This window comes from Pithys albifrons, chromosome Z (assembly GCF_047495875.1).
Source record: "Pithys albifrons albifrons isolate INPA30051 chromosome Z, PitAlb_v1, whole genome shotgun sequence".
NCBI lineage: Eukaryota > Metazoa > Chordata > Aves > Passeriformes > Thamnophilidae > Pithys > Pithys albifrons.
This window is the reverse complement of record NC_092497.1, coordinates 74,626,210-74,748,105: the sequence shown is the minus strand read 5'-3', so window position 1 is coordinate 74,748,105 and position 121,896 is coordinate 74,626,210. Positions and strand designations below refer to the sequence as shown.

At 39.9% G+C, this 121,896-nt stretch overlaps 1 protein-coding gene across 2 annotated transcripts; it reads left to right on the top strand.

Annotated features, from left to right (window-relative positions):
* Positions 1 to 263: 263 nt before the first annotated feature.
* Positions 264 to 43,790, top strand: RASEF (RAS and EF-hand domain containing). 2 transcript variants are annotated; one of them, XM_071581203.1, is made up of 17 exons: positions 264 to 709; positions 17,101 to 17,247; positions 18,028 to 18,118; positions 20,796 to 20,891; positions 21,798 to 21,875; positions 22,380 to 22,495; positions 23,198 to 23,266; positions 24,104 to 24,188; positions 25,566 to 25,657; positions 28,375 to 28,609; positions 29,611 to 29,748; positions 29,842 to 29,989; positions 30,923 to 31,004; positions 32,324 to 32,438; positions 33,277 to 33,396; positions 34,411 to 34,487; positions 35,531 to 43,790. In XM_071581203.1, the coding sequence occupies exons 1-17, from the start codon at positions 345 to 347 to the stop codon at positions 35,637 to 35,639; spliced, it is 2,163 nt and encodes a 720-aa protein (XP_071437304.1). In that variant the 5' UTR covers positions 264 to 344; the 3' UTR covers positions 35,640 to 43,790. The 2 variants fall into 2 exon arrangements, with proteins under 2 accessions (XP_071437304.1, XP_071437303.1); XM_071581202.1 differs by having other exon boundaries at positions 29,821 to 29,989.
* The last annotated feature ends 78,106 nt before the right edge of the window (positions 43,791 to 121,896 follow it).

Here is a 121,896-nt window from a genome sequence, read left to right as displayed (position 1 = left end):
TTAGCAACAGGTTGCGCACCAGGGAGGAACACCCTGCTCTAGGACCTCCGTAGGAAGCGGGACCGGCACCTCCCGGCCGCCGTGTCGGGACCACCCTGGTCTGTCCGCGGGGCCGCACGCAGCCCGGCCAGGGTGCCGCGGACCGCCCCGGAGCTGCCACGCACCTGTGCCGGCCCAGAGCCGCCACCTGCGTCCCGCCTCCCGGCCGCGCCCGGCGCCGCGGGGCACCGGGGAGGAGCAGGACCCGTCCCGCCCCGCTGAACCTCAGGTCTGGCCGCAGCCGCCTGCTCCGACCTGTCCCGTCCCGGCCGCGGTCAGAGAATCCGCGCCTCCGGCGCAGGCCGATGGATCCCGAGGCGTCGGGGGACGAGCTGTCCCGCTTGCGATCCCTGTTCGCGGCGTGCGACGCCAGCGGGTCGGGCCGCATCGAGCGGGAGGACTTCGCGGCGCTCTGCGCCGACCTGCGGGTGCGGCCGGCCGAGGCTGAGGCCATCTTCCAGCGCCTCGACAGCGACCGCGATGGAGCCATCACCTTCCCGGAGTTCGCCCGTGGCTTCCGCGGCGCCACGCGGCGGCAGCCCGGCGGCGGCGAGCCGGGAGGCGAGGAGGGCGAGGGGGAGGAGGCGGCGGCGTGGGTCGCCGCAGGGCTAGACCAACCCTGGAAGGACTTCGAGGTGCGACTCGGGGACGAGGCGAGGTACATCCCCAGGTAAGGTCCGGGCCCGCCCGCTCCGTTCCACGCCCAAGCCCGACGGCGGGAGCAGGTCCGCGGGGCTGAGCCCGGCGCGGCATAGAGGCCCCACGGGGCAGGAACGGCCCTGCTGGCGGAGAGTGCCGCCGGTGCTGATGCAATCCCAGCTGGGGGATGGCCGTGCAGCCTGACCCCTGTTCCCCTGCGCCTGCAGGTGTATAGAGCCCTCCTCACATCTGCTTCCCGGCTTGGGTGGTTTCCAGCGCTGTTTTTCCAGTATGCATCCGCTCACTTGCTTGCTCTCCACTGCTCTGCCAGCGATCCACGTGGGAAACTCAGGCCTGTGGAACGTACGGGATGCAAAGTTCTGCCGCCTTTGCAGGACTTTCTCCCGCGCTATTCTCCGACTAACCCCAGGCACCTTTCTTCCATCCTTTTCAGCTTTTTCGCGTTAAAGGCGAAACATCTTTGCCTCGAGGTTAACGGTGTTGATAAGGCTCTTGGTCTGAGGAGATCACTGAAGTTCGTGAGAGCCTTTGCCCTCATTGTCAATGAAATGAAGACAACTGATGGTAGCTTGGTTTCAGATTAAACCCAGTTACCACGGGTCTGTCACTACCAGGTGGATTCCAATCTACAGAGGCACATTTTGGTGACTTGCAGTAATGTATCTGAAACTTGAGCTGCTCAAGATTAGTATGAAAACGTTGGCCATGAAAAGTACAGAGGGATTCTGCTTCACTTTAAAATTGTAATTTATGATGGAAGACAAGTAATCTTGAGTTTAAGGACTTGGCATCTATTCAAGAGAGAGTTAAAAAAACCATGTAAATGAATATATCTATATCTAGATATTGCTCCTTAAATTCTGACCTATCCTAATGGTTTGTTTCTAGCCACATTTAAAAATACATTTGGATTATGAGATGAATAGTTTCTTCAGAGGCATTTTGAGTTACAGAACCTGCTACTCATGTGCAGAACTGGAGTCAATTCTTCTTTTCTTTTTGGATAACACTAGTTTGTTTTATTGGACCAACCCATTTCAAACAGATCAGTAACTTCATACAGGTCTTTCTTAACTTGTTGATAATGCCCTCCTTGCTATACACTTGCTTTCTACAGAAAGAGAACAAAAACAAAAGACAGATTAAAAGTTGGCAGAAACAGTTAATAATTTAACCTAAACCCAGAAACTCAGTAGGAGGTGAAAAACAATCTGACTCATGAACAAGTAACTTGTGAAAGCATCTATTTCCTTTTGATAATAGCTTATATCAGTATCTTGGTTACTGTGCTTGTAGCATCAGTTTAGGAATAGTCTAGCTAGTTGTTTAAAAGGATGGTAGGAGGGAAAAGGAATAGCTTTCATTGGCTCCACTGTGCAGATACATCCTGTAGTTTTGCTACATTCATCATGACTTATTAAATGTAATTTATGTTATTATTCTTTTACAAGAAAACTGCAAACAACTAAATTTTGATAGTTAAATACTATCAAGTTGGCACTAATTTGATGTAAATGTTTCCTCTTTCTGTTTGGCTTTATAAATAACTTTGAACATCCTTCGTAGCTGGCTGTGTTAATTAGGTGTGTGCCAACATCAGCTGAAGAAAGTGTACTTCTTGTTTTCTTGTTATTTCTCTTTCTTGTCCTGAAGTGCAAAAAGCAACTCTGGGGTTTTTTTTTCCATTTGTAGCCCACATCTTTTTTGTTGACACATATGTGCTAGGTTTTTTTTTCATGTGAGTACCCCCACTAAAATTGTTAGGACCACTTATGTGAGGAATGAATATACTGAAATTGTTTGAAGAGTTTTAAGCAACAGATTATAACAAAATCATGTGAAGCGCAAGCTGGACTTCCAGAAATTTATTTATCTTTTTATTTAAATTACTTAATATATTTTAGGTGTTTGTCACATTTTTTAAGGAAAGGCAGTACTTTGCAAAGTAGACCTGGCTCAGAACACACCTGCATCTTCAATACTATGAGGCAGTTGGTGTCCATACTTTAGGTTTTATTGCTCTTTGTATGTTTGTTGTAACATTGGTGTTGAAAAATGTGAGAAAAGTAATTACAAAGAAAAAACTCCTCAAACCCAGATGAGTGCAGTTATCTGTACCCACATTTTTTTATCTCAATCATGTGTGGTTTTTATCTTGATCATTTTGGGGTTCAGTTCCTCAAAATGCTCTGCTTTCTGGCCCTAGACTAGCAAGCCATTGGCACATGTGCTCTGATGATCTTGGGAGTTGTATAGAGAGAAACAAGGTATTGTAGGTGGGAAACAGTAAGATAAAACCAGGGCTGAAGTAAGGAGAAAATCCCACAGTAAACATCTGTGGCACTCAACTTGATTGAACACCCATGGAAATCAAAGGGAAATTTTTCAGTGATATGCAAGGTTCTGTCTCTGTTTCAGGAGCTGGTTCAGCCTTAGTTTTTGTGACTGAACTTTCAAAAGCCATAAATATGTCTCTATAGTGAGGTGTGAAACTCAGTAACAGATTGGTATCCTTACCCAGTCTTCAGTGTAGTAGCAGACATTTGGTGTACCATTATTTACTGCCAGGTACTTACTGCCGTGTGCCAGGTACTAAAATAAGCATATATTACCATAAGTATATTTTGAATTGAATTACTTTTTCAAAAAGTAGTTTTATTATGGGATGGATCATACCGCTCTGCAGTTTGGTGTATCAGTTGCACAGTTCTCTTAGATTATGCTTTACAATGTTGTCTGTGCTGAAGCTGTGGTGGTTGTATTAGTTGCAGTTAAACAAGAAGAGTAATGTTGAAGAGTTCCTTTTCAGCCTTGTGCCTTCCTTCCCCATCTGAACAGATTGTTTGGACTAAATTCAGTTGGATTTTTTGGTAAGGTGTTTACTGTGAGTCAGACTATTGTTTGCCTTAGTCTTTACCTGTGCTTGGTGGGCTATTGTGCCACCAAGACAGAAAAAGTGGAAGGCCTTTCCAAACTGATGACCTAATGGGTTGGTTTTGTTTCCTCACTCCTTCCTGCCACCCCTCTCTCCTCCACCCTCCGCCCTTCTTAAAGATGCAGCTAACCTTCTCTACTGTTACATTTAATCTGGAGTAATGAGTAAATAAACATAAAAGAATGCAATGCCTTTGGCTTATGTGTATATGTAGTGAATTGGCATCTGGAGATCTGTTTTATTGAGAACTCAACCACAGTTCATTAGTTTATTCCTCTTAAGAAGTATTTGCCATGGTACAGGACTAGACAAAAAAAGTTAAGAAACTTACCTCTATGGTGCCCCAGGCAGAGAGTGCTCCAGTGCAGTGCCCATACTGAAGGGTTTAGCCCTTGACTGTTACTGGGTGTTGTAGTCTTTTTTGTGGCCAATCTCAGATCTGTTTGAATTTCAGCAGTAAAATTGAAAGTTTCCCTCCACATTCCTAGCAGGCATGTGCTCCTTTAAGCATGTGGGAAAGTCTCCTAGTGGCTATCCTTTTCCATTCTTCAGCTTGAGCAAAACATTATCCAACATCCACTAGCAGTTCAAGAGAAGACCTGTAACAATGAATGTTATGATGCTTATTTCTGTCTATAAATTACAAGCAAAAACCTTCCTGGAAAACAGATTTTTAAATTTTTATGTCAGAGACCTTCGATGAGAAAGAGCAAGGACTTGAGACAGTCAACAAAGCCATACGAAGCAATTTTTATGTGACATTTGACTAATTGGGTAATCTTATTGGAAAATGAACTAAATTAATTTGAGCGGGAGGATAAATCTGGAGCAGAAAGTTTTTATCCCTATTTTGGGTTAAATTCTTCTACCTCTTCGAGTCCTCATACTTCATTGTTTTACTTTTTAGTCTTGTGGTCTGTTTTATTTGTATGCCTTGTACTTTTGGCAAAGCTGACTGTTCGTCAGGCTCTGATTCAGTGCAGCCAGTCTGAGATTTTATGCATCGTACAAGTCCAACATCTCCTAATGTGATTATGATAACAGTGTGCCCCAAGTCGTGTCATTTGGAGCTGTATATAAAATGTGTATCTGGGGAACATGATAAAGTGAGAAAAGTATGCTGTTCTTAACTCGATCTGCTTAAACTTTGACGACAGGTGATACTCATGGGCTATACTACTGTACTATAGCAAAGAAGAGTAGGTGGGCTGCGTAAAAAAAACCATCCAAAATCTGTCATGCTCTTGCTGTCATGAGCCAGGATGGATTTTTGCCACAGTGAATATAGAACAAAGTCTTTACTCTTGTCAGTGATGCCGTGAGTGACCCCCTCAAAGCAGAACTCCGAGCCACGTTAGTGTAGGGTAAGATAAAAAGTAAAGGTCCTTTAATAACACAGGGCCTATGGCCCACAGGAATACAGGATGACATGCATGTGTCCCAGTTCTTGTTTCCATGGCTTTTATAATAAGATCCCTCCAATCATTGCTTTACACATTTGTCAGTCCACCCCTGGTCCAACCCCTGGTCCAACCCCTGGTCCAACCCCTGGTCCAACCCCTGGAATTTGGTCTGGGGTCGTCAAGACCCTCTGTCTTCATCAGCTCCTCTTCCTCGGGCACACAAAGGTCCCTTGGAGTTCATCCAGTTCTGACTTCTGGGTCACTCTGACCTGTGTTTATGTTTCATTCTGTAGGCCTTCTGATGTCCTTCAGCTCTACTTTGGAAAGGAGTCTAAACAAGATTAATTAACTAAAGGAATTTGAGCTCCCTGTTCTGGGACAGGGGTAGTGATAGAAAGGCATTAAACTTAAACTGTTAGAAATATTAACCCTCTAAAAATCTACAAATACAGCAGTCAGTTTTTGAAGGATTTTGGATATGTGACTAGGGTCACATGCAAGTTTTGATTTCAAATTTCAGCTAAGTTCATAAGCAAATTTAGCAATCCTTTTGGTGTTTTGGCTAAAGCCAAATGCAATTACAAATTTTGGTTTCTAACCTAATTCATGGTTAGTAGCAATGCAAACAATACATACAAAAAGTAATTTAAAAGAGTAATAGTCTCTGTTGCCCTTGTTCAAGGGGCAGAGGACTTCTGTCCTGGAGTAAGTCTAGGAAACCTGCTATGCAAAGAAAGAAATCTGTTTTGTTGGTTAGGATGACATCAAGTTGTTGATCTTCTAAGTGGTCCTGGGATGTGAATCACAGAGGTACAGTTCTGCCCTTTGACTATGGTGTAGTTAGTTGACAGTACTTGAGATGACCCTTCCTAGTCAACAAGCAGATGTCAGTGTCCCACCTTTCAACAGTTCTCAGTCTGGAACAGGAATGTCCAATTTCATGGGCTTCTGGAGTTTCTGCAAAGTAAAAGGAAATCTAGACCATTTAATAATTTTGCAAACCAAATTTTTCTTATGTGAATATGAGGAATCAATGAAACGGTTGTTTTTCTGCCTTAGCTATAGGCAAAGCTTAGATACATAATGTGTCTTACATCTCTCGTGTTGCTTAACAAATTTTGCCTCTTTGAGTTTTAGGAGTGTGCAATTTTGCAAATCCCAGGCAATTTTCAAAGGAATCTCGAATTTTAGAATTCTCGCATTTTGACAATACAAAAAGCAGATTCAGCTTTTATAACATGAAGGGGTTGACTGCTAGCCACAAATTCACAGACCTATCAGGAGCTTACTACAGGCAAGGTGTGTCTGGAGTTTCTGCAACACCAAATATCATCTTGGCACTAGTAATTGCTCCTCACAGAGTGCTTGCATCCTCTGAGTATATTTCAGGCTCCATTGAGGTCAGACCATCCTGCCACAGCCTGCCCTGACTACAGTCAGTCCCCTCCACCTTGCGGAGTAGCTGTACAGGAGCTCCTTGCCTTCGTGTATAAAAGCATTTTCACTGCTAAATTGTATATGTTAGCATGTTAAATAACAATGGCATCTTCACATATTGTGAGCCATAATGTGGATCTCTAAAAGATCATTTTGGTGAAAGAAATCCAAGAGACATAAGAACATAAAAAGTTCTCAGGACCTGACTGAAGTTCACTTAATTAGGCCAAAATAGGGTACAAACATCACTTAAATGTCTTTAACAAGCTATTCAGCTATGATGTTACCAGTTAGTTTCAAAGATGGCAGGCTTAGATGTAACTCAATGTTCATGAGTCCACTAAATCAGATTTTTTAATGCTTCAGCTGCAGTGTTGTAACTCAGTTACTTTTTTGTTTTGTAACACAGGACACACAGAACTTGTTTTGCTTTTCTTCTGGGAGGCTCAGTGCTTCACACACTGTAACAGACACTAGATGATAAGATGTTAGAGACAAGCTTACAATAAACAAATTTGAAGTTACAATCACACAACTTTTTGTAGAATTTTTAAACTAGATTTAGAGAAATTTTTTCATGCAGCAATTTAAAGAGAAGATATGGTCATTCTACCCAATGCTTGCACAACAATGTTTTCATCAACTTTACTCCCAGCTGCATTCTTGAGAGGCATGTCCTTCAGGTCTGGTGGTGACAGACTCCTTTGATTGTCTGCAAATAATCATATTCTAATAGCAGATGGTTAGTTCACATTAAAGGCAAAAATACATAGGTGGCAACTATTGATTGCTTTTTGCACCAGTATGACACTGGTCCTAGTTCTCAGCAGCCTCAGAGCTATGCTGAGACAGACATGCTACAAGCTCGAGTAGCTTAGGGCAAACTCAGAGCACAGAGACTAACACAAAAGGTTTTTGGTCTCGCTTTGCCAGTCTGTCTTGGTGTATCTTGGTGTAGAGGTCTTAAACTTAAGTTGGTGTTTTTACATTAATCTAAGTTGGAAGGAAGGGTGTCTGTTCAGGCAGCTTGTAACATAGTAACACTATCACCCTTTTTGCTCCCCCCTTTTGGTGGCAGGGGTAGAGGGAAAATGCTGGAAATGCTCTCGGGGGTAGAGGAACTCACCCCCCTTTTCCTGCAGTTAGAAATTTTGCACACTTGGACAAGGCAGTCGAGGTGATCAGGCTGCCTGCCTGCTTGCTGGGGAGTCCTGAATTCCAGGACAAGGTGTTTAAATTCTCTGATTGCTCGCCGAGGCAGGTAGGGATTGTTAGCGACAGGGATAGAAAGGAAAGGGCCGCCCACGGCTCCCCCAGCTGTAGGTCTGGGCAAGGTCTCAGCTGTAGGTGCTGATCCTGGGCCTATGCTGTCATCTGCTATTGGCTTCCCTGGCTCTCTTTGTCCGGGGCCACGCTGGCTCTTAAGGGGACGGGCCCGTCCCTGACCATGCTGGCCACAGTAGTTTTCGTTGCCATGGAAACCGTGGCGTCCAGAGCCATTGCCGGTGTTGCCCCCGGCTCTGGCCCTGCCGTGCAGTGCCGCCCACCCGGCTCTTTGCCGACTTCACTCGCTGCTCCAAGGGGAGCAACGCTGACAGGAGTTAGTTCTACGGTCCTAGGGGTGGAACTGCCCGGGATCGGGGGTCCTGGACAGTGTTCTAGTTCTTTTCTTCTCCAAAAGCTACTCATGCTTTGTTTACAAGGAGTTTCAATAGCAACATTCCCTGCTCCACTTCTTTTCTTTGCTTTCCCGGGAGGAGGCAAAGATGAAGATACCTTCCTCCCTCCGGGCCCACTTTGGCCCAGCTTTGCTCTTAACTCTGCATTATAAAGGTGACACAAAGCCTCCTCTCCAACTGCAGACAAAAGACAAACTAGCACTGATTTTTCTCTCTCCCCACCATGAACAAGGGAAGGGAAAGCAGGAAGGAGACCATGTCTCTCTGCTCCTGTGCTTTTTGCAGTCTTGGTGTCAGAAGCGGCTCTTGCCACCCTGCCTCTCTGCACAGCACACACTGGCTGCCGGGCAGGGGCAGAGCTGGCTACGCCACCTATCCCTGCCTTTGCACAGTCACAAACAGCAGCGGCGAGAAATGGGGGAAGGGACGGTGCTGTCTCTCCCTCCCCGCTTTTCCCCGCCATCTCTGCTAAAGCCCCCTTCGCCCTCCTTTCTGCCACCGCAGCTGCTGAAGGAGCAGCAAAGTCAGTGCCCGCTCTGCTCTCAGCAGCGGGAGAGCCCAGCACGGAGGAGCAGCCCACGGCCGAGCGAGACTGATCCTGCTCTTGCTGCAGTTGCCTCTCAGTTACAAGCACCTCTTTTCCACTGGTACCCTCAGGACTTTTTGCTGCTCTAGCTGCCCAAGGAAAAGCTGCGTTTGCTTGGACAGCAACCTCTGCCTGTTCATCTTTCGGCCCCGGAGATATATGTGCTGCCTCCCCCGTGCTTGCTCTGTCTGTGTGCCTGGCTACCCCGCTCTTGCAGCCACTCTCGCAGCTGCTGGCTCTGCCGATTTCCAAGGCCAACCCTGCTGTGCCTGGCCCCTTTCTGCTGGCTCCGCTCGCCACTCCAAGTGGAGCGATGCTGGCAGAAGTCAATTTCATGGCTCTGGTTGGAACCTGCTCCTGGCTGTCCTGGGACAGCCACTATGCCAAGCTCTGCTTCTCCAGGGGGTTCTGCTTGCACTGCATATGCGCTTGTCTCAGTGTCCCCGGGAGCAGCCTTAGTGCATCCCTGTATCCGCCGGGACAACCTCCTGGGGGGCTCTGGGGGTCCCGGCCCATTTTCCGAGTTTCCTCTTTCCCAGGAGCTGCTGGGCTTCTGGTTACTCACTTGTTTACAGGGGATCTCTATGGCAACTCTCCCTGCTCCCTCTCCAATAGGGGAACACAGAGAAAACACCTTCCTCTTTGCCTCCTCAGGAGGTGGCAAAGGTGCTTTCTTTCTCAAGGGAACAGTAACACTCTTTCTCCCTCCCTTTGGGGACACAGACCCTTCATGCTCTTTAAAAGAAGAATAAATTAGAAAGTTGAGATTATTCCTTTTGTTAATCTCCCAGGTTAGGACGAGCCTTGAATTCAAGCAGCTGTGCCACAGCCATGCTTGTCTTGGCTTCTCCCAGCCCAGCTCCCTGAGCCCAGGGACAGCCACTCCATCCCAGAAACTCAGCTTTGCCTTAGCCTTTCCACCAGGCTGGCCCCAGCTTATCTTTGCTTTTCTTTCTTCACTACAGAGGTGCTGATACAAAGCCTCTTTTTCAACAACAGACAAGATGCAAACCACTGCTTCATTAAAACACAGAACTGATTGCTCTCTCACACAGCTATGAACAGAGAAAGGGAAGGCAGGAAGGAGATTGTTCTTTACAATCCTGGTGTTATCCACTGCTTTGGTCTCCCTGTTCTTCTGTACTGGACAAGCTGGCTGCCCAGCAAGGACAGTGCCTGTTGCTCTTCCCTTGCTTGTTTCTGTCTTTGCATAGCTGGAAACGGTAGAGGTGGGGGGAAGGGGGAAATGAGCCTGCTGCTTCCCCCCCCCACACTGCTCCTTGCAGCATTCCTTCTGGCCCCCCCTTTCCAGGGCTGCCTTATCAGTGACTGTGCTTACCAGAGCAACCTTGGGAAACCACCGGTGCCTCCCTGCTCTGCATATTTGATCTCTTTCCACTGTTTCTCTTTTTGTAACACTTGCCTTCTCAAAGATGTTTCAGGGCTTGTTAGATGCTTCCATTTCTGCAAAACCAAAGCTGGAGGGGACTCCAGCAGAGTCTCCTCTTCCATGGATTGCATACAACCCATGCTGACAGGCAAGGGAAAAAACTTTTCAGCACCCAGATTTGAACTGTTGGCCTCAGGAATACCAAACAAGCTCACTGCTCCAAGTGCTATGTTACCACTTCAGGCTGAGACAGTGATGTAATCCCAGAGAGATACTCCTCCCTTTCCAGCTGCATTCAGCTAACATGAAACCCCTGAGCACTCTGCCTTGCCCTTCCTGAAGCAACAAGGGACCAAACTGTCCCTCACCCAGGCAAAACACCCTTTTGCCCACCAGGCTGAGAAACTGACTGGCCAGATCAGTTCTACCTCCCAGCCCAACGTATTCCCAGTTCCAGGGAAAAACCTCCCCTTAGTTTGCTAGCAAAAATATCCAAAGGAACTGCTCCTTTTATCTTACCCAGTTGTTAGAAGTTTCAAAGACCACTGAAGGAAACCTCCAAAACGTGCCGGCAGTAAAGAATTCCTGCAGGATGAAACTTCTTGCTCTGGAGTCCCTCGTGGTTCCAGGGTGCTGGATTCTTTGATTTCCACCTTTGGATGCCAAACTGATGCCGTGAGTGACCCCCCCCAAAGCAGAACTCCGAGCCACGTTAGTGTAGGGTAAGATAAAAAGTAAAGGTCCTTTAATAACACAGGGCCTACAGCCCACAGGAATACATGATGACATGCATGTGTCCCAGTTCTTGTTTCCATGTCTTTTATAATAAGATCCCTCCAATCATTGCTTTACACATTTGTCAGTCCACCCCTGGTCCAACCCCTGGAATTTGGTCTGGGGTCTTCAAGACCCTCTGTCTTCATCAGCTCCTCTTCCTCAGGCACACAAAGATCTCTTGGAGCTCATCCAATTCTGGCTTTTGGGTCACTCTGACCTATGTTTATGTTTCGTTCTGTAGGCCTTCTGATATCCTTCAGCTCTACTTTGGAAAGGAGTCTAAACAAGATTAATTAACTAAAGGAATTTGAGCTCCCTGTTCTGGGACAGGGGTAGTGATAGAAAGGCATTAAACTTAAACTGTTAGAAATATTAACCCTCTAAAAATCTACAACTCCTGTGTTCCTAAAATCTACAAAATGTGAAAATTAGAACAAAAACCTCTTCGTCATCATCAGCAATTTGTGTTTACTTCCAAGAGATGGTGATCCATGATATCAGAACTGGAGAGGTTTCCTTGGATGTCAAACTGTGTTCCCTGGAGAGGGAATAAAGGCAAATCCTGAGGAAAAATGTGAGGTCCTCCCATGTCACAGTACTGAAGAGGGGATCTCTGCTGTTAAGAATATTGTCTTGTCTTTTATTACATCTCTTGAGAGTGGCTTGTTGGATATGTTCCTCTAAAAATGTGATGGATGCTTTTCTGTGAGCCAGAAGACTTTCTGAGTTACCCGAAGTTTTACTACTCCTCTGGTTTTTGCTTCAATTAGAACAGCATCTGAGCTAGATAACTTGAACACTGTAGCATTCTTCGTCCTGGTATTTTAACATCATATGCCCATTTCCCATAAACATATTCTTTGAGGCATTCTCCTTTTCCACAGATTTCAACTTTTCCTGCCTGTCCCAGAGTCTTTTCCACTCCTGCTCCACTGGCTCTAAGTTACACCTCTGTCTTTAGAAGGGAACATCATTTATGCTCTGGAGACATTAAAAATCCATTCTCTGGGAATCAAAGAACTCTCTCGTCTGGGAGTTGCAGGTTTGTTCATCTTAATGCAGCCTGTTTCTGAAGGGGCAGATACAGGAAAGAGAAAGGCAGTATTTAAAAAACCCATAGCACTTCAAATTGACAAATACCTTTAATTTTATACTGTGTTAAAATTTTGTGTAATCTGTTTTTCCGCAAGGCAATCAATCTATATGATGTTAGGTACTCAGCTGTGACAAAATTAGGTCCTTTCCAATCTGTAACAGATTTGGTTGGTTTTTTTCTGGCTGTCGATATAGTGGCATATCCAATGTGTCTGCTTTTCAGAAAAAAGTACTTCTCTGTTTCTTGGTGGTACACATAGGTAATTGGTCTCTGGTGTAAGGACAATCATCAGGTGCATAATGCATGATCTGTCTTTTCCTCTGACTGCCAGCTCAGACATTCCTGGCTCAGGCCGCCTTATATTTCATCTCTTTTTGTCCATTCTACAACAGAGCTGCTACAAGTGATTAGAGAAATTTTACAAGCAGACCTACACTAGGAAGAGGTTGTTAGAATAGTGTTCTAAAACCAAATACCACCCTTAGGATCAGACTAAGGGGCCTGTGTAGCATGGCATATTCTCTTGATTACATAGGGAACACATGTAAGATACTGAGCAATTGTAGAGTTGTTATTTGTTGAAAAATTCCATCAGCTCCCTCTGAGCTGCATTCAGAGTGTGGATCTTTAGTCAAATGGTCACTGTATGATCAGCAAATGAAAAATAATTCTGTGAATTAATAAGGATTCATATAGCTACGTGGGTTAAATGAAATTATGACACCTAATATAATCTAAATATCTGATATCTCTAAGACCAGTGTTGTGGGGTATTTGGTGTGGATTTTTTTTTTTCCTTTTCTTCTGCTTCTCCTGTATTCTACCATGGTGCATTAAATCTATCATATTACAAATTGCTTTATAATGAGAACAGCCTTATTTTCTTTATGTAATTCTCTCAGGAACTCTCTGAAACCATGTAAATACAGTAACTTTGCTTAAGTTCACTAATGTGAAGTTGTGCAAATCTTCACTAATTACACTTACCAAGTACTAATTTTACAGATAGTTTACTTTATAAAACCTTTGAGATGAGGTAAGGTAAAGCCAGAGCAGTACCTGTCCGGAATACTATACTTTTGGGGCTACTAGTGTTTTGTGTTTGTAGTATGCAGAAGCAGCAGAAAGGCATGCACAGTCGGTAGTGTAACCATAGTGCCAAATGGCCAAAGTGACAGTCTTTCATGTTGTATATTAAAAAATGCTCTTCTGTACATTAGTATTTGTGAATGTCTATATTTTTATAAGCATGGAACTTAAAGGGGTGAAGCTAAATACCATGAAATCCTAAAATCACTTTTCAATGAAGTCAAGTTTTACGGGGCAAACCCAAGCATTTCACATTAATTTTGGTGAAACTGAAGTAAAAGCGTTGTAATTGCCTTTTTGTTCAGCGAAAGGACAGAGTAGTTAGAGTTCAAGCATGGTGAAATCCATTTGTAAAATCTTCTTTGGAAACTAATTTTGAAGAATTGAGGAATTTACAGGAAGAAATAGCAAGTATTTAAGGGGAACATATCTGCATCCTTCTGAAATCCTGCATATCTGTAATATATTATAATGGTGTTGCTGTTGCTAATGCATCACAGACATTTTTAGTGACTAAATCAATAACATCTTCCCAGTTCATGAAAATGTATTAATTCTTCCTGAAGTCATAAGTGATTAAGTACAACCCTATCAATTTTGTTGAATGATTTTGATTTCTCCCTTTTTTTCTGATGCAGTAATTGTATCTTACTTTTAAGACATCCTGTAACATTGTAATAGAAGCACTCATGTAAGTGTCACTGGGGGTTACAGTGACCAGTAGTGATCTATAAAGCCTTTCAGGCCCCATCCAGTTTAGCTTCTGAGTGCTATCTGTCACTGGGATAAAAAGAAATATGAAATATAAAAGTTTTTTGTTTTTGTTTTAAGTGGCAGAGAGAGAATAAAGTCTTACAGTAACTACTTTGTGTTTCTGACTACTTCATCTCAAAGCAGACTTAGATGTAAGGCAGAGGCTCAGCAGCTCAGACATACTGATTTCTGTAATCAGTTTGGATATGTGTATTTGTGTATGCTTTGAAAAGAATCACCAAATTGTTAGGATTGGAAGGACCCTCTGGAGATCCTCTCATCCAATGCCTTGCCAAGGCAAGTCACCTAGAGCAGGTTACAAGAGAACTTGTCTAGGTGGGTTTTGAATATCTCCAGAGAGGCTTCACAGACTCCCTGGGCAGCCTGTTTCAGTGCACTGCCACTCTCAATGCAAAGAAGTCCTTTGTCCTGGAGGTGAAACTTCTTGTGCTCTTGTTTATGGCCGTTACTCCTTGTCCTATCACTGGGCACCACAGAAAAGAGTCTGGCACCATCTTCTTGAAATCTGCCTTTGAGATATCTGTATGTATTGATGAGATCTCTCAGTCTTCTCCAGACTTAACAGGCCCAGTTTCTGCAGTGTGTCTTCATAAGAGAGATACTTATCTTTGTGACCTGCTGCTGGACACTCTGGTAACTCCTTGTCTTTCCTGCACTGAGTAGCCCAGAACTTGGCACAGTACTCTGGATGTGGCTTCACTAGGGCTGAGTGGAGGAAGAGGATCACTTCCCTTGATGGGCTGGCCACACTCTTCCTGATACACCCAGGATATGATTGACCCTCCTGGCTGCAAGGGCACACTTCTGGCTCATGGACAACTTGTCGTCCACCAAGGCTCCCAGATAATTTTGCTCAAATTGCTCTTCAGCAGGTCAGCCCCCAGCCTGTACTGGTACTTGGAGTTATTCATCCCCAGGTGCAGGACCCTACACTTCACCTTGTTGAACCTCACTAAGTTTCTCTCTGCCCAATTCTTCAGACTATCAAGGTCCCACCGAATGGCAGCACAGCCTTCGGGTTTATCAGCCACTCTCCCCAGATTCATATTGTCAGCAGACTTGCTCTGGATATATTCCATTCCTTCATCCATCCTGTTGATAAACAAGTTGAACAGGGCTGGAACCAGTACTGATCCCTGGGGAATACCACTGACTGCAGGCCTTCAACTGGATTCTATTCCTCTGATTGAAACGCTCTGAGCTCTGCCATTCAGACCCTTCTTGATCTACCTCACTGTCCATTTATCTAACCCATGTCCTGAGCTTACCTATGAGGCTATTATGGGAGACAGTGTCAAAAGCCTTTCTGAAGTCAAGGCAGACAACATCCCCTGCTCTCCCCATGTTGACTCGTCCTGCCATGCTGTTATAGAAGGTTATCAGATTGGTCAAGCAGGGTTTCCCCTTGGTTAATCCATGCTACCTACTGCTGCTGATTTTCTTTTCTTCAGCGTGATAACCTCCAGGATGATCTGTTCCATCACCTTTCCAGGAACTGAAGTGAGGCTGACTATCCATAGTTTCCTGGGTCCCCCCTTCTTGACCTTTTTGAAGATGGGAGTAATGTTGGCATTCCCCCAGTTACCAGACACCTCTCCTGTTCAACATGATTTTTCAAAGATGATGGAGGTTGGCTTAGCAACAACATTTTCCAGCTGCATCAGACTCAATGGGTGCATTCCACCAGGGTTCATGGATTTATGGGTGTAAAGTTTGTCTAACTGATCTCTAAACCAACCGTCTATGACCAAAGAGAAACCTTCCTTTCTCCAACCTTCTCTTACCTCCCAGGTCTGGGGTTCCCGAAGGCTGGGCTCAGCAGTAAGAGCTGAGGCAAAGAAGGCATTCAGTAATTTGCTTTCTCGGTGTCTTCCATTACTAGGACACCCATCTGATTCAGCCATGAGCCCACATTTTCCCTAGGTTTTCTTTTGCTGCTTATACACTTGTAGAAGCCCCTCTTGTTGTCCTTAATATTCCTTGCTGGACTTAATTCCTAATGTGCCTTGGCTTTCCTTGTTGCATTCCTTCATACTGTGATGGTGTTCAGAAGAAGCTGGAAGAGGGACTGGCTGTGACATTCTTGTAAAGATGCAGAAATACATTACAGTATTCCACTGCAAATGTATTCTACTCCTGGCACAAAAATTACAGTAAGCACAGACTAATTGTTTCTCTACTTCTGTCAATGTAAGGCATTGAACCTTCAATTCTGCTACTCCATTAATAACCTCTGTGGTAGGAGGCCTCTGGTATTCACAGTGTGCATGTGCTATTTTTGAACACAGAATGTGTAGTGCAGTGTGAGGTGCAGTATAGTTTTTTGGATGTAGCTTCATTTGATTTAAAGGCAGCAGCTGATTAATCCTGTATAAAATGGGGTGAGAAAGTTAGACTACGAGCACAACCCTAAAGTTTTGTGAAAAAAAGTTACGTAGGTCCTTAAAGATCCAATCCCATTTCAGTGATCTGTGGTTTGAAAGGAAGTCACAAAAACATTTGCTTGAGTAACAAATCTTTTATGTCAGGGTCAAGTAACAAGTAATTTTTCTACTATTGGTCTGCTTTCTAAGAAACATTACTAGTAAGCTTGCTGATGAAATTTAAAGGAAAAGAGAAAAATTTTGGAACACAAAGTTTTGGTTAATATATTTATTTTTAATTTCTAAACATCTTATATGCTGACTAAAATTTTTATATGTTTTAGATTGTGCTGAACTTAACTGCTTTGCAAGACTGACTGATAAACTGTCCATCTTGCTATGGCTAGTGCTATTTCTATTTTACATGCAACTCATTTTAAGGACTGTGTGTATGTTTACACTCTTTGAAGAGTTGACATTCTTCCACAGCTGTTTCTGGATATAAGCAGGGTCTGCTTCTGTCTAAAATTTGAAACTTCTGGAATAGTTTCTTGTGTATTTTGGTGAGTATTTTACAGCTCTGAAGGATAATTACTGAAATGCTAGGAATTTATGAAATGCCTCATGTATTAGCAACACTCCAACTACCAAAACAAATTTTTTCAATAGCTGTATGACAGAAGAGAAGCAGGAATGGTAAACATAATTTAGAAGAACTGAGACATGGTGTTCTGAATGTTCAAAGTCTGTCTTTATCTTGTTAAATTTTAAAACTAGGCAAAAAGTGGAATATTTTGTTTGTAGTAAATTTTTCAAACCTCTTACAGAACATTGTTTCAAGTAAGTGCATTAAAATGGTCTCTCTTTTTCAGACAAGAACAGGTTAGTGTTCTGTATCAGAACATTCACATAGCGGAACCAAGATTAATCCAGTCATATGAGCATGTCATTAAGAACTTCATCCGAGAGATAAAACTTCAAAGTACAGAGATGGAAACTTTGGCCATTGCAGTGAAAAGGTATAGTGAGTTGTGTTTCTAGTTCAATTCTGCAGTTTCTTTTTTTTCAATCATGATCAATTTGCTTAAATCACAAAGAGTTAATGCCAAAATAAGCCATGCAAGTATTTCCATAAACTGATTTCAAAGGTTAGTGCATAAGGATGTATAGCAGCAAGCAAATTATTCTGTGTTCATACTTTGGATTAAGCCTAGACCAAAGTTTTGCAGACTCCATGGTTACGCTAAATGTCTTAAAACATTTTGACTCCTCTTCCTTGTCTGAAACTTTGAGTTTTATGATATATATCCATTATATTTTCATTTTAGAAACCATATTTTTGCTTCTTGAGCTTCAGGGAGTGTATTTACCTGTTTTAACTGCTTGGCATTTACAGTCTCACATAATTACTTCCAAAACCAAACAGATCAGCTCGAGACAGAGTTCTTGTATGCATGGGTGGTGCAAGTTGCTGTAGTTACCCTTTTGAAGTCTCTTCATAGGATAACTAGAGGAGTGTTTTATCTTTGTAACTTAATTTTAAAAATTCCTATGTGATGTATTTCATGCTAATCATCAACTGTCAGCTACTATTTAAAATCCAATTTGCCTATACATTCAACATAATTTTGGGGATTTTGGTTCCCAGACACATCAGTTTCAAGGTCTGGGTAATGTTAAAGTGTTTCCATGTATGTCTATCTAACTTGTTTTGGTTGAGATAGGCAGATATGTTTCACATAGCATTTCTGTCAAATCAGAATGCAATTGCCAAGAGAATATTTTTTTTTAAATTTTAGAGCTCAGGACAAAGCAGCAGTTCAGCTCAGTGAACTAGAGGAAGAGATGGAACAACGAATACAGGCTGCAGAGCATAAAGTTAAAAAGGAAGTGAGTAATTTAAATTTACAGAATTTCATAATTACCAAACTCTCAGTGGTCTCAGCAGGATTGATGGCCAGGTGTGGTTTTGATCCTGATGGGCTGACTCAAAGCTGCTGAAGGCAGTGCCTGGATGAAAGGAAGCTATCCATGAGATCAAAAATGATTGCTCTTAATGTTTTCCCAAAGAGGAATGTCTGCTCAGATGTAATAAACCAAGAAAAAGAAGTCTTTCTCTTTTGTGAGAATGTGCTGGCCAGGAGGAGTTTCTTTCTGAGACCAGTATTGCAGATTGGATAAAATGAGCTTTCACCATAAAGGAGTGGAAACTAGTTCTAGTAAATGAATGCTTAGATCATTTGGTCCAAATTTGTATATCTGCCTGATGTGATGATCTTTCTTTCATTCTCATCCTGCAACTACATTATGGACTTAAAATATGACAACAGTGTATGAGGGCCTTCACCTCCCAAATGTGATGGGAAAATCTGTTTTGATGTGCTTGACTTTTAGCTGTTGTTTCAACCAGCTTGCCATCTTGGTGGAAAAGTACAAAAGTCTTCTTCTCCTTGCCCACTGATATATTTGAGTTAAATGTGACTGTGTAATTCAAAGCAGAAAAAACAGTTCTCTGCTTCATTTTGAACTGTTACTAAACTGTTATAAGATAAGCCTAACATCATAACATGCATAAGGATAACAGTTTGGAAAAGAGTTCTAATGTGGAAATAGGAAATTAAATAATTAAAACATATATTATGGGCATAGTTATTGCTCAGTGAGACACACAATGTAGTGAATGTCTGTATATATTTGCTATGGGTTCTTTTACCAGAACATTTGCAGAATCAGCAGCAAAAAAATACTTTCTTCCAACTTGCTGATATTAGGTAGTAATTGATCTGTGAAGGTAAAATGGTATTCTGATAGATTTGCTTCAAATAGTACTTTTTCTATACAAAAGAAAACCCTTCTACCAAACCATAAAAGTAAATTGTTTTCCCAGAAACAAAATATAATGGCATAAAAATGTTAAAGATATCACCCTCTGTAAAAACCCTGTGTTCTGATACATTTAACTAGTTGTAACACATCTCTCAGTAGAGATGAATGTTTATTTCCAGAGAGACTAAGCTGTTATGTTTAGAAAACAAATACATTTTCTCTGGAAAATGTCTGTTTCTCAAAAAATGATAAATTGCTGAAAAAATCCCTGAAGTCTCTTTCACTGCTGTAAAGAGATGACTGGGATGTGTGCATTTGCTCACTCTGAGAGCATCTGTAGTTATGTACTAGTATTATGCAAAAGTACGTCTTCCATGTATTACCCATATATAGTCTGTATCCTAATTCTAAAAGTCCTCGAATTGTCACGAGTTGCGTGGATTGCAGTTTCACTGCTCACAACTACCCATAGGTATGAAAGTTGAGCTGTGAACTTGTTTCTCACAGCGTGTTTTTCATTTTCACTCCTCAGTGTTCCCTTTAGCTCATAGCTCCACACACTCGACCTACTAAAACGCCCTGAGAGTAAATTTAAAGTTATTTGCTTTGTGGGACTGTACTCAGCATTAATCTAAACTCCTGTAATCAAGGCTATTGTTTGTCAGAATGATCTCACTCATGCCACCATGACAGCTGCCTCTGCATGAGCATATCCTGTATTTTGTTGCTTCAAGGGAAACAGTTTCCAAACAATACTTAGGTGTCCAATATAGTTACCAACTGTAGGGATATCCAGTTTAAATTGATTACTTTGATTATTGTTTTAATACACTGATTTCAGTATCACCTACAGGAAAGCACTGAATTCTGAGCAAAGTCCATGTCTGTCTTTTCCATGTGAAAACTCAGCCTGTCTCATTCACACCACTAATCACTGCTGCATTCTGATTTCTTGTGTTGTGAAACTCCACTGAAGTCCTTGGAAAGTGATTGGAGCGAGTTAAATACATACTAATCTGTAGCACACTACACATAGAATTCTTCTCTTAGAGGCTGATATAGCCTCTTTTCAAAATCTCTCTGTTTTGATTAAAATAAAACTTAGAATAGTGTTATTGGTTTGTTATTGAGACTGAGTACCATATGAAAGTAAAGATACTGTCATCTGCTTGAGTTTTACTGATATGGGCCTGTAACATTACAACATTGCAAGCAAAAAAATTTAGAAGAAAATCCGAAATAAAAAAACTAAGTGATGGTGGCATGGTAATGCTATTACTAGCACATTGTATGATGAACCATGGAAGACTAGTTTTGGAAAAAGATCATAATGGTCTGATTTGTGTGTGGGTGTGTATGTATACATCTGTATATGCAATACACAACTGCATGTACGTACAAATAAAATTTGATAACTTTTTCAGGCTGGGGTGTTTTTTTTTAAATTTTTTGTAAGACATTGAGAATGTTAAGTAAGGGAGACATGAATAACAAACATTAAATTGACCCATATCCGTGCTCTCACCTTACCATTTTATTTTTGTGAATGTTTTATTAGTGGACTGCAATTCCAGACTCAGAATCTGTGGATCCTAAGGAAGGGACATGTTGACATAATGGAAAGACAAAATTGCACATATTAATCTAAGGGAAAAGTAGGTGTTTTCCAAACTGACGAATGATTTTTTTAATAAACATTTGAAACCTGTCTCAATTTCTAATAAGATTGAAAATATTGCAGGAGAAGCGAAAAGCTGAAGAAGCACTAAATGAGCTGAAGCGCCAGTATGACACTGAAGTTGGGGATCTTCAGGTGACAATAAAAAAGCTTAAAAAGGTAAATGAAGTGTTTTAAAGGATTTTGACCTTATGAAATTCATGCCTCAGGATGGATAATTGTAATTGCAGGTTTGTAATTCAATGTGTATTAGTAAAGGGCAATTGCAGATAATATTTAGTAATTTGTTGGAATACTTAAGAAAGGGGTCAACTGTTATCCAGATTTTGTTGTTAAAAAATTTTCTAGGTCTATGAAGTTGTTAACATTGCAGTTATGTAGTCTTGTATTTGGTGCATTAGAAATAGTCCAACATATTGGTATTTCTAATTCATAGATTTAAATGAAATTGCCTACCCAAATATAGTAATTTACAGTATATAGTGCCTTTTAGAATCCAGCTCCAATCTGATCTTTTAATGTGATACTTAATAGGAAGGTAAACTGAAATCTGAGATAGAGATGTTGTTTTGGGATATGTTGCAATTTGAGTCTAATTTTGACATTAGTTATGCTGTAAGTTTTACTAGAATTATTGCAACCAATGTCGATATATTTGTGGTTCTTTATATTGAATTTCATTTGGAAGAGCTGGAAATTTCTCACAAAAAACATGAGAGGTTGTAGTACAATTACTACACAACTCAAGTTGTAATACTTTTTTATGATTTTCTTGTTGGTGTCCATGTCACTAGTTATATGCATACTTTACATTTAAAGAATTGTTGAGCAAAATACTCATTAAACATTTTTAAATTATTGATTTAAAAGTTTTTTTTGAAAGCTAGTGATTTTTTGAGTAATGCTGTCTAACAGTGCACATGGGAAAACTCTAAGTTCTAAACACTTTAGTAGTTGTAAACCTTTTTAGGGGTTAAGGGTTATTTAATGTGATTTCCATTAGTTTTCGTGTACTTTGAATCAGAACAATCAAATATATTAATTGTACATTTTTTTACCATGTAGCTGGAGGAACAATCCAAAAACGTAAATCCCAGGGAAGATGTAGTTGAACTGAAAAAAAGAATGCATGATATATTGCTGGTAAGAGATTATTATTATTAACATTTTTAATTTAGCCTTGGTTTTAGTCTCTGCAGTTCAGATATTTATGATGTGGGTTTTCTTTTTGTTTGTTCTGTGTTTCTGTTTTGTGGTTTGATTTTTTTTTTTTATACATGTAATACTGGTAAGCTACAAAATAAGGTTTACAATCATTGATAAGTGTATAAGGTTCTTTAAGCTGGAAAAGTACCTGCAAAAAGTACCATACGCATTCTATGTGGAACATTTAGAAATTGCTTCAGATGATATAGTCCCCGTTTTATGGAATTGAAATGAAAAATGAAAATCAAATGTTCTTGCATGTTAATTTACTGACTTCTCTGTTGATTTAGTGTTCTTTCATTTTCTTTCCCCTCTATGCTGAGATTTTAGTGGGTTTCATTTTTATTTATTTTTGATGGCTTTTATTCTACCATTCCAATGTATCAACATTTTATGGAAGTGACTATGACAGCTAACATGTAATATATTCCTTTTTCAAAGGAAAATCAGAAACTTAAGAAAGATCTTTTAGAGGCACAGACAAATATAGCTTTCCTACAGAGTGAATTTGACAGTTTGAAAAGCGAGTATGCGGATCAGTCTTTGAATACGGAGAGGTAAGTTACTTTTACATGATAATTTTCACCAGGAGTTAAAAATCTGTTCTCTGATGTAGTTATCATGTATGTAGCTGGTAACTGTTATTTTCTAAATTTGGCATAAAGGACAGGTACATGTTTGACAGCACACCATCAGTACTGTTCACTCTTCTTGTTTCTGTAGCAGCAAGTTCTAGATATGATGAAAACTCTCATTATCTTGCAAGAATGTCCATTCATTTTAGTGGGACTTTAGTTAGGAATGAAATAACACTGCAGCATCAGGCAATTTTTTTTCTCTGTGGTTTGCACTCAGATGAATATCTACATGAATATTAGGGAATATAGTTTTGGAAGCCTTCTACATCAATCTCAAGCATTTTTTCCTAAAGTGAATAAAAGCTGCTTCTAGTTACTCATTTAAAGGAGTGTAAATGACAATCTCATTGCACGATTATCTTCAGATAAATACTATTTCAGGGGGAAAGGAGGCAATCCATATGATTACTTGTTTTATTTTCCATTCACAGTCTTTATTGAGTTATAAGGGCAGAGATTAATAAAGTCAGTGAGTGATTTTACTTTGCATAAAACTGCTTTCAGCATGTTTCAGCATAAATGTAAACTCTGCCAAAAGCAGAATTATAAAAATAAAACCCCCAAACTTGTAAGGTATAAGTTCGTTCAAGTTTGGTGTTTGTTTTCTTATTTTTTTTCCAGAGACCTAGAAATTATCAGAGAGTATACTGAAGATAGAGATAATCTGGAAAGACAAATTGAAATGTTGCAGTAAGTTTTTAGTAATTCCGTTTTTTGTTATCAAATTTTGTCCCAACATATTTGGGGGCAAATGTTTTTGTATGCAAACAGGTGGTTTGAGATTTGGAAAAAAATACCAAGTGAAAATACTGAAATAGCCTCAATTTATCGTAGAAGGTGTTGTGCTCAACTGTCACAATCATTACAGTGATAGTAACTCAACTATGTTACTGAGCCACTAACTCTTCATTTTTATTTTTCTTAACCCCACTAAATTTCTTTATGATAAGCTGAATGAGATTCGAGTCTGTCCATGCTATCATAAAAATTATTGTCTGGCTCTTTTTATTGCCTTTGCTTCTTGTGTCTTATTGTGGTCTGGAAAGAACTAATTATACAAAAGGTGTATAAATCTTTGCTTTCAGAGAAGGTCACAATGAATAGATTTTTTATGTTGTTAGTTAATTTCTTTATCCTAAACAAACTCTTTCTTTCAAGCAGATGGATCATGTTTGTCCTTAGAATCACCTCAGCGATATTTAACGGGTAGTCACTCTGTACAGAAATGGCTGTACTTAGTGGGTTTTTTTCCTACAGTTTTTTTTCTACTCAGCTGACCAGAGACTATGCTGCAGGAGTGAAAATGGGTTTCCTAGGTTAGCACTGGAGGCTAAACTTCACAGTGGTTTTTTTACATATTTTTACATATTTGAGTATATGTCAACATGCTTCTGCTTTCATGTTAATCTTTAGTGTTTATCTAAAGAAAATAAGGTTTTTTAATAAATATCTTTTCATTTTTTCTTTAAGTGACATAGTTTTCATGTTTTCTTTACTCCTGCAAGTTAATCTGTGTTTCTTTATTAGATCAGCTAATAGAAAGCTACATGACAGCAATGATGGTTTAAGAAGTGCACTTGAAAACAGTTTCAGCAAGTATAACAGATCATTGGTATGTATTAATGATTTTGTTACATTGTACTAGAAGGTATAAGAATTAACACACAAAATTTAAATTGGCACTTCAGTCGGTAGTCAGAAAATTGACTTTTATTCAGTGGATTCAGTGTAGGAATATACTTGTGTAGTTGAATTTTTATTAGATTTTACTTTTGTGAAATAATGGAGTTTTGTTGTAGCACAATTACTTTCCGAGGTGCTTTGAAAAGTAGTAATAGTTTTAATATGTTGCATTCAAATGTGTTTCATGAGGTGAATAAATCAGCAGTTTCTCTTTCACTAAATGATATGTTAGTTTTATGTATATGGAAGTGCCCTACCACTGAAAATACATTTTTCAGAGAAGTGGCCCCTTCAGTAGCAAGGTCTTAACCTAACCTGAACTGTTGTCCAGGCAAATCATAGGGAAAATAAATAGCAGGGACTACTGATTATTAATAGAGACCTTAGTCAGACCCTTTTGTGCTATCACAACTGCAAGGGAGTCTGTTATTGCAGATGTACCCTGACATCCTCAAACAGACAAAGGAAAGATTGAAAATAACTGAAAACCTACTCTTCACTGCCATTTTGCAATCTTGTGAAACCTAATACTAAACTCTAAAACTCATGATTGGTCATCATGAGGAAAGCAACTAGCTTTTTTGGAAGGATGGGGCCTGACTAATGGATCTACAAGGCAATACTGGACAAGAAAGAGGAAAATGGGGGTCACTGCCTGTTTTCATTATTCCATACAAATGAACATAAGTGCTTTTTTGCTGATACAAATTAGAGATTCACTGCACATGGAACAAGAGACACCATTTTCTTCTGTCATGCCCTGAAACATAAGGGAAAGTATTACTGAAAAGACAGAGGAAACTGTTTCCAGTGAATAAACATGTAGAGGCATGGCAGAATACACAGAATACTCTGTCACATATTATCAGTTGATACCTTTCCTTTCCTTCACTATCTCTCTCTAGAACTTGGAGGTAGCTCTACTGAAACTAGCTCAGCCAGTGACATTTTCCTTTTCTTTTTAGCAGTCAGCATGCCTTGTTCTAAATATTACTTTTCAAAGTTTAGCATTTTGGAGTCTTCAGGTGTAGTTAATGCAATCATCTTCTTGAAATTTCCATTGGTTTTTGTGATTCAACGTGACTATTAAGTCAGTATTAAGGCAGTAGTAGAGACTAAATGCTGTATGTAACAGGCCTTTTGACCGTCAGCTCTACGTAAAGCATAGGGTTTAATGAAATGTAATTAGGTAAATATGTATTAAAATACAAGTTTATAATTTTGATGATGCGCATTTTTTTCACAACAAACCTAGATTCTTTCACTGTCTTCATCTAACTTTGCATTTGTTATGTATCTGTTGCAGCGGTTAGCAAACACTTCACCAGGAAGTACCATTTCTAGAAGCAGTCCTAAATTTAATTGTGGACATTCCTCTTTAAATCCACAGTATGACAGGTAAGCCAGGCTTCCTTTTGTGAAATTGAAAATTACTTGGGCATCACACTTGTCTTAGAAGAGCAAATTACTGTCAAGTAACAATGAGAATAATTCTGTCTGTTTTAGAAGGAATATGTGGTCATAGCATAAGATCCAAAGTATACTCAAATCACTAGGAATCTTTTCAATTACTTCAGAAATGTCAGGAAAGCTCTTTTTAGTGCAAACCACGAACTTAGGAAAAGTTCAGACAGCCTGCTGTTTGGTCTTGCACTTTTTTGATTCTAGTTTGATTCTCTATCTCCCCTTCTTGTCTCCAAGGAGCTTCCTAGGATCTCTGCTATGTAGCCTAGGAACAACCCCATTTTTCATTGTTTGTTCAGCTTGTGCACCTTGTTTTGCCTTGCAATAATTATTACAAATATGGGCCTGATTCTTCAAAAGAATAAACACCCTCATCTCACACTGACATGCCAGAGTAGTGAATGCACTTGGATATTAGTGGGGTAAAAGTCACAGAGAATAGTAAGATATCTAAATGCAAATTCCAAATGGTCAGAGTTATATATTTTTCTGCTTAGTGGATACAGGTCATTGTTCACAGCTTCCTCAGATCATTGCAGAGACACTGAAGACACTGGGCAATGGAGCTAAACCCCAGTGCTATCAATCATCCTATTCTTTCACACTTCTTTTTAAAACAACTAGATATGCCAGCAAAAATGTGTCCTTACTCAGCTGATAGATTGATTTGTCTTCATTTTCTTTCAGTGGTACTCCAAAACTTATAGAGAGCTCTGATAAAGTTCTTAGTAGTCTGTGTTTTACATTTTGTCAAAGAGGAGAATATCCTGGATAGAGATGCTGTTTCTGTGTCAAATGTGTTTGCTGGCTGCAAAGTTTTGCTTTTTATTAGCAGTTCCTTTTTTTTTTTTTTTTGCAGATAAACCCAATTTGTTTCTCTTTGGACCCGTTGCAAATTTTTAGAGGCATCCACTACTAAGTTGCATATTAGGTTCAGTAATTTTCTGAAGGAGTAATTAAAGCCTCTCTGGTGGCTTAGTGATATCCTTCTCTATGAATATTTATTAGTATCTCCCACATGGCACAATCCTTGCATTTCCACAAAAGCGAAAAATGCAACCTACTTTAGAAGAAAGTTTATGTGGTAGGAATAAAACTCTTAACAGGTTAGACTTGGTAATATTGAAAGACAGAGATATGAATGTCCCAAACCCTGTTTGTTTTCAGTACTTTGTCTCCTGGCATCAGGTCAGCATTAAGAGGTGTTGATTTGCATTCTAACTGTGTTTTAAGCAATCTGCACAGGTGTGTTTTTTCTTGTTTTTATCTGTAACACACATCTAACTTGCTTTAAGCACATAGGAAATTCCCAGCATTGAATTCATGGTTCAGTGAGGTTGAAAATTAGTTACTTAAGACCTTTATTTCAGGGAATGTCTGACAAGCTTAACTTTGTTATAGCATGCACTCTCCTGTATTTCAGTGATTTGGTATGGCCATGAATATACCTAGGCTGATAGGTACATAGATCCAAAGAGCATGTATGCTGTGATAGTCCACAGCAAAGATCATGTTCACTCATGTGATTAATCATTGGCCTGAAAGGATGTAATTTAGAGGGTTCTGAATATTATTGCTTGGGATAATGTTGCCCCTGTCACCACCATTTGGTCTTTTGCAGGTATTCAACTCAGTAGCAACTTCATAATTTGATATTCTCCCCAGTGTATTCTGGTGTGGTGTGCCATCATGCTGGGAGCTCCCAGCCCCTCCGGGAGCAAACTCCTTTGCAAGGATTGATGCCGACCTTGTCTGTTTTAGCAGTTCAATGCATCACATCCATTCCCATCCATTCCTAATACTGCAAAACCAGTTTCTCTCCTCTCTGCTGTAACTTTGAGATCTTCCTAACCTCACTGTAGTTTGTGCCTGTCCCTGTTTTGCTGCAGAAGCACTATAATTGTTGTAGCCATCAGAAACATTTTTGTAAGATTGATTATTTTAAGATTCACTCTATTAATCTTTATTTTCTGTACTTTTATTTACATAAATGAAATTTTTTTATTTAATAAAAGTAAATCCATTCTAGTATTTTTATATATTACAGCATCCAGGATGGGGAAAAAATACAGGCTTTTGAAATAAGGCTGAGGGAAAAGAAAGGGTATGTGTGTAAAATCCTGGGTTTTATCTAGCCTTCCAAACTGTAAGAAAATGTGTTTCAATGACTTCTTCTACCATTAGTGATCTCCTGAACTTGGTTACTCCCTTTTCTGTATTTATGGCTGTTCCCTATTGGCATGTGGGCCTCTGTGAGCTAACATGTTCATTTAAATGAGATACAGTATGTCAGGGTCATTTTATGTCTTCATATAGGCCAGAATTAGCTGAACCATTGTTTATAATTTTCTGTGTGTGATGTCTTCATAGTATGGAAATTTTCTGAATGCTTTTTAAACAGTTTTTTTAAATTAATAAGTAGACAGACAGGAAGTCATCATCAATAACATAGATTAAATAATTTAATCTGATTGTGCTAAAACCTATGATTGATAAAGAAGTTCTTTATGAGGGCAAGATAAGCTTAACATGTGTCTGGACCTTAACATTAGTATTTCTAGGAACTGACTGTTTCAGAATGGCTCAGATTTTATTGGGAAAAACAAGTGTGAAATAATTTATTCTTTTCCCCTCCAATATTTTCTTATTAGGTCATCTCATTCATCTTGTGTGGATGAAGATTATGATTCTTTGGCCCTCTGTGATCCCATGCAAAGGATAAACTGTGAAGTTGACAGCTTACCTGAGAGCTGTTTTGACAGTGGTTTGTCTACCCTGAGAGATTCAAATGAGTATGATTCGGAGGTAGAATACAGGCATCAAAGGGTTTTTCAAAGGTCACAGTGTATGCAAGAAGGTTTTGGTGGTGATGCTTCTGATACAGATGTAAGTGCCAGATTTACTCCTTCTCTGAGAAAGACCTTTGGAGATAAAATTAGTTTCCTGTTTTTAAAATAGAATTGATCTTTGTCCTTTAAAATAGAATTGAGCTTTGTCCATAGACCAGTTAAAACTAAGTATTTGTGTTAAATGTATTAAAATAAGACTAGTAAAACTGTTTTGGAGAATGCATTAATAGTTCTCTGTAAAATAAAATGTTTGTTCTACATTTTTGATATATTTTTGAGGTAGTAACTTAATTTTTGAAGTACGTGCGAGTTTTGAAGTTTGTTAAACAGTATGGAGACAGTAGCTCATTTTCTAATGATAAAAAAGGAGACACTATAGAGGTAAAATAGGTTTCCAATCATTTCCTATTACTATGCTGTAGCGCTGAAGGAAAAAACATATATGAGAAAGAATTTCATACATTGACTTACATGCTAAGTATTAGAGAATTTAAAAGTGTAAGAAGGTGTCACTGTGTCTGTGTTATTGTTAGTAAAATGGAAAGAGAAGACTACACAGCAAGACTAGTATCAAAAACACTAGAACATGTTTTTTTTTAAGACATTTCTTTTGCTGTGCCTTTAGTAGAGATGTTTAATCTCTGCTATGAATAGTGTTGATTACAGCTGTGCTGTATTTAATTTAGCTTAAGTAGTGACATCATAGAGAGCAATGTCTTGTAGGTAAATTGTTAATGTTTGTAAAATAGGTTTTGAAGTAAAGTATTTGTTTATTTTAACTGTTTGTAAGCTGATTTTTTCGTAGGGAAATGAATTTGCTCTATCAGAAAGAATACTGAAAGAATTTAGGCCAGTAGACAAAATGTAGCCTATAGTCAACAGCAAATGTGAACAGACTAATCACAGTATTTTGATTAGAATTGCACAACTCTATTTGGTAATTTATCTCTCTTTAATCTGAATGTTTTAATCAACTTTAGCTGTGCCTTTCCGAAAAAAGCTTACTTTTCTTACTGGAGAACTAATTTGTACTTTCAGGTTCCAGAGATCAGGGATGAAGAAGCACACAGCCCTGATAACAGCTCTACAGTATTAGACTGGAAGTCCTCCAGTCCAGTAAGTCGAAGGAGCTCAATTGCTTCAACAAGAAAATGCATATCTGCTCTCACTTCTCAGGTAACTAGTTCTTTAGGGGAAAAAAAAGAGAGAGTGATACAGAGAAAATACTTTCTATATGAGTTGCATTAGAGGGATTATTTTTATTTTCAGTCAGATGCAAGTGAATGCACTCCGAAATACCCCACTTCAGAGAAGGCTTACAAGATTGTTCTTGCTGGAGATGCAGCAGTGGGGAAATCCAGTTTCCTTATGAGACTTTGCAAGAATGAATTTCGAGGCAATGCCAGTGCAACTCTGGGTATAGTCGTTGTTCTTCTTAAAATGCTTAAGTGAATTTTATTGCTATTTTGCAGAAGTGGGTGAAATGATTTCCTCTGATGATTGCTTGCTATGGTTACCTGAATATCCACAGTTTTGTAGACTGTAAGATCTAATTGAGTGCTAAAGCTTAGGAGTGCCTAACAGCTGTTTGTAGTGGATAATAGGGTGCTGATCTAATTTAGTTTTTTTTTTTACAAAGCTTGTTTCTGAACAACACAAAGCACCAGAAAAGGGAATTGCAGTGTAAGGAACTTAGAGAGTTTGTATGAATCGCTTTGCATTTTTCATTGCTTTCATTTTTACTCAGCTCTTTTTTCTTAGTATTTCATAGCATTCTGTGATGTCTTTCAAACTAGTTTTTGTCTCAGTTTCTTCAAAGTGTTACTGAAGCTTTGGTTTAAATACAGCTAGAAGGATTTCTGACTGATGTCTTGTATATACTATTAGAGTTGTCAGCTAACAAACTTGTTGCAATTCCAAAGACTGAATTTTTGCCTTCCAATCAAATTATAGTTACATATTTGTTTTATTGCCTCTGAGTCAGGATTTTTTTCCAATTTATACTTCTTCTCCCTGGAATTTGAAAGAAAGGTTACTTTGTAAAACATTTTCACTTCTTTGATAAAACTGTTCAGCAAAATAAAAAAAGAAAGATTGTATTTGCAGTTCAGGATACAATTTGTATCAATTCTGGGAAAATATTTGGGCAAAATATTTTTGGAATGCTTTTCTAAAGACAAATCCATTCAGGGGATTAATGTAGTTCAAAAGTATATGAATGACTGAAATCCTATAATCTATTAGATGAATTTTGAAATAATTGTTGTATATAGCACATAAGTTTTCATTTTCTGTGTTTTTTTGAAGGTTACTGTTGTTTTTTGTTAGACTATATACATGATTTTTTCAGGTGTGGATTTTCAAATGAAAAGACTAATTGTTGGTGGGGAGCCTACAGTGCTGCAACTGTGGGACACAGCTGGGCAGGAGAGGTTAGTGATCCTTTGCACTTCTCTAATTTAATTTCTTTAGTTTTATCTAGGTGAAAAAAACCCTCTAATTGTATGGTTCTACAGCAAGTCAGTATGGGCATTTATAAATGTGTATAAACAGATGGGATTTTTCTCTGCTGAGATCCCAAGACAGGTAGAACATTTGTTAGCTTTGTGATGCTTGAAGTAATTTTTGCTCTCCACAGAGAGGAATAGTTGAAGTTCACCACAGGACTGATAAATTAAATCCATCTGTCCATCTTTTGCAATACAAAAAATGGAGTAGATATATGTTGTTTTTCTATTTTTAGTCTTTAGCTTTCTTTGTCCTCAGAATTTTGCCATAAATCTCTTTACAGATTGCTGAATATATATCCAAGGTTCTTTAAATTATTGTGTAAAGTTTCTGTAAAATCCTATGACATCTTTACTTGAGAACCATTACTTCTTTACTGGCAGCCTTTGGGGGGTTATCAAGAGGTAAATCTAGCACCTTGGAAATCAGTTTAATCTGCTCATTGATCAAAATTTGGATTGGGCTGTATGTGCTTACTTTTACCTGAACGAGTGATTATGTGAAGTAGGGAAGTAGTGGCCTAGTCGTTCTCCTCCCACATAATAAATTTGTGAAGAATATTTTAATAGCCATTGTTGTTGTACTTAATTAAGTAGATTGTGTAAAATTCGTGAAAAAGGTGACTCATTTATAATTAATCCCTGGAATAACTTTATTGATTTCCTATCTTTTTTCACAGAAGATAAAGTAACCTACTCAGTTTAGGATGTTATATATAAGTGAGTCATAGAATTGTAGAACTATTAAGGTTGGAAAAGACCTCTAAGCTCATGGAGTCCAGCTGTTAACCTAGTACTGTTATATTCACCAGTAACCGTGTTCCCAAGAGCCACATCCGCATATGCCTTTGTGAACACTTCCAAGTATGTCAATTCTGCCACTTCCCTGGACAGCTCATTCCCTTGCCTGACCACCTTTTCAGAGAAGACATTTCAGTGAAGACAGTCTAATCCCCCCTGGCACAACCTGAGAACAGATTATCTCTAATAGATATGCTGTAGATTGTTTTGATATACAAAAAATTGATTGTTGTTTAGGAGGGAATCCTGTTGGTCCTTGAAGAGCACTTGTAGAGCTGCATCAGCAGTTTTCAAGAACTACTTACAAAAGAAACTATGAGGAAATTCATCATATATGGAGAGAATCTTACTAGTGAAATTAAGTAATGCTGTGTTCTTAATGATGTTAAAATTAATTATGTTTTGATAATGTCGCCTTATGTAAATCTTGTTTTTTCTGAAAGATTCCGAAGTATTGCTAAATCATACTTCAGAAGAGCAGATGGCGTCTTACTACTATATGATGTAACATGTGAGAAAAGCTTTCTTAATGTGAGAGAATGGGTGGATATGATTGAGGTAAGACCCTTAACTATATACAACTTATAAGCTATGCTTCACTACATTGTTAACCTTATCATTTATAAGATTTTCTTATTTGTAAATTGGTTAGTCAGACTGCGGGCTCTCATAGATGTAAAAGCTCCATGGAAGTCATAAACGTATCCTGGATTATTCAGTTATCATTCAGTCTAATACATCTTTCTGTAAAAGGTTGTCGTGGAATCACACTCTTCCCATTTGCTTCTTTTGGAAATGAACATAAAAGCCCATTTCATAAAACTTCTTATGAATGGCTTGAGTATTCCTTGGAGTCTTTGCATTTTAAACCAGTATGTTAAATTCCATAAATTAGCTACAATTCAAGTGAAATTTTCACTGTTTCTTTGAACTAATACTCATTAGATTGTGAATTTGCATTTAATGCAAAGCATTTTTCTAATGTGCTGGAGGTATTTAGTAGGGAAAGTGGCAAGCAAATACTTAGTTTATCTTCTGAAAGCAATTTTTTTTAATCATAGTATGCGAGTTGATAACTTTTCCCACAGTTATTTGGTCGTATAACATTTGGATACAATAACTAATTCCATTAGATTAACTTCACACATTAAATTAATGGTTGGGAAACAGGGTTTATGGGAATGGAAACATGTCTTTTCAGGCTGATTGTTAAGCTGACTGCTTACATATAGAGCTGTTCATAAAAAGTTGTCAGCATAACTTTCCTAACTTGTCAGTTTTTTCTGATGCTACACAGGACTTTTAGTGGGAAGGAAATTGGTATGACATGATGAGTTTTGCCATGTTTTTGTATTCTGAGTGTTCTAATAATAAGGAAATAAAATTCTCTTTACAGGATGCAACTCATGAGAATATTCCAATTATGATGGTAGGAAACAAGGCAGATCTCCGTCAAGCTGTTACAGAACAAGGGCAAAAATGTGTGCCTATAAACTATGGAGAAAAGCTGGCTATGGTGAGGTCCAAGTGTAACTTATGGGTATAAAATGGTATTAAGAACTTTATTCTGAAAACCATGTGAGAACCTAGAAAAACAGGAGTAATTTTCTGATCATTAGTCCAAATTGAGTAATGAGGATTCAGGGATACTTTTCATTAAAACTATCCTGTTTTGGTGATTGCTGTGTTAAATAACATCTCAATGTCTACTAAGCTGAACTTGGTTATTGGCTGGGATAGTCTTTTTTTTTTTTTTTTTTTTTTTTTTTGTAAAAAAAGTGATTGGATTAGGAGACTTGAGATTTTCTGCTTCCAAAGAGAAATTGCTGGTTTGAATAGGAAGCACACTGTTGAGTGTGTAAGGCTTTTTGACTGGCTTGTGTCTGTCCAGCTTTTGAGTGCAATATTTTCACGTTTAAGGTACTGTCTTGCATTTCTGCCACATGGTCAGAAAGAAAAAAACTTCTCTGCTATAAATAGAACTGTGAATAAGATTTTTTTGTGTGTATTTTTATGGATGCACAAACCCTATATTTTGCAGAGGAATATAGAGAATCTTAATTGTCTTAAGTCAGTAAGTGCTTGCATAATTGATTGATTAAATTGAAGCAGATACCATGTCTGTACTTATGTAAATATGTTTTTGGTTAACCTAGAATATAAGATGCTGTAGTTTCAGTAGCTGACAAGCTAGATTAAGCGATTTATGGTAGCAATGCTCTTCAAATTTTGCAGCCTTGTGAACAAGAAGATTGAATTTGGACATTAAGAACTATGGCGTGTTTTTTATTCAGTTTATTAATTCAGAATATACTGAATATAAACCGGATATAGTTACAAAACAATTACTGTTGTTTTCACAGTACTAAAGTAAATATGTTGGAGAATTAAGAGCACTAGAAGAAATCCTCTTCATTTAAATGTGTCATCATTGTTTGTGTTATTGAGGAAACCATTTGTAATTAAATATCCATGTTCACATGGGAACCATTTCACAATAGTTGGCTTATTATTTTATTTTTACTCACAGACTTATAATGCACTATTCTGTGAAACAAGTGCTAAAGATGGATCTAATATTGTAGAAGCTGTTCTTCATCTTGCTCGGTAAGTAGCTATGTTTCTTTTTTAAAATAAATATTTCTGCATATATTTTATAAGAAGGACGTTATAGATGAATATACATACAAAGATATACACATACTTTTAAAATTGTACCAAGATAAAAAAAAATTACAAAGAATACCATATTGAATTGTTAGAGATAAATAAAGGATAGGATTTATTCTCAGTTTAATCAAGTAACATTTTTGCATGCAAATGTTACAAAGCTGTCTCAATAATTATTATTTAAATTAGAGCTCAGTCATGGAGCCCACAATTTTAAAACATGTTTGATGAAGGAATTACATTTTTAATTGTACTTGGATTTACTTTTTTAATTCTCTCAAATTATTTTCAAGTGTGTATAATTCTGTGTATAATAATGTTTAATTCTTTCACATATATTACTATATATATATTTTATTATTGACCATTCTAATTAGACATGTTTTCTTTGGTGTCCCTTTCTCTGACTGACTTACAAGATAGAAATTCTATATATATTTGTTAAGCATCCTTGTATTTCTGTGATAATGTGAGAGCCAAACGTTACATTTCCACCTTTCCAAATCATTTTTGGTTACAGTATAATTTTTAAAGGCTGGTATTCTGTAAGCAATAATCACTGACATGTGTACAACTTTTAAACCTGCATTTATAAAAAGCATCCAACAACGTGCATTTTTCACTGAAGGTAAACTTACACTTGAAACTGAAGTAACTTTGTTTTATGCTTTCAGCTATGAACAAAAATTAAATTAAATACAAATTCTCAAAAGAAAATGAAAGGCAAATCAGAACATTGGGGAGTTATTAGATGTAATTGTATTTTTATCCCTAACTACTACTTGTGTAGGAAAAGTCAATATGATTCCCAAATTAGAAACTTATGAGACATGTTGATTTTGTGCACTAAACTTCATAATTTAGCCATGCAACAGATGGTGGTGAGCTCTGTAAGGTATAGTGGGAGAAACAGAACAGTGGAGATGTATAGAAATATGTTAATTGGGTGTATTTTTTGTTTGGTGATGGTTTTTTTACAGCGAAGTGCGAAAACGAAGTGATAATCAAGATGATACAAGGTCAGTAACCCGCCTGGCTGGGACACCTGTCAAAAAATCAGCGCTCACAAAAAACTGTTGCAATGTGTAAGAGACAGATAATTTTCGTGACCTAAATAACTTGTTTATTTAAATAAAAACAACCACAAAATACCCAACCAAAAAACCAAACGAACCACAAAGCCAAAATATTTAATTAAGTTTTCTTTATATTATGGGATTATACATTTGTGTTCAGAAACTACACATCATGTTAGAAATCCAGACTCTGCTGTTGTCTGATTCATATTTTTGCTTCACCCCATAGACTCCGGTTTCACTTTTTTAAAGTAATATATTGCTATGAAACTAGCTCAGAATCAATGCTACAGTAATCACAGCATGTAACATTGTAATATGTATTGTTGTTTCTACTTGCTTATGTCCTAGGTATTTTGTAACTTAGTAGTATTGTATGTCCCTCATAGGTAAAGAGAAAATTACAGCTTTGCTTAATTTAATCTTTTTACTCATGTCTGCTTGTCTAGTTTCTGAGATCCTGAGTTACGTGTTGAGGAAACATTTCTTAAGAAAACTCCAAACCCTTAAAAGGTCCAGATAAACCCTAAGTTTAGGGCATGAAGCAGAATGATATAGTCAGAAAAAGACAGTGGCAGGTGCATGAGGTTCTGGTGTAATTTCTCAAAAGTTGGTGAGTTAGAATGAATTTTATTTTGGGAGTTGGGATTTCATTCAGAATTCAGAAGTGTACTTCACATCTGATCCTAGACAGCTCAGAGGTGAAAGAAACATTTGTATGGACTATTACCATTCAAAATTAGAGAGAATGTAATGCCTGTGATCTGTAGGATTGCTGAAATGAGTTAATGTTCCTATACTTGCCTGTTTGTTTAGACTTGATCATTATTAGTAATACAGAATGATACAGATTGTAATTTTTCCCTTGTGTTTCAAATGTCTTCCAGTCAGTCAGTAATTGAGGGATTGTAATAACACATGGGAGTCTGATTTAATGGGGATTTTTTTCATGCATTTTTAAAGTTTTAAGTCATATGAAAGAATTGCTGCGCATGTACAAGCATCTGCAAAAGCTGTTCATGAAAAGAAAACCCTGACATGAACAGCAATCACTTAACCTTAATGAGAATTCTTTTGCCTGAAATTAGGAAAGTTCTTAGCAACTCACTCAGAGGTGGTAGCTTAGGTGTCAGCCTCTCTAATAAGTTATTATTGCTTAAAATAGTTTCTGAGAGTTCTATAATGTAGTAAAAGTTGTAGGTATTTATATGGTTAACAATCATGATCTAGTTCTTCTTAACTTTCATTAATTTTGATCAAAATGGGATAGGCCCTACTGAGAACCAGAAGACTGTTTGTCTCCTCTATAACTAAGAATAAAACTTCTCCAGACTGAAAGCTAGCTCAGTAAATCAACCTTTGATAAAGTTTTGTGGGCTAATTGGAAACCTGTATGACTAGCAGCTGTTACATTTTATCAGCACTGTATTTGAACACTGTCTAGCCTGTACTGTGTTATCTGTTGTCTAAAATGCAAAGTTCTTAGGATGATTCATAATTAAAAAAAAAAGAGATATTTAAAGTAGGAAAAGCAGTATTTTTAGGCATCCTTTCAAACTCTAATCAGCGCAGTTAATCCTCAGGTAATTACCTGAAAATTTGTTCTTAACAACTCAGAGAAATCTAATGCCAGAATGAATAAGACAATTTATTTCACAGTATAGTAGTTCAGCTTTAGAGGAGAATATATGTTTGGTGGGTTTTTTTTTCTTTTTTAACTACTAAGAGAATCTTCACACAGTACCTTATTCCATTCAGGAGACTTCAGGGTTGTAGCATTTCCCCACACAGCAGTAAAAGAGGCCTTACTGTGGTCCTGAGACTTTTCTGGACCAGGTGACAGAGAATGAAGGACACTCAGGTGTATCAGGAATATGTCTAGTCCACATACATATTGTCTGATATTAACCTTGTATTGTTTAAACAAGAAAGTTTCAGTTTCAATGAGCTTCTCTGAGAAGAAAACCTGTGCTTAACTGAGTGCATTGCTGAGGGCCTCTTCCGTGTTCTTTGTGTGTGAAACCTCCCTCTCCATGAGCGAAATGGAAGTAGAATTCATTTGGGATGTATTTGCCGATCATTCTTCCTGCAGCAGTAGGAAGAGAGGAAGACGATTTCTGATGGTTTCTGAAGTGTGAGGTTACAACATGTAGGCATTTGCATTTTCTCAATGTTGCTAACTTGTGTTAGCTGTAGGACTTAGTCTGAGGCTCTGCAGTAAATAAGGAGAAATATATTTTCCTAGGCTTTAGTGACTCACCTCTGTGACCAAAGCATTTTGGTTGGATACAGGGAATCACATAAATTTGCCTTCAGGAAGGATTTCTGGAAGTGATTTTGTCCAACATCCCAAGGACCCCAAGCAGAGATGGACTTTTGTCTGCCCTAGTTTAGGTTAGCTGTGGGTTTGGCTAGCCAGGCTCTGGAGATCTCCCAGGAGAGAGGTACCACCACCATTCTGGGCAACCTGTTCCCATCCTTGCCCTCCCCTTCTGGATAAACATTTCTCATCATGTCAGTTTCCCAAGTGGCTACAAATTTGTAGCAGTTTCCCCTCATTATGTCACCTACCTCTGAGAGAAGTTTGACTACAATCTTTGTGACTCACCCCTTTGTTGTCTGTAATCTTCTTTGGCCTTCTCTTGACTGGTATAATAACTTCAGGAGGTACCTCTTGGAAATGGGGGTTCCATATCCCAGAATTAGAAACTTGTGTAGAAATTGCTTTCATATCTAGTATTTTTATTATACAGAGAGTCATGTATAAATGTCCATGCCTGTAGAGAGGGTTGTTGAAGAATGTGAGTTCAGGGGCCTCCCTTCACACCTGTTTTTCTCTCTCTGCAGGATTAGGCCATTGATATTTTGGGTACTTTTTCCACCACTATCTTGTATTATTTAGCCAATTTATATAACTCAAGTTCCTTTTTTTAAGCACTGTAATTTTCTTTGTATCATGCAAAGCAACTTTAATTTTAAACAGTATTGCTTTCAAATAAATTCAGGATTGAAAACTGTTAACTATTAACAAAGTTTTGCCTTGAAGTAGTTTTATGATCAATCTTATAACTTAAAGAGCACTACCAAATGGGGATATAGCTATAGCTCAGTGAGAACTGTTTTTAGAAATCCTGTGTTAATCAGATCCATCATGTCTTGAGTGTTCATGTACTATGCTGAATTCGTGTTACAGCAAGAGAACTTGGAAACATATTTAGAGTTTAAAGCATATATTTATACAATGCATGAATTTTTCTGTTGTTTTGCTTTTAAGAGTTACCTTGCCTTCAACCTGAAGGGTAAAATGGCAAACATCAGCTTTATGCTCTGACATGGTTGCACTATGGTCTTTTGTATGTTCATTTAATCACACAAAGTTATTTTTTTTAGTTAGTGAATGTTCCCTTAGTACATGTATTTATTTGAAAAGTTCTTTCATATTTTTCCTCATAATCTGTAACTGAATTATTTTTATTCAGTTGATATAGAAGCATTTTTTAATATTGGGGTTTTTTGACCTGTTTTAATTGTAATCTTTACTACATTTCCGAGGCAACAATTTCAGTGAGATGCTTTAAAAATGCTTCCATCATATAAGTTCTTGTAGCCACTGTGTGCCTTGCAGGGCTTCGCATATATTAGTGGCTTAATAGGACAATATGAAGCTTCCAAATACAGTTAGGCTTTACACACCTTAAATATTTTTCTGCCTATCTACTTTTATATTGACTACAAAAACCTCTATTATGTGAAGAAAAAAAATAAAATTGCAAGTCTGTATGGTATGCTAAAATATACTTCAAGGAAAATATCTGTGGGGCACTCCTGCAAAGAGCATCATGTAGATTTGCATACATGTCTTGGTTTGAGATAAGCAACTGCCAACCCCCCCAAGCACAGAGAGAAAAACCTCCCTCCTAACACCAGGGAAAGGGAGGAAAAGAGAGGGGAAAGAAAAAAAAACACTTCAAACTGCATTTATACTAAATCTACATATATTTTTCACAGAAAGAAAGAGACAATTAGAAGAGAGTACAAATATACACTCACACAAGTCTACAACAACAAGTTCCCCACCTCAACTTCTTAACGAACACACAAATTCTACTGTCCTAACTACACATTACTTAAGAAGAAGCTTATTCCCCAGGGAGACAAACCCAAGCAGAAAGGAGAGACCCAGAACAACACATTTTACTTTCCTGAGGTACCCTGTGAGCCAGTGGTGGGCCTGGTCCTCTCCATCCCCCCTGGGACAGCATCGTGTGTCCTCCCAAGAGGAGGGCTGAGAAGCCACTGACTTAACCACTCCCACACTGGTTCCTCCTTCCCTGGAGATGATGTCATAATGTGGTATGGAATACAAAATTACTGGCTAGAAGAGGTCAGCTGTTAGCTCAGCCCAGCTCAAGTCAGCTGACAGCTTCGGCCTAGTCCACACTTCAGGGCCCAAATCTAGGCCCACCTAGGTGAACCCATAACATTCTCCACCCCTTATTCCATACCATATTATGTCACTCATATCTTAGGTTCTCATGCTTAAACACTTATTTTTTCAGGGCTGATTTCCACCCCTCCATAATGTGGCTAAGAGTCCATTAGGATGGGGTAGATATTTCAGATGGAAACAAAGCAGGTCATCTCAGGTCATCTTTTCTGATGGTTCATGTCTTTCAATAGGGTTACCATCCTCTCTTCAGGAGTCTCTAGTTTCCCACTGGGGTTAAAATAGTGTTCACAGTCAGATCCACCCCTTGGCCTCGTCCACCTACAGGTGGTCTGAGGCATCATAGGCCCACTGAGCCAGGAACAACCCTCCCCCAGCCAGTCCAGGGTGTGATGTTCTTCATTGGCTCGGCTCTTGGGCACATCAACACTCACATGATGGGTTTTCAAAGATTCAACTCAAACGGCAGTGTCCCACCACACATCAACAGCTTACGCAGGCTTCTCTTCATGTCTTTCTCCTCGGTCACACAGAAGTACTACAGTTCACCATGTGACCCATCCCCCTTAGCAGCAGTCCTAACAGCTTTGGCAGCCTCGGAAGCAGCCCCGACAGCAGCACAAGCAAGCAGCAGAGGCAGGAGCAGCCCCAGCGGCTCGCCAGCCCTGGCTCGCTTGCAGCCCTGGCTTGGCTTGCAGCCTCTCACGGCTCGCGGCCTCTCATGGCTCGCAGCCTCTCACGGCTCACAGCCTCTCACGGCTCATGGCCTCTCATGGCTCGTGGCCTCTCACAGCTCACAGCCTCTCATGGCTCGTGGCCTCTCACAGCTCACAGCCTCTCACGGCTCGCAGCCTCCCCCGGCTCGCTCGCAGCCCTGGTGGCAGCCCCGCCAGTGACAGCTCCGGCTCCTGCGGGTCGCTCAGCACTGCGGGCGCTGGTTCTGGGTGCCGCATCTGTTGGGTTCTCTGCAGGGGGCTCCGCAGCACCTCTTTTCCCTGTTCACTGGGGTCTCACAATGGCAAGCACTCTTCACAACTGTGGATAACCTTAGGAACAGTGTTCACGGTTAAATCCACCCCTCGACTTTATCCACCTACAGGTGGCCTGAGGGACGATGGGCCCATTGAGCCAGGAACAACTCCTCCCCATGCCAGTCCAGGTGAGATGCTCCTCATCAGCTCCTGGGCACATCAGCATTCACATGATGAGTCCTCAGGGATTCAACTCAAACAGCCGTGTCTTGCCACACACGAACAGCTTTCATGGGCCTCTCTTTTCTGCAGTGGCTGCATTCACAGCAGGCACCAGTCGAGCTGTTTGAACTCACAAAGACAGTGAAACAGTGAAAACGAGCATTCAACAGCAAGGGAGAGTTGTTTACATTTTCTGTTCTGGATGTACTTAAACAAGGCACTTATCAATCTATGTTTCTACAACAATCCTCCCGGGAAGCCTGCCAAGATCCTGGGACACCCGCCAAGGTCCTCTGCCGCTCCCGAGTTTCCCGGCCAACGCACCATTAGCTGTCTTGGTTTGAGATAAGCAACTGCCAACCCCCCCAAGCACAGAGAGAAAAACCTCCCTCCTAACACCAGGGAAAGGGAGGAAAAGAGAGGGGAAAGAAAAAAAAACACTTCAAACTGCATTTATACTAAATCTACATATATTTTTCACAGAAAGAAAGAGACAATTAGAAGAGAGTACAAATATACACTCACACAAGTCTACAACAACAAGTTCCCCACCTCAACTTCTTAACGAACACACAAATTCTACTGTCCTAACTACACATTACTTAAGAAGAAGCTTATTCCCCAGGGAGACAAACCCAAGCAGAAAGGAGAGACCCAGAACAACACATTTTACTTTCCTGAGGTACCCTGTGAGCCAGTGGTGGGCCTGGTCCTCTCCATCCCCCCTGGGACAGCATCGTGTGTCCTCCCAAGAGGAGGGCTGAGAAGCCACTGACTTAACCACTCCCACACTGGTTCCTCCTTCCCTGGAGATGATGTCATAATGTGGTATGGAATACAAAATTACTGGCTAGAAGAGGTCAGCTGTTGGCTCAGCCCAGCTCAAGTCAGCTGACAGCTTCGGCCTAGTCCACACTTCAGGGCCCAAATCTAGGCCCACCTAGGTGAACCCATAACAATGTAGATCCCCAAATAAAGTAATAGGTTCTGTGCTAGTGCAGGCAATCCATATATAGATCCTTTGAAAGTGGTTTGCTTTTTTACCACTACTTTACAACAATGCTAGGCAGCATTTTAGGGAAAAACACTTTAGTTGAAGATCCTAACCTGTAAACGAAAGGGACAAATATATTTTCAAGGCACTTCATTATATTAAAAAGTAACATATTTCCAAGATGTTTCTGGATGTATCAGATAATTATAAAAATGGATCAATATTTAATGTGGAGTTCAAATGCTCTTTCCCACTACCTCTGCTAGACTTGATGCAGTATGTAATTGTCTCGGTTTGAGGGGAAAAACCAAAATGTTTTACCCACAAGCAGGGGAGGGGCCTCCTCCACAATAATCACACCACTCTTTATCAAATTTAAGAAAAGGAATTTTAATACAAGAAGGATAACTGCTATATATATATATATATATATATATATATATGTAAACAGACTAGTGCAACCCACTTCCCCAACACCATAAGAGAAAAAAAAAACAAGAACAAAACCCAGCAGGTTTTCCTCCGGGAGAAAAGGTTATACTTAAGTGTCACAGCCCAGCTGGCTGCAGAGTGAGTTTCAGTCCCTCTCCAGCGAAACAGACGAGCAGTGGGCTTTCAGATGGACTCAGTCTCTTCCCCCTGTGTTCCCCGTCCAAGAAGCAGAAAGGTACGAGCAACCAGCAGCAAATCCAAAGCAGGCAGCAGCACGGCAGGAAAAAGGTAGTCCGAAGTAGGCAGCGGCAAGACAGCCAGGGAAAACCCCAGCAGTAACCAGCAGGGCAGCCTGCCTCCTTGGAGCCCCCACTCCCCCGTTCCGCCGAGCCAAGACTGAGGAGAATATCCAAAAAAAAAACCAAAAGAGACAAACCTGCCCCCACCCCAGCGATCACAGTTAACTGCTTCTTTTGTTAACCGCTGGCCTGGGCAGTTAAGTGGCAGGGGAGAGAATTTACATAATAATCCCAAACTACAACAGTAATACTATTCCTCTGACCCTGTCTGGGCTTCTTATGGATTAGAGAAGGTTTTTACAGCACCAGTTATCATATTATTTCTCTTCCACTATATTACTACGAGTTCCTTCTCATTGGTATCCTTAGGACTGCTAATATCAATATTTATCATTATTCATTTTTTTAAACTAACTTGTTTTTCTGAGAGAACTTGATATGTGAAATGTATGTGTGAATAAATTACTTTGTACAAAGAAGTCCTTTTTCTACAGTTTCTGTTCCCAGAGTTATAGCTTCAGATAGCTGAACTAAGAGGAAATTAGTCATTGCGTGGCTGGATAACAAATAAAACTAAGCTGTGGAGGTTTCCCACTGAATATTGAAGTATGCCAAATAAAAGTGTATTTTCATGCTAATATGAGGAAAAAATTGTGCCCATTGCACGTTCATATTTTAATAGAAGTCTGTATATTATATAAATAAGGTTTGAAATGGAGAAAAGGAGTTTTTTAAAACAAATTATATTGTTTACAAGTAAAACTGGTGTTCATGCAATTTGTTGCTCCTTAAATCTATTGATCACTGCATTTACTGTAATTTTGTGTATATATTTGTTTAAAACCTATACATTTCCTGTATTACAAATTAATTGTATAATAAAATGCACTTCAGTACCTGTTTTTCTTCAGTGTATTTTCTTTTTATCAATGGTCATGAGCAGCAGTCCAGTGTAGCATCTGTGACCTTTCAGCTTAATGTTGCTAATGGTTCACCAATTTCTGTAGCCAACTCGATACAAGAGAGATGCAACCAACCACTAGTATCAGGGTGCCTCCAAAGTTTTAGCCTCAATGAACAATGTCTCAATTTAAAAAGAAACCCAGATGTCTATCAAAGGAAGTTAGGAATCCTGGACTAGGAAGAGGGCTTCTCTCTACTCAAAAACCACAACCTTTGACATTAAGAGACTTTAATCAGAAAATGTAGAGAAGAGGTTAACAGTTCTTTACAACAAATATAAATGCCTATAAGCAAAACCAGAACAGAACAAACGGCAGCACTGCAGCCAAAACTTTCCAACAAATTCAGTCCCATTTGTGCCCCTTCGGCGCAGTTGCACTCACGACCAGCAGGGGGGCGCTGTCGCCCCGCGGGTGGAGGGGCTGCGGGTCTCGCTCATGGCCAGCAGGGGGCGCTGTCGGGCCTGCGGGGCACAGACATGGATGGGGAGCGGCGCCGATCCCGGAGCTCAGGTCGGAATGGCACACCCTGGGATAAGCTGGAACGTTTCTCCTGGGTAGTGCAAGGACCCTCACTGTCTTTTGTCTGAAACTGTTGGGGGGATTAGCAGCTCCTCTGCAGGTAGCGCCAGCCCATTGAAGACCCTGTAGTGAATCCAGGCAGTGGTGATTGCCCGCTCAGGAGAACTGCACAGGACATGCGGAGTCAGGGGGTGGCAAACCAGGAATTCCCTCTCCCAGTATTGCCACCAGCCCAACAAGTGGTGTCTGGACACGCATGCAGACGGAGGACAAAGGTGTAGCAGCAAAAAATGAGCACTGGGAAACCTCTCTCTCACCACCTCCCAAGCCAGGGAAAGAGTAGAAGTTCTCTCCCCCCAAAAAAGAAAACACCTCCTCCAGTCCTCTCCCCACACAAGTCGTTGGAATGCAAAGCTATTAGCTATCCCTTTGTTTAGGCTTTAGACGGTTAGCTGTCTCTGGGAGCAGGTAGTGAGTGAGCTGGGCTTCAACAAGCTATCTTGTTCTGAGTCTCAACCTCCAAACCACTGTGTTGGCAAGGGACAAAAAACTAAACCAAACCCATGAAAGATTTTGAAATGAAAACAAACATTCATCAGTTTATGTCTGTCCTGGGAGATGTCAACTCTCTACTCCCCATTGAAAACAGATTCTATCACTCTAGATCCATAAGCACCCTGAAAGACATCCAGCAAGACACAGGAAGTATAACAACAAAATGTTTCTATTTCTCTGAACTCAAACAAAATGCAAGTAGCATTATATACAAACATCCACATACTATGCATGCATACATGTATGTGAAACAATGACTGCTGTCTTTCCCTTAAAAAATTAAAATCCTAGATCACAGGAGCCTTCCTACAGCAGTTTTCATAAAAGGTAATGGTAATATCAGTGTTCTTATCATCTTCGCCTCTTCATGTATGTCTGCTCTATATCCAAGGTTGTATCTTGCTAAGCATATACTGGCAACTACTTTTGCTTTTGATACACACAGAGTACTATTAGTACTTTATTGCAAAGTGCTTTGGGCTACCTTGTACATAGAATCACAGAATCATTGAGGATGAAGACCCTGAGGATCTTTGAGTCCAGCCATTAACCCAGCACTACCATCACTAAACCATGTCCCTAAGTGCCGCATCTGCATGTATTTTAAATCCCTGTAGAGGTGGTGACTCAACCATGTATCTGGGTAAAGCTACTGTAACAATATTTGTATCCCTTTCCATAATTAGTATTTGTATCAACATTTGAGTCTAGAAGTTTCTTGGAATGATTGCCCTTCAAGATTTGTGTGAATGAGTTAGGTTGCCGGGTGGTCCTAAGGGATAAATAGTGTCTTTTCTGAAGACTTCACGGACAATTTGAGCCCTACATTTCCCACATAATAGCTGTGCTTTTTGAAGAGGAACATGAATAATTGTCCTTAAGTGAGGAAGATACATAGATAATTTTGTGTGTATAATGGAGTGATAGCTTTTTCTTCCTGCTAAAGAAAGACTTGTGTCTTTTTTTTTTAATTTGTTTTTATTTTATTTTTTTTAATCCATCTGGGCATATTTACAAATAATGAAGTACTAGGAAGCATAGGAGTCAAGCCTGTGAGTAGTGGCTTTCCCAGAGAGCATGATGACTAATCAGCTTTTTAACTGAGTTCAAAATAACATATGACACTTTAAGTGAATGAAAAAATAGGTACTGTAAAGCATGAAATATCTTTGGCGATTAGCTACTGATAGTATTTTGTTGAATAAAAGTGGTGAAATTATACTTCCAAAGAATACATTTGAAGCTAGATGAGGAGCTTTAAAATCCAAGCAGTGCAGCACAGAAGTGTCTGTATAACTTTGAATGAAAGGTGTATAACCAGTTTTAACCTCAATCTATTTCTTTAAAGATAGATTCTGTAAACATTTTGTGAAGGCAGAATATTTAGTTATTTTCCATATTTTCCTTACTTTTATCTGATAGTTGAGGTTTATGAATTAGAGAAGTGAGTACTTTATATGATTTCTTTTTGAAGGAAAGTTGCTTATCCAAAAAAATGAAACCTAATATTTGAAGACCAAAAATCAGTCTGCACAGCACGTCCAAAAAGACTTTCTGCTCTGCTCACGAGTTTTCTAGTTCTTATTTTAGTGGGGTTTTTTATCTTTACCTTTCTCCTGCGTTTCTGTCTATCCATCCCATACTATCATTATACTCCTTCCATGCTTTTACACACCCCTTCCATTCCTCTACTTCCAATTCATGTCTTTTCTGATTTTCTTTCACACATAGCTATTTCTTTGCAAACTTCCATCCCTTCTCTTTCACAGTGCAAAGATTTTTTCTTCTGACAGTCCCAGATCTGTCTCTGCCCTGGCTCAGGGAAAACTTTCTCAGATAATCATGTGATAGGTTTTTTTGCCATGTTACTATAATAGAGTCCAGATGGTAGACACTTTCTCTGAGAGATTTCAGGTAGCAAAATATGTTTGTATGACCGATTCTTTTCAGATCAAAGCATGTTGGTGAAGTAGAAAAGTGCACTGCAGGAACCTAGAAGAGTGCATGTGTACCAGAGACTAATTATTAGTTAGACAGCTGTTTTGTCTTTAGCACACTCTTCTGCCATGTTCATTACAGAACTAAGAAATGTGATAATGCAAGAAGAAAGAGCTTTGCTGTGTTCAACTGCAGCATTGTAGCTTTGAGTTAACAAAAAGATTTTGTTTGTCAGAGCACAATGCATGATAATCCAAAAGGCATTGTCAAACTGAAAGACTAAAAGTGATGTGAACAAATTGGTGTGATTTTTTTGTTTTTGTTTTTTTTGTTGTTTGTTTGTTAGTTAGTTAGTTAGTTAGTTTGGTTTTTTCAGTATTAATCTGATTTAAAAGAGAATTTTATTGATGCTAGCTGAAGAAGACAAGTTTGCAAAATCCAAATATTTTGTGGCCTCAGGACTGGCTTTGGTTGTAAGGCCTGGCTATGTACTCTGATCATATTCCTCATAAAATCATAATTATTTTCTTGTGAAACAAATAAGTTTAAGATTCTGCATCAAGAAACTACATCAAAGAATATTAATTTCAACACTGTTTGCAGTATGGGCAAGGTCCCATCATAATGCAAATCTGTAACCTAAACAAAAAAAAAAGCCAGTCACGAAATACTGGAAATTTGGAACTACAGTATTAGGAACTATCAACAACAGGTCTACCATAAAATACACATTTTGTAAAAAATAAATTTGAATACTTACCAAACTTTATGGTAGTCATTTACTCCCACTGAAATGTCAGGCAGTTCTGCAAACATGGAATTTATGGAATGAAAGCCATGATGCATATTTATGATTTACACTACTTTTTGTTGAAATGTCTGACACTGTTTATTGTGAAAGTCTCCAGTACTGTAAGCACTGATAAACATGAAAAATGTCCTAGATAAATTAGATCAATTTGTTCATTGAACTAATATAGTAGTAATATAGTTGTACTATAGTTTTCTTGGTTTGAGCTGTAACTTTTCTGAATTGCTTGTCATGCACTAGTATATTACAACACAGAAGTATTGGTGATTTTGATCCTTTATTGAGCTACACATTCCATTTGCAGAAATATGTACCTTTCAAATTCCAACACTTTGTTTACTTAAATAATATTTTAAGGCTACAATAAACTAAAATTTCATTCTTATAAAATTTTGTGGTAGTTCAATCATACCGAAGTGATCACTTATATCTTGAGAGCAAAGAAGCCTTTTGTAGCACTCTCTTCCCTGGTTGCTTGTCCTGTGTAGTCACTAGAGGGCAGCAATGCCTGATATAAAATTATTCCCACCATTTATCCCTTAGGTTTGGCTCCTTTTCCAAAATCTAACAAACACACAAATCCCTCACATTAGAAATACATACAGTCAAAAGGCAAGTTAGTATAGCAGAATATTCACACTATATTATCTAAATTCAGTTCTGTTTTCAGTAAAACAGTCTTTTCAGTGGTTTATTACTTGCTTGTGAAAACTACCCCAAGGCTAAGCTTCCTATTCAAGAATCTTACGCCACCTGCCTACCCTTCCCCCCACCCTTACCACATTGATTTTTTTCTGTAGTTTAGGTTGGCTGTACTCATGTTGGAGTTTGCAGTGCCACAGATATGTCTGTGGCTACTGCTGCCAGCTGCTGTCTTGCAAAAATGCTTGGATTAGTTTTATTTTTTGATTGCTTTTATTTGTCTTTGAGGTTACTGTTTTTATTAAAAAAAATTGCTTAGGGTAATTTTCTGTGATGATAAACCTATTTTAGCTCCTCTGACTGACAATGTTTCACAGAATGAGGAATGTGTGCTGTGTTTTGTGTCCTAGAATATCTCATGGGCTGAGTGAGAGTCTAAAAGTCTCTTTACATGTGTATCTTGATAGTCTGACCTTGCTAACTTTGAGTAAGAAAATAATTGAAATATAAGAAGTAGAAGACTGTCACTGTGAGACTGTCCTGGTTAGAGTTTTGGTGGTGTAGAGGCATGCATTAATTGACAATTAGTTCAATTTAACTAAAACAACTGTAATTGTTAAAACTGGCTAATCCTAAGGTATTTATTTATTCATTGTCCTGTTTCATCAATGAAGAATTGTTTGTTCTCTACTCTGATGATCAGCTTAGGGTAATGAACAAATGTTTGCAGTTGGAAACAAATGAGGTCCGTGCTAGCTTTTCTGTGTGCAGTGGAAAACACGTGCAAACATAGAAAACATAACTCATTAAGCGGTGAACTTCTGACCATGGATCAGTCACTGACCTGATGCTACAGTAGCCTTTGCCTTTACTGTGGAAGCTGTGAGCTGAGGTAAGAACTGGCACATGACTTCCCTCACAGTCCCTGTCACTGAGGCCTTGGCTAGCTGCCAGCAGCTGTGGAGAGCTTGATGCTCCTGTGAAATCATGGGACACTTGAATTAAAAATTTCCAGGTGCTGTACAACAAAAGAGAAAAGGATCTGCCCCAAACTGCTGCTGCCTCTGAGGTCCCAGTCCTGAAAGATGCTGGCCATCCTGGTGGGGGATTGCTAAGAAGACTGGGGCATCCTGGGAACTGGTGAGTGAGGGTGAAGTGGGACTCTGGCTCTGGGGATTGACCCAAAGTTTCCTCCCATAGTAGGGCACGTGCTGAGTGGGAGCAGGGAGCTGCAGGGCTTTGACCCACACTAGAGGTGGTGGTGTAAAACATTGCCCTGTGTCATGAGTGGTGTGGTGAGGTGGTGAGTGCTGATGTCTGCTTTTGGAGTTATCCTCCAGGGTAGATTCTTTTGAGCCAGCTGTCTCCCATATTGTGTGTAGTGGCCGTGTGTGTGGAAGGAGAGAGCAAACTGTCCTGCTGCAGGCTAGCAAGGCTGTGGTGGGAATGGAGAGGAAATTAATGTGTACAAAAAAAATGGGCTTGGAGGGCTGGGGAGAGATGCTAATGGAGAGTACAAAATGAGTGAGTGGAGGCCTTGAAAGAGTGCCATTTATAATGGCAACCTGTAACAGTACCTATTTTTGAGAGGATGTCAGGGATGCAGACTAGGCGAATTACGTAAAGAATAGTATCTTGTGCTTAGCCAGCCTCTCTGTGATGTTCAGCCTTGTCCCACTCCAGGCGTTGGTGCTGCCTTAAGCTTACACACACCATAGGGTGAGCAGGGTGCAGCCCTTTGTGGGACGGAGCTGTAGAGTTTTACATAAACTCATATTGATTTACATAAGCTTTTTTCCTCTTTTTAGCAGAGGATTTCAAGATCAGTCGGTCATGTCAACTATCTGGAAGAGCCCCAGCAGTGGCATCATCTATCTTCCTGATGGACCGGTTGGTAGCTGCAGCTGCTGGAGACTGGGAGCTGGGGCATCCAAACCTAAGTACACAGTAGACCTCTCCAGCCATCCTGGGGAGCAAACCACAAAATACCATGCATACATGGGCATAAGTTTGACTATCTGAAAGGTAGGGTCTAATCCCAAAAGGTAACTAAGTAAATTGCATTAGACTCCTTGGAGCCCATGAGTATTTGGTAAGAATAGCTGAAACTATTATGAGGTGATGGTGTTTGCAGAGACAAAATGGCTTGTGAATTGTTATATCTTCTTTGTATGAACATGTGAAAAAGAACAATAAAATGTAAGAAAATAGGAATTTTTTTCAAAGTCTCATAGGTAGCTTTAATTTCTTGCATGTTTTCTGTAGTTTTTGGGAGGAGTTGAGTGGGAAATAATAACACTATTTTGAAGCAAATTCACATGTATTTGTTCTGGAGATTGGCTTATATTCATGTGTGTATGTATCTATTAATATAGATACACAGAAACATACTTTTTTCCAAAATGAGTTGCTTATGGAGTTTCAAAAGCCATGTTTCTATGATTGGTTTTGTGTTGCTTCAGTAACTCTGGAGCATTTATCCATGTAATAGCATGGTTTTCTGCTTCACTGGTTATGTAGAACTCATGCTTCAATAACTTTGTTTTGTAGGATTCAGATAAAATGCTGCTTAGTATATTTTGTGTTTAAAAGCTTACAGCAAAGAAAAACAGACATTTAAAAAGACACAATCAGGTTGACTTAATAGGCTAATTAGGTTTCAGCATATGTATTAAAATAGATGGCTGAACCACTTGTTTTTAATTGATGTAAATGTTGCTGTTTATTGTGGTACAATTGAAATGTGAATTATTGGCAAATACAGTTTTTTTGTGAATGAAGAGATCTTAATTACTTGCATAAATTAAAAATGCTATTGGCAATGTATTTTAGGGATTGATTATGAAAGTTGTTTCAAGAAGGCAAATATCTGTGTGACTTTAAGAGTCTTCACAAGATGATAGTGGAACAGTTACTACAGGTCATTGTGGTGGTGATTTAAATTAGACAATGAGATCAGGGTTAAGCCTTACATTACCAGTACTCCAAAATAATTAAACTCACAGAGCTGCATTGTCTGTCCTAGTGGATGATTGAACCTCAGTCAGATAAAAATTAATCAAGAAGTGGGAGATACAGAAGGTTAGTCATCACATCTCAAATAACTCTAATCATACACATTTCAGTCACTTTCCTGTAGTTTCTTCCTGTTCAGCTGTTACTTTCAATGTGTCCCAGGGACAGATAAAGGTTGTTCTGGAATCCATAAGGAAGTAGTTTTTTGAACTGAATGTCTTACCAGCTGTGCCTTAGAAGGCACTAAGGTTCCAGCTCAGATTCTGTTAGTAATTCTTAAGTATGGCAAAGCAGAAGGGTTGTCTTTCAATTGAATTCCATACATATGAAGTCTAACTAGCTTAAACCTCAAACCTGGAATTCAATCTAGGCTTGAAAGTACTCATTGCATCTGGGGAAATAGGGATGTGACAGGTACTTGGACAACTATTTTTTACTGTTGGGCTCAGTAGGATCAATTAGATAATGCCTACAGGCTTGTTACATTCACTTGATTTACTCCCTCAAAACTTAGCAAATAAGAGACTAACAATGTCTAGAAGGTTTTCTTCCTAGCAAGCAAATGACTATCAGTTACAGAGGCTATCAAGACAAACCTGACAAATCATGGTTATTGTACTATCTCTGTAGTACTTTCCAGAGTCCGGTCTATAAGATGTAGCTGTCTGCCAAAAATGGCTAGAAATTGACATTGACAATTCATCCTTTTTAAGTAGCCGGAAATGTACTGCTTGGTGGATAAGGAATTGATTGGATGGCCACACTCAAAGAATTGCAGTCAGCATCTCAATTTCCAAGTGGAAACCAGTGACAAATGGCATTCCTCAGGAGCTGGTATAGGGACTGGCCCCATTTAACGCTTTTGTCAGCAACATGGACAGTGGACTTCAGAGGTGGGCCAAGTGTAACATCCTGTGCTGGGGTCAGGGAATGACTAAGCCAGAGTAGTGGTCTGGGTGTTGCAGTTTGATTGATTTGGCTAATCATTTCTCTTCCCTTGTTTGAGGGGATCAGGAGAGCCCAACAGGAACAAAGATCTTGTACTACTCTTTGTTCACATCTCAGCCTTGGATTCGTCTTACACAAGAAGAAATTCTTACATTTTCTTGCTTCTGTTGTTAACATAAGTAATTAGATATGGTGTTACTTGATTCACTAGTTTGTGTTATCTGGAAACCAATGGCATGCTCATACTTGAATTCCTGTAGTTTATCCCTGGCTCTGGGGTAAAATATTTCTCGAAAAACTGTCGTATAATATAGAACAACAAAGTGTAAGCTTGAACTCTTCATCCTAGATGGTATAGCTCTGTGGTAGAAGATGTAGTTCTCCCTTGGTTTTACCAGAAGATATTGCAAGGTGGGTAGTATTATCTCTGGTACATGAAAGTATATTTTTTATAAGACTTCCATGTCAATAAGTACAGAATGCCAAGTTAATGGTTGAAGGCATCTGGGAATGTCATGGAAAGCTAGACCTTTCAAAGAATTAACATACAAATCCCACTTTAAGCTTGAAAGAAAGAAGATTTTTCTCTTTTCCACCTATTTTTTTCTTCAAAACTCTATACTCTTATGAAGAAAGCAAATGTAACTTTTTGATTGTTTTTGTCTGCAGAATGTATGTCATGAAGTGGCTAGTAATGTTAAACAAGCCACCTGATATAAATAGGTAGTTTCACCAATTTTTTTCCAGCTGAGCTCTTTCAAGGAAATGGTTGAGTAGTTTCTGATTATACATTTAAATAAATTTAATATAGCCTTAAGCAGAGAGAAGCATGAAAAATTCACTCCTAACTAGTAACATTTGCTGAACTTAAAAGGAAGGGATAGAATTATAATAAGCATAAAAGAACTTTCTTTTTCTTGTGACATAACAAAAGTAGAACTGAGTGGAAGTTGTTGTAGAGGAAGAGTAGTAGAATATATATCAAAATCATTACTTCTATAAATGGTGAAAAATAGGTAAAATCCTACTTCGGTGTGGTGTGTTCCTGCATCAATATCCCACATGGAATATACAAAATGGCTTTTACAAAACTATTTGGTAGTTTTCTGTGAATTTTTTTTTCATTCAAATTGCTGTGGATACGGATCTTATAATATGGTGGGTAGGACTGATTTTGAGGGGTACCTAAAGTCATGTAGGTACTGGTGATATGAGTGACCCTGAGACTAACTCAAGTTGGTTGGACCATGGTGCTAAAAACACCAAGGTCATGTTCAGTTCCTGTGTGAGCTATTCACTTTTAAGAGTTGGGCTTGATGATCCTTGTAGGTCCCTTCCAACTCAGAATTCTATTTGATGAATTCTGTGAGTGTGTGTTTTTATGCTGAGTGTGCAAGAGCCAAAATACCTGGTCTGTGCTAAACTGGTAATGATGTATGAGGACAGGTAAAACAGTGAGAAATATGGTTGAACAATACAGGAAAGATGAGCTTCACAGAATATTTAATAAGAGAAAGGGAAAAGAAATAACTAGTTATGCAAGTATTTACTGGTGAGATGCATGCATATGGCCAGTAAAGACCTAAGAACTGTGGTTCTGATTGCCACATATCTAGGCATATCTGGAGGATTAGCCAGTTTTGTGGAGTTTATTTATTTATTAATTTATTTGAATCCTTCTTGAACTCTTTTGTGCACAACATGAGAATTCTGATTGCTCCTCCAGATTTCAAGAGGTTGAATAAGGTCTACTAACATGGGAGCTGATAAGCTGTTTGACTTAGTGGCCCACATTCAGATCTGTGCCATGCAAATGAGCTGAATTTTTTTTGTCCCTTCTCCTCTTCTCCTGACGGCTTCTTCTTCTTCCCCTTGTCCCCTTTCTCCCTTTCCTTCACTTGTTCACTCTGTGGCACAAAATCCCTAGACTGAACCTCTTCAGTGAGATAAAGCATGGTTTTCACTTGTGAACTGAAGTTACTATAGCACTGTAGTGCAGTGCAGTAACAGCGTAACTCCCTGAGATAGCAATAGCCACCATAAAAAGGTAGGATTAAGTGGATTCTGCATCCCAGCAGAGAGAAGGTAGGACAGTAGATCAAAAGAAAGGAGCGAATGGAGACAAGTCCTCACTCGAAGCGGCAGGTGAGACTTCTCTTACTCACCTCAGTCTTGCAGACTCCTCTAACAATAAATGCAAGGCCCTGGATGTGGAAGGCCAGTCAATGCATGATGAGGATGGAGACCCAACTACACTAGAGGCGCTGCCATTGTCAGCAAGACTTAACACTTTGTACCACAACCGCTTCCACTGAAGAATCACAATCGCTTCCAATGAAGAAAAGAGAGATTGTAGTTGTAGCTAATTCCCTTCAAAGGGAAACAGAGAGTCCAAAATGCTGGATGAACCCTCAGCTGTCTCCCTAGGGCCAGTGTTAAGGACATCACCAGGAAACTTCCTGGTATGGCCCTTGGGCTACTGCCATGGGAGTGGTGATGAAGCTGCAATGCAAGTCCGGGGGTGACCAAAAGAGACTTCAGGGTATTTGGATGGTTGGGAAGGAGTGACTACATCAGTGGACAAAGGAAGGGCTATAAATGTCATCTACCTGGACTTATGTAAGGCCTTTGTTATGGTTCACCACAACATCTTTCTGTCTAAATTTAAGAGCTAGATTTGATGGACTGTCTGGTCGATGAGGAGTTGGTTGTATTGAGTTGTTTCCCCAAAGGGTAGTAGTCAGTGGCTCAATGTCCTGAAAAACATCAGTGACAAGTGGTGTCCCTCAGAGTTCCATATTGGAAAGAGTACTGATTAATGACTTATCAATGACATAGACAAAGGGAGCAAGTGCCCCCTCTGCACATTTGCAAAAGGCATCAAGCTGAGTGGTGCAGTTGGCACTGCTAATGGACAGGATGCCATCCAGAGGGGCCTGGACAAACTGAAGGAGTCGGGCCATGGGCATCTCATGAGGTTCAGCAAGGGCCTGCACAAGGTTCTGCACCTGGTTTGAGGCAACCCACAATATCAATAGAGGCTGGAGGATGAACAGAATCACAGAATCACAGAATGTGCTGAATTGAAATAGACCCACAAGGATCATCAAGTCCAGCCCTTAGCCCTGCACAGAACCATCCCAACAGTTACACCATGTGCCTGAGAGTATCATCCAAGTGCTTCTTGAACTCTGGCTGGCCTGGTACTGTGACCACTTCCCTAGGGAACCTGCTCCAGTATTCAGCCACCCTCTGGGTGAAGAATCTTTTCCTAATATTCAGCCTAAACCTCCCCTTAGACAACTTCAGGCCATTCCTTCAGGTCCTGTCCCTGGTCACTACGGAGAGCAGTGCCTGCTCCTCCTCTTCCCCTCACAAGGAAGTTGTAACTGCAATGAGGTCTCCCTTTAGTCTCTTCTGCAGGCTGAACACATCAAGTGACCTCAGGGCTCCTCATACATCTTCCCTTCAAGGCCCTTCATCATTGTTGTCACCCCCCTTTGGATGTTCCTAGGAGCTGAATATCTTTCTTACATTTCATTGCCCAAAACTGGACACAGTGTTCAAGGTGAGGCCGCTCCAGTGCAGACCAGACCAGGACAATCGCCTCCCATGACCAGCTGCCAGAGCACTGCTGACTGATAATCAACTTGCCATCAACCAGGACCCCCAGGTTCCTTTCCATGCCACTGCTTTCCAGTACCTCATTCCCTAGTCTGTATGTACATCCGGAGTTGCTCCATCCCAGGTGCATAATCCAGCACTTTCCCTGGTTGAACTTCATATGGTTGGTGATTGCCCAGTCCTCTGACTTGTCCAGGTCTCCCTGCAAGGCCTCCCTGCCTTTCAGGGAGTCAACAGCTCCTCCCAGTTTTGTGTTGTCTGCAAACTTGCTCAGTATCCCTTCCAGTCCCACATCCAAGTCATTCATGAAGATGATGAAGAGCACAGGGCCCACAATGGAGCCCTGTGGAACCCCACTAGTGATAGGTCACCAGTCTGATGCCACGCCATTCACTATCACCCTCTGTGCTCGACGTGTGAGCCAATTGCTCCCCCACCACATGGTGTGTTCATCCAGCTGTGCGCTGGACATTTTGTCCAGAAGGATCCTGTGAGAGACAGTGTCAAAAGCTTTGCTGAAATCCACATTAACTTGCTTCCCTTGATCACCTAGGTAGGTTACCTTGTCATAAAATGAAATCAGGTTTGATAAGTAGGACTTTCCTTTCATGAAGCTGTGCTGGCTATGACTAATGATTGTGTTGTCTTTTTCAGTGCTGTGTTCTGTTATTCAGTATTTCCCAGATTGAGACCAGCTCTGTGGAGAAGGAATTCAGGATACTGGTGGATGAGAGGCTGGACGTTCCCCAGTGACATGTGCTTGCAGATCAGAAAGCCTGGGCTGTATCAAAAGAGGAGTGGCCAGGAGGTCAAGGCAGGTGTTTCTTCTCCTCTAGTTCTCTCTGGTGTGAGTGTGAAGTGCTGTGTCCAGCTCTGCAGTCCTAGCACAAAAAGGACATGAACCTGGTAGAGGCCGGTCCAGAGGAGAGCAATGAAGACAATCAGAGTGCTGATCTTAAAAAAGCTGAGAGAGCTGGGGTTGTTCAGTACTAGAAGAAGGTATATAAGAAAGATAGGGACAAGTTTTTTAGTGGGTCCTGTTGCAATAGAACAAGGGGTAATGATTTTAAATTAAAAGCAGGTTGATTTTAGTCAGATAAAAGGAAGACATTTTTTTACAATGGAGGTGGTGAAACACTGTTACATGTTGCCCAGAGATGCTGGATGCCCCATTGCTGGAACATTCAAGGTCAGGTTGGATGTGGCTCTGGGCAACCTGATCTAGCTGAATATATCCCTGCTCATGGCAAGGAAGTGGGACTAGATGATCTTTAATGACCCAACACAAACTATTCCATGATTCCATTATTCTATGACTGTTTTTCATACAGAATGGGTTAGAGATTAGAAGGTTTTAATTTGGTAAATTTTTTATATTTTATGTAAACATCTAATAGCAACACAAGGTGTCCAATCAAATGCTTAATACTGTAATGTCAGGAAGTCCCTAAGCTGCAGACTAATGGAAGTTAAGTAAATTCACGAGGTAAGTATCAGTTTTTTCATCGCTATTGTACTGTGTCTATATGAGATAGAGGGAAGTTTTTGTTTGGTTTTGGGTTTGTTTGGGGTTTTTTTTTAGTAGCAGGCTCTATGGTGTTTTGAATTTGCTACTGAAACAGTGTTGTCAACACACCAATGTGTTGGCTGTTGCTGAATATTGTTTGTCCATTATCAAGTTTTTCTTTTTTTCTCACTCTTCTCCCTCAACTACCTCCCTTAGGAATTAGGTTGGGTGTGAGCAAGAAGCTGGGAGGACAGCTAATCCCAACAGACCAAAGGGATATTTTATGCTATATAACACCATGGTCAGCAATAAAAGCTGAAGAGAAGGAGAAGGGATGTGGAACATTTTGGGATTATGGTTTGTGTCTTCCCAAGTAATCATCGTGAATGCTAAGGCACTACTTTCCAGGAAGTGACTAAGCATCTTCTAGCCCATGGGAAACAGTGAAACTATTTTGCTTCCACATGCAATTTTTTTTCACCAATTAAATTCTCTCTTTTGATGCATGAATATTCTTGTCTCCCTTCTATTTTATCCTCTTTCCAAGGGGTAAAGGAGTGACTGGCTGGCTGTGTAGGTATTGGCCTACACAACACACTGAGGGGACAATCTACCACATGACTTTCTGTTGCATAACACAAGGCTTAAGAGGTTCAAGATAACATCAGATTTGATTGGAATCTGAATTCATAGCTGTTATAATGTTAATTGGCAGGTTGTCATGCTTGCCCTGATGCTCATTTACTTTATTGTATATTAGAGCCTGTGGCTTGTTGATGAGTGATTTTGGTTTTTGCTGTTTGATGTAGTGCTTGTCATTTACTTTGCCATGGCTGGCAACATGTGCCCATGTGCCTGGGTTGGCATATGACTGTAACACCGCTGCCATTCCTATACTGCTTTATAGATATGCACAAAATCAACGATGAACTGGAGCAGAAACACCACTGAAGGGACTATGGCCCACGAATAAGTTCATACTGGAGCAGGTACACCATTGGAGGAACTGCAACCCACGGAGGATTCATGCTGGCACAAGTGCAATGTGTGGGTGTTGTTACAATAGTAATTCTTATTACTTGGACCAAAGGGAAAAAGCATGAAGATTGTAGTAATATACATTTAACCTGTTGTAACCCTTGATTTGAGTTGGGTGTTGTAGGAAATGCTATAGCAAGACAACCCAAGCAAATGGAAGACCAACCTCTCAAGAAACTGGGCAAGTGAGCTGGTGACTCAGCCTGATCTGTCTTTGCTTCTCAACAACACAACAAGCCATGTATTCTATTCTGGTCTTCAGTAACAGATGGAACTCAAGCTATGGACTGAACAAGCTCAATGGACTTTTATGATCTTATCATCTTTCTCCTATTGACTTTCCATTCTACAGGAAAAGCGAGTGAGCAAGCAGCTATCTGCATGTTTGTCTGTTGGCTGGGATTAAACCACCACATCTGTTACAAGATATATTTAAAAATAAATAATTCTCCCTGGATATGGGTGTCACTTCTCCCTTCCCAAACCTTAATGTTTTCCCTTTTAGGAAGCTAGAAAGTGATTAACTATTGGATGCTATTTAAGGCAGAAACTTAGTCTAGATAGAACTTTCATATGATCCAGTAGAGTTTTTTTCTGTTACTGACAGGGAAATGTTCCTCCTTCATCTCCCTTATGTTTTAATTCAATTTAATTCAGTTTAATTCAGTTATGTTAGCTGGTTTTGGTATCTTCTTAGCAGAAAGACATGTTGAGTTAAACTTAAATTAGTCCCTAGGATTTATATAGTGTGAAGAATCACCAAAACTTATAAATGGATAATAAATGGTTACTTATGTGAAGACTGCAGTCTTGTCTATGCATTAACTTACAATTAGTCAAAGGGTAAAAGCACCATCAAAGAGAAATTCCTTATGCTTGCAAGTAAGCTTTATTATGATTGTGGAATGAGAACTGCTGAGAACACTCCAATCAGAGTTTCTTAATTTTGTGAAACATAGATTAACACTGGACCTCCTTTGCTATCCTGTGAAAAAGGGCCACACTGAACAACATGAATAATACCTTTAAAATCAAGTTAGCTATAGTACTAAGGGCCATACATAAAGGGATGATAAGTCAATGAACGTTTAATCAGCTTATCTTTCTTTTCCATTTGCTTTGTTTCCAAATAAAAAATTTTTCAATTTACCGTACATATGGTAAGGGTCTTAGCCACTCTTGAAGTGTGCTTGTAACATATAGACAATCTTTCAGACCAGAGAATTCTATGATGCAGATGATAGCAAATACGTGTCTGTTTGTTTTTTCCCTGAAGAATGTGGCAATGTCATTTAATATTCCTGGTTTAAAGGAAACCAAGGTGTCTATCAAGACTAGAGGAGAGGACTCCTCAATAACCACTCTACCCCTTATTAAGTTTAAAAGAACTTAAATTGGAAAGAAGAAGGATAACTATACTTAACGACTATATATACAGATATATAGCTATAAACAGACCAGAGCAACCTACCCCCAGCAGTACGAGCACAACCCCCAAACCCGAGTTTCTTCCTGGTGCATTTATATTTACAGACAGCAGGTGGCAGTGTCACAACGTGGCTGGCCGCGAGGTAATCAGTTTTTTCCCAGTGAGGCAGAGACAAGGGGGGTGTATGACTCATGTGTGGGCAGGATGGAACCTTTTCTGTGGTGAAGGGCAGATTCTTTCTCCTTGTCCTTTGTTCAGAGAAGGAAAAATGCTGGAAGTTTGGTGGTGATGGTGGTGGGTCCCAGTGATCCTGGTGCTTCTTTCTCTCTCTTTCTCTCTCTCTCTCTCTTTCTTTGTCTCTGTCTCTCTCTGTCTCTGTCTCTCTGTCTCTGTCTCTGTCTGTCTGTCTCTCTGTCTGTCTGTCTCTCTGTCTCTGTCTCTGTCTCTGTCTCTGTCTCTGTCTTAAGGTCAGGGTGCCTGGAGAGTAGAAGGGGGAAAAACTCAGAGAGCCAGCTCAGCAAAATGATGGCTTCTAGTCATAGCAGCCGCCGGGAACGAACTGTACGTCCAGCACTAGGGAAAACTTCTCTCTGTCCCCCCAGCCATCAAGGTGGAATTCAAAGCAGGGCGGTGGTTGGGCATTAACTCTCAAACGTCTGTGTTGGTAGAGAGAAATTCCATGACAGATTCTGAAACTATAACATAATCCCAGTATCTGTTCCTACTGACTATCCTTATTTTAGTCCCCAAAAAGAGATATATGAGACTATAGCCAAACAATTATATAACTACCGACTTGCCATCAAATTTTGTTAGATTTTTATGCCCTTTTTGTCTCTGTTCTCATCAAGAAGGTTATTTTGTTGCAAAAAGTGTCTAGCATCCAAATTCTTTCACTGACAAAGCTCAGGCTAACGCGTATAATTCTTTTCTATTTAAGTATGAACATTGTGGATTTGAGTTGGTTCTTTTTCTGGTGTTTTTTATTTATATATAATAGAAACATATATATAAGACATATAAATTAGAAATATAAAATAGATAATATAATATCTATTATATGCATTATACTTTCTCCCTTTCTCCCTTTCCTTTTATTTTTTAAAAGGAAGTTGCTACCTGCCAGAGCTTTTAAGTAATTGTGCTCTACTACGGCAGGTAAAAGAATTACCTTTATATACTCTAGCTGACATAATCCTTCTTTGTGGATTTTTTCCTCAAATCATTTAGTTGAAGAAGGAGGGATTTAGCCCTTTTGGATCAAAGGGGGAGGGCCCCAGGAACTGAGATGTGATTGGGTAAGGGCTTGGGAGGAAGGGAGAGGCGTGGGTACTCAGCTAGCCAATGGGGGAATGGAAGGATCAAAACCAAATAGGAACCCAGTGATTGGGAAGAGATGGGTGAGACAACAAATGTGGGAGGTTAGAAGAGAGATGGGGCTGGCTTTGTGGGCAGAACGACATGGTGCTGACCAGGAAAGCTGCGTGGGTTCCACGTGCTGGGGAATAACAAAACTTAAAGGGAAACCCGTACAATAAAAATTACAAGTCTTAAGCTTAAACTTTAATAGTCTCTACTTCTGGAGGGTTGCTGTCATGGTGATCTCATTTCTAAAGGTATTCTTTCTGTGTCTCGTAGTTGGGGCTTTCACAATCGCTGAGCATAAACCATAAACCTTTGGAACATTTAATTTTCTGTACTTGACTTTACATCAGATTCTAGCAAACTGACCATAAATTAGTCTGAAATATTTTCAGTGTGTTCTAGACTTAGCACTGGTGATTTATTGAGAGGTTATCATATATTGGAAATTGGTACTATATGAACAAGTAGATGATCAGCAGGGCAAATAAGTACTTACAATTACTTTGCCCTTCAACTTTACAACTTCAGAGTGTGGAAATAGTAATAAAAGTATTATAAAATTAACAGTTTGCATCCTAAAAATTTTAATTCCCTGGAATACTAGAGAGAAATAGCTGAAATGTTTTTTAAAATTCAGTAAGTCAAGTGCAATACATTTGTTGCCGGGTTAAAAACCAGATATAGGAAGATCATGCTTTCCCTTGGGATTTTGTGTCTGGCTCCAGAGAAGGGCAGTGCTTGAATCATTCCTTCTGCAAAGCGGATGAAACTGAAATGCAGATATACCTGACCTCAATCTAGATTTAGAATCATAGAGTGCTTTGGGTTGGAACGGACCTTAAATATCATCTAGCTGTGGGCAGGGGGACATCCCACTAGACCAGATTGCCTAAATCCCTATCCAACCTGGCCTTGAACAGTTCCAGGGACAGGGTCTGTCACATGAAAAAGAGCAGAAATGCAGAGGTTTCTTGTCCCACCTGCATTAATATATTTTAGTTAGCTATAATTGTTCCCAGAATATCAAAGCCTTTCAAAACCCAAAGTTGTCTGACCACATCTCACCTAAAGAGACCCTTCACTAGACAGATTCACTGTGATGGACAGAACTTTTGATACCTTGATATGAGGATGGCACTTAATAACAGGGGAGAACCTTCTCCATAAAATTCTCCTATAAGTTATGTCACTGCTAGCATCAGAAACAAACCAGACTAACCCTAGCAGTTCCTGAAATACTTCTATTAATACAAGTATGGGACAACTACTGTGGGTTTTGTGACATCAGTGATAACATTTAACTGCGTTGTACTTAACTAATTATACAACTAATAACAAAACCCCCAAAACCAGAAGCATGCTCCACAATGTAGGGTCTCTACAGCTTCTCTGGGCAACTTGTTTGAGTGCCTCACCAGCCTCACAATAAGGAAATTCTTCCATATATCTAACCTAAATTTCTTCTCCTTCAGTTTGTCCTCATTACTTCTTGTCCTATCACTACAGCTCCTTATGAGGAGTCTCTCTCCCTCTTCTTTGTAGGCTCCCTTTATGTACTGGAAGATTGCTGTGAGGTCTCCACACAACCTTCTCTTCTCCAGGCTAAACAGCACCAACATTCTCAGCCTGTCATCATAGGGGAAGTGCTCTAGTCCTCTTGGGGACCCACTAAGTATAGCTGTGGGCTTTCTCCTCTTTTCTATAGGGAATGTTTAGTGTTCTTTAGAGTAAGAATTCATTTCATGTAATTGACATCTGTAACAGCTTATAAGTTTTTATTAGTGTTTTATATCTACATGAGAATCATTATCTCTGGTCAGTTATAATATTATGAATACTATTAAAAATAAACATTTTTGTTGTTGTTGTTGTTGATTTCACTTACAGAGGTTGTGCTATTTCCAAGATTTGAAGTAGTCTTGCTGCTGTTTGTCTTAATTTCAATTACTTTATAACAAAAATATAAAACTGTGTCCCTGGTATTCTCTCCATTCCTAACTTGTGTGCAGTTGCAGCAGTGCTATCAAACCCAAGAGTTTTTACCTAAGTAACAGACAAGCTACAAAGCAATTACTCTTTGCTAAGTCATGCCCTTAAATGCTTAACATGGGAGAAAATTATGGTTGCACTGGATGTTTGCATAAACATCTCTGACGTTGTCTTGAAAGCACAATGGTTATATACTGCATGTAGAGAACTTGTGTTGCTTTAAGTTTTCTGAGACGATTCTACATGGATTTATTGGCACTGAATTCTCAGAGATTGAAACCTGATTATTAGCTTTGGTCTTTGGAAACTGAAGACTGTATTTATTTCAGCTATTAAATTTTCAGTTAGGGAAGTTCCTTTACTGTATTGTTACTGACAGTTCCCCTGAATGATTTGACTACTGAGCTGAATGACATTTTTTTTACCTGAGGCCTCTGTACTAAGAACCAATAGTTCTGGGTCACCAAGTGGATGTTGTCTTAAATGCTTGGTATTACTACATTTTGTGCTTCACCATGTCTTTCCTATGAAAATAAATATTCCTCATCCAGTATCAGTTCTTATCAGCATGTCCCTCTTTCTCTTTATATTAAAAACTTGTTCTGAATTTATGGACTCAGAAAGTCTTGGTGTAATGGAAAATCTGACTACAGAGATGGTAGGCATGTAGCCAGTGGATTCTTGGCATGGTCCAAACAGATCCATTTTTTAACGAGAGGTATGAGGAATGGAAATATTCCTCATATATTGCTAGTGTGAATAATCAAGGCCACTTAATCTTTCAATAAAAACCCAGAAATGTAGTGATCTGACATTTTATTTCCTAAGCCTAGAGTTCTGTCCAGTGTTAATCACAACTGTTCTACTGAGAAAAAAAATATGATTAAGCTATGATTAAGAATCTCTTAATTATAAAACTTTCTGGAAAGATTATGTGAGATTGAATAATGCTGGTGAGACAGCATGTGATAGATATGGAAACTGAAAAAGATGATTGTGGCATATTCATTGGCCTAGATTAGAATCATATAATCATAGAATAGATTGGGTTGGAAAAGACCTCCAAGATCATCGAGTCCAACCCTTGGTCCTACTCCAGTCCATTTACTAGATCATGGCACTCAGCGCCACATCCAATCTGCGTTTAAAAATCTCTAGAGATGGTGAATCCACCACCTCTCTGGGCAGCCCATTCCAATGCCTGATTACTCTCTCTGGAAAGAATTTTTTTCTGATATCCAACTTAAATTTCCCCTGGCAGAGCTTAAGCCCGTGCCCCCTTGTCCTATTGCTGAGTGCCTGGGAGAAGAGACCAATCCCCACCTGGCCAGAACTTCCCTTCAGGTAGTTCTAGACAGTGATGAGGTCACCTCTGAGCCTCCTCTTCTCCAGGCTAAACAACCCCAGCTCCCTCAGCCTCTCCCCATAGAGCTTGTGCTCCAGTCCCTTCACCAGCCTTGTTGCTCTTCTCTGGACCCGCTCCAGCACCTCAATATCCTTTCTGAACTGAGGGGCCCAGAACTGAACACAATACTCAAGGTGTGGCCTCACCAATGCAGAGTACAGGGGAAGGATCACTTCCTGGTCCTGCTGGCCATGCTATTCTTGATACAGGCCAGGATCCCATTGGCCTTCTTGGCCACCTGGGTACAGTGTTGGCTCATGTTGAGCTTCCTGTCAACTAGTATCCCCAGGTCCCTTTCCGCCTGGCTGCTCTCCAGCCACTCTGTGCCCAGCCTGTAGCGCTGCAGGGGGTTGTTGTGGCCAAAGTGCAGGACCCGGCACTTGGCCTTATTGAACTTCATCCCATTGGAATCAGCCCATCTCTCAAGTCTATCCAGATCCCTCTGCAGAGCCCTCCTGCCTTCCAGCAGATGGACACTCCCTCCCAGCTTGGTGTCATCAGCAAATTTACTGATGATGGACTCAATTCCCTCATCTAAATAATCAATAAAGATGTTAAACAGGACTGGACCCAACACTGACCCCCAGGGAACACCAGTGGTGCTTGGCCACCAGCTGGATGCAGCTCCGTTCAACAGCACTCTCTGGGCCTGACCCTCCAGCCAGCTCTTAATCCAGGAGAGGGTACATTTGTCCAGGCCATGGGCTACCAGCTTTTCCAGGAGTATATTATGGGAGACAGTGTCAAAGGCCTTGCTGAAGTCCAGATAGACACATCCACAGCCTTCCCCTCATCCACCAGGTGGGTCACCTGATCATAAAAAGAGATCAGGTTGGTCAGACAGGACGTGCCCCTCCTAAACCCATACTGGCTGGGTCTAATCCCTTGTCCACCCTGAAGGTGCTGTGTGATTGCACTCAGGATGAACTGCTCCATAACCCTGCCAGGCACGGAGGTCAGGCTGACAGGCCTGGAGTTGCCTGGGTCCTGCTTGCAGCCCTTTTTGTGGATTGGGGTGACATTCACCAACTTCCAATCATCTGGGACCTCCCTAGAGAGCCAGGACTGTTGGAAGATGATGGAGAGCGGTTTGGCAAGCTCTTCTGCCAGCTCCTTCATCACCCTGGGATGGATCCCATCTGGTCCCATAGACCTGTTAGGATCCATCTGGCTCAGTAAGTCACTAACTATTTCCTCCTGGAATACAGGAGGGCTATTCAGCTCCCTCTCCCTGTCTACCAGCTCCAGAGGCCAGTTGTCTTGAGGGCCACCTGTCCTACTGGTGAAAACTGAGGCAAAGTAGGTGTTAAGTACCTCAGCCTTCTCCTCATGTTTGTTAACTATATTTCCCTCCAAGTCCAACAGAGAATGGAGGTTTTCCTTGACCCTCCTTTTGTTAATAATGTAATTATAAAAGGACTTTTTGTTATCCCTAACTGAAATAGCCAAATTTACTTCAAGTTCCACTTTTCTTTCCCTAATTCTTTTCCTGCATGACCTAGCTCTATCTGTAAATTCTTCATAAGTAGCCAGCCCTTTTTTCCATAGTCTGTAAACTTTCTTTTTATCCCTGATTTCTTGCAGAATCTCCCTATTTAACCAAGCTGGCTGTTTTCCCCTCCGGCTCCGGTATAGCCTGTTGTTGTGCATTCAAAATTTCCTTCTTAAAACATGTCCATCCCTCCTGGACCCCCTTGCCTTTAAAGGTTGTTTCCCAGGGTATGCTCTGAATCAGTTTTTTGAATAGGCCAAAATCTGCTCTCTGGAAGTCCAAAGTAGAGGTTTTAATGATGGCTCTCCTTACATCCCTGAGAACTGAAAATTCTATTATTTCATGGTCACTATGCCCCAGGTGGCCTCCAACCACTACATCATCTACCAGCCCCTCTCTGTTTGTAAACAGTAGGTCTTAGTGGGGCCTTCCCCCTGGTAGGCTCATTAACCAGTTGATGAAGGAAATTGTCCTCTATACACTCCAGGAACCTCCTTGACTGCCTCTTCTCTGCAGTATGAAGCTCCCAGCAGATATCTGGCAGGTTAAAGTCACCCACAAGAACAAGGGCTGGAGATTTTGAGACATCTGCCAGCTGCTTGTAGGATAATTCATCCCCTTCATCATCCTGGTTGGGTGGTCTGTAACAGACTCCCACAAGGGTGTCAGCCTTATTTGCCTTCCCCCTGATTCTGGCCCACAGGCACTCAACCTTGTCACTGCTGACCTCAACTTCAACAGAGTCAAGAGACTCTCTAACATATAAAGCCACCCCTCCACCTCTCCTATCCTGCCTGTCCTTTCTGAAGAGCTTGTAGCCCCCCATAGCAGCACTCCAGTCATGTGAGTCATCCCACCATGTTTCTGTGACAGCAACTATGTCATAGTTTTCCTGCTGCACTGTGGCTTCCAGCTCCTCTTGTTTGTTTCCCATACTGCCTGCATTGGTGTACACGCACTTCAGCTGGGCCATTGATTTCATTCTCAATTCGGGCTCTATGCCCTTAGGCCTATCTTTGGAGAGCCCAGTTGCTGTCCCTTCCCCTTCAAACCTAGTTTAAAGCCCTCCTAACCAACCCTGCCAACTTATGGGCTACAGTTCTTTTGCCCTTCCTAGATAAATGAAGCCCATCTGGTTTGAGGAGACTGGGCAACACGGAGTTTGCCCCATGATCCAAAAACCCAAAATTTTGACGATAGCACCATCCCCTAAGCCACCTGTTGGTAAGCTGGGCTTTCCTAAACCTCTCCTCATTCATCCCAGCTAGCACAGGAACTGAGACAATTACTGCCTGTGCTCCTGTCCCATGAAGAGATCGGGTCAGTGCCTTGAAATATTTTTTAATTACTCTGGTATTCCTTTTATTAATGTCATCACTTCCAACCTGGACAACCAACAGCGAATAATAGTCTGAGGGTTGGATAAGCTTAGGAAGTCTTTTGGTAATATCCCTCACCCTGGCCCCAGGAAGGCAGCAAACTTCCCTGTGGGATGGGTCTGGCTGACATAGAGGGCCCTCAATTCCCCTCAGAAGGGAGTCACCGATTACAACAACCCTTCTCTTTTTCCTCTTAGCTGTAGTTGTAAACCGTCTGGTAGACTGGGGGTAACCAGAAGACCTTGTAGACAGATCCTCCTCCTGACTGTCCTCCAACAGACTGTCCGAGTCCAGGGCCATATACCTGTTTTTTAAGGGCACCCTGGCAGGTGAAAGGGGTCGAGAGGGGGTGTTTTTGCCTCTACGACCAGGCACCTGTTTCCATTCGTCCCCATCCCTATGGTCCATTCTGTCTGCCTGATGGCAGGAGGGGCTGGGGTTCACCACCTCCTGCTGGGCTTCCTTAGGAGTTGAAAGGGTGTGACTCCACCAGTCAATTTCCCTTTCACTCTCCCTTGTGTTTCTGAGCCTTTCCACCTCTTCCTTTAGCTCTGCCACCAGACACAGCAAATCGTTCACCTGCTCACATCGTATGCAGGTGCTTCTCATACTGTCTTCTGGTAGTAGGTCCAGGCTCAAACAGTCTATGCAGCCAGGGGCCTGAGTGGCTGCATCCTTTTTAGAGGGTTCTGTCTGTATTGACACCCCTCTACTGGTAACAGGAGCAACAGCTTTCATTTTTTTGGGAGGCATGACTGCCTTGAGCTGTGGGGAAAGGTAGAAAAGAGAAACAAACAAACAAACAGGAAAAAAAAAAGGGCCGCACAAATACCTAGGCTTATACCCTGCCTGTTCGCCCTGCCTGTGCAAACTGCCATGCTATGCCCTCACTGACGTGCCACACCCCTGTTTGCCCGCTCCTGTTCGCCGTGCTCCAGGTCGCTTGCGCTCCCTAGAGATGTTTTTAAAGCCTTCTCACTCTTCTGGTAATGAGCAAGCCACGCCTACAACTCCCCTCTGAGTCACCTGCTGATAGCTGAAGGAGCAGCAAACAAAGCCTGCCAGGGAATGAGATGGGGTAAAGTACAGAATAGGTTAGTTTTCTGTCTGAATCCTGTTTAACTCGGGAAAACGGACTGAAAGAAAATGGTAGATGCAATTTTAATAAACAGATAAGGCAATTACTCACAGGGCTATGCTGTTCTGATAGAAAATAAGCAATATTCTTATAAATTAAGTATAAGATAATACTGATTTACCTTTATATTTATAAAGAAACTGCTAATTAACATAAACCATTTTGCTTTCAATGTACAAATTTAGAATTTAATAACTTGGGGGCTAATTAGCCATCTATATTTGGTGGTGATTTTAAGAAAGATGTGCTGTCTTGGTTTTAAGACTATATATGTGGGAGATGGGACCTCCACTAAGATGAAAACCTTCCACTTTTATACCCCTCCCCCTCCTGCAGAAGAGACAAAAATATGAAGAGGTGTGTTGTAGTTTGGAATTATTATGTAAATTCTCTCCCCTGCCACTAACTGCCCATACCAGCAGTTAACAAAAAGAAGTAGTTAACTGCTGATCGCTTGGGTGGGGGCAGGTTGTCTCTTTTGTTTTTGAGGACATTTTTCCATTCTTAGCTCGGCGGAACGCAGGAGCGGTGTGTGTGTGCTGTCGAGGAGGGAAGCGGTTCTCTTTTTTCTCCTGCTCCTGCTGCTGGATACTGCTGGGCCTTCTTGCTGAGCTGCTACTTTTTCTCCTCACCACGGCTGTTTCTCCTGGTTCCTGCATCTGGGGTCCCGGCCTCTGCTCCAGTCTCACCGCCACCTGCACCGTCCCGGCCTTCCTGCCCTGGCTGGGGCAGGGACTTGTGGGAGAGAGAAGTTTGCAGCTGCTTTCCAGGATACGCGGCGGTTCCCCACTTTCAGCTTTCTTCATTTGGGACAAGAGACACAGAGTTCATCTGGGAACTCACCCTGCTGCCAGCCGGGCTGTGACACTGATGCTGCCATAAGTATAACTCTTCTCCCGAAGGAAACTTGTTGTTGTGGGGGTTGTTGTGGTTTTGGGTTTTTTCTCTGTGGTGTTGGGGAAGCGGTTTGCTCTGGTCTGTTTATAGTTATACCTATACCTACATATACACACATATAGCAGTTAGGGACAGTTATCCTTCTTGTATTAAAGTTTCTTTTCTTAAATTTGATAAAGAGTGGTGTGATTATTGTGGAGATTATTGAGGGATCTGGATAGACTTGAGAGATGGGCTGATTCCAATGGGATGAGTTCAATAAGGCCAAGTGCTGGGTCCTGCACTTTGGCCACAACAACCCCCATGCAGCGCTACACGCTGGGCACAGAGTGGCTGGAGAGCAGTCAGGCAGAAAGGGACCTGGGGGTACTAACTGACAGGAAGCTCAACGTGAGCCAACACTGTACCCAGGTGGCCAAGAAGGCCAATGGGATCCTGGCCTGTATCAAAAATAGCATGGCCAGCAGGACCAGGGAAGTGATCCTTCCCCTGTACTCTGCGTTGGTGAGGCCACACCTTGAGTACTGTGTTCAGTTCTGGGCCCCTCAGTTCAGAAAGGATATTGAGGTGCTGGAGCGGGTCCAGAGAAGAGCAACAAGGCTGGTGAAGGGACTGGAGCACAAGCCCTATGGGGAGAGGCTGAGGGAGCTGGGGTTGTTTAGCCTGGAGAAGAGGAGGCTCAGAAGTGACCTCATCACTGTCTAGAACTACCTGAAGGGAAGTTATAGCCAGATGGGGGTTGGTCTCTTCTCCCAGGCACTCAGCAATAGGACAAGGGGGCACGGGCTTAAGCTCTGCCAGGGGAAATTTAAGTTGGATATCAGAAAAAAATTCTTTCCAGAGAGAGTAATCAGGCATTGGAATGGGCTGCCTTGAGACGTGGTGGATTCACCATCCCTAGAGATTTTTAAATGCAGATTGGACGTGGCGCTGGGTGCCATGATCTAGTAAATGGACTAGAGTTGGGCCAAGGGTTGGACTTGATGATCTTGGAGGTCTTTTCCAACCCAATCGATTCTATGATTCTATAAGCCCCCCGCCCCCCTTCCCCCCGCTTGTGAGTAAACATTTTGTTTTTTTCCCTCAAACCAAGACATATTTTTGGCGCCCAGTGTGGGGCTTGTAAAAAAAGAAGCATAACTGTTCTTATGCCACCATGTGTGTATTGAGTTTAGGGTCCATCAGGACCATCCTGTATAATATATGGGGTTTTTGTTGGTACAAATTCATGCCAAAAGGAGCAGCCGGTTTAAGTCTTATCAACAAATCAATGAGTAAAACTCAAATAGCCGCAATTATTATTGAGTTCTTACTCTGGATTTATGATGCTATGAATTCAATGCCTGTGGGTGTCATTTGGATGGTGTTCTCAAGGCTGTTTTCCTGCTGTAACCTAAGCTGCTACCTCTGGGGATTTAGTGATAATAGTACTGAACCTTGGGAAGGAACAAAAGGGAGTGTTTTCTCCCATCCCTTTGTCCACTCCCCCTTCAGCTCTGCTACAACGGCTTTTGAGATAGTTAAATTCTCCCTCGATGCCAGAGATATCTTGCTCTTTATGGTTTTTCTGCAAGGTTGTATCCCTATGGCCTACAGTATGTTTGAAGGTAGGACCAGGGTTTTCCAAGAACGCATTCAGAAGCCTAGCCCAGTGAAGGGGGAAAAGAAAGGGAGTAAAAACCCTGATGTCACAGTGAAGGGGAAAAAGCAAGAGAGTAAAACCCCTGACGTCACAATGAAGGGGGAAAAGGAAGAGAATAAAACCCCTGACATCGCAGTGAAGAGGGAGATGGAAGAGGGTAAAACCCCTGATGTCACAGTGACACAGGACAAGGCTAAACCAGGAGGACAGTCCAAGCCTATGGAAGTTGTCCCTATCCAGAAAAGGAAATATAAGACCAAATCAGACCACCCAGCGGACGATGAGGGGGCTGCTGCACCTCCACAGCAAGCAGACCCAGAGCCAGAGATCATCACTGAGTCATTGTCATTTGATAACCTCCATGGTTTGCGGAAACACATTGCTCGACACCCGGGTGAGCCCATCCTGACTTGGTTGATCCGAGTTTGGGACCTTATGGGTGAAACCTTACAACTGGATGGTGCTGAAGCCAGGTTTTTGGGGGCTCTGGCCCAGGATGTGGCTATTGAACAGGTGTTTGTGAGGGAATCAAAGCCCCTTTTACTCTGGGCACGACTTCTCATGTGTGTGAGAGAGAAGTTTATTTATAGAGAAATCCTGCAGGAACATCACGTTAAGAAGACTTGGAAGACCATGGAAGAAGGAATTTTGCATCTGAGGGAGATGGCAATGATGGACGTGCTTTTTGGAAGGGGTGGGCAAACCAAAAATGACCCTGACAAGGTGAGATGCACACCACGTATGTGGTGGAACCTTTCATACACGGGGTCAGCTGAATACACGGATTTCTTGGCATCCATGTATAGGGAAGAGAACCAAGAAACAGTGGGCGCTGTAGCAAATAAGCTGCAGATATATGAAGGCATGACCCACAGCCCAATGCAGGCCCGTATTTCTGCTGTAGAGACATTGGTTGCAGAGGTAAAGAATGAGCAGAGGAAACTTAGAGAGGAGATTAGAGCGGAGATTAGGGACAGTCTCCAAGTGGCACCAGTGCAAATGAGAACTTCTGACGTCAGAGACAGACACCTCCCAACCAGAGGAAGTGGACAGACCTCACGAACCGAGATGTGGTACTTCCTGGCCAAACATGCAGAAGACATGGGACGGTGGGATGGGAAACCCACCCGTGCCCTTACAGCCCGAGTACAAGAACTGAAGGAGAATGGAAGAAGGTCAGTGAGAGTAAGTGCAGTCCCAGTTTCCCATGGGCAAGAATCTGACCCACAGGAGGGCACCTCCCAGGTGTACTCATCGAGAAAAGTTCCGACTGCTATGACCAAGACCAGTGTTAGGGGGGCTCTAACACTGTACCTATACCTACATATATATATACACACACATAGCAGTTAGGGACAGTTATCCTTCTTGTATTAAAGTTCCTTTTCTTAAATTTGATAAAGGGTGGTGTGATTATTGTGGAGAAGGCGACCCCCCCCCCCCCGCTTGTGGGTAAACATTTTGGGTTTTCCCCTCAAACCAAGACAAGGTGTAAGTGAAAAAATAACGACTTACTAAAAGAAAATAGCAATACTACAAAAACATGGGGGGAAAAATATTTACCCACGAAAGCAAAGAACCACCAAAACAAATGATGCCACCATCCCCTGGGGACAAAAATGTAAGCAAAGATGGTGGAGGGCCTTCCCTGCAAAAGATAACAAAGGGAGAACAGGGCAAAAGCAAAAACCCAGAAAAACTGTCCAAGCAGGAGCCATGCTTACAGACTGGCCATTCCACACTATCCAGTTAGGTTCAGGTCTTAACTGTAGTGGTGATACCAGTTCAGAGTCTCTTTTTCCCTGCCATGTGTTGTCCTGTGTGGCTTGGCTGGGCTGTGGATGAAGAGGAGCTTGCACTCCAGCAGTATTTCTGGACAGGCAGCGCTGATGGGTGCAAGAGTGACCCTGAAACACTACATTCCCAGCACAGTCGTGCATCCATTGGCTTCAGTGTGGAATAGCACCAAGTCATTGGTCTATGCAGTAGGTCTGGGCTTGGTCAGGTGGTGGTGGCAGCACTTGGGACTCCGGAAAAAAAGATGGCCCCTGGGCCAGCCTCAGAGAATTCACACTGCTGCAGTGACTGAAAGCAAGAAGGCAGGAGCTGTTTCCAGTTCCTGCTGCCACTTATCTTCTGTCCTGGTCTGGGTCAAGGGGGGCAATCACTTTCTGGTGGCTCCTAAGACCCTGGGATAACTCTGACCCACACAAACCCCTTTCCCACTTTCAGGTGATGTAATGATATCAATACTCATTGCTAAAGTTTCCTCCCCAGTTTATAACTATAGCATGTGCCTAGTGCCTAATTGTGGCTTATGCTGTGTAATTAAGCGTAATTGCTGTAGTCTATGCTTGCTATAGACTGTAAGGTCTATAGTCCCTCTCCCAAACAGCAACTACACTTAATTATAATAATTTCACCTATTTGTAGTGCTATCAAGACCATGGGTAGTGTCTGAATGGGCAGTTTTCATTGAGATTTTTTTCTAGCAAATTGACTTAAAAGCAAGGAGTAAATGGGTCTCAGCAAAACAGTTACATAGTGGGATAGATCTGAAAATCTTAATTTGTAGAACAATTTGTGAAGGAAAGGTATGATACAGGCTCTTTGGCAAGAGAGAAATATTTGTTTAGCTGTGAGACCACTTCCATTTCAGAATTAACTGGGCTAGAGCAAAAGAGGAGTGGGGAAGAAAAACATTCTTATTTCAAAAGGTATCCAAGAAGCTCTCTACTGTGTTTGACCTTTTTGACATTGCAGAATGTCAGATGATGGTTGTTTATTTATTTATGAACAACATATCATATTTATTAACAAATATCAGGTAATCTGTGAACTACTGTCTCAGTTTAAGAGACTTTAATCAGCAAATGTGTAGAGGAGGATAACAGTTCTTTACTACAAATATATATATATCTAACCAAAACCAGAACAGAACAAAGAGCAACACTGTAACCAAAATTTCAAACAAATCAAGTCCTAGCGCTGCCACTTCTGTGCAGTTGTATTTACAGATAGTGGGAGATGATGCTCTGCCTCTGGATGCAGTAGCTGCAATGAGTCACTCAGGGACTCCAGCAAGGCAAAGACAGGGACCAGAGAGAGGTGCTGGCTCCAGAACTCATGTGGGAATGGCAGCCACAGGAATGGGATGAAACCTTTCCCATGGGCAGTGCAAAGGCCCTTTTCTACCGTCTGTTTTCTGAAAAAGCATTGTGGGTAGTGGGGAGAGAGGGCAGCAACTCCTTTGCAGATGGTGGTGTCAGCCCCTCGAGGAGTCTACAGTGAATCCAGGAAGCGAGGATTGTTCCCTCCAAAGAATGATACAGGGCACATGAAGTCGGAGGGGAAAGCCAGAAAAACTAAAGACCCCCTCCTTTTGTTTCCACCAGCCCAGCAAACGGTGGCTGGCACCCACACAGACTGAGGAACAAAGTCTGACCAGCACTAGGAAAATCTTCTCTCTCCCCCTCTCCACCTTCCCCATTTTCCCACAGCCATCAAGGTGGAACGCAAAGCTATCAGTCATCCCTTTGTTCATCAAGCCGGGACCAATTTATCACTGTGTGGGTGTGACCAAAGTTGTTTATTCTAAACCCTCTATGTCATTTCTCATGAACTGTTAACAATGGACCATTTGCAGCAGCTGCCCAGGGCACATCTGACCCCTCAGTATGTAACCTGGGTGTTAAAGAAACCTGTGAGATAGGAGCTGTGATAACTCCCCTCTGGGTAGTCATTAGCACCTCCACATCCAGCCTGAGGGTGTATGTCTGGTAGTGGGCCATCAAGGATTCCAAAAATACCCCATGACTCACAGAGTGAGATCACCCATTGTGGAACTCCCCGCCCTGGGGGAGGTGCTGGGCGTTCCCACCTGAACCTGAGGGTATATCATCTTGGGGTCTGGGGACTTCTAGGACCATTCATCAGATCCAGAGGAGGACCAGAACCTCAACAGGACTGCGACCACCTCTCTTGACCAGACTGTGATTGTCATTTGCACAAACAGGTTTTGCTTTCCCTTGTTTCTACTTTGAACTCAGGGGAACCACAGAGAGGTCTCAGCACAGGGACCAAGGAACACCATTGTGTTTGTGCCCCAGGGTGCTGGATTATACTTCTGGGTTTTGTGGGTCAATACCAATTTGTCTTTGTATCATAGCATTTAATGTCATATGTTTTTAAATTGTAAGTCTGACTTATAATCTCTTTTGTATTGAGTTCATTTCTCCTGCCAGTTTACCTTTAAACCAGCATACTTTGTTTTGGCTTTTAGACAGTTAGTTGGTTCTGGGAGCAGGTAGTGAGGGGCTGAGCTTAAGCAAGCCATCATGTCCTGGCTCTTCAACTCCCAAACCACTGTCTTGGTAAGGGAGATAAAAAATTCCATGAAAGATTTTGGAACTATAACAACAACTACACATTCAAAATCATATCAGCAATACAACAGAACACACAAGTCTAGATACTTACAGAATTTTTACAAATTTCTAAACATGTTTCTTTAGTCCTCAAAAATAATAATTCTCCAAAGTCCTAGTCCCATCATCACAGGATCTGTGGATCCTATTAACAGGCAGATACCCCTGTTTTTCCCCTCATTCTGGGAGAGATGCAGGTCCTGCAGCTACATCTGCATTTATGTAACCCTCCACAACCTGTTGACCACAGAGTGGTCACATAGCTGATGCCTGATTCCTGCAAAAGGCTTTCAGAACATCATTAAGGCAGAGAGAAAAATAAAATAACCCCTTTATTAGAAGTTTCTAAGGTTCACAACAAAAGTATGTGCCTACTTATCAGACACATGTTACAGTTTTTATAACCGTCAGTAATTAACATATTTGGTAATTACAACCAACCTGTGATACCATTTTCCCCTGGTGCCAACCCTCAAAACTCCTCAGAACTGCCCCTTAGGGCCCCTCCAAGGGCTCTGAACTGACTCTCCTGTTTTGACTACAAGTGATCTTATTGTCTTAATTGGAGTTCTTGCAGCTGTTCTTCAAAACAGCATGTCTTTGGTAACGTGTGCCCAACAGAATTTCAGGAATGTGTGAGTGTCTTAGTTTGAGGGAAAACCCAAAAAAGCAGAGGAGAGGATTCCTCCACAATAATCACGCCACTCCTTATTAAATTTAAGAAAAAGGAACTTTCATTAGAAAATGGATATAAGAAGGATAACTGTTCTTAGCTACTATAAATATACATATATATGTAGATATAGATATAACTGTAAACAGACCAGAGCAAACTACTCCCCCAGCAGCAAAAGTAAAAACAAAAGAGAACAACACCCAAATGGTGGATTCCTCCTGGAGTAGTTATATTTATGGACAGTGTCAGTGTCACACCTCAGGTGGCTACAAGGTGAATTCTCAGTCTTTTCCCAGCGAGGCAGAGACAAGGAGTGGACACTCATGTGGACTCTCTCTCTCCTTGTCGTTTGAAAAAGGAAAGGCTGGGAGTGGAGGACTGGTGATAATTCCCAGGAGTCTCCTTGCAGTTTAAGTTAGTCCCCAGGAAAGAAAACAAAAGTCTGCAGTGTGTCTCGAAGCAGCCGTGACTCTTCCCCCCCCCCCTCTCTCTCTCTCTCTCTTTCTCTCTCTCTCTCTTTCTGAAGCTCAGAGTGCCCAGAGATGGAGGGGGGAAAAGCAAAGAGCAGAGCCAGAAAAAGAGCTCTCACCAGCAAGCAGTGGCTCTTTTTCTGCAGCTGACCAAAGAAAAGCCCCAAAAGTCAAGCCAGCACACAGGGATAAAACTTCTCTTCACCTCCAGATGCTGGGGTTCTGTTTTCTGACCTCCATCTCACCATTCAGCTGGAGTCTCAAAGTCATCAGCCATCCTTTGTCCTCAGTCCTGGCACTCCAACCCCAAATCTTTTGTGTTGGTAAGGTGAGAAAGATTCTCTGAGTGACTCCTTCCAACACCACATTCCTGTGTTTGAACCTTTAACAGTGAGAAAGTGTTCAGGAATTTCTAAATACCACCTAAAATGTGAGACACTTAGGAAAATTCATTCAACGTAAATAACTCTATGAAAATCTACAAAATACATGTTAAAATCCTTAGGCATCACAGGTGCACTTGAGGTGGGGGATCCTTCTTTATGCAAACTGCACCATCAACCCACTAAGCGGTACAGGCTACACCTCTGGCAGGGAGGCTGCTTTGTCATGTCTAGGGAAAGGTCACAACAGTGTCAAGAGGACTTCTGTCTCTGTAAAACCCACTCTGAATGGATGCTCTGCTACCAAGGTATTTTTCTCAATCAGAGTTAAAAACCAACCCTTCTCTTCAAACCCATTTATCTTTCTTAGAAGTCTTCTGATAATCTCTTAACCAAGAGTGTTTAATCTCATGCAAACTTTCTTGTTATCAGGCTTTTAGCAAATGTTTTGTGACAATTTTGCATAGGCCAATTGTATACACTCTTTACGCTAATGTATCATGTCACCTGTTACTATCCTGATCATATCACCATGAGGGATCCTGTGAATTCTCCATACTTAGATTGCAAAATCTTGCATGAAGTTAGACAATGATCTAATTCATACAAGTTGTGCTATTTATTGACAGGAGACTGTAGTTAGCAGTAATGTCAGACCAGTTCTGGGAGCATCTGGGAAATTCAGATGTTGTTTTGGATATATTCTTATCTTTGTATGTTTTTTGGTGGTTTGGTTTTTGTTGGTTGGTTGGTTGGTTTGTTTGGTAGGGTTTGTTTTTTGTTTTGTTTTGGTTTTATTTGCTGTGGGGTTTTTTTTGGTTTGGTTTGTTTGGTTTGATTTGGCTTTGGGTTTTTTCCCCTGATTTAGTTTTTTCTTTAACATGGTTCTGCTTCCTTGAAAGACTTTCTGTGAACTGTATGCAACGCCCACAAAGTGTGCCAAACTGTTTAGTATAAATCCAAGACACACATAAAAGGGATATTTTGTAAAGGATTTTTTTCCAAGTTTAGTACAGGTGTAGAATTCATCAGAATTTATGCCCATTGTGGATGGCTGAAAGGTTTCTTCTTCCCAAAAGTGTAATGACCAGCCTGTTTTTCCTCAGAGGCCAAAGGGAGAGCAATGCTGCAATCTACTTAAACTGAAGTAGAATTAGAAGTAGACAGGCTAACAAAATTGAGATTTTTCCAGAAGCCTAGGCAACTTCATTGAGAATTTACTTTTATACATGTGAAGCCAGTGGATTTAAAAAAGTTTAATTTAAGTCCTTCCATGTGCTAACAGGTTCCTGCAGTTTAATCTTCCCTTAACTGATGCATGTTATTGTAATAGCAAATTACCTCTAACAACTTAAGTGCACGAGGAACAAAGTAATGTAATCTTAAAACAAACTCACTTTCAGATAAGAATGGACATGTGGATATTAGAGATTTTCTAAGTTTCCATTGTTGTTGAAAATGGTGGTGCTGATTTTTTAGGCAATAAAAATCCAATGTTTCAGTATTTCTAATTGAATATTAGTTTTGGTGATATGATTAAATATGACCATGATGGAAACAATAAGGTCAGTTGGTGTGTGATTCAACATCCTGTCATCATGCACGATCTATGGAGGGGCAAATATAGGATGGATTTTGTTAAGGTTCAGGTGATGTTATTTGTTCATTCTTTTCCGCTATCATAAGCAAAGATGGTGATTTATATTGACTCAGCTTGCACCTGTCTGAATAATGGTTGTGTTCCCAGACCTCTAAGCAGCAGCAAATTGTCATGGTTAATTGGAGCTGCTCAAGAATCTATGCAAAATCTAAATGCAAGAATTTCTCCAATTAAAAAACCACTGGTTTGAACTAGGGAATATTTTAATTAATTCATAGTGAATGATGATTGATGCTCAGTCACAATTATTTGATAGTGCTTTGCAAAATCTGAATCTGTTTAGAAATATAATGTATGGAATTCTTGGTTATAGTTCACTGCTTGCATATACTGTTTGTTTTCCCAGGTGGGGTGGTATAACTCCTGATCCTGACTCCATGATTTTGGGGTTTCTCTGTGTCCTGGGTAGAGCTGGCAAAATGCCAACTGTCCAGGACAGAGTGAAAGTGTTCTTCCCACCCCCAACCAGCCAAGGGAAAAAGAAGAGGGAGAGGGGAAAAAAATCCCTTCAAACCAGGTTTATGCTGAAACTAACTACATGTATTTATACATAAAAGAGATAATTCAGAGGAAACTACAATATAACACACACTTACACAAGTTACATATATATAACAAGGAATAACTTCCCACTCCCCAATTAATTCAAAGAAAAGTCTATTACACTAGATCTGTAAGTACTCTAAGAGGCACATAGCAAGAAACAGAAAGAGTAACAACAAAAATGTTTCTACTTCCCTGATTGCAAACAAAATGCAAGCAGTGCAGCAGGTGCAGGAGCAAGGCCTGCTTCAAGATAAAAGCTGGATCATGTCTGGCTTGTACCTCGGCCATGGCAGAACTGACTAAGCCACTCCCACACACTGGATTTTACACCCTTTGAGATGATGCAATATGGTATGGAATACAATATTATTGGCTAGAAGAAGTCAGCTGTTAGCTAGCTCAGCCCAGCTCAAGTCAGCTGACAATTTCAGGCCTAATCTGAACTTTAAAGCTTAACTTCTTGGCCTACTTGGTTAAACTCATAACTCTCTGGAAGATAATTCTAATGAAACTCTTAGCACAAGAAAGAAAGTTTTTTTGTTTTATTAACCCCTTCTCTTAAGATTAGAATCTAATTCAGTACAAACAGTTGCAGAAAGTGGAAGGCAAATACATCTGAAAGTATTTGAAGTATACTTTGAAGTATAATTATTGAAGTAATGAATTACTTTTATTCACAAAGAGATCTCATTGATATATGCCTGGAGAGATTAAATGCCTCTTGAAAGTTATTTTCAGAAGTCAGTTTCAGTAGTGCAAAGTACTTAAAGTTTTTAAATATATTGTGGTATCCGTGTACAGTATCTGTATGATTATTTAGTGTGATGATATCTATGAATGTTTTTAATGTATTTTAGCAAGTAAGTTTTATTTTTAATAATATTAGATTGATAGGGAACTTACTGTGAAATATCTATCATCATTCAGAAAACAGGAAGGTCTGTAGATAATATCCATCCATTGAGACTTTTTCTTGAAAATATTCAAGTAACTTCCTTAGAAGTATTGTGCAAGTCTCATTGTTCTTGAAAACAGTTAAGATGTGCTTTCATGTGCATCAGTAGTATTATCCTTGTCCACACAGTGTTTGATGTCCTCCACAAATGCTGCTTACCCCAAGTCCTCAGTAATACATTTTTAACATTCCTGTGTAGTTTGCAAGTAGAAATTTGAGGGGTAATGAAAATGTATTAAAATTTCTGACATTATGCAGATAGTCCAGTTTAAAAAAAAACAACAAACAAAAACCAAAAAAACCATCATCTTCCATGGTTAAAAAAATCTCAGTGGCCTTACTTACTGGGATAAAATCATAAACTAGATCTTATAATCTGTGACTTGCTTCATGTTGGGCTTCTGTGCTACGTCCCAGAAGTCCTGTCGCTAGTGCATTTTTGGCAGTATAACCTGGATCAGGGATGAGATAGAAGCAAGGATACAGAATGCTATAACAGCATGGGTTTTGCTTAAATGTTCATAGGAAAAGTAACCCTATTTACTGCACGTGGTTACTCAGAGATCTCCATCTGCTCTCCTCCCTTGCTGTCACTGCTAGATAGTACTTTCTCTTTCCCTCCCTGCCTTTCTCGGCAGAACGATTCAGTGAAAATCAAGTCTTGCAACTCATTAGAATTGACTATATCAGTCAGATACAAGTCAGACTCTGAGGTATGTGGCCACCATTAGTTTCTCCTTGTTGCTGGCAACAGTCTACATTATGGCATGAAGACTGAACTTGCTGCCCTGTCCTGTTTTGGCAGAGCTAGAGTTAATTTTCTTCCTAGTATCTGATGCAGTTCTGTACTTTTGATTTAGATGAGAATAATGTTGATAACACACTGATGCTTTAGTTGTTGCTGAGAAGTGTTTACCCTAAGTCAAGAACTTTCCAATTTCCCATGCTCTGCCAATGAGCAGGTGCACAAGAAGCTGGAATGGAACACAGCCAGGAAGCTGACCTGAACTTGCCAAAGGGACATTTCATAATATAGAATATTGTGCCCAGTATGTAACTGGGAGGAACTGAGCAGGAAAGACCCATTGCTGCTGGGGGACAGGTTCGGCATCAGTCAGCATGTGCTGAGCAATTGTATTGTACATCTCTTGTTTCTATTGGGGTTTAAACCCCTCTCTCTCTCTTTTCCATTTTCATTATTACTATTTTACTTTATTTCAATTATTAAACTGTTCTTATCACAATCCTTGGGTTTTACCTTTTCATTATTCTCCTCCTTTTCCCACTAGAGAGTGTGTGAGTGAGCAGCTGCATGATATTTAATTGCAAGCTGGAGTTAAACTATGCCATGCCCATACGGAAAATAAGTCTGAAAGCATGGCTTGGAGTATAGCCAGAAGGCGTTCTAAAGAGTTGATGAAGCTGTGTGTGCCTGTTTGGTGATGTAATGTAGAGGGAGGCACTTCAGAACAGGCTGTCACATGGACAGTAGGCATGCTGTGATCACAGCTGCTCTGAGGACTGCTCACTAGAAGCAACTGAGGCATAACCAGTAAGAGTTGGCATTACTCTGTAGAAAAAGCCTTTTTCTCTCTATGGTCTGGGTTTCCCTCCCTCTGTCTTTTCACATTACCTGTAGCTATGAAGAACTTTAGGCTTCTGCAAACCTGAAAAAAATTTATCTAAAGATGTCATAGGAAGTGTTTTAAAACAGCCTGCAGGTCTAGCTGGCATTGAACCTTCAGATGCCTGAACACCTCTAAAAGTCTGGGCCTTGAGGACTTTAAAAAGTTGCCTACTTTTCTGCAGAGATACATATATATATATGCATGTATGTATTTCTGGGGTAATAATCTCTCATGCTAACTGACAAAAGGCAGTTTCCAGAATTAATGTAGCGTATCTGGGCATTGTTCCAATGAGACTGATGGCTAGATGGTGCTCTGGCTAAAGATATGGAGAACTAAAACCTTCAGGCAGGCAGAACCAACTGGGTAGACTTCTCAGCCTGGAGAGGTACTTTTTCTGTGCTTTTATGGGGAGGGAAGTAGTAAAAGCAGTATCTGCTCCCAGATTGTGGAAAGAAAATACTAACCAAAGATAAAAGCTAGCTAATAATAATTCAATAATTTAAATAATTATGAAACATATTTTAGGTTTAATTTCTCATATGCATGATGGTGATATCCAGATTTTATATCTTGCACTAGATTTTATTTCAAAGTGACACTAAGAAAATGTGTATAAAGACAAATAAATGTATTAATACATCAGCAACTGTGATAAAATCTTTTGAGTCACCATTGAAGTTAATTTGCATATTCTTAGGACACTTGAAAATATATGTTTAAAGAACTGCTTTTGAAATGCACCTTCATAGACTGAGGAGTCTGCCTCTGCAAAACCTTTCTCATGAATTTTGAGACTCTCCCCTGGGCAAGAGAATTAGAAAGAAACAATGGTAGTGAAATAGATAACAAAAAATATTTTGTCAGTGCTCAACATTTCAAGAAGTTATTTTCCATAGATACTAGAGAACGGGAAAGCTGGGGGGTTTGGGAATGCTTAGGCCTGGGGTGCATTCTAATCTTAAGTAGCACCCCCTTCTGTTGCATGCTGTTTAGACATATACATGAGGACACCTCAGCAACTGTTCTTTAAATGTACAGATCCATTCTGGGTGGAATCATAGAATCATAGAATATTGTGGGTTGAAGTGTCTAACTACACCATGTTGCTCAAAGCCCCATCCAACCTGACCCTAAATGTTACCACGAAAGGGGCGTTCACCATGTCTCTGGGCAACATTGCCAGTGTTTCACCACCTTAATTGTAAATGCATTGAATTGCCTCTTAACGTAGACATAGGTACTGTCCCCTCCATTTGATATGCCAAGTAGTAACCAGTATCTGAACATACCTTAATATTTCATGTGTTTATTCTCTTTTACAAAATATATAGAGATTAAAGAAAAAAAAAACCAGTAACAACTTAGTATGAAAATGTAAATATGTTGATATATATATAATTACACACCCGTGGTGTAATGGTGAGCACTCCAGACTCTGGATCACAAGGTCGTGAGTTCGAGTCTCAGTGGAGACCGTACCAGGCAGTTCAAGCCTCCCTGCCATCTGATCCCGTCAGATCTCGGATGCTCAGCAGGGTCAGCCCTGGTTAGTACTGGGTGCTGTGACAGTCCTGAGGATTTCACTGTCACTGTCCAAGCTCGCTTGGCCGTGGCAGACGGACCTCAGGACTGAAATGGTGGGGCCAGTTCTACACACACTGTGCCTCATCTAAAAACTCCACTGTGCAGGCTCGAAGGGCACACCCCCACCTGGGGAGAGCCCTTCCCAAATCTTCGTTCGTGAGGTTTGGCCATACATACATACATATATAAAAACTGGTGTATATCTGGAATGATATTAAAGGCTGTAATCTACTCAAGTAGGCTAAATGAGATTAGAGCATTTCTGACACTGACATAAAGCAGTTGATGTCCAAATTCTTTGAAACTGCTTACATCTGAATCACAGTCTGCTCTTAAGCTCACAATTAGCATGGGCAAGAGTCCTTTCCCAACTCCTGAGCTGCATGTGGAAGTTGTTTAGCAACATGGGCCATTTAAAAAACTTGGTTCTAGAAATGACTGGATTTCTTTGTCTAGGAACATTTCCACGTGCTTTAATTTACTACTGTGCATGTAACCAAAGAAATGGTTGAGTTGCATGCATGTATTCATAACCTTTTGGGAAGCATGTGACCAGGTACTTTAAGTTGTACAGCACCTCCAAATAGCATGCAAATCATCCTTTTCATTATTTAACAATCAGCATTTCTTGTGCTGGGACATTCCTCTCTTCAGTGTATATGAATACACATTAAAAAAACAGAGGGAAGTCATTAAGAAGTCCTTGCTGGCAGTGGTGCATGCTTTATTTTAGCTTGTTCAGCAGCAAATGGGATACAATTTTTTCACTCCAGCATAAGCCTTCCCATTAGCAAACTAGGAGGAAGAAATGAGTAGGTAATGAAAATGCTTGCTTGGAAATGTTTAGAAATTAAGTCCAGCATCACATGTAATAGCATTAGGCAGTCACAGGTTTATGGGACCTATTGATTAGCTAATGGCAATTAAAAGAAAAATCAGGATGTCACAGACATTCTGTGATATCTGAGCCAGAGACACCATGATCCATCACTGATTTGGGAGATCCTGAGGAGGAGGACATGATAACTAATAAATCCACAGGGAGGAAAAAACTCTCATGTGCTGACACTGATTTTACCATTCTCTCTCTATGAAAATAAATGCCAAAAGAAAAATAATGTTTTACCCCAGAAGACTTATTGTGTGAACAAGGGGATAAGTATCAGAAATTATTCTGGATAGTAAATATTAGAAATTCCAAAGTAATGTTTCCATTTTTCTCACTTTAATAAACAAGAAACAGCTAGTATTTTTTGATACGTTAGGAAGAGTAATCCACTTGAATCTGTAGAAGACAGCTATGAATTTATGGCAATAGAGGTTCCTGATTTCTTGGGATAGTTTCTTCGTTTTGGTTACAGGATTCATTCTCCCCATTAATGTTTCATATCTGTGGAACTTTCTTGGTACAATATACATAATTCTGGTATAACACTGTGAAGGGATCCAGAGATTGTCTTAAGTGGTTAATAAGCAATAAACTGAAATAGGGATGACCCCTCTTCCTGACCTTGCAGGCTACTCATCAGTTATTTCCTGTGCTGGAGAGCTCTGAGATTTGTGTCATGGCTTGGAGAGGTGAAAAATGGAGCTTTCAGGGTTGTTCAAAGGAAGGAGGTGCTAGAGGTTTCCTAGAATAGAACAAGCTAAGAATCACCTGTGCAGGACTCACTTGTTTTTATTACAGCTGGGGATCTCTACTGCCAGTTCCTAGCATGGTCTCACTGCTAGCCATATTGCTATAGCTCCATATAGGAGTGTCACTACTTGAGAATAGAGTGGGAGTCCAAGGTTGACTGAAATATAATAAAACTTCCTGATTTCACATTTAAAATGCTAGGTAAAATTCCAGCCTTTTCTGTATTTATCCTGTTTAGAACTTTGCACAATATATTAGACAGAGGAAAAGTTACAGTTGTCAGCTACTCTGAATTCTGATTTTTAGGCTAACCACATAGTGGACAACTTCATCCACTGGCTTTGTGAAATAAAAACTTAATGCAGAATTGGAGTCTGATTCTTAGGGTGTGTGGGAATATAGGGGAAAAACTTGATTTTTATTCTCCTTTCACCTATAGGAAAGGTAGTGGCATTATTTGTCACATTTTACTACACAAGATGTGAAAACACTACCAAAGTGCTCTTTCAGCCACAGGCTAAGAGAGGAATAACAGTCTTATTTAGCTAACCTTTATGTAAAAGCCACATAACTTGCTGTGACCATTTCACAACTCCTCTGGAAATCATTCTTAAAGATGTAGAAAAGAAATTTTAAATGTGGTTGGCGTAAGAAAACTTTATTGCCTCTTATATTTAATATCTCCATAAGGAAACTAGAATATTTGTGTTTATATCCTCTAGAAAACCAGACCTGTCTTTATTATACAAGCCACCAGTCCACAGAGAAAGGGGACAAACATGAAAAAAAATTACAACATTGACACCCAGATTTTTCCTATTTTGTCTTGACAGTGTTTCTTTTATATGATGGTGTATTGCTGCTATCGCCTACTGTTAGTCTTTATGGTAATTGAAGCTGGGCCCAAAAGACCTTGGAGGCTTGTATCTTCCCCTCACATTAGTGACACTTCAGTGATAAACTTGAACTTAAAGTTACTGAGGCGTAACTGAGGGTTCATTTGATAGCTAATGTTTTTCAGCAGCACTTTAGGGCTTCAGGGGCTCAGCATGAGCGAGATTGTTAATGTCCTGTAAGGGAAAACAATAACACATTTCATTAATGCGTTCATGTGTGAAGCATCCATTAGTGCACTGGAGGTATTAATGACGTTATGCTTTAAACTGACATGTGGGGCATGGCAGGAATTGCAAGGTCTGATGAGAACAGATGACACGATAAGCAAATATTTGAATGGCTTCATTTGCCTGTAGGTCAAACCATGGTGTAGGGGAACTGAGAAAGCTAAAACATGGGAGAGATTAGTGTTTTTCCTATCATGGACTGAACGACAGGAAAACCTAAGAAAGTCTGTTTACTAAGTAAACAGAGAGGTCAGTAAGGGCAATAAATATGTAAAAAGTACAAGCTTAATTACTGAGCCTCAGTTGGTAATTCGAATTTAATTTGAATTAAATTGTTAAAGCCACAGAACAATTTAAGTCAGAGATTTAAAGGCTAGCATTTGATTTTATTACTATTCTATTAATTTTCAGTATTACCTCTCTTTCTGCCTGATGTGAAGGTTTAAAATTTATAGCCAAATAAGCTACTGACTAAATCAACAAGATCATGGCACTTTGTGCCAGAACTGAGTTTTGCCATGGGATTTTAGTAAACTAGCTTGTCTGCAGGTAAACAGAAGCTGTTAGAGTTGATAAGATCATTTTACTTCTCCAGTTGTCATGTGTGTTTTTTATTTTGTTATTTTTGAACTAGCCTTAAATTAGCAGATAAAGGCCTATTCCCCTGTTTGGAATCAGTGTTGCATTGCTACAGGAGGCTCAGTACAAAGGATTTGACAGCTGCAACTCAGCCATTAGATGACAGTAGTGCGCATCTCAATGCCATCTAGTATAATTTAACATGAATGATCTGACATGCTTGGCAGATCCTTGAAGAAGGGGGAAGAAAAGGCCATTCCTCTGCTACCTCTGATTCATTATGATTTCATACAACCAGACTTTCCCTTTTCAAAAGCCGTAACACTCACTAGCTGGTTAATGCAATGAGATTGCATATTATGGCTTTTGTGTCAGTGCTGCTGTCCTAAACTAAAGCAAACAACTGTTGCATTGTCAGTTGTTTAGGATTCCCAAATAAAAACCTTCACAATTCATTTAAATATCTTCAACCACCTTCATCAAACACATGAATAATTCTTCACACTTCACTGTTCTCTGATTTTCATCTTTTAGTACAATGTGGTGAATTCCTGTCCAGGTCTTTGTGCTCGTACATTAATTCATCTTCTTATAATTAAAAAAATAAGCAAATATCTTGGATTACTTTTCACACTGAAAGTTTGGGAAGTTTGCTTTGAAGTTTCCATTATGATTGTTGTTGCACATATTCCTTGTTTCTGCTGAAATTTTCCATCCATAGACTTTCCCCTGGAGATAAATTTTCGGGAGACAAGTTGAAATCAAATCACTTCAATCAGCTGGAGTGTTCAGGAGGTGGGAAAACATACTTTTTGACTGAACAGTTGTCAACGTGTAAAGATATTGTCAAGAACAGTGTGTGTTTTCCTTTTTAATAAGCTGCAGATTGTCTACAGTTGGCTCATTCTTATGCTTTTCTTCATAGCAAGCTGTCTAAGAGAGGGCATGTAATGGACTACACATAACTTTCTCCAACTAGCTGGTCAAATTTGAATCCTTTGCTGTTTCTGGCCATACATCCTTCAAATTAAATTATGCTATGTCTGCTCCTCAATGTACAGACTCCTTAGAGCAGAAGGAGTGTAAATTGATGACTGCTATAGTAGAAAGGGAAGGGTACCAGGTCTGCATTGCAGAGAGATGATATTTGTCTATTCTTAGTCAGGTACTCCTGTAACAGGACAGGTGAGAGGAAGCTGTGTGAGAATGACCCTGGAGACTAATCCCTTCTGATGCAGTTTCAAGTGTTCTAAGCAATACATCAGTCTTGGGCTCCTGCTGCAGTGAAATGTTTGAGAAGACAGAGTGGTAGAAATGCTATTTATGAGCTGGGATTACAAAGACTTTTTATATACTGCAAGCAGCATATCTCTGAGATCAGTATTTCAATTACTTCATTAGAAAAGGCATAAATGATGTAAGAGGATCAAACCTGGCTTTAGGACCTTGCTCTGACACAGATTTGGAAAAATAAACACAAGAGATAGGAGTAGAATGGGGTGGTTAAGCAGCCAGAAGTTTTTGTTTGAGCTAGTTCAGTGAAATAAATTTAATGCAAGCAGAGAATGAAGACACAGAGTTTAAAACTAGTGAAAGGAAAAGCACCTGAGGAAGACAACAATGGGTCAGACAAGCTAGCAAACAAATAATTGTTTAACAGATAGCATTTCAGAGTTTGCAGTTTTAAAAATTGCTGGATTTTCTTCTTGCACTACATACTGTGACTTTGGCACAAATCGTCTGGCAAAAAAATAAGAGAGTTTCTGAGTATTGTTCTCAGAAACCTTCTAGGCAAAACTAGCAGTTTTGAAGCTCTGGAACGATAACATTTTTGTGCTTATCCTGCTGTGCCATAGTATATTTTTACTGATAAACATAATGATAAATCATTAATTTGTGGCATATTTCATTTAGATGCTAATTGCAGTTCTAGCTCATTATTGATATTAATGATCCAACAACTCTAACTGTTAAGGGATGAACAAGGCTGAAATCATGGTCCATAAGCTTGCTACTCTTTTAATAGATTTGAATGAAAATTAGAATATGTATGCAAATTGGTGGCTAAAAGGAATGGGAGTATTTCAGATCTGTTGAATCAATACATTTTTTTGGAAATCAATGCTAATTTGCCTGGGTATTTTGACTAGAAGATGAACAGTATCCTCAACCTGGGCACCAGGTGTTAGTCTTGGAGCTGATAGAGAGGAGAGAGCTTTGAAAAAAATCCTCTGTGGTTGGATTAATGCTTTTTTCCCCAAGATTTCCTATGATGCTTAGCACTACATTGAGGGGTTTAAAAAAAAAGGAAAAAGAAAAAAAATAAAGGAAAAAAAGAAGAAAAAATAGAGGAACAGTATGTAACAATCTGATGAAATAACCATGACATTTATTCAGGAATTTTGCAAAATTACTGTGGTGTCCTTCTGTGCTTTTGGTCCCCTGGATCCAGGGGAAAGGCATGAACTTCTGGGCATGCTGGTATCTGTGTACAAGTAGTGTTGACATATCTGGTAGAACATGATTTTATCAAACACTTAAGAAAATACAATTTCTGTCAATGCAGAAAAAGTCATGAAGGATCTTATCAAAAGGGCAACATCCAGCACAACCCTTTGGAAGTGACATTGAGAGTAGTTGCGATACTACCTGACATATTTGGTAAAATTCAAATATACTGATGAGTAGCTAAGAAAGAAAACATGTCTGGAAACTACTGAACAGTAATTGTTAGTTGTCCAAGCCAAAGAATTTGTTTGCAGGTCAGTTGCTCACTGCTGAACATGAACAAAACTGCTTTTATCAACCATTAAAAAACCCTCAGAAGTTTATGTACTTTTAAAGTATAAAATATATTAACCAGCATGATTTAATTCCAGCATTCATGAAGTTTCCCCATAAATATAAGTGCATATTACAAAATATTAATCAGGACTCCAATTTGAAATTGCTCTGTATTTAAAAGTGGTAACCATACACTAAATGAGTCAAATCTGCTAGTCTAACAGCAGATTTAGAAAAAAAGATGGAACATTAGTCAGATGTTATAAAATCTCATCTCATCCTTCCCCTGGAGCTCCAGTATCTCAGTGCTTAAATTTCACATTAGATATACAGAATAATAATGATTTAGTGAGCTTGTCATTTCTCAACCTGAGAACTTCCCTAAGACCTCTTCTCCTTTTTTTCAACACTTTAATTCTGTTAGTTGTTTCTTCAAAGTAATAATAAATTCAGCTAAGAAGATATCAACTGTCTTAAATATATTATAAGTATATGTACTTTTGCCAACATGAGTTGTGTGTATGTGTCTCCGAAAGAAGCACTTTAAAACCAAATGAAAGTTAAAAATCATTGACATCTCAGCAAACTACTAATAGTACATGTATTCTATCGTCTACACTCTTTTTTCCTTGTTCGTGTGCATTGCATACTGTTTTCTTAACCATTGACTGAGGGGAAAAACAAGCAAAACATTAGTATTTCATATCAGAATTTTCTTTCTGAAACTTCAGCCATAAACTCTATTTTGAGGTTTAAATCAACTTGCACTGATAACAGGATGAAATTTTCTTGCATGAGTCATCTTTTTTTTAAGCATCATTATTGTAGCCTGGTAATCGTGGTACGAAATTCAATGAGCACCTTGATTATTTCATTTGATGATGTTCTGGAGAGAAGTGGAATATGTGATTTCATTCAGATAGTGACAGTGGAACTTCCTGAAAATGACTGAAAAGAAACCCTTTAGAACTCATGTGAATGGAGTAAAAAGAGACATATTAGACTTGTGGGGTTTTGTTTGTTTGGTTGATTGGTTGATTTTGGTTTGGTTATTTGTTTTTGTGTTATCATCTTTATTCTGGTTACTGTTCATGCTGAAATACATGCAGCACTCAACTTTGACTCTGGAAACCTAGTGATATTTTCACTGAAGAGAAACACAACTCCCTTGGTGTGTCTGATATTAAAGTTTCTCTCATGTCTTTTCTGATGATTGTGATCAGTGTTCCAGTAAAGTCAAAGGTAAAAAAACCTTTACATTGGAAAGAGATTTGGAACTAAGGAAATTTATCTAATGATTTTAGTAAGCTCCATATTCATTTTTGTACTCTGCTATTCACTTTTTGTCAATTTTATGTAAATTCTATTTAACCATTTTCTCAGTAATGTTTGCAGATGTAAGTCCTTTGAAAATACAGACCTTCTGCCTTTTTTCCCTTCACTACCCAACCTGAGAAGTGCATCTACAGTGTGAACATACATGAAATGCTAAGTGTGAGGATGAGGACATAGGGTCTTGAAGATCACTGACTGTTTCTTTAATAGGTATCACATAGTTACTCATCAGATGACAAACAGGATCAACAGAAGCTGATTTGCTGATTTTTGAAGATTCAGTGAAACATGTTATTTCTAGTACTGGTGGAATGCAAAGTTTGTGAAAAATACTTCTACTTACCTCTAAAAAGTGCTTTGAAATCTCTTTGGAAGGAATTAGTGATCCATATTTGCATGAATCTAACAAGTGAGATTTACTGTTTGAAGCCATTGCTCTTTCCATTTATCATCACTAAGGTCTGCTGCTTCAGCAGCTGCTTAGTCCGGTGTCCTTCCACTCTTGTCCACCCAATGCGCAATCCAAATCAAAAGCCATGAAAAACTGAATATGGTAAGTTTGAAATGTTTTGGCAATAACTGGGGTAACTCATTGTTTGTGAAGCACCTTACAAAAACGTGCAGGGAATTATTGCCCTTTAGATATGCCAAAGAATACAACTTTGTAATTCTGACGAACATACTAAGCTACTAAACATACTAAACATACTTTCTGTGAATATGGAAAGATTTAACAGAGTTCCTGAAAAACAGAGAACTCAGTTGTAAAAAGAAAAAAAAAGTCAATTCAGAAAAATGCTAATGGTGATAGTGGAACTGGTAGTGTTCTTAGGAAAGAAGTCAAGGATCAAACTTCTGTCCAGAAGTCAGGAAGAGCCATAGGAATCATTGTTTTACATAGTACTAAGAAAAATGTGTGAAATTAAGTAATAGAAAGCTTTAAATGCTAGAGGAGGTTTCTGATCTAGTCTTAGAGGGAAGAAGGAAATGCGTTTCTCTGATATTCAAGACAAGCAAGCTATGACTGTGCATTGCCATCAGGGTGAAAAAATAGTAGTAGATTTTTGGCTTGCTAAAGCTGTCCTGGCCTCTGCAAGAACTTTAACTGCACTAATCCTGCACTGGGAGTGATGGTGGAGAACACAGAGCCTCTTGTTATATGCTTGAGTTCGAGGCTTTACCTCACCCATTTAAAAAAGATAACAGTTCTGTTTTCTGCAGCCACTGAGCCATCTATTTTCATCAGCCAAAAAAAGGGGTAAAGGTATAGGTGACAGTGACTAAGCAGTTTTTAATTTTTGTTGTTGTCATTGTTTGATTTTTGTTTGTTTTTAAATAGAGAATCAAACAGAGAAGTTTACCTGAATAGACAGCTTAGGGACAGAGCTTTTATTCTAAGGAGAGTCTTAAGAGAGGAAAATGTAGCCATATGTGAGAAATGAAATTACTTAACTGGCACCAAGGAATGAGTAAAAATAGGAAAACCTAAAATATGAAATTATACATGAGCAGATGAGTATACATCAATAATGAGGAGGAGTAAAGGAAAACTAGAAGGATGTAACATGCATGGCGCAAGACATTTGCAGAATTGTGAAATATATTATCTTAATGATGTGTGGCTCGTCTTCGCGAACGCAGATTTGGGAAGGGCTGTCCCCACGTGCCCTTCCAGCCTGCGCAGTGGATTTTAGGTGAGGCTCAGCGTGCACAGAACTGGCCTCACCGTTTAAGTCCTGAGGGTCCATCTGCCACGGCCGAGCGAGCTTGGACGGTGCCAGTAAAGTCCTCAGGACTAGAACCTACAGCACTTGTCATTTCCCAGGAGGTCTCCCATCCAAGTACTAATCCGGGGCTGACCCTGCTCAGCTTCCGAGATCTGACAGGATCAGATGTCAGGGAGGCATTTAACTGCCCTTAATGATGACAGAACAATATATTACTTGAAAGATGATGGAAGAAACTGAAGTGAAGTATTTTTGTTTCTTTATTCCACCAGAATAGGAGGATGAGAGATGAGGAGATTTTTAAAATGTCATAGATTAGAGGTGACAAGGTTTGCTGTTTTTACTGATGTACAGGACAAGGAAAGGAAAGAATCTGAGATGACCACCAGGTTTTGACCTTGGTATTTTTATTGTGGGTGCAAATGTTGCCATCTGTTCTCATGTGCTTAAAAGTGCTTTACAGCCCATGGGGACACTTGACCTAATCATTCTGAGTTACTTTCTCATTTTTGCATTCTAATGAAATTGCTAGGACTGTCCAGTTCTTATGCACATCATGCTTAAGTACCCATATTGCTTGGCAGATCTATATCAACATTGACATCTAAAAGAAGTTAATCTAGCCAACTGCAATCATAGTTAACACTGTTTTTAAAATAAAATATGATTTGAACTGAGTTCTAGTTATTCCCCCAAACCTTTTAATGCCTCTTGTTAGCATGCATGGCAGGCACATACTAAGTAATGAGTGGGTGGTATCCTAATTCTTAAATTATCAGTCAGTGCAAATCAAATCTTTTTATCTGTGAGTCATATGAAGATATACACCAGCCAGAAAGCTGAGTTAGTAAGAAATGTGACACTGAACAGAAGGGCCTGAGAATACTCCTCTATCAGGCTGTACTGGTGGGAAGAGATTGCATCTACCAAGAGGAGCATGAGGGAACGTGTATGCAAAGACCAGTAAAAAGGCACACTGTGGAATCGGAAGAGCCAAGACAGGTACCATCTGTGTTGGTCTGGTTAGAGCTTGGTAAACTGGTGTGAATTGTCCACCTTCATATTCCTCTATATTGCACAGTATAGATGCATACTGGGAATGCAAGGAAAGGCAAGAAAAGAGTATTTTTACTATTACCTTATTAGGTAAGGGTTTTTTTCTCATTTAAGGAAATTTGCTTGATCATTGCCTGATATTATTCAGATATGTCATAATTTTTTTGTTTTTTTGAAAACATATCCATACAAAAAGGTCGTAAGTGTTGAAACCTGCAAGATTTTGAAGGGATTTTTTTAAAACTAGTAACTTTTATAAATGGTTTTGTACAGTGAGACTTTTTAAATTTCACTGAAAACAGCAATGGCTCAATTTTGTTATGGTTTAGAATGAAACTGATGAATTGTCTATATGAAAGGTGAGAGATTGATAAAAGTGACTAAACTCAGATATAAGTTTAACTTTCTCTTCCATTCAGTCTGGGGTGAGGCAGATCCTCTTACAGGGAACCATTTATGTTGGAAATATAGTCATTTGGATGCAAGAAACAGACAAATGCAGCCTTTCCAGCTTGGTGAACAGGCACTAAAATGTGGACAGTTCCATATACTCCTTTTAGAGAAGGATCCGGACCCATTCTCATCTGTCTCTGTTTTGAAGGGTCCCAAGAGGTCTCCAGCCACCTGGAATTCTACAAACAAATTGAGTATTGGTTTTTATTTGAATCTGCATGAGATCTGAAAGCTCACAGAGAATAAAAGCTAAAAATAGCAATGGTAGATGTAGGCAGAGACCAATGCAGTCATCCAACAGACAATGAGTTTCTCTGCCAGATAAAAGACTTTAATTTGCATGACTGATAGGTGCAGAGTCATAATGAACTCTTTGTCCTGCCTTGTCCATATGACCTATATAGGCTGTCTGTGAAAACCATGCAGAACAGTATTTGGGACATAAAGACCAAAATGGAAGATAATCCACAGGAATTCTTTATTTTAGATGACTGCCTTTCAATGGCAATTATTTGTCTGCTAATTATTAGGAGAATACATGCATATTTAGCTTCCTGTGATACTATATATTTCTTGATTTTAAGCTATATGGTCCTAAAATCAGCTTTACATTTTACAGAAATTAATAGATCAGGGGAATAGGTGGGATGGATGCATTCTTGAAAAGAATTCATGGGTCTTCTGTAAAAAGGGCATTTCATATCCAGTAGTAAACTGTTATAGAATATTGAACTTTTGAATCCAGATGGTGCTCATGAAGCTTCATTTTGTGTTTACAGACTCTTCCTGGTGGAGGTTTCTTCTATTTTATAACTATAATAAGCAGTACTATAAAAAGGTAGGGAGTGACCAAATGGAGGTCTGAAATTGAGGTTGGAACAAACAATTCTAGTAAAATGTTAACAGTTTAAAAATCTAGATTGTTTTTTCTGAAGGTGAGGGAACAGAGAAGGAAAAGGATAGAGCTGTAAATCTTCCATTTATATTTTATTTCTGTGTAAGTTAGAGTTCTTGTAGAGTTCAGGTGTAATCACAGCCTTCTGTTACAACAGGAAACACCATCTGCTGAGGCATTCTGTGAGCAATATAATGTCTCTCTAGAGACAGCTTAGCATTCTATTCACAGAGAAAGATGGCAGGGACTTGTAAACAAAAGAAGACAAGTGAAGCAGTGAAGAATAGGCTGTGCTCTAAAGATTCAATATGTTTTTTTACAGCTGAAAAATCCTGTATTGCTATAAAAGCCTGGCAGAGCTCTCTGATGTATTAATTGTAGGGGTTTTTTTATGCAACCTTGTTATTTGAAAGCCAAAAAGTAATGTGAAAACATTGATTGTTGTTGGGGTTTTTCAATGAAACAATCAAATTTGTATGAATCTGGACCAAATTATGTAGCAAATAAGTATCTTTTAGGGAAAAGGAGAGAAAACTTAATTGCAGCTCATTAGTAATTAAATAGGTAAAGTATGCCTACAAAAGAATAGGTATTGGCTGTCAATGAATTTAAACTTAGGAAATCCCCTGGAATGAACAGTAGCCTTGTTAGTTAAAAGATGTCTAGTATGAACGCTTTTTATATTTTATGAAGTATTTTAAAACAGACCAGAGGTGTGGTAGTAGTAGTGGGGAGATGGATTGAATGGAAATTATTTCCTGTTTTGGATTAAATCAAAGTATCAGAATTATATATATATATATATTAGAGTACCATTAAGTATAGTCTTTATTGGTCTTACGTTTAAATTAAATTCATGACAAAGATAAGGTACTGTAACTTTAGGACTTGACATTAGGATGTTTGTAGGTTCTCCTGGACAAAGCAGAATGGATAAGTCTACAGTGGGTTTAGGATCTATTCTATCAAACATCTCAAAGTAAGAAAATCTTGCTTTGTTGCTCTCTCATGCAAAACAGATATTCAGTGTTCAAGAAATGTGAGAGAATTCCATTTCATGGAAGCTCTCCTTAATCTTGTCCATAATGAAAATACAGTTGAGATAATTTTCTGTGGTGATAAAAACACATATGAATTGTAAGTTTTTCATGGGTTTTTCTACTGTAAACATTCAGAATATGTTTAATTTGTATGACGAAAGCTGGAGGGAAGGGAAAGAGGAATAAAAGGAATATCTTTATTTGATTTCCATTTCATGATAGGTATGTTTTATTAGGTGAGGCAACATCTTCATAGTTTTAGTGCAAAACATGGGAGTTCAATACTTGCTTTCTTGAGTCTGAAAATAGTTGAGGCTGATTTGTCACTGAGATAACTGTGAGTGTAATCAGGACAATTTACATGTAACATAGGTGGCTTTCAATTAAATTGAACGTTTTAATTATGACATAAAGTGTGAGTTTGGTATGACCTTTAAAAAAATCACAGCCTCATTTTCAAAAGGTACAATTTATCATGAGTAGTTGAAGGTCCAAGAGGCTTATATGTTGGTCCTTTAGTCATGAATTAAATTCCCTCATAAGGTATTTATATTTTGTTAAACTTAAAACAGAAGAGGCACCTTAATTTTAGCCACTGTCTTAATTAAGATTCAGAACATTTAATCATTTGCATTTTATGAGCTGTAATGTCCTCTGGGCTGCAAAAAGTCCCACTGGTGCAAAGGGGACCATGTGTTCTCACTTACAAAATGACAACAGTGGTGACTTTTACTAAATGGTTTTTGAGAGGGAAATAAGGAGGGGAAGTAATAAGTTCCAACTATTTGCAGAAATCAGAACTCTGTGTTGGGGGAACAGAAGAAGTATAGATTAAAAAACATGATATGATTGACACAATTATCTGATTCAAGTAAATCTTATAAAAATGAGGAGAAAGTAAAACATTCAGACCTATCTCCCCTTCCCTCAGATCTACTATGTTAGTTCAATGAGTAGTAGGTTTCCATTTATGTCTGAAGTCAGTCATCTTTTAAGAAAAAATGCTTTGCTGTGTAAAGAGCAATAAACAATCCTGTGGGAACTGGAGAATGACATATGGAGAATATAACTTTTTGTGTCCAAATCATAGAAGAATGGGATCTAAGAAGTCCAAGTGTTAGAAAACTAAGACAAGATGGCCCTATCACGCAGCAATCCTTTCCAGAAGAATTTCATCAATCTTCTGCTGTCTAGGCACATGGGAATATAAATCTGTTTAAATCCATGGGGGGTTTGTGGGAGTTCTGCCCCAATTTTGTTGGGGTTTTTTTTGTACTTTTTGTAGTCTCTGGGAGATATAACTGGAAAAACTTTGAAACAATGTAATAGTTTCATATCTAAAAATGAGTACTATCTGTAGGACTTACCCCTAGACACTAATAGTTTTTGGAGAGCTGTTGAGCATTAGCTGTAATGCCCAATGTCAGGCTTATTTCATTCCTCTAAAAATGGGTGACTAATATGTGAAAGGAGTAATCTCTTGTCTAGATTTATTCTGAAGTGTGATTTTCTGCTCCAAAGAGCACTTCATGATGGATAATAGCAAATAAAGACAATGTGATCTTTGCTTAGTTTTCTTAGGGTAGCTATAGACTGACTAGCAAAAAATGGGGACAAAACCCCCTCCTTGAATATTTGTAGAATGGCTTATCTTTTAAGTCAGTGTCTCAGACTTCTAAAACCCTGCAGGAATTGTTGGGCATTTCCTGGGACCAGTTCTCCTGTCAGAAGTTAATGCTGTTTACTATTTATAGTATCCTGGAGTCCTATTGTGTAAAGCAGTAAACTCGTTAAGAACAACTGCCTTTAGGGACTTGCATAATGTATCCTCCTGATCCCATTCTTTGTTGGTTTAGACATCATCCATGCAGATACCTGCCTTTTTAATACCTAGAAATTGTCCTGTTGATGGGTTGAGTAATTAAACTGAGTTAGGCTTTCTAGATTTGAGATTTATACTGTTCATTTTATTGTGCTCTCATTAATCCAGCAATGTGCTTGGTCTGCCATCTGGAATGACATATTAGTGCATCCTAAGTAAAAGAAATTTGTCGTTTGATTTTCCACTCTAGGTCTGTATAATCAAGTATCTAGCCAATTCCTAGAAAAGTACCCTTTCTTCAGTTTCATGGCTCTTGTTTCATAACTTTGAATCTCATTCCTGTTGTGTAATGACTTCAATATGAAAAGGACACTTTGAACAAAGAGTCTGGCCCAATATTATCTGAAAGTGTTGCTACCCACCTTTATTTTAAATAACACCTTGCACTGCTATTTCTTAAGGAGACAAGACCAAGACTGTTTCTTTCAGGTTGTCTACTACGTGTATGTTGCTTTACTCAAAATCTCTGCAACCTAGGAATTTCTTCAGTCATGAAGTTAAGTAAATGAAGGGAATTTACAGGTAGTAATTCCATTTATAATCGAATAATTCCATTTATTATTTATTATCCATCTTTCTGAAAGACAGAGATATAGTTAACTTTTGTCTTTAAATTAAAAGTTCTAAAATACAAATAGGCTGCAAAAGGGTAAACTGAACCAAAATAAAAGCCCCAGAAGAAGAAGCATTTCTTGGAGGTGGCTTGCCAATCTCTGATAAAGCACTGCCCATCTCCCTACTTTCCATCATGTCTATTATGAGTTTCTTGCTCATACACTAATAAAATTAGAGCATTTTCAGACAAGTTTTATTAAGTAGTTTATTTGGAACAAAGAGGACCTGAAAACAGGTCTTTAGTGTAGTATATAAATACTAGCAATCAAGATTTAGCTGCTTCTAGCAGGGGGTGCTGCTATGGGTTGACATGTTTGTGATTGCCTAAGGGACAATTTTCAGGAAGTCACCAAGTCTCTCTGAGAAGTCAGAGGTTTCTTAATCCTGTGTATGAAAAGGGGCCTGAGAAAAGCATCTCTTGATAAGAAGGGGATAAGAATACCTAAACCAAGATTTTCTGGTATGCCTATACAGTGTTGTATGTCTCTGTAAGGTCTCATCACAGGAGAAAGACTACAAAAGACTGAAGATTGTCTTGGGAGCAGATGCGATTCTAGGTACTTTCAGGATTTTTCTTGACTTTGGCATGTGAAAAATCCTCTGTACTAGGGAATTGTCCTGCCCATAATACTGTGCAACAACACACAGCCATACCATTAATGGCAGAAGCAGAAGCAGAAATAATAAAGCACATAAAGAAAAATAAACATTCCTGTAGCTGGATCCATAAAAATATCAGAACATGACACGGTGTCTGCAGCACTTACAAATTTTCTCATCTGAATGAATGGAAGAAAAATCCTTCTTGAATCATGGCACTATTGCACATTGAAAGTCAATCATCACTTCTAAAAGACCCTTGCACATCTCTTCTGTTTCATTTTCATTTTTAGCCCACCTATGAAGATGGATCCTTTCAGACTGAGACCTTTTTTATCGTACTTATTCTGTTAGTATTAGTATTGAAAAATTGCAAAGCTTACTGTGAATTTTATCTTTTCTAGCAATTTTGCAACCAGAAATATGACTTTGCAGATAGTCAACAGGAATCCCTAGAGTACTAACAATTGTAAGTGTGTGTTTCTCTAGTTTCTCTATTACTTGATCAATGATATCACTGATGCAAATCTATTCCCATAATGCACAGAGTGTGATTATTTTTATGTTGTTTACCTACTCTTGCCATAAGGTTAAGCAATTCCTACTATTAAGCTAGATGAAATTGCATTACCTTAATGAAATGCACTTTACTGTTAAAGAAGAATGTCACTTTCACAAGTGGAAGCGCTGTTAGCAAATTTTTACGAGAGAATTCCCAAAATCATATCTTAATTGCTTGGACAGCTGTGTAGTTTACATAATGAGCAAACAATGCCAAGGTTTTTTATATTCTTTGTCAGCTGTATTGGATGTTAGTATGCGTGGTGGACCTTTTTTAGGCTTTTTATTACTTGATTGCAAATCATTCTTCATTGCTGCCCAAATTTATGGAAGGACATTGCTCCCTGAGGTGCCATATCCTTTCAGGTCTGTAACTGAACATGACTGATGGCTCCAGTGTAACAGTTGCTTATTACAGCGCTCAGTGAGCTATGATTGCTCCAATACTTTATGTTGGCAGATGTGTTTCCCTTGAAACAGCATCTGTGAGACAGAGTTCATTGATCAAACCCCCCTCTGGCTGTTCCATTATGTGCAAATTATTGCTAAAAGCAGAGAGGCTGAGAAGGGGGGTAGGCGGGTTGTGCATGTGTGTGTGTGTGTGCATACAGTATGCTCACTGCAGAACTGAAAGAAAAGAAAAAGCTAAAGTAATGAATAAGAAAAAAAGATATCTAACTATCGCGAGGCCTGATCTCCACAGAGACAGTTACAGCATGCCTTTAATAAGGCTTTCAGAGGTTCTGCCTCTATTGTTGAATAAATTACTTGACTGCATCTAGTTTTATGGGGTTTTCTGGTAGTTTATTTCGTGGCCCTCTTCGTCACAGGTTACAGTTACTAGGAAATCACTGAGAGGAAGGAAGAAGGGCTGAACTATGTTTACATTAACACTTTTTAACCATTCCTGCACAGGAATATACAAGCTACAGGAGAGGCTATATGCAGAACTAATTTTTCACAGTTACACACAATTCTAAAACTTACACATGCCATGCAAGCTGTTTAATATCATACAGTTATGGCTAATTATTAAGAAATATATAACTCACAAAACTACTGGATCTAAACAGTCTTTATGCAATTCATTTTAACTTTATAAAAGAGCTCTTTCAATGTTACTCCATGAAGTTTCTGCAGACTTTATTTTCAGCTCCTGTGTGGGCCCAAGTTGTCCAAATAGATTCCATTCTTATCTCAGAAGCTGGCACCTGCAAATTCATACTTGGTTTGCTAGCCTGAAATGCATGAATCCCAATATCTAACTGAAAAATATTTTTATAATATGACCAAATGGGACAGAAAGAAGGAAATAAATTATTATTTTAGTGGAGGAATAATTGCGTGATATAGTAGCATTTTCTTTTTAATTGATAGTATTTTTGCCGTTGCTGTGTAGCACTTCCTTGCCATTCCTTGCCTTCCCTTGCCTTCCCTTGCCTTCCCTTCCCCTGCCTTGCCTTCCCTTCCCTTGCCTTGCCTTCCCAAGCCTTGCCTTGCCTTCCCTTCCCTTGCCTTGCTTTCCCAAGCCTTGCCTTGCTTTCCCAAGCCTGCCCTTCCCAAGCCTGCCCTTCCCATTTTTTTTGTATTTTGTCAGCTGTAACAGACAGTATCTGAAAACTGTAATGCTATTAGTTTGTCTTGAAGGAGGGGAAACTTAATAAAAGCTCCATCTTTTGGGGGTTTTTTGCTGTTTTGTCTGTTTCTTGAATTTCAGGTTTTCTTGGATTTGTTCTAAAAGTTGCTGCAAGTAAATTCCAACAGATAAATATATACACATGAAAATGCAAGTGAGTCTTTAGTGTGTTCCCATAAAAAACCCATTAGGTTATGGTAAAAGTGAATCACTGAGTTATGTTATATAATTTTCTAGCTTTACAGCCATTAGCACCGAGGTTAACAAGAAACGATAAATGCTTGAAAAAAAAAGAAAAAATCAGTTTGCTACACAACTTGCAACTTTTAGTTTAGTCTTCAGGGTCTTTCAATGAATTTCCATCCCTAGGACAACTGAAATTTAACAGAGAAAAGTCATAACAAACTTGCTTTAAGTTGTTCCTACTTGAGAGGGTACAAATCAAGTAGGACTAAATGACATCTAGAGGTTTCTTTCTCCCTAAATTATTCTACAGTTGGATGAGGAATTGATTGGATTGAATCACAAAATCACATAATAGGTAAGGTTGGAAGGGACCACAAGGGGACATCTGTTCCAACCTCCCTGATGAATCCGTGTCAGGGCACATTGCACAGGATTGCATCCAGACAGTTATTGAATATCTCTGGTGAGACAGATTCCACCAGCTCTCTGGGCAACCTGTTCCAGTGTGCAGTCAACCACACAGTAAATAAGTTCTTCCTCATGTTCAGGTGAAACTTCCTGTGAATCAGTTTATGCCTATTTCCTTTTGTTCCATTGCTGAGCACTACCAAGGAAAACCTGGCTCCATCCTCTTGACACCCTCTGTTCATGTACTTGTACACATGACTTACTGTCCTGGTGGACATCACTGACAAGTGCTGACCCTCAGGAGTCTGTATTGTGACCAGTGTTATTTAATCTCTTCATCAATGATATAGGAAGTGGGATTGAGCGCGCTCTCAGAAATTTTGCTGACAACACAAATCTGAGTGGTGCGGTTGACACCTGAAGGACAGGAAGCCATCCAGAGTGAGCTGGAGAAGCTCGGGGAGTGGATCCATGGGAACCTCATGAATTTCACAAGGCCAGATGTGGGGTTCTGAGTGTAGGTTGTTGATGAGCTGTTGACTGATGCAATCTCAGGCCCACTGTGCACACAGTGGTGAAATGAAGGCATAAAAGGCGTTTCTTGAGGAGAAACTTGGCTTTCTATAGGGTTCTGAGGGAAGGTTCCAGAACTTGAATGGGATTGGGTGAAAGCAGGGATGGAGTTGTAATCAGGGTAACTGGATAGCCAATGGAACAACAGTTGACAAAGGTGAGAAAACTAACAAATGGGACAACAGTGTTCTGAGCAAAGGTAGGAAAACTGCTGTGAGGTGAAGAAGACAATATGGAGTACAAATGGAGGGAATGATTGTGAGGGAAAAAATGTGAACCGGGTAACAATAAAGTGAAAACTGTACAATAACCGCAATATCCTTAAGTTAACCTTCCATAATAAGAGTATTTAAGTCCTTCAAGGCTTCTTGTTGTTCCACATCATCATTGTCCTCAGAGACCCACTTCTTATAATGTTTCCAATCCTCATAAGATGCGTGTATTCCCACAGGCTGGAGAAACTATCTGTATCCATAGGCTGGGGAATGAATGGATAAAAAACAGCCCTGCCAAGGACTTGGAAGTGTTGATAGATGAGAGACTAGACATGGGCTGGCAATACATCCTCACACCCCAGAAAGCCAGTCAAGTGTGGCCAGCAGATTGGAAGAGGTGATTCTGCCCCTCTACTTTGCTCTGGTGAGACCACACCTGGAGTGCTGTGTCCAGCTCTGGGTCCTGAGTACAGGAAGGACATGAACCTTTTGAAATGAGTCCAGTGGAGGGCCACAAAGATTAAGGGATGGATGGAACACCTTTCCTGTTAGAATTGTTCAGTTTGGATATAAGAGGATTATGAGGAGGACTTAAGTGGGGCCTACCAGTACTGAAAGAGGACTTTCAAGAATAATGGTGACAAACCTTTTAGTGGAACCTGTTGTGATAAGCAAGGGAAAAGGTTTCAAACTAAAAGAGGGTTGATTTAGTTACGGTGAAGATGTGTTTTACAATGAGTGTGGTGAAAAACTAATATGTGTTCCCCAGAGAATTTGTGGATGCCCCATCCCTGGGAACATTTAAAGTTAGGTTGGATGTGGCTCTGAGCAACCTGATCTAGCTGATGATGTCCCCACCCATATCCGGGGTGTTGGAATGAATGACCTTTAAAACAAAGATTGACAAAGATTTCTGGATCACCTTATCTATTAACTAGTATTAATTATTCTCTAGTAACTATTCATTTTTACTGAACTTTGCACCTCGTCAGATAATAGTGTGATTTGGAAGCCTTTATTGGTTTAGGCAGGATTATTATTACTTATAATGCAGTAAAATCCATTCTACCTGGCTTTTGAGTCTACACTTCTCATTACAAACATAACCAATCTATTGCCTCCCAGTAATTTCTATGTACCTTTCTAAATTATGCTTTTTAGCAATAATATAACCAGACATTGGAAAAAAAATTCTATAAATTTCTGCATAAGTTTAAAGCAAGCTTTAATGTTGTCTTTCTTCAACTTTAACCTGGTATTTTACCTATCCCCACTCCAGATGTCTCCCCTTTAACTGCATTTAAACTTCCTAGTTCAATAAAAAAGCTTGCTATAGCTGGGTTGGTTTAGTTTCCAACTTATCTCTTTAAAAAGAAAATGTCTGTGAAATCCATAGTTCTTGTAAATTGTGGTAAATAAAACATTTAAAGACTTGGACCGATATAACCACACTATTGTAATGATCTTAGACTATATCAAAGCAGCAAGACAATGAAATTTGTCTGATAATAAGGTGCTTTATAGTATTCTTGGGTAAACAGTTAAGCTCCCACAAAAATGTTTAGGAATAGCTCTCTCTATTTTTCTTACAAATAGTTTGACAGTGGTCATGTTGGATACAAAGAAATTGCCATGTATAGGTTGTCAATTATTTTATCTACCTATTTTATGTTATATCTACTTTAACTTTCTTTACTCTTACAATAACTTCTCTCCTTTGACTAAAGAAATTAATCAAAAACTGGTGCTTTGGTGAAAAAAAATACACGTGATCAATAGCTAATTTCTGTTCCTTGTTGTTGTTGTTGTTTTATTTTGACGTATTCAGAGAGGAAAAAGTCTCCACTCTTGTTTTGTTCTTGATGAAATGTTAAGATTAATATCTGGATAGCATGACATATTAGAAAGATTTGGCCTACAACAAAGTTTATTTTGTGTATCAGGCCCTTTTAACAAAATAAAAATAAACTAATTAGATACTATTAAGAAAAAATATGAAAGGAGATGGAGGATTGCAAACACACTCCACTCACAATACATTTGCTTTGTTTCTCTCACTTGCTATGAAGTCTCAGCTTGCCCTCCACCATAAAGGAAAAATTTCCAAGTTGTCACACCAGGCTGTTGTTTGGTTTGTTTTTTTTTTTTATTTCAGGAGTGATTGATTGTTCAGGAATCAATCGCAATGTTGGCTTATGGAGAGTTGTTCGTCTTCACAAGATGTGGAGTGCAGCGAGGTGGGGAAAAAAGTAAGGTATCAATCTGGAGGCTTGGGCACAAAGCAGTGCATTGGAGAGCACAATAAAACCTGGGAGGCACATGTACAGCTGGAAATTTTCACTCTGTTCTTTAAGTTACCTTAATTTAATCATTGCCTTATTTTCTCTTTCAAAATGAGAAAACTTCGTGTTTCATTAACGTCACATGAGACAAATATACTTTAAAATAATTTTGGGGCTTGTGGCTACTGCTTATGACTGTGACCTGACAAGTAAACAGCTTATTTAAATTGACAAACACTGAAATGGTAGGCTGAAAGATAATTGGAGAAAGTGAAATCCCAGCCAGACTTTGCTCATTGGCATGGAAGTCTATGTTATCATATAATATCAATATGCTGAAAATGTAGGTCTAAGTTCCCTCAACTGAACAAATATCATCAGCCTGTGTGAATACAACATATGAATCCACAACTAATTTTACTGTTCAAATGAGAATAGAGTTGTTTTTTTTGTCAGGGTATCATGATATCAGCATTGTCATATTTAGAAACAAATAAGGAGGTGTATATTGATCCAAATATAAAATCCTGAAAACTCTGAAAAAAAATCATATAGTAGGATCTAAGCCTACATTAAGAAAGGTGTTTATGCTCTTAGGGCTAGATTAGTTCTTGTTGGCTATTTGTCACCTTCTTCTATTTTAGTATCATAGTGTGAAGTTGTTTGGTTATATGCCAAGATCCTTGGGAAAACTCATATCAGATGTTGCCGAAAGGGTTTTTGTTCTGATTTTCACATTTTGTAGATTTTAGGAGCACAGTAACTGTAGCAAATGTAGATGTAATGTGCTAATATTCTGGCAGCCTAAGTTCATTGTTTATACATCCTAACCCTTAGCATTTATCAGTAGCTCAAATTCTCTTAGTTGCTTAGTCTCTTTTTCAAGGTAAAGAGCTGAATGCTATCAGAAGGCCTACAGAATGAAATATAAACACAGGTCAGAGTGACCCAGAAGTCAGAACTGGATGAACTCCAAGGGACCTTTCTGTGCCTGAGGAAGAGGAACTGATGAAGACAGAGGGTCTTGACAACCACAGACCCAATTCCAGGAGTTGGACCAGGGGTTGAACTGGGGCTGGACTGAGAAATGTGTAAAGCAATGATTGGAGGGATCTTATTATAAAAGCCATGGAAACAAGAACTGGGGCACATGCATGTCATCATGTATTCCTGTGTGCCATAGGCCCTGTTTTATTAAAGGACCTTTACTTTTTATCTTACCCTATACTAACGTGGCTCGGAGTTCTGTTCTGGGGGGGGGGGGGGTGGGGAGGGTGGTCACTCACAGCATCAAGATCTTGTGATACAAAGTGACCATTAACACAGAATAACAGAATCATTAAGGTTGAAAGAGACCTTCAAAATCTTCTAGTCCAACCATCAACCTAACACATCATGATCACACCTAAACCATATCTCCAGTGTGGTTGCAAAGGTAGGTGGTATCATTTGAAATGCCTTTATTTTTTCTCCATTGGAGGTTCACTTTGGTTACGTTAACGGAAATATTACATATGGAGATTTACTATGCTATAGTTAGAGCTTAATATGTTTGAGAGCCTCCAGGGGAAGCCTAGGAAGGGTGTGAAGCTTAGTAAGAACCAGAGCTTCCAGGCACAGCTGGAAACCTTAATGTTTTGTTTTCCAACTTGGACAGCACTGAAGAAATAGAAGCTCTCCTTAAGCATGAACTCATTCTGCTAGTTGAATAAACATTTGTAGTTCTAACAGATTAGTCTGCAAGTTTTCTACTATGTGCATTTTTTGCTTCCTGAACTGTGGAAGGATAAATCTAATGAAAACTCTGAGCAATGTAACAGAAAGTCGGTAGTGGATGTTCTCAGCAGATTTTTTTTGTTTGGTTGGTTGGTTGGTTTGGGTTTTTTGTGGATAATATCTTTAACTTCTTTCAGGTAAAAAAACTACCTGTTGTATCTATGATGTAATCAAGCAAAACTGTCAGAACACACCAAGCAGAAGGAAACATACAGAAGATAAAGAAAAATAAATATATATCTCCATCTAGGAAAAAATGTGTCCTGTACTCTAATGTACACATGTTTGCACACAACTGAACATTTTGTTATTGTTTCATAAGTCCTGGAACATTAAATAAGTTTATCTTTGGGCATTTTTAATCAGGTCAAATGAATTTTATTCAAGAAAGAGTACTGTTGCAAGAGTGCCTCACTGAATTTCTAAAACAAATTTTACTGTTAGGGCTGGGAATTCTGTGCAGCAAAGAAAAGTGACTCTCTTAAAATAAAATATATGTGCATTGGAGTATTAAACATCACTGACACCCTTAGAAAGTACTCAAGATCATCTTTGAAACACATAAACTCCATCTGTAGGTGGAGCTTTGTCTGGTGTGTGTCTGAAATATTTATTTTGCAGTGTATTTCCTGATGTGTGGTACGAGTTGCATGGCTGAAGAAGGGAACAATAACATTTCTGTATCTCAGATTGTTACTGTCATCCATGTTCTAGTGAGCTATGAAAATGAAGCATGAATTTAAAGCCAACTCCTAAAGGTTAGTCTCTGCTAAGTAGTATCAGAGCTGAGGTGGATGATACTCACGTGTTTGCAAAGCATCTTTCAGATTGTATTCCTTATGGCACAGCTCTTTAACCACGACACTTGAACATCAAAAAGTCATCCTCAACAGTGTTTTCCAGGACTTTTTGAACCTTTTGTTTTGTCAACAATATTAGGCTTAGAATTCGGAAAGTCTCATTACCCTACTGCAACTCCAGCTATGCTTTCTCTACATTCCTTTTTAAAAAAGGGATTATAAATTAAAAAAATTTTATCTTTTGTTTTGAATAGTGAAGAGTGCATGATGCAGTACAGTCTTCAACATATGTGGATCAACATGATTTTTAGAGGAATTCTAGAAATGGAGTTAGAGCTGCTTTCATGGTATGCCTTTTAAACATTGTCCACAGGGCCCGAAGAAGACAAAGTACTTTAGGAGAATTCTGTTCAAACACTTTCATGTTAAAACTCTCATGATGTTACACATCAATTTCTTTAAGAAAATGAAATTAAGGACTTTAAGTTTTCTTTCCTAAGTACATGTGATTTCATGCAATTTTTCTGTATCCTGATTTTACGCTGGTAGTTAAACACATACAGTTATAAATCCAGAAATCAACAAGCAATGATGACTTACTTCATGTTTTAAAATACAAGGCATTTCTCTTACTGTGCACATGAATGTAAATGACAGTGGTCTTACAGAACCTCTTTCAAATAGGAATAAGATCACCTGGCCATGAAAAATAAGGATATCCAAAAAGCCACTATCAAGAAGATTAAGCTGATTTTTGCATTCATTTAAATGGAAGGGATATAGGTTGAAAGCAGCCATAAAAATAAAAATATAACAATCCAAAAACATAATAAAAGAAAAACTGGAAGACTAATTCCTAGGACAGAACCTAGTCTTTAGAACTGTTAATACAGCAACCGCAGATTCCAAAAGAGTACTAGGAGATGGATCTCAAAGGGACCAGGTTTGTGCACTGTCCAAAAATGTATTTGCATGATGTGAACATCATAATCAAATGTGTGATGTGAAGATGATGATCAAATGTTTTCAAAAAGATATTGGAAGTAATCTCAAACAGCCTTTGTAAAATTTCAACATTTATCTTCTGGATTTTGCAACCTGTTTGAGCTGCTAAATCTTCTGGACTATCCATGTATTGTGGAATGCTGGGATACTTCTGTGATACCAAAAGAAAACTAGTGCTGACACAATAGAAAAAGACAAGAGAAAATAGGTTGACTCAAGAAATTAGAAGCTCATGTGTCTTGCTGAAACAGCGGATAATATATGTGTTTCTTTTTTAAGGATTATGAAATGTTAAATAATGCCAATAGCAAAGATTTAGTGAAAACATCTTCTTAAACTAAGAAAAAAATTCAAGCAAGCTTGACTGCTAAAAGTGTTGATATAATGTAGTTAGGGATCTGTAAATTATTTTAGCTTAGTGTTGCAAAGCATTTTGACTAAGGAGCAAATCACTATTAAATCAGTATGTATCAGTCACGTGACACTGTTGCAGAAATGATGTTCTTTTAGGAACAATTGCTGGGGAAGCATTGTAGAGTGGATGGTTAGCTGGATTGAGTCCTGTGGACCTAAGGTGGGTTAACATTTTTACCCAAGTCATAAAATCATTACTGATCATTTCACTAATGGCGTGAAAGCTGGAGGATCAATACAGAAGTCAGAGCACAGATAACAGTCTAGAGACCTCTGTCATCATCATCATGGCTAGGCTTTGCAAATGAAGATTTGGCAGGGGCACTATCCACGCTTGTTGCAAGCGTGCTGGTGGCTAAAAAGGCTGATATGGGATAGGCAAGTCCAGTCACAAAAGGCACAGCGGAAAGTCTGCTTAGGCGATATTGGTGAGGAACAGTTTTTTCTGCGTTGTCTTTTCTTCTCAAGACTGACTCTCCATGCATTCTCAAAGGAAGCAGCAGCGTCATGAATGGTGTGTCTCCATGAATCCTGACTGGAGGCCAGAGTGGACCATTGGTGGCAGTCAATATGGCCAAGGCTGAGGTGTTGTTTCAGGGAGTCCTTGTATCTCTTCTTCGGGGCTCCTCCATTGTGGCAGCTGGTGGCGACTTCACCATAGAGCACAATCTTTGGAAGGGGTTGATCCTCCATCCTGGAGACGTGCCCTGCCCAGCGCAGCTGCATTCTCATCAGAGACCTCTGTAAGTTGTGTATAACCATACATTATTCAGAGAGAAACAAAGACTCCTTTTGAATGCTTAGTGTTCTGGCATCAAGATCATGTGACAGGAAGCAGTGGCTCTGAGAACTCATTGCAAATCGCTCGCTTAGTAAAGAAGAGGATAGTGCTGTGGTCAAAGAGATAGTGTCTGGAATAGTTTGCCATTATTAATGTGCGTGGTTGGCACCCATGTCATGCATGGTGGCCAGCCGCAAGAAACTCAGTATGGACACTGAAAGCTTGAAGAGGCTTTAAAGAAGAGCTGTGCGAATGGCCAAAATCTGTGAAAGAAGTTTGGAATATCCCAACATCTGGCATAGCGGATAATGAACCTGCATCTTGAATTGTGAGCATGGTCCTTGTTGCTCTAACATCTCAGCAAGGAGACTGCAAGCTGGAAGTCAGACTGGACAATGTTCCACCTTTGTAGAAATGTGGCAATGTCAAAGGTATGGGCAGTATATGTGCAGCTGGGAATTAAAATCAGTGGGAGTTTTCAGACTGGAATGAGCCTGGGTGAATGCAATAGGTGTCTAGGAAATACAAGAATAGGGAAGTGAGAAAGAAGGAATGACTCTGGGATGTAAAGTCTCATTTAAAATCTAAAGAATTTCAAGTAAAATGAGCGATGACAACTGTGATAGACAGATTAGAGTCTGCTTCGTCATTGCCTTAAGCATGAAAAAAAGGGAGCTAAAAAGTCTTGAGGCAACAGGGAGGCTGCTGCGGGAGCTGAACTGCATGCCTAAAGCTCAAGAAGGTACCTAGCAAGTCATGGCAGGCAAGTAAATGAGCTATTCTTAGCAAAAAAAAAACCAAAACAAAACAAAACAAAAACAAACAACAAAAAACAACAAAAAAAGAAGATAAGTTGTTACAATAAAGAACACTTGAAAGACTTACTCTCGCAAATAAGGTATGCTGGGCAGATCTTGTCTTCGATACTGTGGAACTGGCCATTGGACGGTCAGTGCTCATCTTGGCACCAGGCAAACTTTGCTTGCATACTTGTGAACTGGCCAATGGGCATCAAGGGTCTCCCACGGCAAAGTGTTTAAGGACGTGCCCAGAGTGGCATAGGGGAACTCCTGGAGGGCAGCTGACGGGGCTGTTGGAGTACTGCTGCAGGAGCTGCTGCCAGTCTGTTATTCTGCCTGCCATTCCATCCTTGAAGGTTTCAAGATGACCATGAAAGAAGCTGGAGATCTACTAGCTTGCAAGCCAACCGCATTTCATGGATGTGGTAAATCCTGTCCTGTGCTTTTAACAGTTACCCTTAGCTTTTCCTACTTCTCTGTCTTCCTTCTTCCTCTCTGCTTTTTTTCCTGCAAAAGCAATGTGTCTTAAAATTTATTTCTGGTTGCAACGTCATTGTTTTCAAATTAATTGCGAAGACATAATCGACTAAAAAATGAAACAGAGGTTTAACTCCTTTGACATCAGTTATAAAGCAGACACCGAATAACACAGCTGGCTGAAATTGACTTTTCACACAGAACTGCGGATACTAGTTTGCAGGTCTAAAATAGAAGAGTGTTTTGCTGAAAATCTTTCCACTGGAGACAGTAAGAGTATTTAACTTTTTATCAATCCAATCACTCCTATTCTTAAAAAAGGGTAGAAAGGGAAACTACAGACAAGTGCGTGTACCCTCTGTGCCTGGGAAGATCATGATTCAAATCTCACAGAAGCATGTTAAAACACATCATCATCATGGCCAGGCTTCGCGAACAAAGATTTGAGAAGGGCACTACCCATGCTTGCTGCAAACGTGCTGGTGGCTAAAAAGGCCGATACGAGATAGGCAGGTCCGGTCACAAAAGGCACAGCGGAACGTCTCCCTAGGTGACATTGGCAAGGAACGGTTCTTTCTGCATTGTCTTTTCTCCTCAAGACTGACCCTCCGTGCATTCTCAAAGGAAGCAGCAGCGTCATGAATGGTGTGTCTCCATGAATCCCGATTGGAGGCCACAGTGGACCAGTGGTGGCAGTCAATATGGCCAAGGCTGAGGTGTTGTTTCAGAGAGTCCTTGTACCTCTTCTTTGGGCTCCTCTCTTGCAGCAGCCGGTGGCGAGTTCACCATAGAGCACAATCTTCTGAAGGTGGTGATCCTCCATCCTGGAGACGTGCCCTGCCCAGCGCAGCTGCGTTCTCATCAGCATGGCCTCGATACTGGTGACCCCTGCCTGTTCAAGAACAGACACACTGGTCACGTAATCAGACCAGTGGATGTTTAGGATTGAATAGAGGCAGCGCTGATGGAAGCGTTCGAGAAGCCGCAGGTGGTGACGGTAGATGACCCAGGATTCAGATCCATATAAAAGAGTAGACAGTACAATGGCTCTGTAGACACTGATCTTTGTACTTTTCTTCAGGTGTTTATCGGACCAGACTCTTTTATGGAGTTTTCCGAAGGCTCTGTATGCCTTTGCCAGCCTGTTGTCTATCTCTTTGTCGGTCTTACCATCTGAGGAAATGATGCTTCCCAGATAGGTGAACTACTGGACTGACTTAAGCTCTGAATTGCCTATGGTGATGTGAGGATGATGGAAGACTTCTTGAGGTGCAGGTTGGTAGAGAACTTCCATCTTCTTCAGGCTGACTTCCAGCCCAAAAAGCTCAGCAGTCTCTGCAAAGCAGGATGTCAAGCGCTGCAGAGCTGCTTCTGTGTGAGCAATGAGGGCGGCATCATCAGCAAAAAGCAGCTCGTGGACAAGGCGATTGAGGGTCTTGGTGTGGGCCTTCAGTCGCCTTAGGTTGAAGAGGCTTCCATCGGTACGATATAGGATGTAGATGCTGTTTCCTTCATCGAGGTCTGCTGTGGCTCTTTGGAGCATCCTGCTGAAGAAGATTGTGAATAGAGTTGGTGCAAGAACGCAACCTTGTTTCACACCGTTGGTTATTGGAAAGGGCTCAGAGAGTGCATCGCCATATCTGACTTGTCCACGCTGATCCTCATGTAGCAGGATGATCATTTTGAGGAACTTGGGGGGACATCCTAAACATTCCAAGATCTGCCACTGGCCTTTTCTGCTCACAGTGTCAAAGCTTTGGTGAGGTCAATGAAGGTTACATAGAGACCTTTGTTCTGTTGCCTGCACTTCTCTTGCAGTTGTCTGAGAACAAACACCATGTCTGTGGTGCTCCTATTGGCTCTGAAACCGCACTGGCTTTCAGGTAGAAGTTCTTCTGCAATAGTGGGTACTAATCTGTTCAGAAGTATTCTTGCAAGGATTTTACCAGCAATGGAGAGCAAAGAAATACCTCGGTAATTTGAGCAGTCTGATTTTTCTCCTTTCTTCTTTTACAGGGTGATGATGACTGTGTCATGGAGATCTGGTGGTAGTTCCCCTTGTTCCCAGCAACGCACAACAAGCTCGTGGAATTTGGCATGGAGTGCTTTACCTCCATGCTTCCAGATTTCAGGTGGAATTCCATCAACCCCAGCTGCCTTGCCAGTTTTCACCTGTTGTATGGCCTTGAGTATCTCTCCCATAGTAGGGGCTGCACCCAATTCATGTTTCACCGATTATTGTGTAATGTGCTGAATTGCTGAGCCTTGGACTACACAGTTGGCACTGAAGAGAGTGAAAGTGCTCAGACCATCGGTTCAGGATGGAGGTTTTATCTGTTAGAAGCAGTTGACCCTCTGCACTGAGTAGGGGGCTTTGAACCTGGTATGTGGGTCCGTATACTGCTGTCAGGGCTTCATAGAATCCTCTTTGGTCACCCAAATCTGCGCACAGTTGTGTCTTTTCTGCTAGGTCGAGCCACCATTTGTTCTGGATGTCTTGAAGTTTCTGTTGGAGCTCACTGCATGCAAGACAAAAGGCGGCTTTTTTTATATGGCAAGATGGCTGAGCAAGGTGTGCTTGGTGAGCAGTTCTCTTCTTCTTCAGCAATTCCTGGATCTCTTGATTGTTCTCATCAAACCATTTTTTTTTTTCTTGGAGGAGAACCCTAGGGACTCTTCAAAGGACTGCAGGATGCAACTTTTAATATGTTGCCAAAGTGCTTCAGGAGAGGGATCTATGGGATTATCTTTAAGTCTAGTTTGAAGGTTTACCTGGAAGCTGTCTCTAACTGTGGCTGTTTGAAGATTGCTGACTTGGAGCCTCCTCCTTGGAATGCTGCCTCTCTTAGGTTTGGGCTTGAAGTGGAGGTTAAGTTTGCAACGCACAAGGCGATGGTCTGTTTGACATTCTGCACTCGGTATCACTCGAGTATGACGGACATCACTGACATTTCTCTGTTGTACTAAGATATAGTCAATGAGATGCCAGTGCTTGGATCGAGGATGCATCCAGGTTGTCTTCAGGCTGTCTTTCTGCTGAAAGATAGTGTTGGTGATGGTGAGCTGCCATTCTGCGCAAAACTCTAGCAGGAGGTGTCCATTGTCGTTGCAGTTTCCAATGCCATGCTTGCCCAGGACTCCTTTCCAGGCTTCAGAATTCTTACCTACTCTGGTGTTGAAGTCACCAAGGATTATGATCTTATCATCTGCAGAAACATTTTGGGTGAGGCGGCGCAGGTCTGTATAGAATTTGTCTTTTTCTGCTGGGTCAGCTTGGAGAGTTGGGGCGTAAATGCAAAAAGAACAACATGTTGCTTGTTGTGTAGAGGGAGGCGTAAGGACATAATGCGATCGGAATGACCTGTCAGCAGATTTTCAAGTTTGGAGGCAATGGAGTTTTTAATCATGAAGCCAACTCCTTAAAGGTGTCTTTCGGTTTTGGGTTTGCCTGACCAGTAGAGTGTGTAGCCAGCACCATGTTCTTTAAGGCTGCCTTCCTCATGAAGACGAACTTCACTGAGAGCAGCAATGTCAATGTTGAGCCGTGACAGTTCGTGGGCAATTAGAGCAGAACGACGCTCAGGATGTCCACTATCCTCAGTATCAAGCATGGTTCTGATGTTCCAACATGCAAGTGTTAGTTTGAGCACACCTTTGCAGGCAGGTGTATGCCTTTGAATTCTCTTTATTTTTGTTTGACTGCATGGAAGATGCCGGTTGGCCGGGGTTATCCAACCGGGTGTGGAGATGAGCTTTGTTTAGGCCACCTTTGCTAGGCCCCTCTCCGTGTGGAGCAAGCAGTGCTGTACCTAGAAAAGGCTGCTTGGTCGTTCAGGATGCTGCCGCAAGAGACTGTCATCTCCGGGGTCAAATCTCTAATGACCAATATCCTGAACCGCCTGCATGCAGGGTTGGGTCTGCGGCTTCCAGCTGCTTCCTATTGCCTGCCGGTTTTGACCCTCGCCTGTCGCTACAGGGCTTTGCAATGTGGGTGAACCCTTCAAACCTGCGCAATGGATTTTTTAGGTGAGGCACAGCGTGCACAGAACTGGCCCCACCCTTTACTCCTGAGGTTCATCTGCCACAGCCTAGCGAGCTTAGACGGTGACAGCAAATACCTCAGGACGTAGGTTTGGTTAGAGTATCCTTCTCTTAGATGGATGGCCTTACAGGGCTAAACGAGGTCCATCTGCCCGGGTTTGGGGTTGGAGTTGTCCTTCTTCTAGGATGGTTGCCAGACGGCTAGCGAGCCCATCCTGCCTGTGGACACCCTTTGTCTGACCCTTCAGCTGAGACCTGTCTGGCATGGGAGACCCTACCGGCGGCACAAACCACCTCCGGCATAGCTCTCAATCTCATAAGGGCACGCAAGCTTCTACCCCGCGACAACGGGGTGTCCCCGGAGAAGTTTAAAACACATATGAGGCAAGGATATGACTTGAGACAGCCAGCATGGTGTCACTAAAGACAAGTTCTATCTGACTGATGTGGCGGCCTTCTGTGATGGAGTGGTGGCAATGATCAAACAAGGGAAGAGTGACTAATATAATCTACCTAGTGTTCTGTAAGGCTTTCAGTATGGTTCCACACTACATGCTTATCTTCAAATTGGAAAGACACGGATTTAAAGTGTGACCTATTCAGTGGATAAGAATTGGCTAGATGGACTGAGAATTGTGGTCAATGGCTCTATGTCCAGATGAAAGCCAGTGATGAATGATATCTATCAGGGCTCTGTCTTGAGACCAGTGTTTTTTAATATCTTCATCAGTGACACAGACAGTGAGATCAAGTGCAGCTTCAGGAAGATTGCAGATGACATGAAGCTGAGTGATGCAGTGGGTTCTCATGGGTCCACTTCTCAATTTGGCAGCCTGTCCTTCAGACTGTATTTCTTTGTGGTTTCTTTTCTATACGGCATGTCAAGGATCTTTGAAAAAATTTTGCTTTATCAGAGGTTTCTCATATGATTTTAGAGATGACATACTCACAGAATATTCTGATTTGGATGCCTGCCTTCTGCTCATTGCTGATATTCTGCATACAAGTGCAGCTAGGTGCATTCTAGATAATGAATCTTTTGGATATCAGACAGTATATATTATGTCTTCATGTATTTTTTAAACCATCTTAACTTAGAGTAATATATATAATGGTCATATACATATATACTAGTCATAAAAAAACAGACACAGATTTTAGTATAACTTACACCCCTACTTCTTTGAAGTTTTAAACATCTAATGGAAAATTAATTAAGCAGAAAATCTATTTGAATGAGAAGTTAAAACTTTTCATGGTTTTCCTTAAACTTACTGGTTATTAGGGAGAATTTGAGAATTGCAGGTTTCCTTACTGGGAGTATGAAGAAAATCATGCAACTTTTCAAGTGCTGCATAGTTAGTTGAGGTATATGCTTAATTTAGACAAAAGTAATGTGAGATTTCAGTTAAAGATATGTAAAGAATAGACCAGACTTTAAAGAGAACTAGTTGTCGCCTGAACTGGGAATCCATGGTGAAGAGACTGAAAGGCTACTGTGGGAATCTTCCACTGTTCCTGAAATAAACCTCGTTTTGATTTGTTATTAAGTATTTTATTACTTTTATACTAAGGGATGTAATGTGAATAGTTTACCTTGCTGTGTGATTGCAATAATTTCTCTGCAGTACTTGATCAGAAGTTTTTTATGCAACTTGTGGATCACTGTTTTCTGTCTGATACAGAGGTATACAAACAGAAACAGATCCTGCATACATCCAGCTGTTTAACTATTTAGGTATTTGGCAGTGTTTCTTAAGTGATATCGTGTATGATCCTGAAGAAGGCAAATATCTTTTGCTGTGTCTGTGCTGATGAAGTATTAGCTGAAATCACCCATTCTCTTGAATACTCTCATATGAAAGCAATTCTAGATGATTAGTAAATCAGATTTACCTTCCATATGTACTTGGTAGGGAGTACAATGTTTTAAATAACAGTGGAAAAAGACTTGTACTTTTTAGGGGAAGACTAGTTTTACTGTGGTGGGATTCTTAAAAGGCTTTGGGGGAATTAAAAGGCAAAAACCTGCCAAGACAAAACTTAAGAAGGAAAGAAAAATATCCTTGGTTTTATTTCTTCAATACGGCAAAATAACATTTGAGACTGCAGAGTTTTCTGAATGTTGGTGTTGGTCTAACAGTCTACCCAGTATATAAGAGCATACTATATTTCTAATTCACTGCAACTGTTCTTGTATGAAAACACAATACAGTGTGCTGTGTTTTACCTTAGAGATAGCTAGTGTATAAATACAGTGTCCTCAGCAATGCTGCTCTATATTTAAGGACTGCTATTTCCTCTGGATATAGGATACTACCTTCTAACAATGAGTCATGAGAAAGGGCAGCAGTGTTTGCTCATGAAAACTATGGTGAGAAAACCAAAACGTTCAGAGGATAGCCTTTAGCTTTCTTCTGGGAACCTGATTTGGTCTTTACCAGTACTTCTCAGGAGCTTTAATACTAGTCATATATATTATCTGATGGGAGCAGAACCCTTTCTCCCCCTTTTCTCTTACTCTGTTACCTCGTATGAGAATTCTTCAGCTTTTGAAGAATATTTGAGAGTTTATGACCAATAAAATATATTGGCATAAACTAATATACATTAGTACATTTAAATATTTTTACCAAAACACCCATATATATGGTATACTTAGTCAAGAAACCAAAGGTGAAAAACCAGAAGGACCTGGGTGACTAGAGTAGGAAGAAGCTTGGGAGAATAGAGGTGGAAGAGGATAAAAAGAACTGGTCATGTGATTGATATGCTTATTTGGCCTTCCCCTGATTAGTAAGTGATCAGTGCAGTCTGACCTATCATATTAATAAATTGCGTCTTATTAATAAACTTGCTCTTGGAGTACGAAGGCCATATGTACATGGTGCCAGTGACTGGACTGAGAGTGGGGGTGTGAGTGAGTGTGTGATGGCCAAGCTGCACCAGCTGGTGAGTAGGTGAAGGGACTTGGGAGCAGGAGGTGAGTGGGACTCTCAACAGCCACCTCTGGATGTGACAGTGCCCCTGTGTCTTGAAGTGTGAGAGCACATGGGGGTCTGTTACAGGTCAGGGAATCTTGGCCAACGAGTGTGTGTGTGCATATGTGTGTGTGCATGTGTGTGTGTTCCTGTCCATCTGTCTTTATGTCCAGGTGCTGTCAGAAAGGAAGAGTCTGATCCACATTGTAAATGATGCTGTTTAGGAGAAGTCACTTGTACACAGTATAAAAATTAATGCACCATTAATAGGCATTCTTCCCAATTTTAGCAAATAATTTTAAATAAAATGCTATGTCTGCATCTTTTTTCATACTATTTTGGCCTCAGTTTTCACCAAAGTATTTAATTTCCTTAATTTAATCTGGGCATATTTGGTTTAGAACTTGTAAATACGAGTTCATTGATTAGCAAGCAGTTTTAGACTCAGTTGTTGCTTGGTAGCCAACTCTTCTGTGTCTAGCTGTCCTGAATGCCCTTAAGGGAGTTACTGCAAAACAGATACTGCTTGCAAGAGTTGTTGACCTGGATATCTAGGTTTAGTACTACAGATGCAGCACTACAGAAAAAATGAATCTGTTTGTTTGTTTTTTTCCTGACCTATCTATTACTGGTTTTATGCTCTGTGCCTCATAAAAACCTGTTCACACTTACCCTTTCCTCCCAGCTCATACTCTTTCCCAAATTGCTTCTTTTATAATGCCGGCCTCTTTTTGGAACATTCTTTGGTCTGCCCTTATCATTTTGAGACTTCTCTGTTTCTTCCACTGCCAGCAATAGTTTCTTTCACTTCCTTCATTCTCATTTCTGGGTGATGCTCTTTCTTCTCTGCTCCAATAGATCTCTGTTGTCAAACAACTATTTTTTGTCTCCTGCTTGTTCAAATTAGACAATTTCCTTTTCAGGGGGGTGATGTGATAGAAGAAGGCATGTTTGGATGGCACTGGCTTGAGAAAAGATTCTTTGGTCTTCCAGTGTTCACCTCAGACTTGGTTTTGAGTGGTGATAAAAGCCCTGCTGTCTTCCTGGTCTGGAAGGTATTAAATGCTATGGGGAGATATTGCCTGGAGACAGAGTATGAAAAGGACTAGAATATGTTCTGTCATACTAAACTTAATTTTAACCAAATGCAAACCAAATCACACCACATTTTTATTGAACACTGAATTTTTCCATAATTATGACAGATTTAAGCAGATTCTTGGTGACAACAAAAGCGGAGTTCTTGACAAACTTCTAAGCAATTTTAAGATACTTCTCCAAAGTTTGACAGATCGTTAAAGGAATACATCAGAGTTTTGACTCTCATGGGATAACTTCTGCATTATTTTGGGAAGTTGAGCTTTTTACTTGTTTTGTTTCTGTTTTTGTTTAGGCAGTGATTTCAAACAAGCTTCTGAGAAAGAGTGAGTGAATAGTGTGACTCCTCAGTGAAATACTGAAGGGGGCATGTAAACAAGCAGTTAATGTTGACCATAAAAACCAAGTAATTGTTTTTCCTTCTTTTGTCTAAGTGAACTCTGATCCAACACTCCTCTTAGATGCAGAAGTTGAGAACAATGACTTAGAAAACTCAGGAAGATTTAATTTGTTTAATTTTTGAAAGTCATTTACTTATTTGTGCTACACACTTCTACTAGTTCTACCCAAAGGCTCTTCCAGTTCCCCACGACCATCACAATAAATACCTTTTTTTTTTAATATCTAATCTAAATCTGCTCTCTTTCAGTTTGAAACCATTCCCCTATCTTTGTGCAAAGACAGAAAAAATGATAGGTCTTGCAATAAAAATTGCAAACATAAAAAGTTTCAGGGTTGTAATAAAGTTGTATAGGTCATTACGAAAAGCTCTGGTTTGAATAGGTGGGGAGCTTGGCACTTATCAGGTTGCTTGTAAGCAAGGAGCTGTAGATTCCAGCTTGACTGAAAGTAATTTGGACATATTAAAGATTGGAAATGCTGTGATCTTAAGGTCAGTCCTAAGCTGTTGAGGACCTCCCCATGACACAGGAGAAAGGAATAGACTTCTTCCTGGGATTTTTTTGAGAGCTGATGTCAAAGTCAGGTACTTATCCAGGAAAAAAGTGTGCTAAAGGAAAGTCAGCTTGAGTATTCAAAGTTCCTGGAGTTTCAGTGTGAATTTGAAAGCTTCAAAATTGATTCATTGATTTTATTCCAAGGCTGTTTCTACCTGTCCTTGTGTCACCCTAAGTCTTACAGGGAAACCCTCCTGACACCTGGAAGATGCTCTGCAGGAATTAATCTATGATAGTGCAAATATTTACTCTAAAAGTTATAATCCTAAGGTTTCCCTCTAAGATGTTTCCTGCTTTGAATTTTTTTTTTTTACAGTAACCAGAGTGAATAATTTGCAATAGACCCTTGGGCAGATAAGTTCACATAAAGTATTTATGGTGAAATAAGGAATACACTCAGACTGTTCACAGATCACCTGAGTATAAAACCTCCTGCGTTCTTTGAGTAATTTTTTGTCATATGTATTTTACCACAGAAAAAGAAATAAAGAGGTTCCATACGGAATATAATCACATTTATCTAGTCAATCTGGGGGAGAAATCTTGGAATGGCCATTATTTTAAATTATGTAACCCTTTTGTCTTTGTTTTCACACAGACTTTGCTGTAGTCAGGTCATAAGAATACACAAATTCTGAAGTTTTTGGCATATGAAGATATCTTTTTCTTCTGGATGTTCAGAATTGTCTGTGTAGCTTATTACTGAAATAACTTGATACAATTTCAGTACAAATATATAATAATGGTACATTTCCAAATCCAGAAATAATTGATTTCAGCAGATCTACATTTTTATTCAAGTTCAGTGCAATATGAAGACTAAGCTACAGACAGGTAATCAGTAAAATGGTAAATCTTTTAAAACTTTATTCTATCCTAGGATATAGATGCAAGTGAACTTAAACAAAAGAAAACATAGTTTAATTTTCCATCTTTCATTAATCTCCTACCCCCTAAATACAGTATTTGGGCTTCTTACTAAAAAAAGACTATATTAATAAGAGCTGATGGTTGAAGTAATAAGTGAGAAATTGATAATTCTTTCTCTAGAGAAGGTGGGGTTTACATATAGATAAATAAAATATCATTCTAAACACTTAGATAAGAAATTACAGGAAGTAAAGCCTTTCATAGGAATGACAATTGTTTTGCTTGTTACCTGATTTTCTGCATCAAAAAATTCTTATGTCTCGTTTAGTTTTAGTTTTTTGGTTTGGTTTGATTTTTGTTTGGTTAGTTGGGTTTTTTTGGGTTTTTTTTTGTTTGTTGGTTGGTTTTTTGTGGTGGTTTCATTGTTTGGGTTGTTTTTTGTTTTTGTTTTTGTTTTGTTTTGTTTTGTTTTTGTTTGTTTGTTTGTTTGTTTTTGTTTTTTTTAAATGCATTTGAAGCATATTCCTGCTCAAATTCAAATGAAAATAAAATTTACACTATTCTCGGTATCAGAATTTGTCTCCAGACTTTTGGGCAAGATTACATTTGTTTCCTAACACAAATTTTCAGCCAATATTAGCAGGTGTTAGAATATCTTTTTCCCACATGAGGGCATTAGAACTGTT

Bases quoted from the DNA above. Each gene is read 5' to 3' on its own strand.
- RASEF (XM_071581202.1), top strand. From the start codon at position 345: ATGGATCCCGAGGCGTCGGGGGACGAGCTGTCCCGCTTGCGATCCCTG. The intron at 23,267-24,103 runs GTAAGTTTTTAG...TTTCTTTATTAG, and splicing joins AGACAAATTGAAATGTTGCA to ATCAGCTAATAGAAAGCTAC. The intron at 29,990-30,922 runs GTATAGTCGTTG...TGATTTTTTCAG, and splicing joins CAATGCCAGTGCAACTCTGG to GTGTGGATTTTCAAATGAAA.